The sequence below is a fragment of the Mus musculus genome, chromosome 19 (genome assembly GCF_000001635.26).
Source record: "Mus musculus strain C57BL/6J chromosome 19, GRCm38.p6 C57BL/6J".
Classification (NCBI taxonomy): domain Eukaryota; kingdom Metazoa; phylum Chordata; class Mammalia; order Rodentia; family Muridae; genus Mus; species Mus musculus.
This window is the reverse complement of record NC_000085.6, coordinates 11,507,336-11,624,698: the sequence shown is the minus strand read 5'-3', so window position 1 is coordinate 11,624,698 and position 117,363 is coordinate 11,507,336. Positions and strand designations below refer to the sequence as shown.

The 117,363-nt window shown below is 39.9% G+C and overlaps 5 protein-coding genes and 2 pseudogenes across 14 annotated transcripts in view; 3 read left to right on the top strand and 4 right to left on the bottom strand.

The window, feature by feature from the left end:
- The first annotated feature begins 908 nt into the window (after positions 1-908).
- Positions 909-9,182, top strand: Ms4a2 (membrane-spanning 4-domains, subfamily A, member 2). Of its 5 annotated transcripts, none has more exons than NM_001276330.1 (7): positions 980-1,139; positions 1,917-2,016; positions 2,522-2,656; positions 5,026-5,082; positions 5,916-5,972; positions 6,185-6,283; positions 7,128-9,179. In NM_001276330.1, exons 1-7 carry the CDS (start codon positions 1,078-1,080, stop codon positions 7,224-7,226), a joined length of 609 nt encoding a protein of 202 aa, NP_001263259.1. In that variant the 5' UTR covers positions 980-1,077; the 3' UTR covers positions 7,227-9,179. The 5 variants fall into 5 exon arrangements, with proteins under 5 accessions (XP_017173549.1, NP_001263259.1, NP_001263257.1 ...); NM_001276328.1 differs by lacking the exon at positions 5,916-5,972 and adding an exon at positions 5,801-5,845; NM_013516.2 differs by lacking the exon at positions 5,916-5,972 and adding an exon at positions 5,690-5,845.
- Positions 9,183-17,140: 7,958 nt separating this feature from the next.
- Positions 17,141-17,319, top strand: Gm24599 (annotated as a pseudogene).
- A 2,575-nt stretch (positions 17,320-19,894) lies between these two features.
- Positions 19,895-38,093, top strand: Ms4a6d (membrane-spanning 4-domains, subfamily A, member 6D). The gene is made up of 7 exons (NM_026835.2): positions 19,895-20,025; positions 21,391-21,553; positions 22,735-22,869; positions 31,778-31,834; positions 34,503-34,709; positions 36,634-36,735; positions 37,518-38,093. The coding sequence occupies exons 2-7, from the start codon at positions 21,407-21,409 to the stop codon at positions 37,611-37,613; spliced, it is 744 nt and encodes a 247-aa protein (NP_081111.1). The 5' UTR covers positions 19,895-20,025; positions 21,391-21,406; the 3' UTR covers positions 37,614-38,093.
- Positions 38,094-53,719: 15,626 nt separating this feature from the next.
- Gm10212 lies at positions 53,720-55,260 on the bottom strand (annotated as a pseudogene).
- Positions 55,261-66,232: 10,972 nt separating this feature from the next.
- Positions 66,233-87,905, bottom strand: Ms4a4d (membrane-spanning 4-domains, subfamily A, member 4D). The gene is made up of 7 exons (NM_025658.5): positions 87,539-87,905; positions 76,061-76,220; positions 74,314-74,433; positions 71,811-71,867; positions 69,773-69,895; positions 68,406-68,507; positions 66,233-66,822 (listed from the first exon to the last, which is right to left on the bottom strand). The coding sequence occupies exons 2-7, from the start codon at positions 76,193-76,195 to the stop codon at positions 66,682-66,684; spliced, it is 678 nt and encodes a 225-aa protein (NP_079934.2). The 5' UTR covers positions 76,196-76,220; positions 87,539-87,905; the 3' UTR covers positions 66,233-66,681.
- Positions 87,906-94,295: 6,390 nt separating this feature from the next.
- Ms4a6b (membrane-spanning 4-domains, subfamily A, member 6B) lies at positions 94,296-106,140 on the bottom strand. Its single transcript, NM_027209.3, has 7 exons — positions 106,025-106,140; positions 104,214-104,376; positions 102,894-103,028; positions 100,733-100,789; positions 97,802-97,999; positions 96,024-96,125; positions 94,296-95,211 (listed from the first exon to the last, which is right to left on the bottom strand). The coding sequence occupies exons 2-7, from the start codon at positions 104,358-104,360 to the stop codon at positions 95,116-95,118; spliced, it is 735 nt and encodes a 244-aa protein (NP_081485.2). The 5' UTR covers positions 104,361-104,376; positions 106,025-106,140; the 3' UTR covers positions 94,296-95,115.
- Positions 106,141-112,121: 5,981 nt separating this feature from the next.
- The window catches only part of Gm8369 (predicted gene 8369), a 23,623-nt gene continuing 18,381 nt past the window's right edge, over positions 112,122-117,363 (bottom strand). For all 6 annotated transcript variants that reach the window (XM_030251029.1, XM_006527259.3, NM_001164202.1 and 3 more), the window contains 2 exons: positions 116,307-116,408; positions 112,122-113,117 (listed from right to left, as the gene is read on the bottom strand). In XM_030251029.1, coding sequence (XP_030106889.1) covers positions 112,848-113,117; positions 116,307-116,408 — 372 coding nt within the window. In that variant the 3' untranslated portion in view covers positions 112,122-112,847. The remainder of the gene's footprint in view (positions 113,118-116,306; positions 116,409-117,363) is intronic.

The following is a 117,363-nucleotide window of genomic DNA, read 5'->3' as shown; positions in this document are numbered from 1 at the left end:
GAACACTAGTATTTTGTTATGAAAAGTTTGCCAGTATGTACATTAGAATCCTCTATTCATATATATATACACACATATATATATACCTTAATTTCTTTTGAGACATTTTATTATATCCCAGGAAAATAACTGAGGTGATTTAGGGTACTATGGATAGTATCTTGCAGTTGTGAAAAACCAATCATAGAACTGAACTGAAATATAAGCAAGGCAGACCTGTTCTCTCTTGTGCATTGTGTTCTGGGGTAGTTACTTGTGATAAAGTCGAGTGAACACTGTGTCTGGGCAGACATGTTGCTCAGTTTCCACTATTCAGACTTGCTCACACCATTTCTATGACATTCACATCCCTCCATATTTTCCTTGTCTTGTTCTTACCATTACAAAAAGTGCAGCAGTTGCCACACACATGTTCAGATAAAGTATATTTCATAATTCAAATAGTATATTGAATAATTCCAGTGGCATGGTTTACAGCACTAAGAACTCTGATGGTGCTTTTGTCAAGATCATCTGCTGAGGATAGTAAATACTATGCAGAAGACAGGAAGAGAAAATGAGAAAGGGGTGAGGAGAGATGGGTGAGAGGGAGAGGGATAGCAAGAAGGAGGGGAGGGGGAAGAGAGATGACATAAAGTTAGAGATACACATAGTATAGTTTTGGTCCCATACATGAAGCCAAATGAAGAGCTCATGACATAGGTATAGTAGATGAAGCTGCCAAAGAGCACCCTTGCTTTTTCTTCTGCTCTCTTTTATCTTCTCATTTCCTAGATGCTTCAGTATTAGGGTCCATAAATCCCACATCTCTGGCAGAATTATGCTCTAAACTGTTCACATTTCTGTCTTCATCTTGCTCTCTATTCAGTAGATGTCTCAGTTTTGCACTACTTTTCATTACAGCAAGAGAAAGGAGTCACTGATATCAATCAGCCTGGAGACTTATCTGACAAGTAGGTTCCGCATGAAGATAATCATTGGTATTCAGAGCCAACCCATCTTAACTGCCCATCCAGAGCACACCGCATTTCTGTGTAACAGTATCTTTCATTCCTGGATAGCCCAATTAATGAAAAAATGGACACAGAAAATAGGAGCAGAGCAGATCTTGCTCTCCCAAATCCACAAGAATCCTCCAGGTAAGCAAAGACTATTTTTTTTTCATTGAAGTTATTTATCAAGACAGAAATTCACAGTGCTGGGCATGCAGATGCCAATTCATAGATTTATTCACAGATTCCAGTAAGTTACTTAAGTTTCTTAGTGTCTTACTCTCTTAGCAGTTGGGAACAAGGCTTTTACTTCACTTGAAAACTGGAGATATCAGATTTTCTAACATTAGAGACTTGTGCTTTTGGGTATGAGACAGGGAGTTTGAACATACAGATCTCATGCCTCTGTATATAGAGCTCACAGGATTTACAAAATGATCTTGATCCTGGTTGGCCCTTGTGCTTAGGGCATGGGATCCTGCACCCAAGATTGAAATAGGAATAGAGACTGAGCTAGCTCCTCAAAGCAGTCCTCTGCATATGAAGTTGTACACGGCCTTTATTGACAGAGCACATGCAGAAACATTTCTATGCTAAAACCTGTTTGAGGCTGACAGGCGGGCATATCATAAGACAGAGATTTAAGAAAGAACTTATGGAAACCCAGGATGAACGAGAGCATGCAGCATTTTTTTTTTGTTTGTTTGTTCTATTATGGTCTATGTAAACACTTGGATAATGTTCAAGTGTTGATGGTTGGTTGCTTTGACTCTCTGAGACTTTTCTCAGGCACCACACCAGAGAGTTCAACTGCGTGATTCTCTTGAGGAACAACTAACACACAATGCTCCAGATTCAGACAGTTAAGAACATCACACAGGGAGTTAGAAGATTTTTGTATGATTAAGTTTTTGTAAATTTCAGTGCACCTGACATTGAACTCTTGGAAGCATCTCCTGCCAAAGCAGCCCCACCAAAGCAGACATGGCGGACATTTTTGAAGAAAGAGTTGGAGTTCCTGGGAGTGAGTGCCTGGCCTTTATTCTCAACTCAAAATGCAGGCTGGCTCTAGGACAGAGTATTTAGTTATATTAACATTTTCTCTCATGGGCTGATGGTGTCCTATAGCATTCTTGATAGGCGAGGAATTGACGGTATTATTTGCACACTCTGGGAAGAGAAAAGCATTTTCTTATAAAGACATTAAGTTGCTAGGTCATGAATGGAAAACAGGAATGAAGGATACAAAATGTCTCCTGTTAGTTAGATAGAAAGAACAATTATGCATGCCTGACATAAGTATGCAAATAAAGCTGTGTGTGACATGTATTGATAATGTATGCGTTAGAGTCTGCTAGTCATGGCTCAGGATATATAGTGAATAGAAGACAGTGGACAAATCTCACAAATGGGTCAATCCAAGGAAAGCCTATGATACCAAACAGATTTTGCATATTCAGTCTTACAGAGAAATTGGTACAATTTTGAGAAAATAGATCCTAACTTTATAAAATTCATGTTTTCCACAGGCAACACAAATTCTGGTTGGTTTGATATGCCTTTGTTTTGGAACAATTGTCTGCTCCGTACTCTATGTTTCAGACTTTGATGAAGAAGTGCTTTTACTTTATAAACTAGGCTATCCATTCTGGGGTGCAGTGCTGGTGAGAACATATCTGTAATTGTTTCTGAAATAATGCTAAGCAGAGATTTTCTTTTAATCAAAGCTAATTAATTTTCTTTTAATCAAGTGCTTATCTCTAGCATTTCAATAATATCTACAGTTCTTCATTTATATATACATAGCATCTCTAAATGTAGTTTCCAAAGCACTTTCCACATATACTCATTAACAAGAGCAAAAGATTCTTATCACAGTTAACTGTGGTTTATAAACCATTAACATACTTTCATTGACTGAAAAACTTGACACTCTATGAAACTGTAAAAGAATAAATACATAAATATTTAAAAGTTAAATGACTGAAGACTTATATTCAAGAAAATACCCTTAACACTACCTAGTAATAAAACTACCTGGTATATGTACTTACATATATTTTATCCATTAATAAAAAATAAGATTGAAGAGTGGCCTTAGTAGTTAAGGATGCTTGCTGCTCTTCCACAGGACCTGAGTTCAGTTCTTAGTACCATGTCATGTGCATATGGCTGCCAGTGACTCTTGCTCAAGGAGATAAGAACCTTCTTCTGGCCTTCTTGGGCCTTCATACAGATTAGCATATATACACACAGACATATACACACACTAGCACATATATGTTTTTAAAAATCTAAAACAATACAATAGTGTAAAAAGTTATCTTTAAGAATGGAGGGGAAAGACATATTTCAGATGAGAACAAAGTTAACAACATTGGATGAACACAATTCCTTTTAAAAATTCTACTGTCTAGAAAGCAAATGACTGAATGAGATTACAAGGTCATATAGCCTTGTATCTGTGTAGTACACATACAATAAATAGCATATTCTGCATATAGAAGGTGTAAGATTTGAGAAAATTTGACTCATATATATGTACATATATATATACATATATATGTATATATAAAATATTAGCTTATATCTCAACCTCATTATTACAAGCCTATCCATGATTTTGTAAGTTACATTCATTTCCCTACAACTCTTCCTGTCCCACTCTGCTACCAGACTTCTCATCTTGAAGCAATCACTATAATTGAAAATTAGTTTTCAATTTTTACAGCTTTGTAGGAAAAGAACTGTATGCTACAATGTTTTATATGCCTACCTTTCTTCATTCATATCATCATTGTGTATTATCTTTTTATCAATAGTTAAGTTATAAAAATGTATTCAAATCTAAGGAAACCATTGCATTGGTTTGATATGCTGCTATGTAGTTCTTCGATCTCCTGGTCATATGGCCAAGAATCATCTTGACCATTTACCACATTTTCCTTGAAATTTCTTTCCATTTTTCAAAGATTTCATTTTAAAAATTTATTCATTTATTCTCTCTCTCTCTGTATGTGTATGTATGTCTCTGTCTCTGTCTCTGTCTCTGTCTCTGTCTCTGTCTCTCTCTCTCTCTCTCCCTCTCTCTCTCTCTCTCTCGTGTGTGTGTGTGTGTGTGTGTGTGTGTGTGTGTGTGTGTGTATGTACCAGTGCCATAGCTCACGTAGAGGTCAGATGTCAGAGAACAACTGTAAGATGTCAGGTCTTTTTTTGCTACTTTGTGAGATCAAAAAATTGAACTTGGGTTCTGTTACAAGCACTTCTACCCACTGGGGCATCTCATAGACTCAAGCTCCTGACTCTTTAAGTGTCTAGGAACACAAATCTCAATTTCTTAGAAGGTAGTCTGATTTTGAAGCTTCAAGTTTTACTTTTTACTAGATATTTGCAAATGTATATTTTCATAGTTAACTATATGACCATGTGCTGCATATCAGACTCCATAGCTACACAAGGCTGGCCTGAAGAAGCTGACAGTGTAAGTCAGGACATATGAACTAAGCATTACAATAAATGAGACCACTGTTACAGTTATACAGCAGATATCACTAGCCCTTGCTATCTGCCCAGTAGGTATCAAAGTCAACCTTATAGAGGAGCCATGTAAACAAAAAAAAAAAAAAAAAACAAACAAACAAAAAAAAAAAACGAAGAGCCTCGGGTCATCTAAGACCTAATGAGTAGGAGCCTATGTGCTTCTTTTGCTTCTTTTTCTCTTTCTTACAGTGTAGCTCAGGCTTTCCTCATCCGTACAACCTTCCTGCCTCAGACTCCTGAGAGCTGGGATTGCAGGCATGTGCCACCACACAGCTTGGAACTTGTATTTTATCAGGAGTTTCACATGGTCTGTATAAGGAATTGGCTTTGAGAAATATTTTACAGGAGATAATAAATAATGGTCTCATGGGAGATTTTAGTGGATAGCCTTCTAGAACATCTAAAACTCATTTTTATATTTTGAGGATAGGCGAAAAAGTACACCAGAGAGCAGAAACTCACTTTGGTCTCTCCCCTGTTTCCTTTTGGACAGTTTGTTTTGTCTGGATTTTTGTCAATTATCTCCGAAAGAAAAAACACATTGTATCTGGTGAGTTGCACTCATGTTATTCATTCTTCCAAGGTAAGAAAAGTAAAATTGTAGGGGTGTTAAGAGAGGCACACGAGAATCAACTACATTATAGAGAGTGTAGATGTGTGCTTTTTTCCCCCATCTCTTTGTGCTGGAAAGCATTTTTGCAAGATAAACTGGATAAAATCGTTAGAAACATAAATTGTGTCACCTAATAAACAGTGAAATTTGATTACTTTGATACCATTTAAAGGGACCCACACAGGTATTGTCTTTGTATGTATTTATAGTCTCTTTTAGTTAAGTCAATTGAGATGACTTGAGGATAAACTACGCATGCATATATGTCTTTTTTTTTTCTTATCCTGGAGATTGAACCTCTGACCTTTTGCAATGCCTCACTCTGTGTTCACTGCTGAGTACATCCCCAGCCCTTATTCTTTTCTTGAATGCATCTCAGAGGGAAACATGCTTACCAGGTGTTGAGTATATTTGCAAGAGTCCCCTATTTAACTGGGGTTTGGAACCAGTTTTGAGTTACTATACAGGACCAGCTCTGTAAGACAGATCAGTTGGTCAGCTGCTGCCACACCCAGTCCCAGGGCTGAATGTTCTATGCCATCAGGTGAGAGGCAGCCTGGGAGCAAACATTGTCAGTAGCATCGCTGCAGGGACGGGGATCGCCATGCTGATCCTCAATCTGACCAATAACTTCGCTTATATGAACAACTGCAAGAATGTAACCGAAGACGACGGCTGCTTTGTGGCTTCTTTCACCACAGTATGTATTTCTTATGAAAACACTAACTCTCTGGGTCCTGTCTTAAGTGTGAAAACCCTTCCTCTTCCAGAGACACCGTCCTCCCTTTGGAATCTCCATCTCTAAAATAGAGTTCTGTACTAAGGAGGTAATGGTCTTACTCCTACTCCTGGCCACATTCCTTAAGGTTGGAGTCATCACCTCCAATCAGTCACTTCCTGGTTTCCTATTTATGTATCAGTGTGTTATGTCTGCTCTTAAGCTTCAGAGTTCCTGAGAAAGGGGGTGCTTCTCTAAGGGAAGCGATTGGGGGTACATCCACCTGTGACTTTCACTTTTTCGTTGGTTGCTGTTTGACAGGAACTGGTGTTGATGATGCTGTTTCTCACCATCCTGGCCTTTTGCAGTGCTGTGTTGTTCACTATCTATAGGATTGGACAAGAGTTAGAAAGTAAAAAGGTCAGTAGGAAATCTTGACTAGCGTATGCTGGAGAATTTGTGCTTTATTCTTTTAGAACATGTCCTGAATTTTCTGAAATTATTGGCTGGAAAACTATTTCTCAAAAAACTGGCTCTTGTATCTCATATTGGAGATCTTATTTTATACACTGAAATGGCATGAGATCACAGCACAGTCCTGTGAGGTTAGGCAAATGGAACTGTTATCATTGTAGACATTGTGGGTGCTCTGGAGAGGTTGGGTGTGAGAAGTGAGTTATCAGCAGTGTGTGATGGAAACATTCAGCTGTTGGGCTTTTCTTTTTTTTGGGGGGGGGGAGCTTGTTATATTTGTTTCTGTTCTCTCCCTTTCTTTTATATATATCTTTCCCCTCTTTATTGCTCTCAAAAAAGCCTTAGGTTTGGCTTATCTCTTAGTTCATGGTGACAACTGTGTTTTCACCTGCTGCACAAACTCATTATATTCTTGGTGAGAATTTCCAATTCTCAGCCACTGTTGCTAACTCAAATCTGACAAATGGAACCTACAACCCACTCTCTATGTCCACTTTTAGACACAGCCCAGTTGTTACACTTCTTAGTGACCACTGTCTTCAGTCAGAAGAGAAACCAACATTTTAGATATAGAGTAACCTCAATAACTTGTCACTTACATAGTTTCTTTTAGCCCCCATTGGCCAACCCATCTGATCTAGTTTCTGGACATTAAAGGTCCAGACACTCCAGGATCATGAGAGGCAAGGTGAAATTCAAAAAGATAGATAGAAGAGATGCATCCATGATGAGACTTCTAGAAATGTAAAGATCTGGGTAATTGATATGGGACGTTTTTTCTCTTTATCAGGTCCCAGATGATCGTCTTTATGAAGAATTAAATGTGTATTCACCAATTTACAGTGAGTTGGAAGACAAAGGGGAAACATCTTCTCCAGTTGATTCATAAGAATCAGGGGACCAGGACAATCTGATTCAAGTATAATCTTGAAAGTTGATCTTTTTACAAAATTCTCGCAAAATTTCTGTTTGTTCCACATTCTGTCAGTTTTTCAATTGGATTGTTCTGCAGATGCCACTCTTTTAGTTATGCTGTATCTGATCTTCTAAATATCTCCCTTTTTGCGGATATCATTCACTCCAATTTTCTTGTTTTGTGTCACAATTTCACATACATCTTTTCTGGAAAGTCATCAAGGAATAAGTTGGCTTTATTGTATGTCTACTTTCATGAACAAAAGGAAGATATGGAAGAATTACCCTGAGAATTTAACTAACCTTAGATAATCAGGTAATATTTGGCTCTTAGTTCATTTTAGAATTCTCAACAGCTATAGTTATATGTGATATATATCCACCATATCAAGCCTTCTGTATGTATTTTAACATGATATACACTTTTCTGTGTAGATATATTTCCACCCTCAATAATAATGGGGTTATTTTAGAGACATAAAGCTTTGTGAAAAGACGACATCATCTGGTTGATGAGTACATTCACCTGCACAGGTATCGCTCAGTGGTTTGCCAATTGGTGAGTAGTAGGCAATAGAGAACATTATCAAACCATTCAGTCTAGTGAGATGGATAGGTACATTCAGGGATACTGTGAGTATCCTTTAGTAAGACACATGGGAAGAATGAAGAATAAACTGATGAAGACTTGAGCTAGAAGGTAGTCAATGGGAATGACAAGAAATGATTGTGTATAACACATGTACGTAAATATCTACCAAAAGTTGGTAGAGATTGGCATGTTTGCCTAGAATCTCAGCACAAGGCCAGCCTCTGTTACATAGTGAGTTAGAGGCCAGCCTGGCTATATGATATCCTACATCAAAGGACCAAAGGAGAAATTGGTTCAAGTTGTTAATACCTTAAAGGATAGTTAAACAAACAGCAGTTTGATATATTCAGTGTTTGATTCTTTAATAAAACTAAATGAATAACATTGAGGGGGAGGGAAGCAGTAATGTAGAAGTCTGGATGGTGGAAGAGTAGTAGAGACAACTTAAAACTCAGTTTTAGACTTTTGTTCTGAGATGGGTATAAGAGTGATCATTAAATAAGGAGGGAAGACACCAGGAGAATTATTTTGAGATAGAACTAAGGCAGTCAAACTCCACATGCCTACACTTAGAAGGGGAAAGTAAGGATCAAAAGTAGAAACCCTAACAAGTCAGGTAAGCATATTACAGAACATTAACCAGCAGATGCCTATAGTGGGGAAAAGTTAGACAAAGCGAAAATAATTACCCACCAGAGACCGTGCATGTAGGCTTGGGAAAGACAAGAGAAAATAGCAACTCCAAATGAATGCTAACTCTGAAGAGGGTGTGGGCAGAGGACCAGAACATTTGCAAAGGTGCCCAGAGAGCAGACCATGAATAGAAGGTAGTGAGGAAAAACAAACAAACAAACAAACAAACACCCCCAAAACAGCTGAGAAAATGATTTTGTTGCTCCTATTAAGATTTTTAAAAGAAACAAAAAGAGATGTTGAAAAATCTGTTTGCTGGGATCAGTTGGTGTGTTCTCCATGTGTCCAAGGGACAGGTAACTTTTCTAAATCTTCATGTAAGGCTCGCCTCATTTACATCCGTCTCTCCACACAGCCATATCCTCAATTCACAGTTACTCTATCACGGTAGTAAACTGTGCGTGTGATCTCCTTATGTATCTTCAGGCAGTGTTTATCCAGTAAATCAGAGTTATTTAACTTGATATTTGTATTAGCAAATGAAGTTGAAAGAATATGAGGGAAGTCTTGAGGAAGAAAATCGATGGTGGATATGATCATATTTCACTGTACACATTTGTAAAGTTCTCAGAAATAAAGAAAACTCATTTTAAAAAGAACCATGTACATTAAAACAATTGATTAAATGGTGCCAAGGACAAAGAACAGTTTCTGGAGTCTTCTTCCTCAGTCTTTTCCCAGTGGAATTGTATGTAAATAACTCTGAAGGCAGAAAACAGGACATTGTACTACCTATCACACGTTGTTTGTTAACAAATTGGGTAAGCAGGGTGTGAATATGTTATTAACATGGATCATGTATTAGCATGGAACTGATGCTAATTCAAGTGCTATATGAACTGGAGAAAGTGGCTTCTTTTGGTGAACCTGTATCATGCAGGGTTCATTCAAGAGGTACAACCAACAAGAGTCTATGATAGACAGATGGATAGGTGTAAGAAATGAAATATAAATGGACAATTCTCCAAACCAGAGGTACACGAGATAGATGTAAATTTATCAGCCCTTAAATAGGTAGGTGACATTGGGCTCTGTCTTTTCCAGCAGCTGGTGCCTGCTTGCTTGGGTACTTTTAGTTTGTCTTACAGCTAAAACATTACAGTCTGCTACATGACTGAGCCCGTGTATAAGGAAGGAAGAGGGATTTTTGAGATCCAGCATGTATATTAGATAAGATTCTGAGTTCTCAGAGTGCAGAACTTAAACCAGAAAAGGAAAAAAAAAAACCAAACTAAACAAATAAGCTGGTGGGTTTGAGTAAGAACAATACTGGGAACATTGCTCTCCACAGACACATCCAGCCAATGGTGAAGACAGGCAGCAGAGGATTCTGTTTAGGAATATAAAAGCCATGTGTCAGCTACATTGACCTTTCTCTGTTGGTGATTCATTCGGTAGGAGCGAAAAACAAAACTGCCAGACTTTTGTTACTTGAAGTGAACTTTTATTGGAAAGTTGGGGCCTTGTTTCTCAATAGAGAGAGAGATACAGAAGAGGGTTAATTAGGGGTGCCAACTCAAATGGTTTCAGAGGCTATGTAGTCACATTACAGGGTGTCTGCAGCCTGGAGACCCTGGAACACCAGTAGCGTGGTTTAGTCTAAATTCCAAGCCTCCAGAATCAAGGAAGCTTGTGGTGTATTCTGTTTGAGGTCAAAGACCTTAACTTTTGGAGACACCAGCCAAGCCTAGGAGTGCACAGCCTTCAAATCCCTTCCCTTACTATAACCCAGGACATATCAGGCACTCCACAATTTGCTTACAGTAGGTCACTATCTTTTCAGCTACATTCCAGTCAGTCAACTAAATGAGCTGTTAGTGCCCTCCCTAACCCCCAACCTAAAACATTATATTCAGCCGATCTGGGTAGAGAGCTCATTTTGATAAATATACGCAGCGCCAAATCCAACCATTCTTTAGCTATCTTCCTGTGCACACTTAAACATCTGTTCCCACACAATATTTTTGAGACTTCCGCTCTGTAATAACAATGTAGAAAACCCAAGCAGTTGTTTTTCTTTTCCCAGACGCCAGCGGATTGTGCTGCTTTAAATGCCTAGATTTTTATTAACACAGTATTTATTTACTTATTTTTATTTTATGTGTGTGTTGTCTCTGTGTTAAGGTCAGACTGAGACATCTGTTATCTCCCTCTATTGCTGTCCACCTCATTGCCGTGAGACAGGCTCTCCTGCTGAGCTGGCAATTATGTTCACCTAGGCTGTTTGGCTAGCCATCTTGGCAGCAACAGCAATTCATGCAAGCCTGGCCACGGCAAAGCTCATCCCCTCCCACCCCTCAAGAACAAATATGTTTTCATTATGTGTACATTTTTTTCTTTTCTCTCTCTTTTTCCCCTGACAAATCTCTCCTGATATGATACATGATATTTGATTACACGCTATAAATTACATCCAGAACATTAGCCAAACTATTATGAGAAATACCAACCTGCTCATGTAGCCCATTTACTATATGGTAGAATATGGAATGAGAAAGGTTCATCTGGCCTCACAGGGAAAAAAAAGTGAGCATGAGGATTAGATAATGTTTTCTAAGTTCTTACTGGTGATCTGTGTATCCCCTTCTTTCCTACCTATCAGTCACTGCATTAAAAACTTTACCATAGAGAGGGAAATTCAGGATGCCATGGGGCCTCAGGAAGGAAACAGATGCTTGTCCCTAGAGGGAAGGGTTTCTGGCTGGCACTGAGGAGGTTAGTGTGAAGAGAAGAAGAAAAATGGTGAGCACCAAGCTTCCAGGTAGTCTTTCTTCTGTGTCTTTGTGAAAATGTCCTGCGGCATTTGTGAAGTTGCATAATGCCTGTCCAACTTTTACATCTTGGGCTGGTTTTATGTGTTCATTATAATGATGGTGAAGATAATTCTACTTCCTGTTTAGAAAAGGTGTTCCTGTAGATTATTCCAAAAGAGGAACCACATTGAAAAGCAATGTTATCTCTCCTGGTTCTTTTCCTTTCTTAGTCATAACTTGATTAGATATATAATCTCATGTTTTTATATGATCTTTTGCCTTTTTTCTCTTTTATTTCTCATTTGTTCATAGTATAGGACATAAGTATGTCCCCTCATGTTCTAAAATATTTAATATTTAAGCACTATCATGTTATGATTAAGCATCTTTTCTGGTGGTGTTCTTCCAATCAAAGGGTGGTCTGGGGGCGCCTCAGGCAGTTAAGTGCCTATGTCACAAGCAGGCAGACTTGATTTCAGCTTATCCAGAACCCATATAAAATATCCATGCCCATGGCACATACATACAACATGGAGGAGCTGGGAATGCTGAGATAAGAGGGACTTTGGAGCTTATTGTCCAGCCAGTGTAGTCAAATTGATGAGCTCCAGGTCTGGTGAGACAGCCTGACTCAAAATATAGGGTGTGTCAGTGTTGGTAGGTTTACATGGGAAGGATGATCTATCAAAGAAAGAGAGCCACTATAGGATGAATTCAGGCTTCTCAGCGGCTGTGGGGGGTGGGGGAGAGGGGAGGAAAGCTTCTGAGGTGCTGAACCCTGAGAACAGCACCCTTGAAGCTCTGTTTATTGTTACACAAAATGTACTTTTAGCAAGTCAATTTCCACATACCAAAACTTCTTATCTGATCTAGGGGTTATCATCACCTAAGCAAGTCTCAGCTGTGGTTCACCAGGTCGTCTCTGACCTAAGATAAGCAAAGGCTCTGAGAAACCTTCCAAGGGATAGCCTCATAAAATCTCAGATAACCATCACTGACAAAGGCTATATTAAAGGTTAGGTGCCTTCACTCCAGAGTCCTGCCAGATTCAAAGGTTCCACCCCTGAAATTCTGTAACAGGTGGACAGTGATTGATGAAGATCTCAACATTGGCCTCTGGCCTCTGCATTCATGCATAGTTGTGTACTGCTGCACATGTGCACTCCCACAGAGAAGGAGGAGGAGGGGAAGGAGGAAAAGAAAGAGGAGGAGTAGAAGGCACCTTTGATAGTCTGGGGCCAATTAGAAAACTCAGAGTAGATTTATTAGGGTATGTTTAACATCTTGAAGTATAAATGATAAATAGTAACAGAAATTTGAGATGGCATCTGAGGCTTGAGTTCATCCTGGGGAAGGACAAATTTGGAATGGGTTTGTTTCCTGGAGAAAGTGTGGTTTAACTACTTGAAAGAAGTGTGTAGATTTATCCAGGCTGGAATGCGTCTGCAGTTAAGTAACAAATTATTTGCAGTGGGTGATCAGTAGTAGTGTCACTGCTGTGTAGTGAATGTTTGGGGCAAGTCGGGGCTATGCTCTTCAGAGTGCATGAGGTTTACAGGAAGGAAAAGCACACAGCCACAGGAGGCTGGCTGTCTCCAGATAGCCCACGGATTGTCAATAGAACCCGCATGAAGCTGGTCGCATCAGTGAGCGTCTGCTCTTCTTGACCAGAAGGTATCTGCATTACAAATTTGAGGATGCAGGCTTGGAATGGACATGCTGTGGGCCTGTGCCTGGTGCCAGAGAGCACAGGAATCCTCTTGCTGTTACAACAACTCTTTTGCTCCCTCTACTGGGAAGCTTAACACATTGTTCCCTTTACAGGAGAACTGCTTAAATTGCCTTAAAAGGCAATTTCAGAATCGGCTAACACAAACAACATATATTTTGTTTACTGTTCGACATCCAGCACCAAAATCTATTCTTGTGTCTGAAAAGCATTATACAATGATTATTGTATTTTAGTTTATTAAACAGTTTTCTTAATAACGAGCATACAAAAAGTCATGTCATAAGTACTACTTTCTACAATGATTTATTAGATTTCTTTATATGGGGATTTTGTATTGGAGATTGATTCTAGGACCTGACACAGGGAAGGCAAACACTATACCCTGAGTTGTATTTTCAGTCTTCATTTTAATTTTTATTTTGAACCAGGATCTCATTGAATTGTCCAGTCTGGCCTTATATTTATTCTCTAGCCCAGACAGGCTTTGAACTTGTAAGGCTTAAGCCTTCCGAATATCTAGTATTATAGGCAAATATCATCAGGTCCATCTGATGTAAGGACCTGTTAGTCATTTCTATTAGAAGATATGAATGTGGATGTTATGTCTGCAATCACAATTTCAACATTTAGCAATAGGACTAAATTACTATTTTATGCTAAACTGTATTCCTTAGTGCATCTATCTGTACCATCAGCCAGGCACAGAGAGAATAACACTGTGTGAACATCATGTCCTTATCTAAGAAAGCAAACTTGGAGGACAGAAAGAAGCCAAGTTATGGTGGCCAGAAGTCCTAAGGGTATGAAATGAAGAACTACTTGTCTAAGGAATGTAAAGTTTCAGCAACATAAGATGAATAATGTTTAGAATCGTATTGTATACTCTGGTCATCATTTCCCAAATAAAATATGTTTAGAAACTTAAAATAGAAGATTTTAAATATCTCATTAAAATCAGTTGACTAGATGGGTACTTTATTTATCCTCATAAGTCATCCCAGAGACATCAAAGCTCAACATACTCCAATATGTACATAATTATCATTTGCCAATTAAGATAACAGAAACACGATACATTATTTTGTTTAGAATGCACCAGACTTTCTTCACAATTTAACAAGTGTAAACTTGATTAAATCATTTTATTATGTAACAAAAATGCATTACGGAAACATGATGAAAAGCTTCGGAGATGAGGCTGAGTTGAAAGCTGTTCTAATCATGAAATCCTAATGAACAATACATTTCTCATTTTCGTTTTTCCTATTTTTATTGGATATTTTCTTTATTTACATTTCAGATGTTATCCCCTTTCTCGGTTCCCCCCTCCCCCCGAGACTCCCTATCCCATCCTCCTTTCCCCTGCTTCTATGAGGGTGCCCCCCTTCCCATCCTTGCATTCCCCTACACTGGGGCATCACATTTCTCATTTCCTTATTTGTCTTCCTTAAGAGGTCTAGAATTATTTTTTTGCATGCCACTCTGATTCTAGCATCTAGGAAAAAACTCTGAAATTGGTGAGTAAATCTCAGCCCAGTGACTGAATAAATAAAATGTTTCCAGAAGTCAGGACTTCAACTGTGTGGCAGAAAATATTTCCCTCCTACATTTAAAGCTGAACATACGGAAGCACCCCGTGAGGCTTTGCTGGTAACATCAGATTCATTTAACCTCTCGTTCAAATCACCCAGAACTGTCAGTCACACAGAAGAGGCAGGGAAAACATTTCACTCATTCTTGTACACCATTTCTCTAAAGGCATCCTGACTGACCAAAGATGAATATGAGGACATGCTTGTCTGTTTCAGGCAGGCCTCTCTGCACAGGTATATGACTGGTCATCTTGCAGAATCATGTATGTGAGGCTGTAGGCAGGCTTCTAGATGCAAGTCCGAAGATGGTGGGATGAGAGCAAGTCAGCCACCAGGTGGTAAATACAGTAACTGAGACCACGGAACTAGATTCATCTCAGTTCCTTGACTTTAGTTTCCTACTTTGTGTCTGCTTCTATATTTCTGAAGTAAGAGGAATAAATAAAATTTCCTCAGCATTTGACAGGCCTTCTTCTGCAGCCCCTGGAAGAGGAGAGTTGAGCTAAAACCAAGTTGAAAATTGTTGGCAATCAGACACGTCTATGGACAGCTAGAAGTGACTTCAGAACAATTAGGCATCTTTACAGCCAGCCCTCGAAGGACCCAGGTACAAGAGTTGTAGGAGGAATGGCACCTGCGACCTCTGTGTTGTTGATTCCGTGTCACCTCACCTCCAACCCCCAAGGGCAGGCAGGGTTGGGCATCGAGTAGTCCGGGGCACAGGCAGCAAAGAATCACACTTCCAGACTTTGGCCAGGGCCTTTTCTCTTTGGGTCTTGTGATCTAGAGGATATGTTTGGAACTTGGACTTCCATTTCTTACATTCCTCAGTATGAATTTATTTTTAGGGTAGGAATTATTTGTGATCATTTAAAGTACAGTAGACTTCTGTGTTGATGTGTGCCCCTCTTTCCTTGGATGCAAAGTAACCTGTTGGAACCCTGGTAGGCTTGGTTCAAGCATTTTCTATTGCATTGTAATCAGTTACACAAACCTAGAAACTTAAATAAACCCCCACATCTTTATTGACACTCAGCATCCATGTGTCAAGATAGGGATATAGTTTTGTCAAGTGCTTGCTTATAAGTTGTAGGCTATGCTTGTGCTGTTGGATGGATTGCCGTGTCCTATAGTGATTCTGGTTCTCTTTCATGATCACAGGGCAGAATTCATTTCTTTACTGGTTTAGAATGAATGGTAGTGTACTTTGAGAAAACAGGGAAGCAAAGATGTCAAGTTCTTTTGAGTTTTTTTTTCTTTGAATTGGCACACCTAATTATTCTAGGTTCATGTATAATAATATCCTCTATGATAGAATCAAAGTCAACTGATCATTATGGCGATTAATCATTTTTGTGTGAGGGCTGGAGAGACAGCTCAGCAGTTAAGAGGACTGACTGCTCTTCCAAAGGTCCTGAGTTCAAATCCCAGCAGCCACATGGTGGCTCACAACCATCCATAATGAGATCTGATGCCCTTTTCTGGTGCATCTGAAGACAGCTACAGTGTACTTAGATATAATAATAAATAAATCTTTAAAAACATATTTTTTTGTGTGAACTTAATCAGATCTGCAACCAATGAAGAGAGATTCTGGAGGGCAGTCTTTAAGGGGATTTCAAAGGAGGATTAACTGGATGGAGAATACTCTCCCTGATTGTAAGTGGGCAATATCTTCCCACAGCAATACAGAAATAGAGGGTTGGAAAGAAGAGGTGCTGCCACCTGCTGGTGTAGTTTTGCACATCGGCTCTGTTATTATTGCTGCTGCTCCCATTATTGGCTGCCAAACTGAACCCAACTTCTTTGGCCTTCCAACATAGACTAAAGATTAGCAGATCTCCAGGAATCCCCCAGGCTTTCAGTGCCAGATTGAGACTGTGAAGACATCAAGCTTCATGGGCTGAGTGACTCGTCTCCTCTGCACTGTTTAACTGCTTAGCTGGGATCATGTAAACTCATCTAATAACTTCCCTTTGCAATATATAAATATATGTATATATAATACATACACATTCATTCTCTCAGTTCTGCTCCTCTAGAGAATTCTGGCTAAGACATTGACCATCTCACAGAAGTGGTATCACATTTTATACACAGGTGTGCCCCACACAAATGAAGAGAAAATATTAGTGAAGAGTGTTGAATGACATCCTGACATTAATGGTGGCACAATGACTAAAGAAAAGCTGCTCTTTCCACAATCCCTGTTTCAAAATATGCCACCTCATAGAACATTCCATGATGTTGAGAATTCTAGAGGTTTCTAGATTTTACTCCAACATCTTGTTACAATAAATTTCTCTGGGATACTGAAAACACATCAGGAATCCATCTTCTCTTTCAGTCTGGGCACATCTGGCCATTGTTTTACTATGAGACCTGCAGAAGATTCTTCTGGCTTGAAATCAGGAAATGGGATGAAGTAGATGGTGCAAAAAGTATGCCAATTGTATCCTACAGAGTTTGATGACTTCTGAGTGAAGTGGCTAGTAAGCCCCAGAGCTGCTCACTAACCTTATGACCCCTGGATCCAGAGGGACAGGCACAAGTCATAGCCAATAATAAAATAATAGTTTCTGGTGTGTCACTTGTGTGTCAGCAGGTGGCAGAGAGGAAAGAGGCTAGGTCTATACTAGGTCTACACTAGGTCTGCACTCAGTGTTCTGAGCTTTGAACATCTGAATGATTAGTAGCCTAACATTCCTTGAAAAAAGTGAGCCTGAAATGATCACCAGTCTGATGCCAGGCAGGACTGGATGGGTTCCCAGGGTGGAGAGCACGACAGAGACTAGAAGGACCCCACATGGGACTGTACACCCTGGGAAAGAGTAAGCCTGTGATAGAAGAAGGAATAACTGGGAGGTAGGGGTCAAGGAGTGTGCCTAAGATGACCACAAGACTGGTGTCATGGGGCTTGGACATGCATCCAGCCTGAAATGATCATCAGTTGGATGCCCCACACGTGTGATCCTGTAGACCGTGACCGAGATGATTCCTGTCTGGTTCCATAGTGCATAACTGAGGCTTGGCATTCCTGAGACCACTCCTGAGATGCTCAGGTGCTCAGAGACCCCTGGCACCACCAAAAGGAGCAAGCAAGTGGAGGAGAAATTGAAGAGAAAGAGAAACAGAAGGGTGTGGGCACAATGGAGAGAAGCAGAGCTGGAGACTCCAGGGTAGTGAGGAACAGCCAGATGTGAGTGCCAGTGATGCCACTTGGGACCATGGTGGGGTCCTGGCCTGTGCAGCTGCCATGGACCACATCTGGGTCTGAGGCCCTACAGCAGCAGAAGTCTGTCACGAGTGAAGGCTAAGCAGATGTCTCTGGTCTGGGCTGCTGATTGGGGACATCTTGATATCTGAGGTCTCATCTGAGCATCTTGAGAGAGTTGGCTCTGGTGGGCTAAGAGCAGGAAAGCTGACTTCGCCCCTAGCCAGCTCAAGTTCTCAAAAGAGTAGGGCCCACACTTGAGGAGTTGCAGGTGAGCAGCCTTCAAGGATAGGAGCATAGGAGTCTCCCTTGTGTGGCAGGAACAAGGAAGAGACAGCCTCCTCCTACCTCTCCCCTCACCACCTTTGGCAGGTAGAAGACCTGGCCCTGGGATCATGAGAGCTGGAGAGCTAGACTTACCCCCACCCCCAGATGCAGCACTTAGGGTGAGACCTGCACCTCACCTGGTCAGCACAGTAGAGCTGACCCGGATGTGGGGTCTGCCAGTGAGTGGGCCCCAAGGGTGTAAACATGTCTGCAACTAGCTTGCCATGAGACAGAGTGGGTGATGGAGAGATACCTTCTCCCTCCCTCTTCCTTTGCCATCTATGGCAGGTGGGAGAGCTGGCCCCAGGGTTCTGAGAGTGTGAGAAGTGGTCCTGTCCCTCACTGGCATTTGCCAGTGAGCTGCACCAAGGGCCTGAGAGCTTGTGATCTGACAAGCTCATAAACTTCTCAGGCCCAGGTTCAGGGCTTTGAATTGACCCACCCCAATATCTACCTCATCGATGAACAGCTGGAGTGTATGAAGGGAGTGGTCCTATAGATCCAAAGCTATAAGATCTCCATGACACAGGGCAACAGGATATCTGAGAGGAGTCCCAGTGAGGTTTCAGTATTGATAGAATAGCAGAAGTCAGAGGTCTCATACCAGACCAAGAATCATTGCAACAGATATTTTCAAGCAAATAAATTTAGACAAAAGGGAATACTGTGGGATACACTGTGACACACTACAGCTTCCACAATGAGATTTTTTTTTCTTTGCTGGGGGGAGATGGCAAGGGTGGAGGACAGGTACCAGAGGAGGGGGAGGTAAGTGGGGCTGTGGTACATGATGTGAAATTTGCAAAGAATCAATAAAAGAAAAAAAAACAGTGCCCATGAGACCATTGGGTATTCATGTCTATTTTTGCCCCCCCTTTTTTGATTGGAAGTGTTTCCTGGTAACTGTCTAACTACCAAAGAAAAACTTAGTTGTATTCTAATAGTGATCTAGATTTTTGAGCTTTGCAGAAATCATTAAATATTTTGTTAAGTTCATTGATTAAAGCCTTTATAAATGTAGCATATTATTTATTTACCTGTAGATTTTAGTTTTTAACCCCATGCATGATCCCTCTAGCATGGAGTAGTTACAGAGCTGAGAAAAGCTACTCTGACTGACATTCTACTTAACACCACAAGATCACTGGCCTTGGGGAATATGACGTCTAACTCTGTTCATCTTCCTTGTTCCATCTCTGCCACAACTTTCATGACTCATAAGTTTGGGAAGAACGGAAGTTTTTGCTTGGTTTTGTGATACTCATATCATTGTGGGCCAAGATGGAATGTGCAGAACTCCACTGACACTAAGTCAGGATCTGAAGGCAATGCTATCCTTCGCAGACGCAAACCAGCTCGGAAGAAGAACACCTTTGTCAGTTTTCATAACAACTTGGTTCACTCTGTCCATTGGCACCCAATAGACACGTAAGCATAATGCACACTGAGGATCAGATCAGAAATTAGGGTCTCTGAGATGCTCAGCAGGTTCAGCTCTGCCACTGAATGTGTATTCTAGATCTAGGATAATTAGAGAGACACAAAATTCAAACCAGTGATAAAAATGTCAGTGCTGTCATGATGATATTTTATGGGAAGGAAAAGTAACCTACAAGTCTCCCAGAACTGGTCCAATTAGTCATTTTCCTGGTTACTGGAAGTCTATGAAAAAGGAAGTAAAGGCACATTCACATGTCCAGACTGTAAGCGCCACTTCCTGTGCAGTGAGCACAGAAGAAGGAAGGGCTGGGACAGTTAGAACTTCACAAGAAGGAACCAAGGATCAGACTGAGAAAACCCATAGTTAAAGCTCTTGGGGTTTCTGAGAGCTCAGCTGGAAGTGACTGGGTGACAAGGCGCACAGGCTCAGGTAGGCAACCCTGAAGAGAAATTCCTTTGTACAGCACTCTATTTCTGGGACTGCACTGTAAGAGATTGCTGGTGCTTATGGAAGCAATAGAGACACTGGGACACTTCAGAACTAAATGGGCAAACGGAATGGGTATTGGGTTTATATCGGTCCTGGCTGGTTTTAGTTCCATGATCTTGGTGGTCACTGTCCTAAGGTCATGTAATTAACAAAAGCAGAGCTCTTGTACCTGCAAAGGCTTTTAAGCCATTCACTAATTAGGCAGTCTAAGGTCTGAGAGTGGAACAGAAAAGAGAGGCAAACTGAGCTCAGAAACCAATTCCACAGGCAACTTGGTTCTTCCTAACAAGGGCACAGTTCTAATCTTGAACCTCAGGTTACAACTCCAGGGCTTCTCACTCTGCATTCAGGTGCTTCTCCACACTGAGGAGACTTAGACACAGGCTGCCGCAGGCAGGTGGGAAAATAGGGTGAGGAACCAGAGACAGAGACAGCTGGGATCCAGCACCCAACTGTGTGTAGGCAACTGGTTAATAACAAAAACTTTAAATATCTATTTAGCATCAAGCCTATGTCATTATAAAATCATGTGTTATTTTCACACATGAATCAAAATTTACCTCTGAAATTCTTTTTTGATTATGACATTACTAACAAATAGAATTACTGTGAGGGTTCTAAACTATGATGAAATATGCTGGAAATAACACTATGAGACAAACAATGAACAAATAGCTCTCAGTAGTTTGAGTAGTAGCATAAATTGGAAAAGATTGAAGATCAAATTTTAATTATATCTCAAGACTGGTAGAACAACCTGAGGATAAAACTCATCAGAATAAGGGACAGTGCACTCAAACATGATAGCAACTAGGAAATTAATGCTACATTTTGAAAGTCTTTTTATTATAGCTCTTTGTGTGTATATGTGTGTATGCATGCAGGTGAATGTGTGTTAAGGCAAATCTGCAGGTCACAGACAGCTTGCAATGAATCTCTCCTGCTACATGGGTCCAGCAGATCGAACTCAGACCTTCAGGCTTGAAGTCAAATGCCTTTATTTGCTGAGTCATTTCAACAGTTCCAATCTACAAGTTTTATGTAAACATTTGGCTCTGTTCACTGGGATCAGTGGGAGTTGTCATGTTATGTATATATTCATTGTCTAAAAACAACCCTCTATCTCAAGCAGAAAAAAAAAATCCTTCTGAATCTAAGGTTTGGGATTTTACATTTTCTTTAGTCTTCTAGTTTCTTCCCTTGGAGGATAAGTCAAGAATGCAGTAAGGTACTCACCTACAGATTTGAGAGTGGGAAGATGGGTGTGCAGTTCTTTGTAAGAGCTAAGTCCATTTTCTCTTCCAGCCGTGGAAGCTCCATCATGATTCCACAAGTAGTGACCAGTGAGACTGTCACAGTGATTTCACCAAATGGAATCAGCTTTCCCCAAACAGACAAACCCCAGCCTTCCCACCAGAGCCAAGACAGCCTGAAGAAACATCTAAAGGCTGAGATCAAAGTGATGGCGGTAAATTCCACACAGAACACCCTGGGGTGGTTGGAGGGCAGAGGGAGAGGCTCTATGTATTAGGACCAGAGATAAATTTAGGGGTGGGAAGCCTTAAGTTTTGACAGAGTGATCACAGAGTGGTCTGTAGACTGGTGGAAGCCCCTTGGAATGCTGCTTACATCTCTAAGACTTTCCACAAACTGGCAAGTATTTACCCTGTTTTAACATGCTTGCGCTGTAATTCAATGACCTTATTCCAGCAGCCATTGAGATTTTGTTCTTTTTTATCATTATTATTTTTGGATAGTACTTGCTAAGTATTTTATTTATGAAAACATTTGTAGCTACATTCTATGTGCTCATTGAGTACAGAACATCCTTCTCCTCTTTAGTGAGAAGAGATGATAAAAAAAAAAAAAAGACCATTGGTTCATTTCTCTGTGCTCCTCCAGGACATACTAACAAGACTTTTAGGTACAGGGAGATGAGAAAGAACATATATTTTGTGCTATGAGGAAAGATGAAGGTGTTTTGTCAGTGTTGTTTCTACGAAACACACTGCATGGGCCTCTGTGTTACTCAGTCCCAAAACTTAATGGAACTGATGGTCTTAGCTTAGACATACATTTAATTCTCTGGATTTCTTTGAAGCTCATGTAACAAAACATTTATAAATTTGCTTAATCAAAATTACAACTGTTGTGAGTCTTGAGGTAAAGAAGGGCATCAGGAAGATAAAATTTCCCTTTTAATATAGAGGCAAGGGATTACCAGACCGGACACCGGGACTGAAGGTGCTGTGGAGCAGGGCAGAGAGGCTAGTCCTATGTGGTGTTCTGTGGGATCTGCATGATGTGTGGAGAGGTTTCCACATTCCAGTTCTCAGTGAGTGGGCTTTCAGATACCTCTTCATCCCACAAGAGGGAGCAGGAGACTTCCTAACTATGCACTGAAGTTCAGCCCCAGCCAGAAGATGCCAGAAGGGGTCATGAGCATGACAGAAATAATTGAAGGTGACTCAACATTCTAGCAGAACTACATCTCCACCAGAATGAGCTTTCCTCTCTCACTGCAGAACTTGTACAGTGTCTGTGTGCTCACTGGGATGTTGTAGATGACAATGCCTAGGCACCATGGGAAAAGTGGAGAGGTCCTTCTTGTCATTGCTGCTTTAATCACCATCTCCCTTCTCTCAACAGGCAATCCAGATCATGTGTGCTGTGATGGTGTTGGCTCTGGGAATCATTTTGGCATCTGTTCCCTCCAATCTACACTTTACCTCAGTGTTTTCCATCCTGTTAGAATCTGGCTACCCATTTGTAGGAGCTTTGTTTGTAAGTAGGACTTCTGTGGGGAATAAGATGGCAAGGCTACAGAAGGGGGTTTTTAACCCAGCTGCATTTCTGTATACTGTGAAAAAGAGGTCAATGGTAGACTTTGTTCTTCTGTCTGTTATCAGAGAAGGTCTTAGTGTGGAAGGGCAGTTATGTCATCTTGAAGGTATTTTCATGTAGCTCAAATAAATATTTCTTGTCAATATTACACTTTCATGACATCTCTTGAGCTCATGAGTTTAGTGGCTTCCTGGCTTTAGGGAAAAGTCTAGGAAGTGGCACCCAAATGATCTAGAACTTCCTGTATCGTGCAAGGTCATACAGTGGACTGCACTGCGGAAAGGAACACTTTCGTTTTTAGGATCTGACATTGTTGGAGGCATTCAGGGTGATAGACTGGATATTCCTCTGAGCCTGCTTCATGTTTGGGGTAAGGAGGTAATGAAGGTCCTTTTCTCAGAGGATGGCTCTCCTGTAGACTGATGTGGATGAATTTCACTCAGAATTGAGTTTTTGGGTCACCGTGGCTTCCTATCTGATCATTACAGCTCAGTAACAGGTTTTTTTCCCTCCTACGTTTCTCCCTTTGATTCATCCACAGATCAACCTTTTCTTCTGTTGTGTCAATGATTTCTGCTTTAGTCAGGCCAATACATTGACTTCATCCATTGTCCATGAATATTCTTCTTTTGTCCCAGGGTCTATTCTAGAACCCTTAGTCGTTGTCCCTTCTTGGTTTTCTCCTGACTTCCTCATCTAAACCTCTTATGTTTTCCTTATGGTGACTTTACTTGATGACTTTGATAGTCGTTGGCCAACATTTTGTGGACTGTTTGCAGATCTAATTGAGGCCAGGATAATGAATGAATAGGTGATGAGAGAGGGGAGGTGCCATTCTGTCAGATCTTGTGAAAGATTCATGCTGTCAACACCATTTTACTGCTGAAGTAACCCTTTGCATGGAGTTGTGGTGTTGTCTTTATTCTTCAAGTTTTCTTCCTCTTCATTCCGTGGTCTTCTCATGTCAATCAGCATTGTTCCCATGGGGAAAGTCATGGAGTTACTTTTAGTTTAACTTTAAGAACACACACTTAGAGCTGATGCAGTAGCTCAACAGTAGACCACTGGAGTAGTGTGTATGAGGGGCTGGGTTTAACCCTCAACATCACCAAGGAAAGGAATTATGTGTATGGGCACACTGATAAATTCTGGAGACTGAAACATCAGATGGTCTTGCATTTTAAAATTCATCTTCAGAAACGTTCTATTAACTTAACTTTCTTAAGTCTACTGAGTCTGAGGACATATTTTGCTTGACTTTCTGAACAGTGTTTAAGAAAGAGTTCACACCATCCAGCCCTCCTGCCTTTTGTTCTCATTCACCTGGTGTCAGATTCACCTGGTTTTCAGCTCTTGCGCTGCAGTTAACAAATTGGATCCTGTTTTTCTTTAAGGAACAAGTAGATATTATTTTCAAACTCTTAAAAAAATTTGAAGGATACGCTTCAGAAGCCATTTTCGAGCTAGTCTTATTCTTGCACAAAAGGCAAACAAAGGTATTACAAGAAAAGGAAACTAAAGGTGAAATTCTCAAGAATGTAATTTCAAAATTCTTCATCAAAATACTAGCACACTGAGTGTGACAGCACATGAAAAACATTACTCAGCATGGGATTTTCTCAGATATTTAAATGTGGTTTAATGTATGCCACCAAGTAAATGATATTCCTTTATTAATGGAGGTACAAATCCAAAACAGCAATTTCTTGGTACTTTTCATTCTAAACTACTTATCTTGTATTTTTATTCAAAGATCAGACTTCCAAAATTTTTTTCCCGTAAGAAAACACTAATTGCTAACTTTTAAGGTGCTCATTAATTTTAAGGGTATAGATTCAAGCTCAAATCTATCTTTTCTGAAAACTTTCTACGTATCACATGGGAAAGGAGAACATCTATGCATCTACATGTGTCTAAAATCACCGGTCAGTTTTTTTTTTTTCCATTTTTTATTAGGTATTTAACTCATTTACATTTCCAATGCTATACCAAACGTCCCCCATATCCACCCACCCCCACTCCCCTGCCCACCCACTTCCCCTTTTTGGCCCTGGTGTTCCCCTGTACTGGGGCATATAAAGTTTGCAAGTCCAATGGGCCTCTCTTTCCAGTGATGGCCGACTAGGCCATCTTTTGATATATATGCAGCTAGAGTCAAGAGCTCCGGGGTACTGGTTAGTTCATAATGTTGTTCCACCTATAGGGTTGCAGATCCCTTTAGCTCCTTGGCTACTTTCTCTAGCTCCTCCATTGGGAGCCCTATGATCCATCCATTAGCTGACTGTGAGCATCCACTTCTGTGTTTGCTAGGCCCCAGCATAGTCTCACAAGAGACAGCTACATCTGGGTCCTTTCAATAAAATCTTGCTAGTGTATGCAATGGTGTCAGCGTTTGGATGCTGATTATGGGGTGGATCCCTGGATATGGCAGTCTCTACATGGTCCATCCTTTCATCTCAGCTCCAAACTTTGGCTCTGTAACTCCTTCCATGGGTGTTTTGTTCCCAAATCTAAGGAGGGGCATAGTGTCCACACTTCAGTCTTCATTCTTCTTGAGTTTCATGTGTTTAACAAATTATATCTTATATCTTGGGTATCCTAGGTTTGGGGCTAATATCCACTTATCAGTGAATACATATTGTGTGAGTTTCTTTGTGAATGTGTTACCTCACTCAGGATGATGCCCTCCAGGTCCATCCATTTGGCTAGGAACTTCATAAATTCATTCTTTTTAATAGCTGAGTAGTACTCCATTGTGTAGATGTACCACATTTTCTGTATCCATTCCTCTGTTGAGGGGCATCTAGGTTCTTTCCAGCTTCTGACTATTATAAATAAGGCTGCTATGAACATAGTGGAGCATGTGTCCTTCTTACCTGTTGGGGCATCTTCTGGATATATGCCCAGGAGAGGTATTGCTGGATCCTCCGGTAGTACTATGTCCAGTTTTCTGAGGAACCGCCAGACTGATTTCCAGAGTGGTTGTACAAGCCTGCACTCCCACCAACAATGGAGGAGTGTTCCTCTTTCTCCACATCCACGCCAGCATCTGCTGTCACCTGAATTTTTGATCTTAGCCATTCTGACTGGTGTGAGGTGGAATCTCAGGGTTGTTTTGATTTGCATTTCCCTGATGATTAAGGATGTTGAACATTTTTTCAAGTGCTTCTCTGCCATTCGGTATTCCTCAGGTGAGAATTCTTTGTTCAGTTCTGAGCCCCATTTTTTAATGGGGTTATTTGATTTTCTGAAGTCCACCTTCTTGAGTTCTTTATATATGTTGGATATTAGTCCCCTATCTGATTTAGGATAGGTAAAGATCCTTTCCCAATCTGTTGGTGGTCTTTTTGTCTTATTGACGGTGTCTTTTGCCTTGCAGAAACTTTGGAGTTTCATTAGGTCCCATTTGTCAATTCTCGATCTTACAGCACAAGCCATTGCTGTTCTGTTCAGGAATTTTTCCCCTGTGCCCATATCTTCAAGGCTTTTCCCCACTTTCTCCTCTATAAGTTTCAGTGTCTCTGGTTTTATGTGAAGTTCCTTGATCCACTTAGATTTGACCTTAGTACAAGGAGATAAGTATGGATCGATTCGCATTCTTCTACATGATAACAACCAGTTGTGCCAGCACCAATTGTTGAAAATGCTGTCTTTCTTCCACTGGATGGTTTTAGCTCCCTTGTCGAAGATCAAGTAACCATAGGTGTGTGGGTTCATTTCTGGGTCTTCAATTCTATTCCATTGGTCTACTTGTCTGTCTCTATACCAGTACCATGCAGTTTTTATCACAATTGCTCTGTAGTAAAGCTTTAGGTCTGGCATGGTGATTCCGCCAGAAGTTCTTTTATCCTTGAGAAGACTTTTTGCTATCCTAGGTTTTTTGTTATTCCAGACAAATTTGCAAATTGCTCCTTCCAATTCGTTGAAGAATTGAGTTGGAATTTTGATGGGGATTGCATTGAATCTGTAGATTGCTTTTGGCAAGATAGCCATTTTTACAATGTTGATCCTGCCAATCCATGAGCATGGGAGATCTTTCCATCTTCTGAGATCTTCCTTAATTTCTTTCTTCAGAGATTTGAAGTTTTTATCATACAGATCTTTCACTTCCTTAGTTAGAGTCACGCCAAGATATTTTATATTATTTGTGACTATTGAGAAGGGTGTTGTTTCCCTAATTTCTTTCTCAGCCTGTTTATTCTTTGTATAGAGAAAGGCCATTGACTTGTTTGAGTTTATTTTATATCCAGCTACTTCACCGAAGCTGTTTATCAGGTTTAGGAGTTCTCTGGTAGAATTTTTAGGGTCACTTATATATACTATCATATCATCTGCAAAAAGTGATATTTTGACTTCCTCTTTTCCAATTTGTATCCCCTTGATCTCCTTTTGTTGTCAAATTGCTCTGGCTAATACTTCAAGTACTATGTTGAAAAGGTAGGGAGAAAGTGGGCAGCCTTGTCTAGTCCCTGATTTTAGTGGGATTGCTTCCAGCTTCTCTCCATTTACTTTGATGTTGGCTACTGGTTTGCTGTAGATTGCTTTTATCATGTTTAGGTATGGGCCTTGAATTCCTGATCTTTCCAAAACTTTTATCATGAATGGGTGTTGGATCTTGTCAAATGCTTTTTCTGCATCTAACGAGATGATCATGTGGTTTTTGTCTTTGAGTTTGTTTATATAATGGATTACATTGATGGATTTTCGTATATTAAACCATCCCTGCATCCCTGGAATAAAACCTACTTGGTCAGGATGGATGATTGCTTTAATGTGTTCTTGGATTCGGTTAGCGAGAATTTTATTGAGGATTTTTGCATCGATATTCATAAGAGAAATTGGTCTGAAGTTCTCTATCTTTGTTGGATCTTTCTGTGGTTTAGGTATCAGAGTAATAGTGGCTTCATAAAATGAGTTGGGTAGAGTACCTTCTACTTCTATTTTGTGAAATAGTTTGTGCAGAATTGGAATTAGATCTTCTTTGAAGGTCTGATAGAACTCTGCACTAAAGCCATCTGGTCCTGGGCTTTTTTTGGTTGGGAGACTATTAATAACTGCTTCTATTTCTTTAGGTGATATGGGACTGTTTAGATGGTCAACTTGATCCTGATTCAACTTTGGTACCTGGTATCTGTCCAGAAATTTGTCCATTTCATCCAGGTTTTCCAGTTTTGTTGAGTATAGCCTTTTGTAGAAGGATCTGATGGTGTTTTGGATTTCTTCAGGATCTGTTGTTATGTCTCCCTTTTCATTTCTGATTTTGTTAATTAGGATTTTGTCCCTGTGCCCTTTAGTGAGTCTAGCTAAGGGTTTATCTATCTTGTTGATTTTCTCAAAGAACCAACTCCTCGTTTGGTTAATTCTTTGAATAGTTCTTCTTGTTTCCACTTGGTTGATTTCACCCCTGAGTTTGATTATTTCCTGCCGTCTACTCCTCTTGGGTGAATTTGCTTCCTTTTTTTCTAGGGCTTTTAGATGTGTTGTCAAGCTGCTAGTATGTGCTGTCTCCCGTTTCTTCTTGGAGGCACTCAGCGCTATGAGTTTCCCTCTTAGAAATGCTTTCATTGTGTCCCATAGGTTTGGGTACGTTGTGGCTTCATTTTCATTAAACTCTAAAAAGTCTTTAATTTCTTTCTTTATTCCTTCCTTGACCAAGGTATCATTGAGAAGAGTGTTATTCAGTTTCCACGTGAATGTTGGCTTTCCATTATTTATGTTGTTATTGAAGATCAGTCTTAGGCCATGGTGGTCTGATAGGATACATGGGACAATTTCAATATTTTTGTATCTATTGAGGCCTGTTTTGTGACCAATTATATGGTCAATTTTGGAGAAGGTCCCGTGAGGTGCTGAGAAGAAGGTATATCCTTTTGTTTTAGGATAAAATGTTCTGTAGATATCTGTCAGGTCCATTTGTTTCATAACTTCTGTTAGTTTCACTGTGTCCCTGTTTAGTTTCTGTTTCCACGATCTGTCCTTTGAAGAAAGTGGTGTGTTGAAGTCTCCCACTATTATTGTGTGAGGTGCAATGTGTGCTTTGAGCTTTACTAAAGTGTCTCTAATGAATGTGGCTGCCCTTGCATTTGGTGCGTAGATATTCAGAATTGAGAGTTCCTCTTGGAGGATTTTACCTTTGATGAGTATGAAGTGTCCCTCCTTGTCTTTTTTGATAACTTTGGGTTGGAAGTCGATTTTATCCGATATTAAAATGGCTACTCCAGCTTGTTTCTTCAGTCCATTTGCTTGGAAAATTGTTTTCCAGCCTTTCACTCTGAGGTAGTGTCTGCCTTTTTCCCTGAGATGGGTTTCCTGTAAGCAGCAGAATGTTGGGTCCTGTTTGTGTAGCCAGTCTGTTAGTCTATGTCTTTTTATTGGGGAATTGAGTCCATTGATATTAAGAGATATTAAGGAAAAGTAATTGTTGCTTCCTTTTATTTTTGTTGTTAGAGTTGGCATTCTGTTCTTGTGGCTGTCTTCTTTTTCATTTGTTGAATGATTACTTTCTTAGTTGTTCTAGGGCGTGATTTCCGTCCTTGTATTGCTTCTTTTCTGTTATTATCCTTTGAAGGGCTGGATTCGTGGAAAGATATTGTGTGAATTTGGTTTTGTCGTGGAATACTTTGGTTTCTCCATCTATGGTAATTGAGAGTTTGGCCGGGTATAGTAGCCTGGGCTGGCATTTGTGTTCTCTTAGTGTCTGTATAACATCTGTCCAGGCTCTTCTGGCTTTCATAGTCTCTGGTGAAAAGTCTGGTGTAATTCTGATAGGCCTTCCTTTATATGTTACTTGACCTTTCTCCCTTACTGCTTTTAATATTCTATCTTTATTTAGTGCATTTGTTGTTCTGATTATTATGTGTCGGGAGGAATTTCTTTTCTGGTCCAGTCTATTTGGAGTTCTGTAGGCTTCTTGTATGATCATGGGCATCTCTTTTTTTATGTTTGGGAAGTTTTCTTCTATTATTTTGTTGAAGATATTAGCTGGCCCTTTAAGTTGAAAATCTTCATTCTCATCAATTCCTATTATCCGTAGGTTTGGTCTTCTCATTGTGTCCTGGATTACCTGGATGTTTTGAGTTAGGATCCTTTTGCATTTTGTATTTTCTTTGACTGTTGTGTCGATGTTCTCTATGGAGTCTTCTGCACCTGAGATTCTCTCTTCCATTTCTTGTATTCTGTTGCTGATGCTTGCATCTATGGTTCCAGATCTCTTTCCTAGGGTTTCTATCTCCAGCGTTGCCTCGCTTTGGGTTTTCTTTATTGTGTCTACTTCCCCTTTTAGGTCTAGTATGGTTTTGTTCATTTCCATCACCTGTTTGGATGTGTTTTCCTGTTTTTCTTTAATGATTTCTACCTGTTTGGCTGTGTTTTCCTGCTTTTCTTTAAGGGCCTGTAACTCTTTAGCAGTGCTCTCCTGTAATTCTTTAAGTGACTTATGAAAGTCCTTCTTGATGTCCTCCATCATCATCATGAGAAATGTTTTTAAATCTGGGTCTAGATTTTCGGTTGTGTTGGGGTGCCCAGGACTAGGTGGGGTGGGAGTGCTGCGTTCTGATGATGGTGAGTGGTCTTGATTTCTGTTAGTAGGATTCTTACGTTTGCCTTTCGCCATCTGGTAATCTCTGAAGCTAGCTGTTTTAGTTGTCACTGTTAAGAGCTTGTTCTTCAGGTGACTCTGTTAGCCTCTATGAGCAGACCTGGAGGGTAGCACTCTCCTTAGTTTCAGTGGGCAGAGTATTCTCTGCAGGCAAGCTCTCTTCTTGCAAGGCACGTACCCAGATATCTGGTGTTCGAACCAGACTCCTGGCAGAAGTTGTGTTCCACTCACTAGAGGTCTTAGGATCACGTGTGGAATCCTGTGTGGGCCCTTGCGGGTGTCAGGTGACTCAGCTGGCAAGGTAGCCCAGGGCTCGAGTGGAGTGGAAGGGGTTTGTGCCCCAGATCAAGCCCGGGTAGCCTGCTTCCCTATGTACTGCAGTCTCAAGTTCCGCGCGATTGGATTGGGGCAGGCGCTGTGTTCCACTCACCAGAGGTCTCAGGGTCCCGTGGGGAGTCCCGTGTGGGTCCTTGCGGGTGTTGGGCAAGACTCTGCTGGCAAGGAAGCCCGGGGCTCGAGTCAAGTGGAAGGGACTTGTGCCCCAGATCAGGCCCGGGTAGCCTGCTTCCCTATGTACCGCAGTCTTAGGTTCCGCGCGATTGGATTGGGGCAGGCGCTGTGTTCCACTCACCAGAGGTCTTAGGATCCCGTGGGGAGTCCCGTGTGGGCCCTTGCGGGTGTTGGGCAAGACTCTGCTGGCATGGAAGCCCGGGGCTCGAGTCGAGCGGAAGGGACTTGTGCCCCAGATCAGGCCCGGGTAGCCTGCTTCCCTATGTACCGCAGTCTCAAGTTCCGCGCGATTGGATTGGGGCAGGCGCTGTGTTCCACTCACCGGAGGTCTTAGGGTCCCGTGGGGAGTCCTGTGTGGGCCCTTGCGGGTGTTGGGCAAGACTCTGCTGGCAAGGTAGCCCGGGGCTCGAGTCTCGAGTCGAGCGGAAGGGACTTGTGCCCCAGATCAGGCCCGGGTAGCCTGCTTCCCTATGTACCGCAGTCTTAGGTTCCGCGCGATTGGATTGGGGCAGGCGCTGTGTTCCAATCACCAGAGGTCTTAGGGTCCCGTGGGGAGTCCCGTGTGGGTCCTTGCGGGTGTTGGGCAAGACTCTGCTGGCAAGGAAGCCCGGGGCTCGAGTCACCGGTCAGTTTTTACCAGAGCTTTTCCCGTTGGAGTGCTTCATAGGCTCCAGATACTAACACTGCAGCTATTCTATACTTGCAAGCTGACTTGACAATGTTTTTGTCTTCCCCGAGCAGTTTGCCATCTCTGGAATTCTGTCTATTGTCACAGAGAAAAAGATGACTAAGCCTTTGGTAAGTACAAGAGCTATAACTTACAACTAATGGAGATGGAACTTAGTAAGAACACTTCCAAGCCCCCACCCCCCCACCCCAAAAAAAAATCCTAAGCCAGTTTCTCCATATTCAAAGTTAGAAGCTATTTCTTACACTTAAGAACTTACTCTGAATTCCCTGTAACCCTGTACAGAGTGTGTTTTTCCTGTCTTGGTGCCCAAAAGCCTATATGATATTAACAATCAGAGACCAAAAATCTCATGCAAAAAATCTGCTGTCTATAAATAACAGGCTCTGGTATCATCAATTTCATTGCATTAGGGCATACCTAGGAGAATAGTAGTCATACCTCTGGAGCCATTTATAAGCTGAAGATTCAGATGATCTAAAAGGAAGCAAAAGGGAAAAAAAAACCCCTTTTTTCTCTTTGTCTTTCATCGCATGTGATCTTTTCTGCTTTGCCAACTGCTCTCTGTAAATGTAACTTTTATTCGCCTGATACAATTGTCATCTTGGAAGCTTATTGCTGAATAAGCTCACCTTTTCTAGTTCTTTCTGAACTCTGGCTGGCCAGTTTAACTCAGCTGTTTTGGCTCAAATTCCTCTGCCAATTGACTGATTTAATCTGTCTGCTAGCTGAATTGCTTTGCTTGGCCTTAAACTAACTTTGGCAATTTGCTCTAATCTGGCTCCTTCTTATTCTCTGTCTTCAGCTGCCTCTGCTGACCTGCACTGAACTACATGACCTCATGAATGAACTCAACACCATTCACTGCTCTCAGTGCACTGTCTCAAATGACTGATGCTCCCTTCCTGCACTGCTCTTAAATAGATTCTTTCTTTGTGCTGCTCTCATGAGAGCCGGGTTTCCCCAACTCTTTCTGTCAAATCTTTCTCTGATTCATCACTTTGTCTACCTCTCAGTTAGTCATCACTTTCAAACATGCTGCTTCACTCTACAAAGTAATTTTATCTTTAAATGTGTGTACTGAGGACATGTCTGCATTCCAGCCAGTTTACACAGAGCTGGGTCTTTGGATGTGATCCCTTGCCAAAGCAGCCATGTTGTTGGATAAAAATTCCTCTACACCTCTCCATGATTATGGTCTGATCCATGGAACGAGACAAAATATTTCATTACTCCCTCAAGCTGATCACATGAGGCACTTTGTCAAAACAACAAAAATTCTTCCACAAAATATTAAAATTTTTATCAGTGGTGGAATGAAAAGGCTTATAGAAAAGGTACATCTGCTGTGAGTTTACTGTATAATTTTACCCACTAAATGAAGAACTTAAGAAAACAGATTAGATGTTGTTCACATGAGGAGTTTTCTTCCACATTTAATCTATAACACATGAATTATGACACTTTTGTCAGGACTCACTTTCAGCATGCCAATTGTGACTATTGATCAAGAAGTTAAAGAGTATGACTTGTTAGTGTTTCAAAGCATCAGAACCAAGTGATCTATTTAATCCTAAAAAGAAACTTGGCCTATCAGGCCAAATCACACTCTAATATATGACAGTTGGGTATACTCTGTTACCTTCATACATATATCTATAACCTGTAGAAAGTCTTAGCTCAATTCTCACGTTTGATAAGCCAAGGAAGAAAGGAAGCTGCTTCTGAGATCAGTTTATTTATCGCCCTATATTGTAAATGGTATAGCATGAGATCCAGGGTGGCAGCAGACAGTCACTGAGGAACTGACAACTTGAGAACACTAATCTGGGGATATCTGGTCTTGTGTCTTGACATTCGCCCAGTCTTGACTGCTTTCTTTCTTCCTCTCACTGTTTGTGTTCATATTGTATTATTCTTTGTCCTCTTTTGACAAAGGATAGAGTCTTCTGTACCTTACCCTTAGCATAGCCAGTCATATGCTTATACACACCCCAGGGCCTGGTTGATGTTACAAACCAGGTCCTCACATTTATCTTCAGGTGTATGTGCTTTTGAGAGAGAGGTTGTATGCCAGGTGGTGGGAGTATTAACTACTCTACCCACCACTCTTGTGTGTTTCTGAGGGTTCCATGGAGGTCTCTAAGTATATGAGTCAGATTTACTTTCTGCAACAAACACATGGGATGAATCAACTTATGAAGAAGAAAGGTTTATTTGGGCTTACATTTTAAGAAGTCTTCATACATGACTGTGTGAATCTGTTCCTTTGGAACTACTAGAGAGGCAGAGCATGTTTGGAAACAAGGTATGACAAATCTTCAATCAGGCTACACTGGCAAATGTTTCTACCACTTTACACTAGCATCCACCTGGAAATTAGGTCTTCATCACACAATTTTTTGGGGTCAGGGGAGGCATGCAAGATCCAAATTGTATCACTAAAGGTATTGGTAGATAGGGAAAATTTGGGTTCTGTATTCCCACCTTTGGCTACACGCTATCGGAGAATTTTCAGGTTTATCTAACAGGATGCTACTTGTAGTCATAGATGAAGCTGATAGAAAGACACTATTTTCTTCCCTGCCTCTGAAGTACTGTCTGGCATGGGATCATACTTTCCCAATCATAATTTACCTTCTGGGTTTATATGTTTGCAGACACTAGAGGGCATTGAGAAATAAACTATTGTAGGTTTAGATCCTGAAAGAGACAAGCAGCTGGGCCTATTATAGTGTAGTGAATAAGAGGCATATGTGATGTGTGTTGTCATTCCAGGTTCACAGCAGCCTAGCCCTGAGCATCCTGAGTGTCCTCTCTGCTCTTACAGGCATCGCTATTCTCTCTGTCAGTTTGGCTGCTTTAGAGCCTGCCTTGCAGCAATGTAAGCTGGCTTTCACACAACTAGACACAACCCAAGATGCTTATCATTTCTTTAGCCCTGAGCCATTAAACAGCTGCTTCGTGGCCAAAGCTGCTCTGACTGTAAGTATTTCAAAAGGAAATGTTCCAGGTTTTAAAGATGTTTTTTGACAGCATATTTCTTCTGTTCCCTGATTCAAAACTCTGTTCATTCTTTTTGTTGTTGTTGTTTTTGTTTTTAATTTATTAGTTTTTAAAACTAATATATAAAGTAATTGGTTTCATTGTGGTATTTTCATAGACATTTTTATTTTTATTTTAACTCTTGCTTGTACATTTAGGATAAAGCCAGAGTCATGGAAGACAGAGGCAAGAATGAACATATTGTTAAAATTCTACACCGAGTGGTCGTGTAGTAATAGCAAAATATTGAGGGAAATTACCAAATTAAGTAGATGATAAAACTATAAAGACCACCCCTATTTTCTAAGGATTAAGAAGGCATTAGAGGAATAAAGGATGCAGTTTTAGAGGCATAAAGGATGAGGTTGTCAAACCAAGAGTCTTACTTTATGGGGTAGTGAGTGAAGAGAGGCAAGCATACCAGAAAAACGAAACAAAAGAAAACAGATAATCAGGAAATGCATGAACCATGGTGCATGTGTGTGGTACAGGCATGAAGTGAACTGAGCAAACCTCAGCCACAAGTTGAGAAACAGCGTGGGAAATGCGGGGGTAGGGGGGAAGTCAGGGCATCTACTCCCTCCAGTAATCACAGTAGCAAGGAGCACCAAGCCCGTGTGGAAGTGAGCTCAAGGCTGCTTTCATTACAACACAAAGAGATGGGATTGTTAAATGAGGAGAAAAAGAAATCCAGAGAAATGGAGAAGAGTAACTGGCAGGATGTGAGGGCCTCCATCTCATCAGAAACACATCCATAGTCCTGTAACTATAAAAGTCAGATGAGCAAGAGACAGCTAGACAAATCACAGTCAATCAGTTCTCAACCCCAGGCTTTCTCAGATCCTTATGGAGCTGGGCCCAGGGAGTCTTCCTTAGTTATGAAAACCACAACAATAAAAAATGTTTGCATTAGACACATAACAATGCGAGAAAATTAACATCTGGAATAACTATGCCTGATTTTAGAAGCCTGAAGAATTGGGGAGGAATCTGGGTGGACCACAAAGAATGATGGCATCATGGGATAGTTTCACACTGTAAGTCAGAGACTGGCTTGAGTGTATTTCCTGGGACAGTGTCTAGGTACTGGAGGCATGCGCCGTCTCTTTTCTACCCGTGCCGTGTGCGCAGATAAATGAAGAGTTTACAGTGTGACACTCATCTTCCTTCCTATCAAGCGATCTTCATGAAGACCTTGGGACAGAGTCACGGGATATGTGTTCTTTACATAGATCCTTCTTTGAGTTGATTTTTGATGTCACAGACTTAGAAACTGGATTGCTTTTCTGCCTTTCACCATCACACACACACACACACACACACACACACACATACACACACACACACACACACAAATCAATCCTAAGGAAGAAGGTTCTATCAATGCCAACTTAAAAAGAGTTTGCTTGCATGATCAGAACCTCACTAACCCTCACAAGTCTCTGCAGAGGAAATACTACACAGGTGTGATAAGAGAGCATACAGAAACTAGAAAATTAAAGACTTACCCAGCCCCACACTAATCAAGAGAGCCAAGAGCAGGAACTGTTGACTCTGACCTGGGGTCACTACTCCTCTCTACTTCCTCATTGAGTGAACAGTATAGTCAGGATCCATGTCCAAGAAGGGTGAGAAATGGCAGAAAATGGCTTTGTTGATTTAGCTTGTTCTCTTCCCCTACTTGCTCCAAGGAATAAAGGGACCAGGCATCAATTTTAGCCCATCTGTAGGTCTGGGAGGATCCTTTCCCTTCTTGATGGTGTCTCTGATGGTGAAGATGGTTTCATCTTTACAATCACCTTCCACCCAGGAATGAGGGCATCAGCTGACTCAGTCACACCATCCTCTCTTCTCCTGAATTTAGGGAGTCTTTTCACTGATGCTAATCAGCAGTGTGTTGGAGCTTGGCCTGGCTGTCCTCACTGCCACACTGTGGTGGAAACAGAGCTCCTCTGCTTTCTCTGGGGTAAGTATGCTAGAGGCCACTTGAATCTTCCCTGGTGTTCCTCTGGGATATATTAGTCAATGCCACTAAGAATATCAGACAGAATAATCAGCCATCGTGAAATGTATACCACGTGGCTTTTTTTTTAAATGGGGAGGGTCCTTAGTAGATATTGGAGAGAGGAGACAGAAGTATAGATGATAAGGAATACCTGGACAAGAAATAGTTGTATATCACATATATCTTGGTTCTTCCCCCCCCCCAAACAAACAATCATAAGTTTGAGGAAGTTAAATGTATCTCTTGGCATTACATTGAGTTTGCCTATAGTCAGGGATTCCTGACTATACTGCTCACTCAAACTAGAACACAGCTGCCTCCCTTCTACTCAGGAAAATTTCTCTAATAGTAACTATCCTCTAACAGTCTTAACTTGGCAATGGCTTGTTGCACACTGAATGTGTTTAGCCCACTTTGAGATCTTAAAAATCTTCCTTACCTCAAAGATACTAAGAATATGTTAAATCAAGTCACACAGAGCTTAACTCAACTGAAAACTTTTCATCAGCCTAAGTCTTATTATACATTGTGAATGAATACTATGTGATGGACATGAAATAGTTTTGGGAAGTTAATGGAGAATTGTTCTCATCTTTCAATGAAGATGAAGCCTATGTAAAACTTGGAAGGAAATTATATTTATAACTGTATCTATTTATCTGTAGCTGGAGGTAAATAGCTTCACATTATTCAGTTAAATCTGAGGAAAGTCTGACACTTGATATATTTTCTTTTTTTTCTAGAATGTGATTTTCCTGTCTCAGAACTCAAAGAATAAATCCAGTGTATCTTCAGAGTCACTTTGTAACCCTACATATGAAAACATATTGACTTCATAAGAATTAAGTAGAGGTTATATAGCAGAAAAATCTGTCTTTAACATGATTTAGAAAAGCCATTTACTGTGTGACAACAATGCTTAATATCTTAATATCTTAATGTGTGTATTGGTTAATCAGCAACCATGAAAAACATACTAACTGGCTGGGTTCAGTAGCACGCTCTTGATTTGGCGTCAGTCAAAACACAGACCTGTAAATTCCAATTTATGTAGTGGTCAAAGAGCCCCAATTATTTTCTCAAAAAACTGGAAGAATGTTTCATAGGATCATGGTGGAGCCAATGGGCAACAGTTCTTCTTATCCTTGTCACTTGGCTGCAGGAGGTACTGACTAGGGCCTGAGATCATATTCTGTGTGCGTGGCATGGACTTCATGGCATCTATTTTATTCATAAGCACATGAAAACAAGTCATCTCTTATGAAGTCTCAAAGAGCATAAAAAAGTTAGCCTCCAAATAAAGTCTTTATATAATCCCACATTTCATTTGTATAATTTTGTTTTTGCATTTAAGCACATGGCAGATCACTTGACATAGACATGTCAAGATGAACTACCTTTCTTCCCTCCTAAGCGCTACCAAAAGTTTCACAGAAAATCTAACCAAAAATACTCGGTATTTACTAAGAAAAAAATAAGGACAACTTTCTTCTTTCTCTTCTCTTCTCTTCTCTTCTCTTCTCTTCTCTTCTCTTCTCTTCTCTTCTCTTCTCTTCTCTTCTCTTCTCTTCTCTTCTCTCCTCCTCTCTTCTCCCCTCCTCTCTTCTCCCCTCCCCTTCTCTTCTCTTTTCTCTCTCTCCCTTTCTTTCTTTCTTTCTTTCTTTCTTTCTTTCTTTCTTTCTTTCTTTCTTTCTTTCTTTCTTTCTTTCTCTCTTTCTTATTATATATTTTCTTTATTTACACTGCAAATGTTATCCCCTTTTCTAGATTCCCCTCCAAAACCTCCTAACCCCTCCCCACTCCCCTTGCTCACCAGCTCAACCTACTCCCACTTCCTGGCCCTGGCATTCCCTTATACTGGGGGCATCGAACCTTCACAGGACCAAGGGCCTCTCCTCCCATTGATGACTAACTAGGCCATCCTCTGCTAGAGGATGCAGCTAGAGCCATGAGTCCCACCATGTGTTTTCTTTGGTTGGTGGTTTAGTCCCAGAGAGCTCTGGGGGTACTGGTTAGTTCATATTGTTGTTCCTCCTATGGGGCTGCAAACCCCTTCAGCTCCTTGGGTACTTTCTCTAGCTCTTTCCTTGGGGACCCTGTGCTCTGTCTAATGGTTAGCTGTGAGCATCCACTTCTGTATTTGTCAGGCACTGGCAGAGCCTCTCAGGACACAGCTGTATCAGGCTCCTGTCAGAAAGTTCTTGTTGGCATCCACCATAGTGTCTGGGTTTGGTAACTGTATATGGGATGGATCCCCAGGTAGGGCAGTCTCTGGATGGTCATTCCTTCAGTCTCTGCTTCACACTTTGTCTCTGTAACTCCTTCCATGGGTATTTTGTTCCCCCTTCTAAGAAGGATCAAAGTATCCACACTTCGGTCTTCCTTCTTCTTGAGTTTCATGTGCTTTGTGAATTGTACCTTGGGTATTCCGAGTTTCTGGGCTAATATCCACTTATCAGTGAGTGCATATCATGTGTGTTCTTTTGTGACTGGGTTACCTCACTCATGATGATATTTTCTAGTTCCATCCATTTGTCTAAGAATTTCATAAATTCATTGTTTTTAATATCTGAGTAGTACTCCATTGTGTAAATGTACCACATTTTCTGTATCCATTCCTCTGTTGAGGGACATCTGGGTTCTTTCTAGCTTCTGGCTATTATAAATAAGGCTGCTATAAACATAGTGGAGCATGTGTCCATATTACAAGTTGGAACATCTTCTGGGTATATGCACAGTAGAGGTATTGCTGGGTCCTCAGGTAGTACTATGTCCAACTTTCTGAGGAACCGCCAAATTGATTTCTAGAGTGGTTCTACCAGCTTGTAATCCCATCAGCAATGGAGGAGTGTTCCTCTTTCTCCACATCCTTGCCAGCATCTGCTATCACCTGAGTTTTTGATGATAGCCATTCTGACTGGTATGAGGTAGAATATAGGGGTTGTTTTGATTTGCATTTCCCTGATGACTAAGGATGCTGAGCATTTTTTTTAGGTGCTTCTTAGCCATTTAGTATTCCTCAGTTGGGAATACATTTATACAATGGAGTACTATTCAGATTTTAAAAACAATAAATTTATGAAATTTTTAGGCAAATGCATGGAACTAGAAAATATCATCCTGAGTGAGGAAACCCAATCACAAAAGAACATGCATAGTATGAACTCACTGATAAGTGGATATTAGCCCAGTAGCTTAGAATACTCAGATACAATTCATAGACTACATGAACCTCAAGAATAAGGAAGACCAAGTGTGGATACTTCATTCTTTCTTAGAAGGGGGATCAAAATACCCATGGGAGGAGATATAGAGACAAAGTGTGGAGCAGAGACTGAAGGAAAGTCCATCCAGAGACTGCCTCACCTGGTGATCCATCCCATATACAATCACCAAACTCAGACACTATTGTGGATGCCAACAAGTGTTTGCTGGCAGAAGCCTGATATAGCTGTTTCCAGAGAGACTCTGCCAGTGCCTGACAAATACAGAAGTAGATGCTTATAGCGAACCAATGGACTGAACACAGGGTCCTCAATGGAGGAGCTGGAGAAAGTACCCAAGGAGCTGAAGGGGTTTGTAGCCCCAAAGGAGGAACAACAATATGAACTAACCAGTTCCCCCAGTGCTCCCAGGGAATAAACCACCAACCAAAGAGTATGCATGGAGGGACCCATGGCTCCAGCCACATGTGTAGCAGAAGATGGCCTTGTCAGACATCAATGAGAAGAGAGGCCTTTGGTCCTGTGAAGGCTTGATGCCCCAGTGTAGGGGAATGCCAGGATAAGGAAGGGGGTTTAGAGGTTGGTGAGCATGGGGAAGGGACAAGGATGGGGTTTTCGGAGGGGAAACCAGGAAATGGGGTAACATTTGAAATGTAAATAAAGAAAATATGTAATGAAAAAGAGCTTCCTGATTAAGTTTTTTCTTTCTTTTTTTATTAGATATTTTCATCATTTACATTTCAAATGCTATCCCCAAAGCTCCCTATATCCTCCCCATGCCCTGCTCCCCAACCCACCCACTCTCACTTCCTGACCCTGGCATTCCCCTATATTGGGACATATGATTTTCACAAGACCAAGGGCCTCTCCTCCCAATGATGGCCAACTAGGCCATCCTTTGCTACATATGCAACTAGAGACACAGCTCTGGGGTGGAGGGTACGGTTAGTTTATATTGTTGTTCCTTCTATAGGGTTGTAGATCCCTTTAGCTCCGTGGGTAGGTACTTTCTCTAGCTCCTTCAGTAGAGTCCCTGTGTTCCATCCAATAAATGACTGTGAGCATCCAGTTCTGTATTTTCCAGTCACTGGCAAAGCCTCACAAGAGAGAGCTATATCAGGGTCCTTTCAGCAAAATCTTTCTGGCATATGCAATAGTGTCTGGGTTTGATGGTTGATTAAGTTTTTTTTCAAGCTGACATAAATCACATGATTGTAAATTTTCTACACAATCACAGAGGAACATAAAATATGGACTGTGTAACTTAAATGGCATGGGATACAGTGAACTGGGCTCACCCTGTGAATTAGTAGAGCTAAGATGTAGGCATCATATTCAGGGAAACTTAGAAACAAGGAAGAATCCTATCTTGAGCACTCTTCTGCTTTGATCCAGTCTTTCTTTAAATTTTAGTTGTCATTCTAAACATTATCAAATGTTATACGGGGTAATAAGATTCACTGTGATACTCCCATACATGTTGTCTATGTCTTTCCTGTTTGTTTCTATCTTTGTCTATTTGGTTGCTTTTTGTTTCTATGGTGGTTGTTGTTGTTAACTCACCACTAACTAGAGTTACCTGAGAAGAGAAATCTCAACTGAGAAATGCCTCTATTAGATTGGTTTGGGCCAGTCTGTGAAGCACTTTCTTCATTGGCAACTGACGTAGGAGGGCCTAGCTCATGGTGGACAGTGCCACTCCTGGCAAGTATTCCTAGATGGTGTATAAGAAAGAAGATTGAGCAAGCCATAGGGAACAAGCCTCTAAGCAGCATTCCTCCATAGCCTGTGCTTCAGTTTATGCTTCCATTGCCTTCCTTGTCTTAACTTCATGATGGACTCCGGGTGTAAGCTAAAATAAATCCTTTCCTCCCCAAGTTGATTTTGGTCATGATATTTATCACAGCAGCAGAAACCTGGATAAGATGATATCAATTCACTTTTCTACCCTCACTCCTCTACCTCCCAGCCCTTTCCCAGTCTCTAATTCTTTCTTTCTGGAGACCAGCTCCAGCTGGAAGATTCTGGTATGGAGAATGGGAAGGGGCATTGGCCAAAGGGAAAACACTGACCTCCTGTTGACTGTCAAGTAAGTGGCCAAATAGGAATCTTTATTCATACAGTCACAATCCTGCTCCCCTGAGTAGTAATATCCCTGGATATTTTACTAAAAGAAATGATAACATCAGAATTTAAAAACATCCATTATTACCAAAGCCCCCAATAGTTGTCCTTTCTTCTTCTCCACTCCTGATGGATCTTTTACCCCCAATCTTATTTTTCACTACACAGCACTACTTTAGAAAGCCAAAAATAAATGTGTAGCCAGGCATGTCCTGTAGACATGAGCCTATACCCAGTTGGTAGCAGTTGAGTTATATTTTTTAAAACCTTACTTTAATAAGTATATTTAAATACATTAACTTCCATTCTAGCCCACCACCTATCAGTTATAGCAGAACAGAAAGGTGAATAGGGCAAAGGAGGATGTGGATCTGTTTAGAAATAGTTCTTTCACACAAATCCTATCTGTGTGGTCAGGATATCAACAGTTCAGTTTAAATAAATCAGCAGGGGTAGCTCCATCCACTCACAAATACCATTCAGTAATCAGCAACAGCAGTGCAATCAGGAAGATACTGTGAAGTTCAGCCAGTTGGTCCAAGAAGCAGCAAGAAACTGCCAGAACACCACCAGAAGTTCTTTGGCGTTGTTTCTCTCTATGAAGTCAACAAATGAGGACCAGTACAGAGTGGCAGGGGTACCAAGAGTACAAACTGCTGTTCACTGTCTGTCAGATTCTATTTATATGCTTTCCAAACATCATCTCTTCTCTCACGTGTATGCTCTAGCAAAACATCACCTACCCCTTTTCCAGGAGCTTTCAGAAAAACACCATGTGTCTGTTCTCAGCAAAGCACCCTCCCATTTTTTTTTCTGTTTGAGCAAAAACATTCTTTCATAACACAGCTTCCAGAAAAGCATCATATGACAACTGAATCTTTGAGGAAACGAGAAATTTCCACTTTAGGTAGAAAATGCGATAAAAGACAGAATTAATCAATTGTGGGTATAAATCCAGTCAACACATAGCACCCCTCTGTCATAATACATTTTAAATTGCAGACAGAGACATGTTTATTGTACCAAGTAACCTTTCCTGATATGCACTTATCAATTCCTGATACCAACTTTTCAAGAACCATTTTTAAGTCTCTATTGATCAGACAGAGCTCCCCTATTTTCTAAGTCTCTGTTGATCAGATATAGCTTCCCCATTTTAAGTGTCTGCTGATTGCACATAGCTTGGTCATTTAAAGTCTCAGCTGATCAACATATCTTCCTCATAACAGGTTTGCAAACAAGACCAACCACTCTCTACAACTAGCACAAGCTTATTCAGTATGCCTTTAGCTGTTTCTGTAGGGACACGATCACATGTCCCCAAATACTCAAGATGATTTGTCATGTCTGGAGGATATATATATGCAAAAACAGGAGAAAAAGGTTTTACCCCTTGAAAGAGTATTAACAAATACAGAATAGTCCACAGGGCTTTCAGTCTGCATGATCCTGGCCTTGCCTGTGAATGACAAAATTAAACTAAAGTTTACTATGAGTATGGCAGCATAGGAAAAGCACGGAGAGTTTGTAATACACATGACCTAGGGAATAAGTAGAAAGACCACCAAATTTACTACCAGCGGTTACCAAGTGAGAAGGGGTTTCCATGGGCTTTGCCACAGTAGAATTCCAGGGCTCTCCAAGGACCTTGCCACAGCAGAGTACATCAGTGAAGCACTCATACGCTGTTCCCTGGAGATGCTGCATGGCCTCTACTTATGTATCATTAAGTTTGTTTGTTTGTTTGTTTCTACATATGAGAGAAAAACCACAATACTGTGTTCTTGTGTTTTTTTTTTTTTATTGACTCAATGGCTTTATATTCCATGCGTTTTTTCTACAAATGAGAGGATTCATTTTTTCCTTATGGCTCCCTTCTGTATGTATGCCATTAATCCCTTATCTGTTCACTTGTTGATGGGCTTTGAGGCAGAGTCATTAGCATGTAAGAAGTGGGGAGAGACCAGAGCACTATGCTTGCAGTTTCACAGACACTCTTCTGTGAAGTTGAACGAAGTAGCAGAAAACAGATGGCCAAGGAGGACTCATGATAATGTTTCTGTCACATACCCACACCATAGCATGTCAGTCTTTTTGAGGACTGTACAGAATCTTTATAACAGACAGAACAATAAATGCTGTGACTGTCCTATGAAAATATGCAAAGGTAAGAAGAGACCATTCCTATTCCTAGGTCTCTGCATTGCTCTGAGAAGGATCCCAGTGTGGAGAGTATGAGCATGCCTGGGCTATGAGAAGGTCAGTGTAAATACAACTAAATTAAAGTAAGGAGTGGAAAATTCCATACCTAAAGGCTTGCCATGAGTTTGCAATTTGTTTTTTGTTTGTTTCCTTTTTAAAAAAATTAATCTGAGAAAAAAGTTACCCATTCTCTTAATCGTAGGATCATTGCTTTAGCATCATTAACACAGTTCACGTTGTGGAGGTCACGTATATAATCATTCATGATTTATTTGAGCTGATTTCTTAGAAACACATAGGAATTAGGCTATCAGTAGATCTACAGCACACCATTAGTTAAGACAGACAGAAATCGCATGTGATTCTACTTGTTCTCAGAAATCACCAATCTTGTAGCTTGCTATTGACACTGATGGTAAAAGAGATTTGAAAACAGTCTGCACTGACCAATGTTTTCTTTCCTGGTACAAAATGTAGCAACTGGACATGCAAGGAACACACAGACAACACACTACTGAGTATGAACTTCCCAAGGAGTGAGGAGGACTTCCAGCCAGGCCCACTGGGTGACTGACTCTTGTCCTCCCAGCAGCAAAAGAAGCTGTTGATCTTTGTGAAGGTGTAACACCAGGTGTTGGGGAAAATGGGCATGGGACTGGAGCATGAGATTGCTCCAGTGAATCCAGAAGGGTGATTCTTGGTCCATCTATGGGGGAAGTAAAATTTTGTTCTCTACTTCCCATCCTGACCGTAAAAACCCTTATAATGTGATCGAGTGTTTCTCAACCTGAAGGATGTCTGCAATCAAAATGAAGGCACTCGTTAGAATAGAATGGCATCTGTAAATTGTTGCATCAATATGTTGGAGTGTCCTCATGAAACTTAGAACACTGAACTCTCAGATTATGATAGGCCTATTCTGGCTGAGGAATTGCCTCTCTAGTCTTTGTGACAGCTACATTCCCAGCCTAACGGGACTCCCACTGTGCCCTCTACCCCTATGTTAAAGTTTTAAACAATCAGTGTCTGCAGAAATAGCAGTAAGCTTTCCTGAAGGAGATCCAAGCAAGGCAGTGCCTATTGTCCACAGGTTGGCACTCACAATCCAGCTTTGTTTCTAGATATACAACCAGACTGTGTTTCCTCAGGGCTGTGTAATAGGAAGACATATACTGAGGAGGTGGCAAAAATCTCCATATTGATTCCCCAATCTGTGGTGTGAGGCATGTCATGATTAGAAAGACCAGTAGAAACTATTATATGTGCCTTTACTTGGGAGAATAATGAATCAAAATCAGTAATCATTCTCTTAGAAAACTTATGAAGAGAGTGCCACCATTAAGAACATGAAAGATTCAGGGTAATGGTTTCAACTGACTCTCTGTTTAACTTTGCTGTTTGACTTGTGCAGAGGACAGACAGATGTTAGGACATGAGAGTTATAAATCTAATTAGGTGGTGGATACAATTGTTGGTTCAGTACCATGATTCCCCCTCCCCACCTTTTTTTGTAAGGCAAACTAAGTTATCTCCTGACACTGCATGCAGAAACTGATCTGGCAAATGCTTTTTCCCCCTCCATAGATGTTTTTAAGGTCCACCTGAACCAATTTACTTTCAGATGGCAAAAACATCAGTACACCTTCACTGTCCAATTTCAAAAGTATATTGATTCTCCCAAAGCCCGTTTCTCTTTGTGTATTGTCTTTTCTGAGACATAAATACTTCTGCTGCAACGATTCCAGATGTCAGTCTTTGCTCAGCATTGTACTCATTTTGCTGCAATGTTTATCACCCGAAATAAAAGCTTAATATCTGAGGTGTTGTAAACTTCTAGTGAGTCTACCCTTCACACATACATACGTTGTATATATTCATAGATATCACACTTGATCTGTTGAATCATTCTTAGAGACCTTGATACAGTCTTAACTGGAGGCCATGAATGTGCACATGTACACAGACACGCACACACACACACACACACAAAATGTGGTCACACACTCTAGTTAATGAACCTCCTTGATCCAACAATAAAAATAAAATTCTGTAAATTTCTCAGAGAAGTTTAAAAAAAGAGAAGCTATTTTCTATTGTTTTTCCTTCTATGGAGGGATTTTTAGAGGCTTTTTTTTTTGAGATTTCTATTATTACGTTAATTTGAGTACTGAAGTTGAAGGCATATATTGCTGAAAGAAACCCCCAGATATTGAGTATATAGTTCTTGCCACATAAATATCCAAGCATTTAATAATGTGTAAACTGTCCAAATACATAAGTTACAACAGAAGCATGAACAAGATCATATAGAATTGTATTTTATTTTACAGAAATATTATAGAACAGAACTTGAAGAAAAATGCTTAAATTTTTATTTATGTAAAAAATTAATAGCTTGGCTTAAATATGAGAATATTTATAAATGAGGATAGTTAGTTGGACACAACACTAACTTAAGATATTTCTGAAAGTGTCATAAAAATTACTAACTAAAAAAATATAGACTGTGAGGCTCCAAACATACTAATGCCACAGGAGTGCTATCAATACCAGAGCGAAGTTGCTTTGAGGAGGCAGAAAAAGAGGTCCCATGTGGTACGTCTTTGTCCACGTTGTGATTGACACTCTGAAAAAAGACACAGCGATAGAATAGATATGTGTAAAATGCACTAAAAGTGAATTCTTCTATAGCTCTAATTTCTTTTTTTTTCTTTCCATTTTTTATTAGGTATTTAGCTCATTTACATTTCCAATGCTATACCAAAAGTCCCCCATACCCACCCACTCCCACTCCCCTACCTGCCCACTCCCCCTTTTTGGCCCTGGCGTTCCCCTGTTCTGGGGCATATAAAGTTTGTGTGTCCAATGGGCCTCTCTTTCCAGTGATGGCCGACTAGGCCATCCTTCGATACATATGCAGCTAGAGTCAAGAGCTCCGGGGTACTGGTTAGTTCATAATGTTGATCCACCTATAGGGTTGCAGATCCCTTTAGCTCCTTGGGTACTTTCTCTAGCTCCTCCATTGGGAGCCCTGTGATCCATCCATTAGCTGACTGTGGGCATCCACTTCTGTGTTTGCTAGGCCCCGGCATAGTCTCACAAGAGACAGCTACATCTGGGTCCTTTCGATAAAATCTTGCTAGTGTATGCAATGGTGTCAGCGTTTGGATGCTGATTATGGGGTGGATCCCTGGATAAGGTAGTCTCTACATGGTCCATCCTTTCATCTCAGCTCCAAACTTTGTCTCTGTAACTCCTTCCAAGGGTGTTTTGTTCCCACTTCTAAGGAGGGGTATAGTGTCCACACTTCAGTCTTCATTTTTCTTGAGTTTCATGTGTTTAGGAAATTATATCTTATATCTTGGGTATCCTAGGTTTTGGGCTAATATCCACTTATCAGTGAGTACATATTGTGTGAGTTCCTTTGTGAATGTGTTACCTCACTCAGGATGATGCCCTCCAGGTCCATCCATTTGGCTAGGAATTTCATAAATTCATTCTTTTTAATAGCTGAGTAGTACTCCATTGTGTAGATGTACCACATTTTCTGTATCCATTCCTCTGTTGAGGGGCACTATAGCTCTAATTTCATCCGATGTTTCTGTATCAGAACACTAAGCTCATAGGATAAGACTGGAGTAGCCTATCCCCCTCTCTTTTTAACATTCTTTTTGTTTGTTTGTTTTTGAAAAATGTAATCAAAATTTTGTAAAAGAAAAGCTAAAGCCAAATGTTAAGTTGCTAAAGAGATGGTAACATTTTATAACTTTGAAATCCTTTTTCTATTCTTTAGCAACTTAACATGGGCTGGATAGATGGTCCTGCAATTAAGAATGCAAATGACTCATACAGAGGACCTGAGTCCCAACACTACTCATCAGAATGCTCACAATTGCCTGTAACTCCAGCTCAAGTGTAGAGGCAGGAAGTGTCTGAGACCCTCTTCTGGACTCCAATAGCACATACCTGCACAAAGTCACACACTTATATGCATAATTAAAACTAAATATTTCCAAAGAAATATGTATTGTGGGGGTGTTGTTATTGTTACATGTTTTTGCTCATGATGCATTTATCAGCCACTATAATAATGGTTAGTTTTCTTTCCTGTTTTCTCTAGCTGCTATATTTTCTGCTCATGTGTGTGTTCTAGTAAGACAAGCACTGAGCAAATAACGTAACTAACTCTGACATTCATTGTACAACTTTGATCTCTAATTTACTTCCAAGTGTAGAATTCTATGATTCTGAAAGTCAGATGACATCTTTGGTCAGCCTCCACTGCCTCAGAATCATAACCACCGAGAACCAGAATTCCACACTGTTAGGATTTGTATCAAATGGCATCACTGAGCAGTTATGCTTTGGCAGTGTGTTACACCAATGTCCACATCTGTTAAGTTTGTTTACTAACTATATATATTAGCTCTCTCATGTTGGGATTTCTGTAGGTGTGGACATATGGGTTGAAAGTCTTCCTTCAGGCATGACACACATAGGATTGAGCAGATGGGTTCCAATAAGCAGCCTCGAGGCCTGGAACACATGGGTGAGAGAAAAAAGACACACTAGTGATGGGTAAAATCAAGTTAGGAATAGACATAATTTAAAATCCAAAACATTGAAGGCAAGACTGGAGGCTGGCACATTGCTGTTTTCCTTCAAAGGTGCAAATTTCAGTCCGATAGTTATGAGTTATAAGTGACCCCAGAAGTCTGGAAAGAAGAACTCTGGTCATAAGATGATGTTTTCAAACATTTTTTTTTTTTTTTACTGACACAGAGTTCATTTTATTAAATATTTCCATCAGTGATTAGATGAGTGGTTTAGAGACTGCTGAACAAATGGTAGAATAATCTTAATCAGAAATGAAAATATCAGAATACAGATGTTTCCCAGGGCAGAGAGATGAGCGAAAATAATGTATTGAATGAACAGGTCAAAAGGCAGGAGAATTAAATGTCTCAATACCCAAGGTAAAACAAAAGAAGTCTTGTACAGGTATATGGCAGGAAAATTGGTATTTGAGGCGGCGCATGGAGAACGAGCAGGAATTACAGCTGACAAGATCGTTGCCAAGACTGACAGCATGAGGCGGCTGGAAAAGTCAGCTGACTTATTGGCTCTAGCAGTAGGGACACCGTGTCTGTTCTAATAGCTGGAAGCCAACTATGCGGAACATCTTCAGCTGATGCCCATGTTCTTAAGCTGCTGTCCCTATTCTGTGCCATGCCCCAGATGGTGCTGGCCTAACAACACAGAGCTGGTGAGCGCTCTCTGACTGCCAACCCTGGAGAGGAGACAGATTAGAGTACTTATTCCTGCAAGACACTCTCAGAGGCCAGTTGAGTCCCTGCCATGCAAATACTCATGAATCTTTCTGATAACCATTTCTACACTTACAAGTCTGGATTCCAGGAACAGCCCCTTCTTTCCACCTTTTACAGCTAAGCATAGAAAAAAATATCTGGCTTTACTAGCCCTAAGGTATGCATCATTACAAACATGTAATTGTGTAAATAGTTCACTTGATTAAATATTTTTTAAAATGTTCAATTCATGTGTATGAACAACCTGATGTGATTTGTGTATGAACACCCTGACTGATAAAGTAACATAAGGTGTCTTATATCAAACACCTAACATAAGACCATGCCTCTGATTATTTTTTAATTGAACTTTTTAAAATTATATTCAGCACAATATATATTTTTATACCAATCATAAAAATGATGGACATGTTATTAAATGAACCACTTATGGTGTTAGCGAAATAACTAAACTTTTCTTGATAGTAGCTGTCTTTCTTTTTCAATGTATAGAAAATGAAAATTGAGCTAAGATCAGTCTGAAAGTTACAGTTAGTAGGTACTTCTAGGGCACACCGAACTGTATGGTACTTGAGTTTGATTTAATTTTAGGTCACTTATATTTTAGAGAGATTGTATAAGTCACTGGGAAATTGGTGCTTTTAGGTGCCTCCTATCACCCATAGTGACTAAAATCAAACTCTTGGACACTTTGACCAATAGTTGCAATCTGGATACTGATAGTATGTATGCTCCTGGAATATACTAACTGGGAGTCTTCCTTAGTCTCCATACACTGTATGAAAAGACCATTCTTCAGCATTGGTTAAGCATCTTTCATGAGCCTTAATCTACTTACAGACTACCTATTTTTACCACAGCAACATAAAAGTCGTTACCATTCTATGTATTTGGGAGGCTGGCTTATTCAACTCTTCCTAACTAAACCCCTAAGCGATTGCATTACATGGTGTTCTCTCCAATGGCTTCCTAAATCGACTCCCGGGGAACATGAGATGACTGCTGACTAGGTGAGTCTTTGCATTGAGTTTCTTCTTACAGTCCAGCTTTCTTCTGCATAGGGCTAACTTTTCACTGAAAGATGCTAAAGTAGAAAAAGGTGAATTCTTAGCTAAAACAAATGGCTACTGAGACTTTCAGAATTCCAACGTTCTGCTTATCAGTTCAAACTGTATAATCAATTCAGGCAAAAACATTTCCCTTTTTGGAGATATAGAGAAAAGGCTTTTGTTATGTGAATATTTTCTCTAAGGATTCTTATGGGTGTTAAGTGGTGAGATTGCATCGTATATACCCACAACAAATATAACTTCTTAAAAATAAGGACATTAGCTTCAGTACTGAAGAGTAAAATTTGAAAGCTTTTGTGTTACTAAGCTTTCATTGCCATGACAAAATGCCACACATAAAGAACTCAAGCAAAAATATGTGTGGCTCAGTTTCAGAGGCTCACATGACTGTTGTAGGACTTGGGTGGCAGAGCTCACAATGTGCTGGTCAGGAAGCCTAGTGAGAGGATACCTGTGCTAACCACAGTTCAATTTCTCCCTTTTACTTTATCTGGATCTTTATCTTAGGGAATGAAGAGATCACATTTTGGAACTAGAACACCCCAATAGGTATGCCTTATTAATCTTTTAGGTGCTTCTCTATCCAGTCAAGTTGATAAGCAAGATTCACCATCATTGCCTGCTGCCTAAACAATGGCATCATAAAGAGAGCGGGATGTTACATAAGATTTGTCTCAGACACCAGGCACACTATGATTTTAGTCACCATGACAGAAAGAGTGTGCTCTCTATAGGGACATGGAGAACCCCAGAGTCAGCTCACAAACTGAAAAAGTAATCACTGTAGAGGGTAGCTTGTAACTTTCAACAGCCCGGTCCTGCGTTTCATTCTTTTGGTTCTGTGTTATGGCTCTTGTACTCACCAAAGATTTTGTTGACTTTCTCTCTGTTATGATGGACAGAATTCCAAAGACAATAAGCTGCTCACACAAGAAGTGTCAGATCAGGTTTTATGTACAAAGTGACTATGGCGTTACTCTATGGTAGTTTATGACAAACTCTCATTGACCCAATGACTAATGATGCACAAACTTAGGCTCTTTTTCCATGCACTATTCAGAGAACACAAGAAAAGATAGATAAGTGCAGAAACTATCCCATTAAAATTTATTAAACTATAAGAGATAGTAAAAGGATCTTTAGCTAATTGCAAAGAAAAATGTGGATTTAGATGATTTTAAAGTCTGAGGCATTGATCTACAAGGAGAGAGAATGGAAAATAACTTCAGGGGTGTTGTCCCTTCTTTCATCCATAAAGTTATGGCACTCTGATTTGTACATAAAAAACGTGCAAACTTCTTTCAGTAAATCTGACTTGAACATGTTGAAGTAATTTCTAATGTGCGACTCTTCAGCGTATTGGTATTTTAGTGAGGAATTTTTGATCTTCATCCCCTGAGATATTGGCCTGTTCTGTGCAATTCCTGTCATGTTCCTGGCTAACATTACACCATTATCTTGGCATCAAGATAATACTGTCATCTAAAGATGAGTTTAGAAAAGAACCTCTTTCAGATTTTGGTAATAGTTTGAAAGTGCTCTGCACTAGGTTTTATTTTTTGTTTTCTTTTGTTTTTTAATGAAATAAGAGACTATATTAACAAACAGAACAAAAGAAACAGAAATTTCAGGAACAGGCTCTAGAGATCAAGATAAATGAGAACAAAAGGATCTATAAGGTTGCATTTCCAGAAGTGTTTGGTTCTGATTATTTTCAATCATGATTTTATCATGAGAGATTTTTTTCTATTATCCAATAAATTAAATGAAACCAAGTAACAAACAGTTTAGAAACTTTTTTTTAAGGTAGAAAATTTGTGATTTCTATTCTCCAAAGTTAAACAGCCTGTCCATATAAATGAATGCTGGGTCTTCATCTCTGTAATGCTAGGGATTGAACTCAGGAACTGTGAAGTCTATGCATGTGTTTTGCTGATGAGCTACATCCACAGTGTCAGAGTTAGAGACTTAATAAAGCTAAAAGAACTAAGTTCCTGTCTCTTTTAATGCAAGATATGCTAGCGTAAAGAGCACAATGTGGTGGGCAGAGAAAAAGAAAGTAACAGCATCGGCATAGACATCACCACATCAGGCTCATGGTCAGGGTTATGTGAGCCGTGAAATGTTGAAAATAATATGCACCCTTCATAGAATCTCCTGTCTAGCAAGTCACTGATGTCATTGTTACCTACCCAATCACCACTTTCTGCTCAATTAAGGATTAACAAAATATCAGACAAACTCAAACTTAGAAATATTTACAAAAATCTAGGTCAGCATAAGTCAGAAACTGTCAAAGTCACCAAGGACAAGGGAAGTCTGAGAAGGTTCAAAAAGGACGTCTAGTGGAAACTCTGGAGACACAAGTGGTCAAATGCAGTGTCTTTGAAAGGAAACAGGAACAAGGAACATTAATGGAAAACTGGTGAAATCAGATAATGTATTGGTCTGAGAAGAGAAAATCAGAAATCATTGACACAGCAGAAAGAAATGTTGAGTTGCAATGTATCAAAAGAAGACATGTAAGAAGAGAAAAAACTTAGTTCTAAAAACTAAGCAGACTAGAAGCCCCAGTGAGAGGAATCTTCACTTGTGAATGAGACTTGTTCATATCACTCTAAATGAGGCCTGTCCTCTGAGAAAAGGACCTTCATGAACTTTTGACTCCAGACATGGAACAGTCTCAGAGAAATATCCAGTGTATCACCCTTAATGCATCCAAAAAAAGCCAAATCCTAAAAATGAAAGTGTTCTTTCCTGTTGTGTAGTCCATTTGATAACCTTGTACAATACAGAAATTTCTAGATCATTTGGATACTACGTCCTAGACTTTTCCCTATATTCAAGAGGCCACCAAAGTCATCATTGCTCAATAGATGTAATGAAAGTGTGATATTGACAAGAAATGTTTATTTGAACTGCATGGAAATATCTTCAGGATGACATAACGGCTGCCCTTCTACACTAAGACTGTCTCTGATGACAGACCTCTTTTTCACAGTATAGAGAAATGCAGCTAGGTGAAAACTCCCTTCTCTCTCCTCCCCATCTTATTCCCCACAGAAGTCTACTTACAAACAAAGCTCCTAGAAATGGGTAGCCAGATTTTAATAGGACTGAAAACACTGAGGTAAAGTGTAGATTGGAGGGAACAGATGCCAAAATGATTCCTAGAGCCAACACCATCACAGCACACATGATCTGGATTGCCTGTTGAGAGAAGGGAGATGGTGACTAAATCAGCAATGACAAGAAGGACCTCTCCACTTTTCCCATGGTGCCCGTGCATTGTCATCTTCTACAACATCCCAGTGAGCACACAGACACTGTACAAGCTCTGCAGTGAGAGAGGAAAGCTCATTCTGGCAGGGATGTAGTTCTGCCAGAGCCTCGGGTCACCTTTAGGCGTTTCTGTCCTTGAACCCCTTGCATCTGCATGACCCTTCCTGCCATCTCCTGGCTGGGCTGAACATGAGTGCATGGGTAACAAGTCTCACGTTCCCTCAGAAAAACAGGCATCTGAAAGCCCCCACCCCCAGCACTAGAATGTGGAAACCTCTCCACACATCATCCAGAGCCCACAGAATACCACATAGGGCCAGCATCTCTGTCAAGCTCCACAGCACCTTCAGTCCAGTTGTTCATTCTGGGGATCCCTTGCCTCCATATTAAAAGGGAAATTTTGTCTTCCTGATGTCTTCCTTCACCTCAGACTCACAGGTCTTGTAATTTTGGTTAAGCAATTTTATAAACCTCTTGCTACATGTACTCTAAAGGAATCCAGTGGATTGTATGTATGCCCAATATGAGGTCATCAGTTCCATTAAGTTCTGAGACTGGGTAACAGAGACCCATGCATATAGCTTTGGTACAGACAAGACTGAAAAACAACTCACAGCAAATGTTTTCCTTCACCCTTTACCCAAAAAAGTTTCATTAGTGAGTCTAGAATGAACACAGAGTAGAGAATCAATGCTCTTTCTGTACCATCTCTTCACTAAGGAAGAGAAGGCCTTTCTACACTCAGAGAGCACCTAGAATGTAGCTACAAATATTTTCACCAATAAAATACTTAGTAAGTACACTTCAAAACTGAAAAAAAAAACCCAAAAGAGAATTAAATAACAAAATTTCAATAACCCAAGGAATAAGGTTATTGGAGTGCAGTCCAAGTTCATTGGGATAAGGGGAATTATTTGCCAATTTTAGAAGGTTTTAGTGATGTAAGTAGCTTGCCAATGGACTTCCACCAGTGTACCGGCCACTCTGTGATCACTTTGTCAATACTGAAGTCAATAACCCCCAAATTTATCTTTAGTTCTAATACATAGAGCCTCACCCTCTGCCCTCCACCCACCCCAGGATGTTCTGAGTGGGATTTACCGCAATCACTTTGATCTCAGACTTTAGATGTTTCTTCAGGCTGTCTTGCCTCTGGTGGGTAGGCTGGGGTTTATGTTTGGGGACGGCTCATTCTATTTGGTGATATCACTGTGATGGTCTCACTGGTCACTACTTGTGTAATCATGATGGAGCTCCCTCGGCTGGAAGAGAAAATGGACTCAGGTGTTATGAAGTACTGCGCTCATTGTAGTAATTTGTTTCTGTTTGGTTTTGGTTGTATTTGCTTGGTTGATTTACTTTTTCTTCTTCATGTTACTGCTTATTTGTTAGGCATACACACACATGCACACACACACACACACACACAAAGAGAGAGAGAGAGAGAGAGAGAGAGAGAGAGAGAGAGAGAGAGAGAGAGAGAGAGACAGATAGACAGACAGACAGAGACAGATAAAGACAGAGACAGAAACAGAGAGAAAACGGAGAAAATGTGAAGTTGGATTGTTGGAAGGATCTAGGAGTCTGCGATCAGAAACCATGATCAGAATATATCATATGAATTTATGTTTTGTTTTGTTTTGTTTTGTTTTGTTTTTTTGAGACAGGGTTTCTCTGTATAGCCCTGGCTGTCCTGGAACTCACTTCGTAGACCAGGCTGGCCTTGAACTCAGAAATCCGCCTGCCTCTGCTTTCCAAGTGCTGGGATTAAAGGTGTGCGCCACCAAGCCCTGGCAGAAAATTTTCAGTAAGTAATTAATTGCTGTGAATATAAAATAACAAACATAAACAAACTATGGTTCACAGTTCTGCCCCCATCTCTCAGACTGTGCACGTTTGGGCATTCTTGACCTGTCCTTTGGCAGAAGAAACTGCTGGTACAGGGAAATGTAAAATCACCACATCTAGGATTTGAGTTCTTTCTTTCTTGAGAGATTTGAAGTTACTGTCATACAGATCTTTCACTTATTTGATTAGAGTTACTCCAAGATATTTTATATTATTTGTGGCTACTGTAAAAGGAGTTGTTTCCTTAATTTCCTTTGTATATCATTTGTATAAAGCAAGGCTACTGATTTATTTGAATTAATTTTATATCTGGCCACTTTGCTGAAGTTGTTTGTCAGCTGGAGAAGTTCTCTGGTAGAGTTTTTGAGGTTGCTTATGTATACTGTCATATCATCTGCAAATAGTGATACCTTTATTTCTTCTTTTCCAATTTTTATCCCCTTTATTTCTTTTTCTTGTCTTATTGTTCTAGCTAGAAGTTTGAGTACTATATTGAATAGATATGGTGAGAGTGGGCATTGCTATTATTATGTTTAGGTATGTGTTTTGAATTTCTGATCTCTCCAATACTTTTAACATTAGAAGTGTTGCATTTTGTCAAATGCTTTTTCTGTATCTAAAGAGATATAAGTTTTGTTTTTGAGTTTGTTTATATAATAGATTATGTTAATGGATTTTCATATAATAAACCAACCTTGCATCCCTGAGATAAAGCCTACTTGATCATGGTGAATGTTGGTTTTGATGGTTCTTGGATTTGGTTTGCAAGAATTTTATTGAATATTTTTGCATTGATATTCATAAGTGAAATTGGTCTGAAGTTCTCATTTCTTACATCCTTGTGTGGTTTAGCTATCATTGTAGTTGTGGCTTCATAGAATGAATTAGGTATTGTTCTTTCTGTTTCTATTTTATGGACTAGTTTGAGGAATATTGGTAATAGGTCTTCTTTGAAAGTCTGGTAAAATTCTGCACTAAAGCTGTCTGGCCCGAGGCTATTTTTGCTTGTGAGGTTTTTAATGACTTCTATTTCCTTAGGGGATATGGGCCTGTTTAGATAGTTTACCTGATCCTGATTTGACTTTGGTATGTGGTATCTGTCTAGAAAACCATTCATTTCACTTAGATTTTTCTAATTTTGTTGAGTATAGGCTTTTGTAGTAGGATCTGATCATTTTTTAAATTTCCTCCATTTCTGTTGTCTCCCTTTTCATTTCTACTTTTGTTAATTTGGATACTGCCTCTGGGACCTTTAGTTAGTTTGGCTAGGGTTTTATCTATTTTATTGATTCTCTCAAAGAACTAGATTTTGTTATTCTATGTATCCTTCTTTTTGTCTCTATTTGGTTGATTTTTGCCCTGAGTTTGACTATTTCTTGACTCTTCCTGGATGTGTTTGCTTCTTTTAGTTCTAGAAATCTCAAGTGTGCTGTTAACTTGCTGGTGTAAGATCTCTCCAGTTTCTTTACCAGGGCACTTAGTGCTATGAATTTCCCTCCTACTTCTGTTTTCATTGTGTCCCATAAGTTTGGGTATGATGTGTCAACATTTTCATTAAGTTCCAGAAAGTCTTTAATTTCTTTCTTTCTTTTTTTTCCTGACAAAGTTATAATTGAGTAGAAAGTTGTTCAGTGTCTATGTGTATGTAGGCTTTCTGTTGCTTTAGTTGTTATTGAAGACCAGCCTTTGGCCACGGTGATCTGATAGGGTGCATGGAATTATTTCAATCTTTTTTTATTGGATGAGGGTTTTTTGTGACCAATTATATAGTCAATTTTGGAGAAGTACCATGGGGTGCTGAGAAGAAGGTGTATTCTTTTGTTTTAGGGTGAAATGTTCTGTAGATATCTGTTAAGTCCATTTGGTTCATAACCTCTATTAGTTTTACGGTGTCTCTGTTTAGTTTCTGTTTCAATGTCCTGTACATTAGTGAGAGTGGGGTGTTGAAGTCTCCTACTCTTATTGTGTGGGGTTCAATGTGTGTTCTGAGCTTTAGTGAAAAAAATTTTTTTTAATGAATGTGGATGCTCTTGTATTTGGGGCATAGATGTTCAGAATTGAGACTTTATCTTGGTGGATTTTCCCTTTGATGAATATGAAGTGTCCTTCCTCATCTTGATTGATAACTTTCAGTTGGAAGCCCATTTTATTGGATATTAGGATGGCAACTCCAGCTTGTTTCTTGGAGCCATTTATTTGGAAGATTTTTTTTTCCAGCCTTTTACTTTTAGGCTGTGTCTGTCTTTGTTACTGAGGTGTCTTTCTTGTATGCAGCAAAATGCTAGATTCTGTTTGCACATTCAATCTGTTAGCTTATGTCTTTTTATAGGTGGGCTGAGTCCATAAATATTGAGAGATATTAATGACAGATGATTGTTAGTTCCTGTTATGATTGCTTTTGGAGGTGGCATTATGTGCTTGTGGTTCCCTCTTTTTGGCTTTGTTGTGAGATGGTTAATATCTAGTCTTTTCTTTGGTGTAGGTACCCTCCTTGTGTTGGAGTTTTTCTTCTAGAGTCCTCTGGAGGGCTGGATTAGTAGATATATACTGTTTGAATTTGGGTTTGTCCTGGAATATTTTGTTTTCTCTATCTATGTTGATTGAGAGTTTTCCTGAGTATAGTTGCCTGGGCTGGCATTTGTGCTCTCTTAGAGTCTGCATGACCTCTGACAAGCTCTTCTGGCTTTCATAGTCTCTGTTGAGACATCTGATGTGATTCTGATAGGTCTGCCTTTGTATGTTACTTGGCCCCTTTCCCTTGCAGCTTTTAATATTCTTTCTTTGTTCTGTGCATTTAGTGTTTTGATTATTATGTGATGAGAATATTTTCTTTTCTGGTCCGTTTGGTGTTCTATTGGTGTCTTGTACCTTTATGTCCATCGCTTTCTTTAGGTTAGGGAAGTTTCTTCTATGATTTTGTTGAAGACATTTTCAGGTCCTTTGAGCTGGAATCTTCGTTCTCCTCTATTCCAACTATCCTTAGATTTGGTCCTTTCATTGTGTCCTGAATTTCCTGGATGTTTTGGGTTAGGAGGTTTTTATGTTTTTAATTTTCTTTGACAGTTGTGTCAATCTCTTCTATGGTATCTTCTACACCTGAGATTCTCTCTTCTATCTCTTGTATTCTGTTGGTGATGCTTACATCTGTAATTCCTGACCTCTTTTCTAGATTTTCTATTTCCAGGTTTGCCTCCATTTGTGTTTTCTCTATTATTTCTACTCCCATTTTTAGGTCTTAGACTGCTTTATCCAATTCCTTCACTTGTTTGATTGAGTTTTTCTGTACTTATTTAAGGGATTTATTTGTTTCCTCTTTGAGGGCACCTGTTTGCCTGTGTTTTACTGTATTTCTTTCAGTGAGTTATTTATATCCTCCTTAAAGGACTCTATTATCTTCAAGAGATAGGGTTTTAGGTAAGCTTCCTGATTTTCAGGTGTGTTGGTCTATTCAGGGCTTGCTGTGGCGGGAGAACTGGGTTCTAATGATGTCCATGTGTATTGGCTTCTGTTGCTTATGGTCTTGTGCTTGGCTTGCATCTCACCATATGGCTATCCCAGATGTTTGCTGGTCTGGATGACTCTGTCTGGAGCTTGCTACTTTTGTCCCTGGGTTGCTTTAGGTATTCTGGTAGGCCTGTGGCCCTGGCTGTAGCAGACTCCTGTGGGGCCTTCTGACTGTGGGGTCTTCAGAGGGGCCAGAGAAGCTGCTTATCTGTTGCCTTGGCAGCAGCAGATCTCCTGGGAAGCCTTCAGACTGCTGGGTCTTCAGAGGAGCAGTCAAGCTGTTGTCCTGGTGAAAATGTTTTCCACAGGGGCTACGGACTGTGGTTTCTGTTTCTTTGCATGTAGCAGAGCTCCAGAAGTCTTTCAGTCTGTTGAGTCAGTTGCCCTACACACTGTGGAGCCCCCCACTCCCACCCCTGGAGGTCTTCAGACTGTGGTGTTCATTGCCTAGTTGCCTTGTGTGCAGAGAAACTTCTGGGATGCCTTCAAGCTGTGATGTCCTCAGGGGAGCAGAAAAGTAGGCAACCAGTGGGCTCAGTTGCCCAGTGTGCAGCAGATCTCCTGGGATGCCTTCAGGCTGTGGTGTCAGTTGCCCTGTATGCAGTGGATCTCCTGGGATACCAGTTGCCCTGTGTACAGCAGATCTTCTAGGATGCCTCAGGATGTGTCTTCAGGGGAGCAGACTAGCTAGCAGTCTTCCCCAGCAAAAAGTGCTGGCTGGAAGGGCATTCTGTTTTATTAAAGACTGAAGAACTCAATATATCATTCAAACTGCTGTTTGTTTAATTATCCTTTAAGGTGTTAACAGTTTGAACCAATTCCATCTTTGTTCCTTTGATGTAGGATCTCATGTAGTCAGGCTGGCCTCTAACTCACTGTGTAACAGAGGCTGGCCGTGTGCTGAGATTCTAGACATTCATGGCAATTTCTACCAATTTTTGGTAGATATTTACCTACATGTGTTATACACGATCATTTCTTGTCATTCCCATCGATTACCTTCCAGAACAAGTCTTGATCTGTTTATTCTTCATTCATCACACGTGTCTTACTAAAGGATGTACGCACTGATAGTGTCCCTGATTTTACCTATCCATCTCATTAGATAGAATGATTTAATAATATTCTCTATTACCTACTACTCACCAATTGGCAAACACCACTGAGCAACAGCTGTGCAAGTGAATGTACTCATGAATCAGATGATATCAGCCTTTTCATAAAGCTTTATGTCTTTGAAAAATCCATTATTTTTGAGGCTACAAATATTTCTGTATAGAAAATTATGTGTCTTTATATGTTACTTGACCTTTTTCCCTTACTGCATTTAATATTCTATCTTTATTTAGTGCATTTGATGTTCTGATTATTATGTGTCGGGAGGAATTTCTTTTCTGGTCTAGTCTATTTGAAGTTCTGTAGGCGTCTTGTATGTTCATGGGCATCTCTTTAGGTTTGGGAAGTTTTCTTCTATAATTTTGTTGAAGACCTTCAAAGAAGATCTAATCCCAGTTCTTCACAAACTATTCCACAAAATAGAAGCAGAAGGTACTCTACCCAACTCATTCTGTGAAGCCACAATTACTCTGATACCTAAACCACAGAAAGACCCAACAAAGATAGAGAACTTTAGACCAATTTCCCTTATGAATATCAATGCAAAAATCCTCAATAAAGTTCTCGCTAACCAAATCCAAGAACACATCAAAACAATCATCTATCCTGACCAAGTAGTTCATTCCAGGGATGCAGGGATGGTTCAATATACAGAAATCCTTCAACATAATCCACTATATAAACAAACTCAAAGACAAAAACCACATGATCATCTCATTAGATGCGGAGAAAGCATTTGACAAAATCCAACACCCATTCATGATAAAAGTCTTGGAAAGATCAGGAATTCAAGGCCCATACCTAACCATGATAAAAGCAATCTACAGCAAACCAGTAACCAACATCAAAGTAAATGGTGAGAAGCTGGAAGCAATCCCACTAAAATCAGGGACTAGACAAGGCTGCCCACTTTCTCCCTACTTATTCAACATTATATTTGAAGTCCTAGCCAGAGAAATTCGACAAAAAAGGACATCAAGGAGATACAAATTGGAAAGGAAGACGTCAAAATATCACTTTTTGCAGATGATATGATAGTATATATAAGTGACCCTAAAAATTCCACCAGAGAACTCCTAAACCTGATAAACAGCTTCAATGAAGTAGCTGGATATAAAATTAACTCAAACAAGTCAATGGCCTTTCTGTACACAAAGGATAAACAGGCTGAAAAAGAAATTAGGGAAACAACACCCTTCTCAATAGTCACAAATAATATAAAATACCTTGCCAAGACTCTAACTAAGGAAGTGAAAGATCTGTATGATAAGAACATTGAGTCTCTGAAGAAAGAAATTAAAGAAGATCTCAGAAGATGGAAAGATCTCCCATACTCATGGATTGGCAGAATCAATATAGAAAAATGGCTATCTTGCTAAAAGCAATCTACAGATTCAATGCAATCCCCATCAAAATTCCAACTCAATTCTTCAACGAATTAGAAAGGGCAATCAGCAGATTCATCTGGAATAACAAAAAACCTAGGATAGCAAAAACTCTTCTCAAGGATAAAAGAACCTCTGGTGGAATCACCATGCCTGACCTAAAGCTGTACTACAGAGCGATTGTGATAAAAACTGCATGGTACTGGTATAGCGACAGACAAATAGACCAATGGAATAGAATTGAAGACCCAGAAATGAACCCACACACCTATGGTCACTTGATCTTTGACAAGGGAGCAAAAACCATCCAGTGGAAAAAAGACAGCATTTTCAACAAATGGTGCTGGCACAACTGGTGGTTATCATGTAAAAGAATGTGAATTGATCCATTCCTATCTCCTTGTACTAAGGTCAAATCTAAGTGGATTAAGGAACTCCACATAAAACCAGAGACACTGAAACTTATAGAGGAGAAAGTAGGGAAAAGCCTCGAAGATATGGGTACAGGGGAAAAATTCCTGAATAGAACAGCAATGGCTTGTGCTCTAAGATCAAGAATTGACAAATGGGACCTCATAAAATTGCAAAGCTTCTGCAAGGCAAAAGACACCATCAATAAAACAAAAAGGCCACCAACAGATTGGGAAAGGATCTTTACCTATCCTTAATCAGATAGGGCACTAATATCCAATATATATAAAGAACTCAAGAAGGTAGACTCCAGAAAATCAAATAACCCCATTAAAATTGGGGCTCAGAGCTGAACAAAGAATTCTTACCTGAGGAATACTGAATGGCAGAGAAGCACCTGAAAAAATGTTCAATATCCTTAATCATCAGGGAAATGAAAATCAAAACAACCCTGAGATTCCATCTCACACCAGTCAGAATGGCTAAGATCAAAAATTCAGGTGACTGCAGATGCTGGCAAGGATGTGGAGAAAGAGGAACACTCCTCCATTGTTGGTGGGATTACAAGCTTGTACAACCACTCTGGAAATCAGTCTGGAAGGTCCTTAGAAAATTGGACATAGTACTACCGGAGGATCCAGCAATACCTCTCCTGGGCATATATCCAGAAGATGTCCCAACAGGTAAGAAGGACACATGCTCCACTATGTTCATAGCAGCCTTATTTATAATAGCCAGAAGCTGGAAAGAACCCAGATGCCCCTCAACAGAGGAATGGATACAGAAAATGTGGTACATTTACACAATGGAGTACTACTCAGCTATTAAAAAGAATGAATTTATGAAATTCCTAGGCAAATGGATGGACCTGGAGGGCATCATCCTGAGTGAGGTAACCCAATCAGAAAAGAACTCACACAATACGTACTCACCGAAAAGTGGATATTAGCCCAGAAACTTAGAATACCTAAGATATAAGATACAATTTGCTAAACGCACGAAACTCAAGAAGAACGAAGATCAAACTGTGGACACTTTGCCCCTTCTTAGAATTGGGAACAAAACACCCATGGAAGGAGTTACAGAGACAAAGTTTGGAGCTGAGACGAAAGGATGGACCATCTAGAGACTGCCATATCCGGGGATCCATCCCATAATCAGCTTCCAAACGCTGACACCATTGCATACACTAGTAAGATTTTGCTGAAAGAACCCAGATATAGCTGTGTCTTGTGAGGCTATGCAGGGGCCTAGCAAACACAGAAGTGGATGCTCACAGTCAGCTATTGGATGGACCACAGGGCCCCCAATGGAGGAGCTAAAGAAAGTACCCAAGAAGCTAAAGTGATCTGCAACCCTATAGGTGGAACAACAATATGAACTAACCAGTACCCTCTGGAGCTTGTGTCTCTAGCTGCATATGTATCAGAAGATGGCCTAGTCAGCCATCAGTGGAAAGAGAGCCCCATTGGTCGTGCAAACTTTATATGCCTCAGTACAGGGGAATGCCAGGGCCAAGAAGTGGGAGTGGGTGGGGGAGTGTGTGGGGGACTTTTTGGATAGCATTGAAAATTTAAATGAAATAAATACCTAATAAAAAAATTTCAAATTAAAAAAAAGAAAATTATGTGTCATATATATATATATATATATATATATATATATATATGCGTGTGTGTGTGTGTATGCGAGAGAGACAGATGGATAGACACACACATAGATAGATAGTTAGATAGATAGATAGATAGATAGATAGATAGATAGATAGATAGATAGATAGGATAGATAGATAGCTGAATATGTGAATATGATGGCTGTATATAATGTACAACTACAACTATAGCTCTTGAGGAGTCTAAAAAGAAATGAGACAAATACTACTGAATTATCTAAGTTTGGTTTAATTCTTAACATACTTCCTCCTTTTTCTTTTGTTTCAGTTTTTTTTTTGTGTGTGGTTGTAAACATTCAATAAAAGCCCACTTCTATTTACATGACTTTCCAAAAAGGATGACTATAAGATTGTGACACAAAACAAGAAAATAGGAGTAGATTCTGGAACTGCTCAGAAACATTATTTTGAGATATATTCTCTCTGGCTTGTGTGTAAAATTTCCCAGTTAAGCCAGCCCACTCTTTATCCTCTAGAACTCAGCATCCACAGTGATTCCTGTCCACTGTAGAACCACAGGCACCTCTGTAGGGACACAGCTGACTCCATCAGGACATTAAAGCTGTAATATCTCCTGTCATCTTTCTGTGTTACATGAGACAGAAAACAGTCTTTTAGACTGCCTCACTATGGGCTAAGCATCTTGTCCTCTAGAGAGAAGGTCAGAATTTTATTTTCCTTAAGTGCTTTCAGAGGAAGAGTGCAGACAGGATAAGAAAATTGAATAAATTATTTACAGTTTTAGGAAATGCAACCTTGCTGCTGTGGGAAAAATAATGCTTCCCTTCCTCTTCTCACCTTTTCTACTATTCTATTCTCTTGATAAGGGGAGAAGTTAAAAAAACCCCAAATGCTTCAAATGGAGAGGGAAAAATGCAGTATTTCATAATACCATCAGCCTTGCTCATAATGTCTGTGGCTTATTGGGCAATAGGAAAGATGCAGCTGAGAATACAGCCTGGCCACTGCTGTGTGCTGTGACCAGATTCAGAGAACAAAGGGTTGAGAGCTTAGCATAAGCACTTTCATAACTGACTGGGACATCCCATCCCTAGCTGAGAACTCACTTCCTGTGATGAGAACAAGGAAGCAACAGCACACAAAGAACAGAGAAAGAGCTGCATGGAAGGAAACTGAGAACTGAGAGAATCAATGAAATCTTTGTGAGTGTGACCCATTGCCAACAAGAAGCACTGCTGTGGGCTGGTCTGACTTTATGGGTGGGTATCTGAGGAACATTAATGAGGAAAATGTTTGTTTGGTTTGGTTTGGTGTGGATTTTGTTTTATTTGAAACAGCTTCAGATCAATCATTATCTTTTTGGTCTTGAATTAATTACTTTGTAGTTCTTGTCTTATGTAATATTTTTAATGTCCCCCCACCCCGTACTTTTTGCATTTTATGTGTTTTTTTTGTACAATGTGTGTATGTGCATAATTTGTGGGCATGTGTCTGTGAAAGTCAGCAGAGGGCATTGGATCCCCTGGAACCTGGGTTAAGATTGTTGTGAGTCACAATGTGGGTTCTGGGAACTTAAACCAGGTCCTTTCCAAGAGCAACAAGTACTCTGAACTACTAAGCCGTCTCTCCAATCCCATTTGGTATTTTTTTTTAATGTTTTCTTTCTGAGAACTGTCTTGATATAGCTATATTAAAAGTTAATTTAAGATAATTAGTAAATAGCATCGGGCCTAAGTTTGGCTCCTGGAACACATCAATACCTGCAGATGTACCCTGGATGCTTGGAAATATGCAAATAATTTAAATCATGCTATGCCAAATTAATGCAGGATCTAGACTTATTCTATAATGAATAATAAACATTGACACATACTTAGAATCAATTTATCTAAGAATGTACTGACAATCTTATTTCTTTTTGGGAAATTTAGCTTAAAAGCAGTCTTTGGACTTTGCCTTTAACCAGAAAGATAAAGTGAACATTCAACTGGAAGACAGTGAAACCTTCAACGGCAACCTTTAGTGACTTAGTTTCACAAGTTAGGCCTCATATCTGAAAGATTCAGCAATCTCTAAAAAGAATGGCTCTACTTGGAACCAAGTGTTTAAATATGTGAGCTTCAATCCTCAATAATAAGTAACTTTTTAGGTCATATGTAATATATACACATATGTGTATGTATACTCTCTATATCCACACAAAATATATACTATATATGTACAGTGAGATGCACTATACTTATATAAATATACAATGTATATAGATGCATATATGTGTGTGTTTGTGTGTTCATGCATGTGTGTGTATTTAAGGTTCAAGTGCTCTGATTTCAATCACTTTTGTTTATTGTAACTTTTCACCATAACAATTAAGGCATATACTATTAAGATGAACATTCATGTAGGATTAAAATTGGTTGCTATTATTAGTAAGGTAATACACCTGCTGTCTTACATAGTTTATGTGTCTGTATATGATCGTGAGCAGCCAAATTTATTTATTTAGCAACCCCCCCCCAAAAAAAACCCATGAACTCCATTCTTCACTCTTTGGAGACTTCACCTCACTAAACCAAGGTTTTTATCAGTTTACATTAAAATTTTTTTTGCCAATTAAATTCTTCTTGTACATACAATGAATAGAAGATTTTAAAGTGTTATTGACTTAATAAATGCTTGACTTACTTATTTAGAGCATGTCTTATATTCGTACAAAAAGCCAAATGCATACACATGTGCACACACACACTCTCACACATGAAAACACGTACATCAAAATTAGACTATTTCTCCTGGTTGGTTCCTGTATAGATTTTCTGGAACATTTTTCCCTTGGCATTCTGATGGTGGCAATGGTTGAAGTATCATGGGGGGTGCTGTCACTGTCACAGCAGAATTTGATGGTAGCACTACAAGAACCTGTGGAATGAATCAAAATGTCATTGAGTCATCCAGGATAGTCAGCACTTCCATTTCCTTACCTCATAATGTTACCTTTACTAGTGCCTACACTGTGGCTACTCAGTTGAATCAAACACCACACTGGGTGGTGTCTGGGCCACCTCTTGGATCATCAGGTGGCAGAGATTGAGCAGAGATGTGTGCAGCTGCATCTTAGAGCATCTGCCTTCTGTACAAATGGCTTACTTGAACCAACGTGTCACAGGGAACCAAATTAGTTTGTTCCTGTTGTCATTAGCACATCCAAACATTGACATGTTGGCCATGAATAAAGTTCAGCACCCATGACAGTAGCCCAGAATGACAGAAGCATAATGACACATGGAAATATATTCTGTCCCTTACAATCAAGGGGCATGTGCCAGCAGTAGAATGCAGAGGATACATCCTTAAGCAAATCAGGCTCCTAGGCCACTGCATTTATGGATTAACACACATGAGGTCAGTAGAAACAGCAATTGCTGGATTTCACAAGCTTCTTATACAAACTTAGAAATAGCTTATCTGGCATACTGTATTCATGATCTAATTCCTGGCTATTTTCTCCTCCTATGTACTTTTCTCCTCCTATGCATGTGACTTTCTTCTCCCTATGTGACATACTTCTTCCTCCATGTTCAAGAGCATCTGCAGCAGGTCTTGGGTTAAGACAAAGGCCAGGTGTGCAGAAGCTGAAAGTTTTCGAGAAACAACAGCCCAATCAACTCTGTGAACACCCTTTAGACAGGAGAATAGGGACTAGAAAGGAAGAATTATAGTGGAGGGAATGGGGCTGGATTTGATAAAAGCAAATTAAACGCAAGTAGGGCATACTCAGTGTGAAAGAAACCAGTACACAAAAGAAGACTCTAAGCTCTTCTTCACCTTGGCTTCATCTAAGGAGGACAGCATACTGTGTGAGGTTATGGGGCAGTGAGAGAAACAGATACAAACAAAAAGACTGGGTCTATAATGATCCTACAAAAGGTGCTTTATTCTGTGGCTGGACACTCTTCAGGTTCTTTGTATAGCTCACTAGTGCACTTCCATTCTTAGGAATGTTTTTCTTTTTTTGATAAACTATCTCAATTTCTAACATGAGTCCCTGGTACAGTCTTTTGCTCTACAAATCATGAATCTGGAATTGGGTGACCTCTGAACTCAGAGCAGTAGATTGGCACTCCTAAATATTTTTTCCCAAACTTTCTGGCCTTCTGTAGTCTTTCTCTCCATCTTCATCTGCCTGGAGGATGAGGGGATTTTCAGCTTGTCTGTCCTTTTTTGTTTGGTTTGGTTTGGTTTCCCTCCCTCAAAAGTGTCCTTCCTACTCTGGCTTTAAACTTTGTTATTAATGAAACTAGGAAACCTAGAGGGAACCTCAGTTTCCCTTCTCACACAGCCTCTTAAGACTGAGCAGGGGACAAGGCTAAGCTGTTGGTGGTCTTGATTCAAGAAGGTTAAGAGAATAAGAAGATGTGTCCTTGTAAGCTGGTAGATTTGTGTGACTGATTACAGAGCAATAGAGACCTACTAAGCATCACCGAAGAAGAACTGCTACTCACCTCACTGGAGTTACAACAGGAAGCTTTACACCCAAATGCAGAGACGGACACAGCAATGCAGAATTCTAGCATATTCAAAATTGTCATCAAAACATCCAAACTCTAAAAACAGATTCATACCAAGGAATGTAAAGAATGGAGATTACATGTTTGAAATATGCCCTTCTCCCCCTGACTACCATGCTAAAATAGGGAAGGCCCTAGCCAGTGGTTTGGAAATTCAGCTTTAGATACAGTCTAAAGCTAAGATTATTTCTTGGTCTCCTGAATTTTACTAATATTCTCACTTATTTTTAACTAATAAAAATTATCAGAGACCCCTAACTCCATGATGTGCTCCATGCTAGACATTTCACATGGGGAAACAAAAATATCATTTCATATTTGAAGAGGATAGTCTTTCTGGATAGTTCCAGCCCAAGGTTGGGGTTAGCCTGGTTTACAGTGAGAATATAGGTTGTTGAGTAGATAATATAGGCAGAATATCCTGGCCTGTGCAGGCTGTCCAAGTTATTATGACATCTTTACTCATAGAAGTAAGATCCTGAAGAATCCTAGTCTAGGAGACTGAGGATGCTTCAGTGTTTGCCTAGAAAATAGAGGGCAGAATGATCAGCCAAGGAATGTAGACAGACGGTAGAAACACAAAAACCAAGAGAGTTACTTTTCCCTAAAGCTCACAAGGAAGACAACTACCCTGCCAACAGCTGATTTTACGAGTTAGAGACTTATTTTGAACTTCTGTCACCCTGTAATAAAATATTTCTAGATTATGCACTATTTTGGTAGTGATTGTCACAACTATGGTAAATCATTGAGGGTTGGGCACCACACTCCTCACCACTCAATGCATTTGGCTTTGTCTGTATCTTCACCAAGACACAGGATCAAGATGGAAGAAAAAGGTGGCACATTTACTCCGAATTTTCCTCAATTGAGCTAGTGCCTATAATCGGCAGGTTTGAATGTTCTCAGTGATCAGAGATGGTCCCTTTCCTGTGAATTAATCCATTAATCAGGAGAGAAATAAGGAGATGTCACCTGATACCTAAATAAATATTGTTTCCCTTCCCTATCATTTCAACATCCCAAATTGATTTATTTTCATATTTTCTTTTTATTTTTTCCAATAATTTATTTTTATTTACTTTACATCCCAGTCATAGCTCCCTCCCTCCTCTGATCCCAGTCTTAACCCTACAAATCTTTCCCTGATTGCCGCTCCTCTTCTCCTTAGAGACAGGGAGCCCCTCCTTGGGTATCACCCCAACATTGATTTTGTGATCAGAATGTTGACTGTTGCTTTTGCAAGAGTCAGTGAGCCCTTGCCTCCTCCATGGCATCCCGCCATCAGAGTAAATACTCACAGCGATGGCTGGTTGACTTCTAAATTGGCGAAAAACACCAGAAATCACACTGATGACGCCAATAATGCTTGCTGCCACAGCCAACACAGAACTGATAGTGTTCACACTTAGACTGCTGATGATCTGAAAAGGAATGGGGATCAGTTATCAATAGTGTCCTTTGTATAGCTCCATCAATATTTGAAGTACACCATGATGTTATTAATGCATTTCATCTTCTTTTTGCCAAAAGTAGACTCTGTGTCTCTCCTTATAGTATCATTACTTTTAATCTCTTGCCAAAATAAGAACATAATAACTGTTATTCGTAAGACTATTCCTCCAGGTGATTCTCAAGGACACAAGATGCTCTTCAAATTTGCTAGCATAATTCTTAAAGTCTTTGACACATTAACTGGAGAGCCTGTCTGTCATTTTCCACCATGCTCTGCCTAACTGTTCCTGTGTAAATGCTGACGGCCAGGTCCCTCCTGCATATTTCCTCCTATGCTGTAGATACAGCTCCACAGTCTCTTCTCATGGTTCAGTTAAATAAACTTTATTGTGAGAAGTAAAACTATTCAGCAAACTGAAAATTTGCTGCATCTAGAACATGAGCTACATTTTAGTGGTCAGAGTAGGTGAAAGATGCTAAGGAGGCAGACAGGATTTATCCCCAGTTTAGAAACGGCACCATTTTTAAAAAATAACTAATTTATTTATTTTTTTAATTCCATACTTTATTCCCCCCATCTACCCTCTGACTGTTCCAAATTCCATACCTCCTCCTGTTCCTCCCTGTCTCTACCTGGATGACCCCACCCTGACCCCACCTGACCTCTAAACTCCCTGGGGATTCCAGTCTCTTGAAGGTTAGGTGCATCATCTCTGAATGAACACAGTCCTGGCAGTCCTCTACTGTATGTGTGTTGGGGGCCTCATATCAGTTGGTGTATGCTGCCTGTTTGGTGGTCCAGTGTTTGAGAGATCTTGGGGGTCCAGATTAATTGAGCCTGCTGCTCCTCCTACAGGATCGCCCATCTCCTCAGCTTCTTTTAGCCTTCCCTAATTCAACAACAGGGGTCAGCTGCTTCTGTCCATTGGTTGGGTGCAAATATCTGCATTGGATTATTTCAGCTGCTTGTTGGGTCCTCTGGAGTGCAGGTCTCTTTCTGTGAGCTCTCCATAGCCTTAGTAATAGTGTCAGGCCTTGGGACTTCCCTTGATCTGGATCCCACTTTGGGCCTGTTGCTGGACCTGCTTTTCCTCAGGCTCCTCTCCATTTCCATCCCATAATTCTTACAGACAGCAACAGTTATTAGTCTATAACAGACTTCTCTGTTATAGAGCCCCAGTATCCGAGAGGAAAGGTCAGCTCCTTGTAGTAAGGTGACTAACTGATCCAGTGTCCTCAGCTTAAATGCCAACAAGTCTACTTCAAGCAAGCTAGAATACTTGGTTACCTAATATATGAGTGTAGACTCTTAGTTTGAAAGTTTAGAATTACAATAAAAAGTTCTGTATTTTTGTCAAATTACTTTCAACGAGATAATGCAGTCTTGATGCAAGGTAAGTTGCAGGCCTCTTATTGGATTGATTAATGAGCTTGATTTCTTTTATTAGAGCATGTGATTTTTTTCCTTTGAGTTTGTTTATATAGTGAAATTGTTAACGGATCTTCCTATATTGAATCAACCTTGCATCCCTGAGATGAAGCCTACTTGATCGTGGTGGATGATATTTTTGATGTGTTCTTGGATTCGGTTTGCAAGAATTTTATTGGGAATGAAATCTGGGATCAGAGAAGAATGAAATCTGGAGCTTAAAAGAAAGAAAAGAAAGAAAGAAAGAAAGGAAGGAAGGAAGAAAGGAAGGAAGGAAGGAAGGAAGGAAGGAAGGAAGGAAGGAAGGAAGGAAGGAAGAAGGAAAGAAAGAAAGGTCTTTCCAAAACTTGTAGCTGTGGCTGTTGCAAGATAGAATTAACTCCTTTATACCTTAGCAGAATGTATAGTTGATGAAATTACTCCTTTTTGATAGCAAAATAAACCAAGATACATACCATGGCTTTTGTAGGTTTCACTCCTGCTGCAATTGACAGGGATCCTGAGAAAATGAACTGGAAATGAGGTGAAATATTCAGGTTAAACATCTTTAAATAGTTGGTATAACTCATAGCATACTAACTCTTATACTTGTAAATCAACTGGGTTTTGTAAAGTGACCGACTGCCTGAGAAGCAGCAGCTTTCTATGTCACCCACCTTCCCCATCCCCAGGAGAGCAGAGGAAAAGTAAAATGAGTTATGGAAGAATCAGCAAGGTTTTGTTAATAGATTATTCCATTTGTTTATTTTGGATGTTTGACATAAGGTCTTGTTATGTTGTTCTGGTTGGCGTGGACCTTGCTACATAAACCAGGCCAGGCTTGTGCTTGGAGTGACTCTCCTGTTTAAGCTTCCTGAAGGGATACAGGCAGGAGCCATCGACGATGTCTCAAAATTCTGATAGTATTTTCTCTATGCTTCTATTATAGAGGAAAAAGTCACGGTCCCTCTTTGCTGTACTTTTCCCCCTTAGAGGTCTATGGCTGGAGTGATCATCTTTCTAATTACAGTGACAAAGCTGTCTGCAGTTTCTTACTCTGGAGACATTTATTTAATATGAAGGACATTTTGAGATTATATTTCATAAACTTGAAAACAAACTGAGGACTTTTTAAATTATCAGGTCTTTTCACACATTTCTTATTAAGGTTTTTAAAACTGTATTCAACTTTTATCTTATCAAAAATGCTAAGAGCAACAAAGGCTAAAGCTCTCTAATCCTTACTTTGCCAACGTGACACCAAACTAAAGAAGTTAGCCCAACAAAAACAGAAAAGAAATTATCTTTGTTGAAAATGAATGAATATTGGAAGCTATAAATAAAATAATGATAAGAAATTAAATTATATTTTAGATGATGACTCCAATATGTACCTCATTTGAGTCTGCCAATTTGGCCATTATTTTCAATTTAATCAAAATCACTGCTGTCAGTTTGATTGAATTGACCTCTTTAGACTAGTCAGCTAATATACAAATGTCTGGATGTGATTTCCAAATTTTAGTTTAGTAGCTTTAAAAGGTAATGGAGTGTCAGAAGGACCACATCACTGAAACTAAAATCAAGATATACATGAGAGGCTGGGGAGTTGCATATCTGTCCATTGCTCCCCTTGCTGGCCTGAAACCTTGAAGTGGATCTTCCATCACGAATTATGGGAGTTGTTATCCAAGATGGTAATGAGTAGGAAATAAAGATTGAAGCAGTCATCGACAGTGAGGAGATAAATGAGATTCTGAGATCTTGTTCATGGACTGAATGCATCTTGAGAAAATTAGTCTCACTTTATTTCTCAGTTATACAGTGAAGATAAAGGCAAATTTCTCAGACGTTGTAGTGATTGGTTGAAGTGGAACATTACATACAAAACCATTTAGTAATGTGCCCAGATTATATGTAAGCTATTAGTGGTATTATTGATGGGATCATCATCATCATCATTATTAATATTACCATTGGTATTATTACTGATATATGAAGTGTCGTGTAACTTTGAAAAATATGGCAGTCTGTGGCATTCTTCAAATCTTAAACACCTGTTGTAAAAAGAAGGGAAAACTAAAGTAACAGGTCTACCACATAACTAAATTTTCTCATTTTCCACTTCATCAATAAATGGAAACCTTGCAACACTTGAATAAGATTCTAAGCTGTAAAATAACAAATAACCAAGGTTATGCATTTTGTTTTCTACTTGTAAGTTCATAACATATAGGTGAGAAATGTTTGATTTTTATACTTAATTGACACTCAACTCTAAAACACTAATTATCTCAAGTTTTATTATAGTGCAGAGTTTTTTAACTTTCAAAATTCTAATTCAAATTTTTGATTAGTTATTTTATTTAAAATTGAAACAAAATTCACCTACAGTTTTCTTATTCTCTTAAGCGTTTATTGAGATTTGTTTAGCCCAATGCTGTTAATCACCTGCTCAGCTTTCTCCCCTCTCCTTTGCCAACAACGCCCGTGTTTCATTCATTCTTTCATGGCCTTCAGAGTTTTGTGATTCCCTTCCTAGCTAGAGAAGCAGATCTCAATTCCCCAAGTTAACAATAGCAAGACAGTTATCGTTGGTTTGAGAATATATTTGTAAAAATGTTATGATCAGTGAAACAGATAGGTCAGCAAGCAATATCCCTCTTTCTAACGAACCTCGAAATGACTAGCCATTAACTTCTGAGGAAATCAGTGGTGCCAATGTTTAAGTAACTCTTTTGGGAGTACATGACTACATGCTGTCACAATATATCTTAAGTGACATATTAAATAAACAGTTCACCTATTTTATATGAATGACGTTTGTATTCTGCAACATGAACAACACTGAATCAGATTTAAACATGCAGTTTTCAAACTTGTAGACTACTTGAAATAATTGAGAGACAATTTCACCCAAAGTTAGTACAGTCACAAGGTGTTATTATTCCCAGTTATACAAGACTGTGTATTACTCACCATTATTGATCCCCAAAATGGGGCCAGTAAGAGCACTGACATGAATCGTTCAGAAACTCTATTTAATATAATTATTATTCCTAAGCTGAAGTTTATGAAAGCAATCATAACTTGTATAGCCTAGAAACAAAAAAATAAAAACGTTATCCACCACAAAATGATGCCAATGCTAAGCACTATCAAACACCAAGTTAGCAACACTTCCTCCTTTCATAATTCAAAAATAAATGTGAAATATTATTTTTTGTCAATTGTCTTCATACACAGATGAGATGTACTAGCTTATAAATCATCTCTTGGAATCTCTCTCTCTTTCTTTCTCTCTCTCTCTCTCTCTCTCACACACACACACACACACACACACACACACACACACACACACACACACACACACGAGAGAGAGAGAGAGAGAGAGAGAGAGAGAGAGAGAGAGAGAGAGAGAGAGAGAAACACACATTTCAGTAATTTCAAAACTTAGAGGGAAGTTCTTTCCATAGATACTTCTATGGAGAGAAAGCTTACAAAACCTAAGGTTTATTTTTTTAAAAGACAAATAAAATAATTACTTGCTAGCCAAGCTAACAGAAAACAAGTGATTAACTCTTCCAGGAATCATTCAGGGGATATGATATGTGCAAATCCAAGAGAAGAGGCCAAGTGATTCAATACACAGGGGAAACAGAGACCTCCTTAAGAATACCATGTACCAAACCTCAGAAAAAGAAATAGCTACTCATGTAATAAGACAGAATAGATTGAGCTGGGCAGTAGTTGTGCAGGCTTTTAATTCCAGCACTCAGAAGGCGGGGAGGCAGATTCTTTGAATTCAAGGCCAGCCGGGTCTACAGCCTGTGTTCCAGGACAAGAGTTACACAAAGACAGAATGTCTCAAGAGACTAAAAACAAAACCAAACCACCACCACCAACAACAAAAAACCCAAAACAGAAACAAACAAATGAACTAAAAAATATAATAATTTCAAAAGATTTACTACTACTTGATATTATTATGATTTATTTTAAATTAATATTTATAGAAATCAATAAACTAATAGAAGACAAAGTACTAAGGTCAGAGTGCTCATCATTGGGAGTGTACATATCTTTGTCTCCCCTTCAATTTTACTGGAGACAGAAATATGTGCAGAATGGAGGATTTCCCATCATCTGAGTAGCAGGTGAAAGAAAGGCACTGTAATTGTACAGAACAGATTGGGTTTGTTAGGCAGAGGGCCAGGCCACAGCTGTAGCTTTATAGCCTTTTCTCTACACTCAGTTAGATATGATCATCTTAGATGATCTACAGACTAGATAATTCCTGCAGTCTCAACATTTTAAAGATAATTAAACTGAAAGTCTGATGTGTTAGACTAACATGTCAATTGTCAAATGATAAATATGAAAATCAAATGCTATTAACACTGGGATGTGATGGTAGAGGCCCTTGGTCTTGCGAAGATCATATGCCCCAGTATAGGGGAATGCCAGGGCCAAGAAGTGGGAGTGGGTGGGTTGGGGAACAGGGCGGGGGGGGGGAGGGTATAAGGGACTTTGGGGATAACATTTGAAATGTAAATGAAGAAAATATCTAATAAAATGTATTAAAAAATCAAATGCTATTAACACTGGGATGTGATGATGTACTATGAAGCTACTGAGACAGAGCATTGGGTATCTGTTTGTTTTTTTTTAAAGTCATTTATATATTTACAAAATCATTCTCCCCTGAGATTCAAAGATGTCTTACCCCGAGGACTTTGGGTTCCCCCTTCAAGAATTTCTCTTTGTTCTTGTTCCACATTTGTGATTTTATAACAGAATTCTCTGAAGGTGGAGCACCTCCAGGAACCACTGCCATGGTGGTCTGTGCCAGTCCTTGCATGGTTTCCAGGGCAGCAGAAACAGTACTGAAATACGAATGAAATTGTGGATGAAGTTCTGGAAATAATTCAATGCTACATTCCCATTTAAGGGTAAACTCCAAATGAAATCTTCCCATGTGATAAATAATAATAATAATAATAATAATAATAATAATAAACCAATAGCTTAGATAAGATAGAAAAAATTTTATTCTCTTGTAAGAGAAACTCTTCCAATTCTATTTCCAATTTTATTTTGAATGCTCATGTTTTTTCTTTATCTACCCACAAATACTTTAGACATCACATTTCAAATTAGTAGTTGGAGCATTTGTGCATGTTGACTTCATCTTCAGGAGGTGCACCCCATTTCACCATCTGGTCCCACAACAAAGAAACCCATCACATCTGTGCAGTCCCCTCACAGAGTCTCTGGCTTCCAGCAGAAACAGCTCCCCTCTGCCTGTGAACTACTCAACCAACCTGCAGTGCAAGGAGAACTTAAGCAGTCCCTGTACTTCTCTCTAGTGAGAATTATGGTTTCTTTAAAAACCCAGGTAGTTATGATATGTAAATTTGTTTTTGTTTTAATCCCAGGTGTGGGATATGGGGCTGCTTCAGATTGGCCACAGCTGATAACTAGGATGGTCTAGAACTGTAGGAGGGGCGTGATTTTTGCAATTTTGTAAATGTTTTGAATTCTGAGGACACATGAGAGGGTAGAAATGTGAGAGGCCATAGCCTTGAGAAAGCTGGTGTTGGCTGCTGTTTCCCCCACCCCACACTACCCCAACTCATCCCTCTGTGGGTGCCTGCTACTGCTAGTCCTGCTGTTGTTTTTGCTGCTTTTGCTATGGCTGGATTTCTGGTTGCTGGTTAGAGATTTTCTGGTGACTAAGATTGGATTTGCCCTCAGGAACTTGATGCCCCTAATCAGCGGGAAGTAGTCTAAAGAGATGTAAGCACCCTTTCCCAGTCTAACCTTCTTTCTCTCCTATCTAGTCTTGAAGTGTTACAAGGGATTAGGGTGAAATTGTAGCAGAGAAGGTGGTAGATATAAGAATCCAATAAAGTAGCAAAAAATGTGCCTGCACTTCCCTTTCATATTCCAGAAGGCAAAGGTGTTCTTAAGAGAGCCCAAGGTGAAGGGTTTAGTTCATTGAAGTGCACATCTTATTCATTAGTTATAAAGAACCTCTGCCCAGTTGGATCTCTCAAACATTGGACTACCAACCAGGCAGCATACACCAGCTGATATGAGGCCCCCAACACATATATAGCAGAAGATTGCTAGGTCTGGGTTCAGTCAGAGAAGATACACCTAACCCTCAAGAGACTGGAGGCCCTAGGGAGTTTAGAGGTCTGGTAGGGAGGGCGTTGTGCGGTTCAGACATCCTTGTGGAGACTGCGGGGCAGAGAGGAGGTATGGGATGTGGAAAGGTTGAAGGATGGACAGGGAGGGGAATTGGGTCTGGAGTGTAAATAAATAAATAAATTAATAAATTAATTAATTAATTAATTAATAAATAATAAAAAAGAAAGAAAGCTGCCATCCTCTCAGAAATACCTTCAGACCTCTATGATGTGCTGACATCCTTGGTTGTCTATTCATTACTAAAAAGCCAGCATAAAGATGTGAATCTAAAGGGGGACATGACTCTCTTTGATCAAACTGAAAATAGAAACAAACAACAAACAAGCCTACATCTCAACAGTTTTTGGTAATTGACGCTGATACAAAAATGAAGTCTGAGTAGAGAAAAGCCTTTGCCTAAGATCCAATAATCTGAGGGATTGAGAGATGGCTCAGTGATTTTAATCCCAGCACTCAGGAGGCAGAGGCAGGCGGATTTCTGAGTTCGAGGCCAGCCTGGTCTACAAAGTGAGTTTCAGGACAGCCAGGGCTATACAGAGAAACACTGTCTCGAAAAACAAAACAAAACAAAACAAAACAAAACAAAACAAAACAAAACAACAACAACAACAACAACAAAAGTACATGATGCTCTTCCAGAGGACCCAGGTTCAATTCCTAGCTCTTATATGGCAGCTCATATCCATCTATACCTAAAATTCTAGGACATAAACAACTCTTGTCTTTGAGCACCAAGCATACATGTGGTATACAGACATACATGCAGATAAAACACCTATACACATAAAAGATTGAATAATCTGAAGTTTTTTTTTTTTCATAGCTTTCATTAAGATGGGAATTCCTGGTTACTGACATTCCTTGTATCACTTTGACTTCATCTGTGCAAGAGTGCATTGGGCATAATTGCTATCAAGCATCTTTCTGATCTTCACTGCTGAGAGTCTTCTCGGTGTCTTCCATTGATGAACATCTATACCAGAGGCTTCAGCTATCTATACCAGATGTTCTTGTGTGTCTTCTAAATGAAGCCAGTGATGCATTAAGTCCTACTTCAGGTCACAGTCCATCCCAAGAGCAGACTAATCATATTAGGATATTCAGCATCCATCATTTGAATTTCCACCAAATTCTGCATGGAGCAGATACTGTCTTAACTCATGGATTTTTAGAATAATATGTAGGTGACAGATTAATATATTATAGAAGGTCATTTTTAAAATTTATTTTACTTTGTTGATTTCATGCCTTTATTTTGAATGTTTCATTAATGTTCCATTATTTAGGAGTTGAAAGAAAAAGGACTTTAACTTTTTTACCACATTAAAATATTTTAATATGGGAGTGTACTTTTTTTCTATTCCATGCTTTATGTAACTCTGAAAAGATTATTGATCAAGGTGTATTTTTGAAGGCAAAATCTAAGCAAAATTAAGTAACAAAAATTTTCTTGAAATTATGAAAAAATATATTTTTATTATTATTGCAAGTGTTGTAATTAGAAGTTTTGCTACCTTTATATTCATATTGACATATACACTGTTGTTGTACCCATGTGCTAATTGATAAATATTAGTGCTTGAGAACTTCACATGAACATTTGTAACTGAAAACTCTATATTTACAATATGTGAAATGATCAGTCAATAACTTAAATATCACTTTCATGTTTTTCATATCCTGTGGGTAGAGAAAGAGTAGAAAGTAAAAAACTTCATACAGTGCTCAGTTGCTGTCCTGGAACTCACTCTGTAGACCAGGCTGGCCTCAAACTCAGAAATCTGCCTGCCTCTGCTTCCTAAGTGCTGGGATTAAAAGCACGTACCACCACTGCCTAGTAGTTGAGGCTTTCTTAAAGCTTTTATCATTTCCTTTTACTTACTTTAAAATATATGATTATTTATTTTATTTTTGAGAACATTATACTTGAATACTGTATTCATAGCATTTCTATCCCTTTCGATCTTCTCTTCAACTTTTCCTGTGATCTCCTACATCCTTTATAATCACGACCTCATTCCTTTTAGGTATTAGTGTTAAATATGCATATGATTTAATACACACACACACACACACACACTGTTGGGTCCATTTAATGTTGCTTGTGTGTACATGTGTTTAGGGATGACCACTTAGGACTGGATAACCCTTAGGGAGCTCCTGTGACTGGTGAGGTCATAGACACTGGAGGAGAAACTATTGCTGTCACTTTAAACAAGCCTTTATTTTATTATTTCCTTGTCCTTATTCTTTGCACCAAAAACTGCCTCCCAAGGTACAGTTAAGTGTGCACTCAACCTCACTCAGGTCCAAAGCCTAGTGTATGTAGTGGAAGGTGACCTCATTTTTCTCATTTTTACCTAGATGTCCCATGTTCATCCAGTAAATTAAAAGCCATCATGTTGAAGCCTAGGAAGGCAAATTCCTGCACCTACCTACTTCCATAATGCCTGTCCTTTGTGAGAGGAGGGCCAAGCTCTGAAAAGGCACCCCAGAGTCATTGTACAGAGCCAGTGGCCACCCCACACTCAGCATCTCGCTCAGCTTAAATTTGCATAATTCTTCTAGCACCTTTCTAAAACATAAAGGCTATGATAGGAATCTCTGAAAGAACACAACCACTTCCTACTCTTCTATAAAAACTGTTAACTGACTTTTGACTCTTCCTCCAAGGCATGTATATTTATTGTGAAATATACTCAAAAGGAGTGGCTCCCATTAACAGAGTTTTTATTCCACAAGAAAATAATATCGCTTATTGTGATGATAAGTTTGGAGATTTACTTTTTGTAAAACTCTGGCAAAGGAATATAAACAAAATACTATGAGATATGAAAATGTTGTATGACCCATTACTTTGTTTATTAAGTATTAATAGCAAGTAAAATTAAAACTAAACAAAGCAGACATATCAAAAATAACAAACATACAATTTTAAAGATATAACATACTCAGACTAATACCATTTAGATGGCATTTGCAAATCTGTTTTTAAAAAATCATACATTTTAGTTACATGTGTTTTTCTAGAGGAACGTGTTTTCCTAGAGAACGGTGTATATATATTTTAAATGTATTGTGTGTGCAGGAAACTCTACTGTCAGAGACTTGTAATGAATTCATCATTGTTCCACAGCAGCAGTGAATACAGTGCTTTTCTGGGTCTAAGAAGATTCCAGTTTCATAGAAAAAGCTTATTCCCTAAGACAAACTTAACCACAGCCATTTCTTGCATAATCTCGTTATTCTCATAAACTTTAGATGCCTCACATGAAATCAAAACTACCTTCATATTATTTTGATAAAATGTTTGATGTTAGATGATTATAAAGAAAGGGGATTTACTTAACCCATTTTTGGCATAACAAAAAGCATGATCACAGAAATTGACAGCTCTACTTAAGGTTATCTGGCTAAGTCACAATGAAAGACAGTTAATACTGGAAATGAGAGAGGTTACTGTTGCATGGTGAAATAGAAAGAGTGAGCAAGGCCCCAGGTTTCCTTGATGCCACAATTTATCCTCATATGAACTAACCAGGGTCACATAACACTACTTGAATCTTTTCTAAGGACAAGGCTTCCAGTGACCTAACCACCTGCCTAGAATCATGGTTTTCAACTTTCCTTTTTTTTAAAAATTTTTTAATTTTTTAAAGTTTTAAAATTTATTTTAATTTACATTTCAAGTGTGGTCCTCTTACCTGGTTTCCCTGCCTCCTGGAACCCCCCTTACCCATCCCCCCTCACCCTGCTTCTATAAGGATGTTTATCCATCCATCCACCCACTCCCGCCCCACCCTCCACCCTTGATTCCCCTATACTGGGGCATGTATCTAACCTTCATAGGACCAAGGATATCTTCTCCCATTGACACCTGACAAGGCAATCCTCTGCTACATATGCAGCTGGAGCCATGTGTACTCCTTGGTTGATGGCCTAGTCTCTGGAATCTCTGGGGGTACTGGTTGGTTGATATTGTTGTTCTTCCTGTGGGGTTGCAAACCCATTTAGCTCTTTCTGTCCTTTCTCTAAGTCCTCCATTGGGGACACCACGCTCAGTCTGATGGTTGGCTATGAGCATCCACCTCTGTATTTGTAAGGCTCTGGCAGGGCCTGTCAGGAGACAGCTATATCAGGCTTCTGTCAGCAAACATTTCTTGGCATCCACAATAGTGTTTGGGTTTGATGACTGTATATAGGATGGATCCTCAGGTGGGACAATCTCTGGATGGCCTTTCCTTCAGTCTCTGCTCTATATTTTGTCTCCATATTTACTCCTGTGAGTATTTTGTACCCCTTTAGACAAAGGACTGAAGCACCCATACTTTGGTCTTCCTTCTTCTTGTGCTTCATGTGGTCTGTGAATTGTATCTTGGGTATTTTGAGCTTTTGGGCTAATATCTGCTTATCAGTAAATGCATACCATGTGTGTTCTTTTGTGATTGGGTTACCTCACTCAGGATATTTTCTAGTTCCATCCATTAGCCTAATAATTTCATGAGTTCATTGGGTTTTTTGTTTTTGTTTTATTTTATTTATTTATTAGATGTTTTCTTTATTTACATTTCAAATGTTATCCCCTTTCCTGGTTTCCCCTCCTAAAACCCCCTATACCACCTATCCACTCACTCCCAACCCATCCTCCACCCTTGATTCCCTTATACTGGGGCATCTATCTAACCTTCATAGGACCAAGGGTATCTCCTCCCATTGACACCTGACATGGCAATCCTCTGTACAAATGCAGCTGGAGCCATGTATACTCCTTGGTTGGTGGCCTAGTCCCTGGGAGCTCTGGGGGTACTGTTCACCAACCCAACCCACTCCTGCTTCCTGGCTCTGGCATTCTCCTATACTGGGGGAATAGAACCTTCACAGAACCAAGGGCCTCTCCTCCCATTGATGACCAACTAGGCCAACCTCTGCTACAAATGCAGCTAGATCCATGAGTCCCACCATGTGTTTTCTTTGGTTGGTGGTTTAGTCCCAAAGAGCTCTGGGGGTACTGGTTAGTTCCTCATATGGGGCTGCAAACCCCTTCAGCTCCTTGGGTACTTTCTTTAGCTCCTTCATTGGGAACCCTGTGCTCCATCCAATGGATGACTGTGAGCACCCACTTCTGTATTTGTTAGCCACTGGCAGAGCCTCTCAGAAGACAGCTATATCAGACTCTTGTCAGCAAGTTCTTGTTTGCATCCACAATAGTGTCTGGGTTTGGTGGTTGTATATGGGATGGATCCCCAGGTGAGGCAGTCTTGGATGGTCATTCCTTCAGTCTCTGCTCCACACTTTGTCTCCGTAACTTCTTCCATGAGTATTTTGTTCCCCCTTCTAAGAAGGATCAAAGTATCCACACTTTGGTCTTCCTTCTTCTTGCATTTCATGTGACCTGTAAATTGTATCTTGGGTATTCCGAGCTTCTGGGCTAATATCCACTTATCAGTGAGTGAGTGCATATCATGTGTGTTCTTTTGTGATTGGGTTACCTCACTCAGGGTGATATCCTTCAGATCCATCCATTTGCCTAAGAATTTCATGAATTCATTGTTTTTAATAGCTGAGTAGTACTCCATTGTGTAAATGTCCCACATTTTCTGTATCCATTCTTTAACTTTCCTAATGCAGCAAAACTGTAATAGAGTTCCTAGTGTTCTGGTGACCCTCCCACCATAAAATTACTTTCTTTGCTACTTCATAACTATAATTTTGCCATTGCTATAAATCATAATGAAAATACATGTGTTTTCAGATAGTCTTAGGTGACTCCTGTGACAAGGTCATTCAACCCCTAAAGGTGTCTTGCCCCACAGGTTGAGAGCTGCTGTCTTAGAGGTACCGTTACTTCAGCATTTTTATATTGGAAGCAAAGCCTCTATCATATGTTCCCTTAGGGATCAAATTTCATTTGTCTTACTCAATACACATTTCTTAGGTTAAGTTTACATTAGTGAATCATAGTACAGGCCTCAGATAAAATGATAAAAAATGTTTCATAAATCCCCCTCTCCAAAGAATTTGATGAATTCAGAAATTAGGAACAAATTCAGGGAAATCCTAGGAAATTCAGTGAACTGATAAAGAAGCCTGCCATTAGAATCTTGGATAATCTGTTCTCTGCCTGGTAAAGCAGAGCCTCCAGAGAGCTCAGAGGTCACCAGTGACCCCTAACATTGGAATAAAGAGGAGCTTCATGGAGATGGGAGCATCTGAAAGGAGAGCTGATGAGTGAGCAAAGCCATCACAATGGAGGAGAGTGAGATGATGGAAGGACACCTGTGCATCTAATCAAGTAGTAACCTCATCCCAACTGGATTTGTGAAAGGCCTTCAGGGGCAGGAATGTGGGTTGGGTACAATGCAGTGACTTTGGTTCTAGATAATGCAGAACTGCAGGATCTGTGTAGCTTCTTCAGCCATGATAGTGTTAGCAGTAAGTGAAGCTGCCTTAGAAGTCCACTGTAGGAAGCACCCATAGGAGCAGTGGCAACATTGATAACTGGGTACTCAATAGTGCTTTGTGATTCTAATCTTCTTGGTTCTCTCTACACTGCTGACACTAGATAAGGGATCCTTCTTGGTTTGAGATCAGCAACACACACAAGCAACCACTGCAGTGCTGGCTTCCAGAGTACAGGTTCCCAGAGTAGCTGAAGATCCAGAGAACCAGGTTCACCATCTAGACTCAATCAAAAATATATGTATGTATGCATGTATGTAATGTGTGAAGTTGTTGGAGCTAGTTGAAACTTGCTTCATCTACCAAGTGCCCTAAACTTTCAGTTTCACCTTCCCTCCAAGGGTCTGTTTCAGTTTCAGCTTCCCCTCAGCACTGCTTATGAGATCCTGTGGAAATGCTCAGTGTGTCACACAGTCTTACATGTTCACCCCATGGGAGTTAATCCCCGGAGCCTGTGCCTCTGTGATTTATAATTATTCTCATATTATTTGTGCTTCTGTTAGATCTAGAGAAGCTTTCAAAGATAAGGTACTATATTTGTTTTACAATTTTTAGGAGTTACAATGGCTTAAAAAAAAAAAACCTCACCATGCTTCTGTTTATAACTGTAAGGTTTTGAGAAGATGGTGTTTGGCTTTCAATATCTCACACTCCATGGCATTCTCTATAATCATTAAGGATAGGCTATTCCTCTTGCCCCCGCAGAAAGAAAGAGATTTGCTTTTAGTCTTCTCTTTGTGAATTTAAAACAGCTTTATAGATGCTTTCATCAGAAAGTTCTTCATCAGTAAACAATAAATAGTCCTACACTGTGCCAAAAATTTGTTGATCTGACTCTTACAAAAGTGAGACTCAGTTATCTCGATATGCATTTGGTTCATTATATAGATGATTTTTTTTTGGCTCACTCAGATCGAGCCTTTCTGCAAGATGTTTTATAAGTTACTGTTGATCAACTTGCCAACTTTGGTCTAAAGGTTGCTCTGGAAAAGACACAGGTGGAGCCACCTCTCTCTCTTATTTGGGGACAGTCATTTACTCAGATACTGTGGCCCATCAGCTTTTACAGCTAGATTTAAGCAAATTAACTACAGTAAATGATTTTCAAAGACTCTTAGGAGAAGTTATTGTATTCATCCTTTTATTAAATTAACTACTGAGGAGCTTAACCCTTTGTTTGACATCCTTACAGGTGACTCCAACTCTCAGTCTCCATGCTCCTTAATTGAGGAAGCAAGAAACGCTTTTATAATTGTGGAGCAGGCTATTAGCAAACAATTACAGAGGGTAAAGCTTAATGAATCATGGGACCTTATAGTACTACCTACTGTTCATACACCTTCATGTGTGCTACGGCAAGATGGTTCCTTGGAGTGGATCCATCTGGCTGTCACTCCTAGGAAATGTATTACTTCCTATGTTACTTTGGTGGCACTTGTGATTTTTAAAGGATGCAAGCACAGAAGCACAGTATGGAAATAATGAGAAGAGATTTTTTTAACATTATAGTGCCTTATAATAATAAACAACTGACTGAGCCAACTGACTGATATATATATATATATATATATATATATATATATATATATATATATATATATATCTCCAACATTTAATTGGGGCTGGCTTACATTCAGAAGTTCAGTCCATTATCATTAAGGTGGGAATGTGGCAGTGTCCAGGCAGGCATAGTGTAGGAGGAGCTGAGAGTTCTACATCTTCATCTGAAGGCTGCTAGCAGAATACTGGCTTCCTGGCAGTTAAGATGAGGGTCTTAAAGCCCACATCCACAGAGACACACCAATTAGAGTAGGACTGAGCTCCTTTTACCCCATTTGCCCAGTCTTCCTTTGTTAACCATTTTCTGAAGACTCAACAGATTATCTTTCCCTTCCAGTATTCCATTGAGCCCTTTCCCAGTGCAGCTTTAGTTTTTACTGATGGATCAGCAAAAGGCAAGGCTGTGACTATGAATGGTGAAACTTTTTATCAAGAAACTTCTGAAACTTCTGCTCACAGGACAGAATTAATTGCTGTGATTTTTGCCTTTACTAAGTTACAAGACTGTCTTTTTAATCTCTACGCTGATTCACAATATGGTTAAACTGTTCCCAGCCATTAAAACCTCTATTCTGGCCTTAAATAAATCTACCATACCGTCACTTTTATTTAAGTTACAACTTTTATTACAAAGCAGAACTTTCCCGTGATTTATAAGTCATCTATGGGCACATACTAATTTGTCTGGGCCCTTAACAGAGGGTAATCTGCTAGCTGACCTTGCTACATGACCTCATGGACTGGTAGAATTAACGTTGTGAAAATGATCATTTAACCAAAATCTATTTACAGATTCGAAGGAATCCCAATCGAAATCCCCATATCACTCTTCACAGAAATAGAAAACCCTCCTAAAATCTATATGGAACTACAAAAGACCCCAGATAGACAAAACAATCCTGAACAAAAAGAACAATGCAGGAAAGATTACTACTCCAGATGTTAAGATATATTACAGAGCCACGGCAAGAAAGACTGAATGATACTGGAACAAAAACAGATGTGTAGACCAGTGGGATAAAAACAAAGGCTCAAATATGAACACACACAACCTCAGCCAATTAATACCTGACAAAGATGACAAAACATAAACTGGAGAAAAGAAGGTATCATCAATAAATGGTGCTGGAAAACTGAAAGTCTACATGCAGAAGAATGAAAATAGAGCCCTATCACTTTGCACAGAAACTAATTGCAAATGGATCAGAGACCTAACCTTGGAACCTAAAACACTGAAACTGCTAGAAAAAAAAAAATAGTAACCTAGATGATATAGGTGTAGGAAAGGACCTTCTGAATAGGCGTCCATATGGATATCCAAGATTAAAGACCAACAATTGACAAACAGAGCTTCACAAAACTAGAAAGCATAGCTAAGGAAACAGTCAACTGGGCCAGGTGACTAGGAAGCCCTTAGAATGGGCGAGAACATTGCCAGTTATACATTTGAGTGAGAATCTAGCTTTTTGACATGCAGGGGGTGTGAGGTTGGGCTTGGGCTGGCAAGCAGGAGAAGCAGAGATCTCAGGGCTGGCCCTGCTCTTTGAAGCAGCTCTGTTACTGTGTAGTAGCCCTTGCTGTGGTGTTGGGGGAGGGGCAGAGAGTGGATAGTAGCCCTTGCTGTGGTGTTGGGGGAGGGGCAGAGAGTGGAGGCTGGCAGCCAGCTAGTTAGGTCAAAATGAGATTTGGAGAGTGTAGCTAAGAGTCAAAGGGGCCGGGGTGGGGGAAGCTGGCCAGGAAAAGTCAGAGAGAGAGAGAGAGAGAGAGAGAGAGAGAGAGGGGGAGAGGGAGAGGGAGAGGGAGAGGGGGAGGGAGAGGGGGGAGGAGAGGGAGAGAGAAAGAGAGAGAGAGAGAGGGGGAGGGAGAGGGAGAGGGGGAGGGAGAGAGAGAGAGAGAGAGAGAGAGAGAGAGAGAGAGAGAGAGAGAGAGAGAGAGAGATATCTTTTGAACTAGGTCAGAGTTTACTTACTCCTTGAGTAATGTGGTGGAGTTTCGATGTGGGACTCTATTTGTGGGTATGCTTGAGCTGGGTTTTCACCACGATGGTAGTGCCAGTTGTAGAGTCCTTGGGTCCCGCTGTCACAGGGCAGGGCCACTCAGGGAGGCAGGATGTAGGATGTTGGATGTGTGATGCTGGATGGCAGATGCTGGAGTTGTCTGAGCTTACCCCACACTGTCCAGGCTCCTGTTGGGCCTTAGGGAAGCCCTGAGAAGATGCTCAGAAAGTGGGAAAGCACAGTCAGAGGTGCGGGGGACAGCCAGAACAGGCTCGGAGGTCCCCAGGCCTGAGATGAAGCCCGGGCTGTGGGGTTCCCTTGGAAGTCCAGGCGCAGCTGGAAGTTGCGAAAGAGCTGAGAAAGGAATCTGGGCGGGGTCTCGGGAAGAGAGGGGAGCTCAGGCTGATCCCACAGGGAATGTCCTTGGCTTGATTGCAGACTTGTCCCTGATTTTAGTGGAATTGCTTTAAGTTTCTCTTCATTTAGTTTGATATTGTCTATTGGCTTGCTGTGTATTGCTTTGATTATATTTAGGTATGTGGCTTGTATCACTGACTTCCCCAATAATTAAACATGTAGGGGTGTTAGATTTTGTCAAAGGACTCCTGAACTACAAAACTTCAGGAGAAATAACCATCCCTGACCTCAAGCTGTACTACAGAGCTATAGTGAATAAAAACTGTATTGGTATAAAGACAGACACATAGATCAATGGAATCAACCAAAGACCCAGATATAAATTCACACATCTGTGGGGACTTGATTTTTGATAAGGAAGCCAAAACCATACAATGGAGAAAAGAAAACATGTTCAACAACTTGTTGATTTCATCTTCTTTATCTGCTCTCTAGCTAATTTTATTAGGATAATTTAAATATTTCATTTTCTGAGTTAAGGGGTAATCATATTTGAGGATACAGAAAGGGAATGCAGAAAGTTGACACCAACAAATTCATTGCATTTATTATTGTGAAAAAAACATAAGACACTACACCCAGACACAGACCCTCTAGATGGTAAAGTGGGCAAAGAGCAGGTTTGGCACACTACAATGTTAGGTCAAGTTAAAGAGGTGAGGTGCCACCTCCTCGTAGTCAGGATATAGAGCATGTGTAGAGAGGTTCTGTTCAGTGGAGATATGTCCACCAGTACCTGTGCAGAGACACAGCACATACATGAGCACATGATGACAGCTGCCCATAGACCTGCACCTCCTCTAGCCCCATATATCTTCATGACACCTAGAATTTTCTATGTTTGAGTCAAAATTTATAGCTGACAAATGTGAATACTTAGGAATCAAAGGGTATTATGTTTGGGAAGAAAAGACAGTGAAATATCTGTTAAAAGCTTCCTGATTAAGTTTTTTTTTTTTTTAACTGACATAAATGACAAGATTGTAAGTTTTCTGTATAATCACGTAGTAACATAAACACGGGCTGTGCAGCTTAAATGGCATGGGATACTGTGAACTGGGCTGACCCTGTGAATTAGTAGAGCTGAGATGTAGGCATCAAACTTAGAGAAACTTAGAAACAAGGAAGAATCCTGTCTAGAGCACTTTTCTGCTTTGATCCAGTCTTTCTTTATATTTTTAGTTGTCATTCTAAAAATTATCAAATGTTATACAGGTTAATGGGATTCAGTTTGATACACCCATACACTGTACATTGTCTATATCTGTCCTGTTTGTTTCTATCTTTGTCTATTTGGTCCCTTTTTGTTTCTATGGTTGTTGTTGTTGTTGTTATGTTAACTCACCACTAACTAGAGTTATCTGGGAAGAGAAATCTCAACTGAGAAATGCCTCTATTAGATTGGTTTGGGCCAGTCTGTGAAGCACTTTCTTCATTGACAACTGATGTAGGAGGGCCTAGCTCATGGTGGACGTGCCACTCCTGGCAAGTATTCCTAGATGGTGGATAAGAAAGCAGATTGAGCAAGCCATAGGGAACAAGCCTCTAAGCAGCATTCCTCCATAGTCTGTGCTTCAGTTTATGCTTCGATTGCCTTCCTTGTCTTAACTTCATGATGGACTCCGGGTGTAAGCTAAAATAAATCCTTTCCTCTCCAAGTTGATTTCGGTCATGATATTTATCACAGCAGCAGAAACCTGGATAAGATGATATCAGTTCACTTTTCTACCCTCACTCCTCTACCTCCCAGCCTCTTCCCAGTCTCTAATTCTTTCTTGCTGGAGATCAGCTCCAGCTGGAAGATTCTGGTATGGAGACTGGGAAGGGGCATTGGCCAAAGGGAAAACACTGACCTCCTGTTGACTTTCAAGCAAGTGGCCCCAAATAGCTCAGGAATCTTTATTCATACAATCATGATCCTGCTCCCCTAAGTTGTAATATCACTGGATATTTTACTAAAAGAAATCATAACATCAGAATTTAAAAACTTCCATCATTACAAAATCCCCTAATAGTTGCCGTTTCTTCTTCCCCACTCCCGATGGGTCTGTTACCCCCTAATCTTATTTTTCCCTACACAGCACTACTTCAGCAAGCCAAAAATAAATGTATAGCCAGGCACGTCCTGTAGACATGAGCCTATACCCAGTTGGTAGCAGTTGAGTTATATTTTTTCAAAACCTTACTTTAATAATAAGTGTACTTAAATGCTTTAACTTCCATTCTAGTCCACCACCCACCAGACATAGCAGAAAGGAAAGGTGAATAGGGCAAAGGAGGATGTGGATCTGTTTAGAAATAGTTCTTTTGAGCAAATCCTATCTGTGTTGTCAGGATATAACAGTTCAGTTTACATAAATCAGCAGGGGTAGCTCCATCCACTCAAAAAGACCATTCAGTGATCAACAACAGCAGTGCAATCAGGAAGAAGCTGTGAGTCTCAGCCAATTGGCCCAAGAAGCAGCAAGAAGCTGCCAGAACACCACCAGAAGTTCTTTAGTGGCCTTACTCTCTATGAAGTCAACAAATGACGACCAGAACAGAGTGGCAGGGGTACCAAGAGTACAAACTGCTGTTCACTATCTGTCAGATTCTATTTATATGTTTTCCAAACATCATCTGTTCTCTCACGTGTATGCTCTAACAAAACATCACCTACCCCTTTTCCAGGAGCTTTCAGAAAAACACCATGTGTATGTTCTCAGCAAAGCAACCTCCCATTTTTTCTGTTTGAGCAAAAACATCCTTTCATAACACAGTTTCCAGAAAAGTATCACATGACAACTGACTCTTCAAGGAAATTTCCACTTTAGGTAGAAAATGTGATAAAAGACAGAATTAATCATTTGTGGGTATAAATCGAGTCAACACGTAGCACCCCTCTGTCATTAAACTTTTTAAATTGTAGACAGAGACATGTTTATTGTACCAAGTAACCTTTCCTGATATGCACCTATCAATTCCTGATACCAACTTTTCAAGAACCATTTTTAAGTCTCTATTGATCAGGCAGAGCTTCCTTATTTTCTAAGTCTCTGTTGATCAGATATAGCTTCCCCATTTTAAGAGTCTGTTGCTTGCACATAGCTTAGTCATGTAAAGTCTCAGCTGATCAAACATAACTTCCTCAGAACAGGTTTTGCAAAAAAGACCCACCACTCTCTACAACTGACACAAGCTTATTCAGCATGACTTTAGCTGTTTCTGTAGGGACATGATCACATGTCCCCAAATACCCAGTATATATGCCCCAGTACAGGGGAACGCCAGGGCCAAAAAGTGGGAGTGGGTGGGTAGGAGAGTGTGTGTGGGGGGGAGGGTATGGGGGACTTTTGGGATAGCATTAGAAATGTAAATGAGGAAAATACCTAATTAAAAAAAAAAACCCTTATTATGTGATCGAGTGTTTCTCAATCTGAAGGATGTCTGCAATCAAAATGAAGGCACTCGTTAGAATAGAATGGCATCTGTAAATTGGTGCAGAAATATGTGGGAGTGTCCTCATGAAACTTAGAACACTGAACTCTCAGATTATGATAGGCCTATTCTGGCTGAGGAATTGCCTCTCTAGTCTTTGTGACAGCTACATTCCCAGCCTGACTGGACTCCCACTGTGCCCTCTACCCCTATGATAAAGTTTTAAACAATCAGTGTCTGCAGAAATAGCAGTAAGCAGAGCCCATTCCTCTGTGTTTCTTGTTTTCTCTAAAACATGGTCACTTCTGCTGTATTGATACCAGATGTCAGTCTCTGTTGAGCTTGCATTAATTCTGCTGCAATCATTGTCATCTGAAATACAAGCTTAATATTTGAGATGTTGGAGCCTTCTAGTGCCTGAAACCCATCATACATACAGACATTTGCTTGTTATCCTGGACCTGGGATATCATTGTTAGAGACCCTGGTAGGATCCCAAATAGAGTCTATGAACACACACACACACACACACACACACACACACACACACACACACACACACACCACATAAACACAGAGACACAGAGAAGCTATTGTTCTATTGTTTTTCATTGTTTAGAGGTATTTTAGAGTCTTTTAAAAAAGATTATTAGTATTACAATAATTTTATTACTAACTTGAAGTCATATAGTTCTGAAAGGAACTCCCAGATAGTGAGTATATAGTTCGCAGCTACATAGATATACAGGCATTTAATAATGTATAAACTTTTAAGTTATTATACATGAACAATATCATATCAGAATGATATTAAATTACAGAAAGAGCATAGAACAAAACTTGAAGAAATATGTTTAAGTTTTTGTTTACACAAAAAATTAATAGCTGGGCTTAAACATGACAATATTTATAAATGACAATAGTTAAACCCAACACTAACATGAAATTACTGAAAGTGCTAAAAAATTACTAACTAAAAAATATAGACTGTGATGGTCAAAGCCTACTTATACCACAGGAATGCTCCAATGCCAGAATGAAGTTGGCTAAGAGGAGGCAGAAAAGAGATTGTATATTGCAAGTCTTTTGCCCAGGTTGTGATTGACACTGAAAAAAGACATGCTGACACAATAGATAGGTATAAAATACACTAGAAGTGAATTTTCCATAGCTCTAATCATGTAATGTTTCTGTATCAGGACACTAAATTCATGGAATAAGATTGGAGTGTCCTATCCTTCTTTCTTTTTAACATTCATTTGCAAATGATTGGTATAGTTTTCTTTAAATACTGAAATGAGTTAACTGTTGAAGCACTCTGGGCCTGAGTTTCACTTGCTGGTGAGGTTTGTGACTATTGCTTCCATTCCTTCACTTGTTATATAACCATTCATATTTTAGATTCTTTTATGGTAATTATTCTTGGGTGGCTTTTCACAATTTATATCTTTCTACTATTTTTCTCATTTCTTTTAATTGTATAAACCGTTTGGTTCTCTATGTGACTTTAAGTACTTGTAGTTACTGTAGAGTTGGTAATGATCTTCTTGTTTCATAAGAGGTTTGGAAATTTTGATGCCAACAGTGATGGCCGAGTGAGATTGTGAATGTAGTGATGAAAACATCAACGGAGAGTTCTGATGGTAGGCCTTCCTTTCCCCAAGGAGGAGGAGTTACATGATCAATAGTAGGTAAGGGTTGATGACATGTCTCAAAGAAAGACTCTCCTCTTCTACAAATGAGTTTTGCAGAAGTAGAAGAAGAAGAAGGAAAAAGGAGGAGAACAAGAAGAACAAGAATCAGCAGAAGAAAAAGAAAGTAGAACAAGAAGAAGAAGAGGAGGAGGAGGAGGACTAGGAGGAGGAGGAGAAGAACTAGGAGGAGGAGGAGGAAGAGGAAGAAGAGGATAAGGAAGAAGAAGAGGAAGAACAAGAAGAAGAACAAGGAGAAGAAGAACAAGAAGAAGAACAAGAAAAATAAGGACAAGAAGTATAATTTATTGTGGACTCAAATAGACCGTAATGTCTTTTTTTTTTTTTTTTGAAACAGATGAACCTTTGAGATTTATTACATGTTCAAACCACAACAAGTCACAAGGTTTACAGAGAAGAAGAAGCCCAAAATATTTATAAACTAAGAAGAACACAAGAATTGACTTCTCAAGTGATAGAAAAGAGATACATTTTAGAGTACTTTCTTATTAACACATAATAATTTCTGGCAGACATTTTCATACCAGGTGCTTTATTCTTCATTCAGAAAATATCATTAATTTACTTCTAGGAGAAACATCATTCTCATGGAATGTGGAGAATTTTATTGGAGATAAGGAAATAAAGTAGATTCAAAATTGGATAGGATTCAGCCTGAAGTCTCTTCAATCTTTTTTATTTACCAACTACTGATATTTACAGTGTAAAAGGAAAATAGAAAAACAGAATTCTACAGATATTGCTTTCATAAATTACAATTTTCATGGCTTTCAGAATTTTGAAAATGTACAATTCTGGCAGGTGTGAATGATTATAAATATTTATGTATCAATTTGGAAATGTATATTTCAGATATGTGTGCATGATGATAAAATTTATGCATCAATTATCTAGACCTTAATGTCTTATAGAATATGATCCTAATTGTACTATCACTCCCCACAGTCCATATTTTACTATTAATTTTATTTTAAATAAATTTTATGTTTATGGGTATTTTACATGAATTTATGTCTGTATGTGTTTTACATGTGTGTCTACTGCCCACCAAGGCCAGAAAAGGACATCAGATCACCTGGGATTGAAGTTATACAAGTTTGTGAGCTACCAAGTGTATGCTAATAATAAAACTCATGTCCTCACAGAACCAATCAATGCTCTTAACCTCTGAGACATCTCTGTAGCCTCTTATAAGAAGCGACAAAATGTCTCTCATTTGCTCTGGCGATTCTAGAAATAAGTATGTTATCTGGTACCTCCAAAATACATTGCTAAACTTTGAATGTTCATTCAGTTTTAGTTTAAAACACACACACACACACACCACATAAACACAGAGACACAGATATATTCCTTTTTCTCTTTCCCATGCCTTTTTTTTTTTTTTTTTTGGTTGATAGAGAACAAAAAAAAAATAGCAAACACATGTGTTTATGTACCACTGAGGACTTGATCTGTGCATAAAAGCAAAACAACAACAACAACAAAACCCACACAAAACCCCATACAAAAAGAATATACAATCACAAAAAGACTTTATTTTGAACCAACAACATGGAAACTTCTTCAGACTTCATTGCAGGTCCCTTGTTTATTCACACCAGTGAATAAAACTGATATGATAGAAGACCCACGTCATAGCAGAGATTCTGAATACAAAGACTGCTAATGGTTAACTGTTGCTGTTAATTGCAGGGGGCAAGAAAATGTTGTCCCTTTTCCCCACTACAATGGCCTGAAACATTCTGTTTGGTTTTCTAAGAAAGGCCACCATTTGTAGGTCTGGGCTTTGGCTGAAGCCAAGGTCATGAAAATCAATAGGGTGCCAGTAATACACACATTCAACTCATACTGGTACCCACTGTATGAACAGTCTACATTTTAAGTAGCAAGCATTGCTACCCTGTGATGGTTGGAATTTCTGCATTATCATGAAGACATATCTTCTGCGGTATAGTTCCATTTGTTTTTGTGGTATTTAGTTTTGTTTTGTTTTGTTTTTCTTAACAAACCAATTGTTCCTCATATGAGGGGTTACAAAGTACCTTTGATTCCATGTTGGAGTCATTATTTGAGCTATGTGGCAGGAACATAACATTCTAGAAAAAAGAAAATATGTGGTTTCAGATTGTGAATGAATACATATATATATATATACATATATGCATACATATGTTTATGCATATAGGACGGAAGATAGATACATAGGCACATGTATATACATGATAGAATTTCATTCAATGTTGTAGATATTCCAAGGTGAGACTAGCACACCTTATGTGATATATATATTTGATATATATATATCATCTCCTCTCCTTTCCACACTCTAAATAAAGGTCTGGTCAGAGCAAAGCTTTTCGGTTCAATTACTGAAGCAAACCCCTCGAGCTGGCTGAGAACGGTTGCATGCAATTAACAAACATTATTTCCTTAGTGTCTTTATGCAAGAAATAAAGTAATATCAGAAGGAAGAAAAACATATCCTAAGATGCTGACTGAATACACTCCAGTGTGCAATTTGTCTTTATCAGGTCAAGATTGTTAAAGAGACTAGTTGCTGTAGGAGAAAGTATTCCTAGTTAGAGGGGAGGCAGCTACACTTGAACATTCCAAACACAGGCAAATTCATCACAATGTCGGGATATATATTTAACTTCTCAGAACCTCAGTTTCTTTGTTTGCAATAGGGAAGGGAAGAACATGGTTTGTCTGTTTCCATGTCTAGATAGCTCTCATCAGCTACACAATTACCTTCTACCCCATCACCTACTGTCCCACCTCCCTGTCCAAATCACCTGATATTCATGTCATTGTGACTGATTTCATTCTATCTGCCATTCATGACAGCATAGACCAACATGTCCCAGAGAAATATCAGGAAGATTCAGGAGGCCTTTAGAATACTCACCCCAGGGATGTTAGAGTGACTCTGTTTCCACCACAGCATGGCAGTGAGGACAGCCAGGCCAAGTTCCAACATAGTACTGATCAGCATCAGTGAAAAGACTCCCTAAATTCAGGAGAAGAGAGGTCGGTGTGACTGAGTCAGCTGAAGCCCTCACTCCTGGGTGGGAGGTGACTGTAGAGATGAAACCATCTCCACCATCAGAGAAGGGAAAGGATCTTCCCAAAACTACAAATGGGCTAAAATTGATGTCCTGATCCCTTCACTGCTTGGCAGAAGTGGGTGAAGATGACAAACTAAATCAACAAAGCCATTTCTGACCACTTCTCATCCCTCTTGGGCACAGATTCTGACAATGAATGAGGGAGCAGAGAGGAGTCCCAGGACAGAGTCAACAGTTCCTTAGTGTGAGGCTGAGCAAATCTTTGCTTCTCCAGCTTCTTTGTGCTCTCTTATCACACCTGTGTAGTATTTTCTCTGCAGAGACTAGTGAGGGTTGGTGAGGTTCTGACCCTGCAAGCTCTTTTTAGAAATTAGCATTGATAGAACCTTCTTCCTTGGGATGCATTTCTTTTTGTGATGCTAAAAAGGCAGAAAAGCAATCCAGTTTTTACAGTCCGAGACATCACAAATCAGCTCCAAGAAGGGTCTAAGTAAAGAACACATATCCCATAGCCTTTGTCCGGAGGTGTCCTTCATGAAAACCACTTGATGGGAAGGATGATGAATGTGACATTGTAAGCTCTTCATTTATCCCCCCCCACACAAGCAGTGAAACTACATACAATGTGAAACTATCCCATGATGTCATCTTACTTTGTGATTCATGCGAATTTCTCCCCAATGCTTCAAGCTTCTAAAGTCAGGCTTAGTTATTCCAAATGTTACTTTACTCACATTATTATGCATCTAATTTACACACACTTTTTCTTCTTGTGGTTTTCTTAACTAAGGAAGAAACACTGGACCCAGATCCATAAGGAAACAGAAAGCCTGAGGTTGACCAGACCCAACTATCTCACCATTTTGGAGCTGTGGTTTTTCTTATTTTACTTTTATTGTCATAAGAGAATTAATATAATGCAGGATCTTCATTGTTATCTTACCCAATGTTCGCTCCATGTGATGCGGACCACGTGTATGTTCTTAGATGTTGTAATTGAAGGCATGTTATTCCTGTTAGTCAAATTGCATTGCTTTCTTCCAACAAGATGGCAGTCCCTCACATCACTGCCAGTTCTACTCTTCTCCACCTCGCTGTATTTCTTTTCTCTTTTAACAATCCCATCTCTTTGCGGATGATGGAAGCAACAGTGAGGTTGTATCCACACAGCCCAGTGCTGGCTACTGTGAGCACTTGAGGGAGCAGACATCTGACACCCCCGCCCCACTCCTGTCCTTGTCACAATCCATTTCTCAGTGCTTAGCTGAGTCTTGCTCAGCTCACTTTACTCCCTCTACTACATATGTGCATGGTTTCCTTGTTGGCAAGTCAAAATCACCAGAGTCTTTTGGTTATGAATCTTATTGTGCTAACGGCATCTCTGACATCTCTTTCCAATCTATATATCCGGCCCTCTGGAAAAGGTGTTAAAGCTTTTAATCCAGAATAATTTCAAAGTTAAAATGATTTGGGGTTAAAAAGCTCTATCATTATTTACCTTTGCTTTATTCAGCTAAGATCTCAAACCAAACAGAGTGACAGAGTTTCAAAAGATAGGAAAAAGAGTACTATTTCCCCATAACTAAAAACGTTCACTACAGCCTTTAGAAATACTTACAGCCAGAACAGACTTGGCGGCAAAGCACTCGTTCCTGTCCAAGAATTGGTAGTAATGATATTCAGTTGGTCTAAGCTCCTTGCTCTGCAAGCACTGCTCTGAGGCAGGATGCAAACCAGCCAGGCTGACAGAGATGATAATGATGCCCATGAAAGCAAATGAAACACTCAGGATATTCAGAGTCAGGCTGCTGTCTACCTGGAAGAAGCAGCACGTTTCATTTATACCTTTCTTCCAAAATGGTGCAGCAATTCTTGTTATTTGGCTTCATTAGCAGCTGAAAGATTAATAATTTATTTCTTTATTCTTCCTAATGAATAATTGCTACCAGAAGAAAAAGGAGAGCCCTGGTTTTCCAGGTCTATTTTCCCTATACTCCATTTCCCAGATGATATTTGCTAGGTGACTCTACCCAACCACCATCACCACATTTATTAGGTCTTATGAATGTCTAGGAACACACTCATTCCAAACCTAAATGACAATAAGATAGATAAACAGGATTTCAATGGTGAAAATTAAAATACTACCCTGGCAAAATCTTCACCGATGACTTTTGATGGAATCCTCTAATGTAAAATTGGAAAACTCTCTAGAGAGTGTGAAAAGAGGAACAGGTACAGGCATTAGCCATGTTTCTGTCCTTCAACATTCTCATTGCTGTAGTGTGAACTTGACATCACCTGAACCTCAATTATTAAAGACCTGATCCTCAGGTAGATAATTTGTGTCAGAAATGCCTCTTGATTAAAAAGGAAATACCTTTTAATCAAAGGTTTGTCTTCAGAGAAAAGCCCAGGAAGGGGATATATCAGAACATAAAACCTTCATCTTACTCTCTTTTTTCTCCCTTGCTGCCACATGGCACACATCTTTGCTTTTTTAGCATAAGCCACTTATTGCCTGTCTACAAGCTCAAAACAAATAGATTCACCAAAATGATACACTGCTAAGCCTCTGAAATATGAGCCAAAATGAACCATTCCTTCTTTTGAGTTGAGTTATTTCAACAGTTGAGTATGGACACATCTAATACTGGCCAATTTATTTAGAATAACACATCCTTTCCAAACCTCAATCACACAGAAAAGGCTGGTGAGGCAGTCCTTACATTCTACCTCTCTCAAACGCTCATATACACAAAGGTGAGTGTGAGGAATTTGTTCTCAGTGTCAGGTAGACCTTGTATTCTGGAAATCCTAATGATTGACTATAACTAGGGCTGTAGACAGAAATCTAGATACGTGACTAAGGATGTTATGTGTGGAAACAGTGTGAGGCAGAAAGAAACAGAATGGGACTAGATGTTGGTAAATTGAGGCTACAGGGCCAGAGGTCCTTGGAGTCTCACTGATCGGCATCACTCAGTTCTAATGCTCACTTTGGATCTCTTCTCCATAACACTTATGGTGTCAGTGAAGCAAAGAAAATTTCTTGATAGTGGCTTTCTTTCTTTTTCAATGTATAGAAAATGAAAATTGAGCTAAGATCAGTCTGAAAGCTACAGTTACAGGTAGGTATATTTAGGGCACACAGAGCTGTATGGCACTTGAGTTTGATTTAATTTTAGGTCACTTATATTTTAGAGAGATTGTGTAAATCACTCAGAACTTGGTGCTTTTCGATGCTTCTTTTCACAAATAGTGACTAAAATCAAACTCTTGGACACCTTGAACAATATTTGCAATCTGGATACTGATAGTATGTGTGCTCTTGGAATACACTAGGTTCATCCTAACTGGGAGTCTTCTTTAGTCTCTCTACACTTGTATGAAAAGAACATTCTTCAGCATTTGTGAAGCATCAGTCATGAGCCTTAATCTACTTGCAGACTACTTATATGTTTAATTGCTTTTAGTCATGGTATTTTTTTTATTACAGCATCAGGAAAGTAATTAACATTCTATATATTTGGGAGACTAGGTTAGTCAGCTCTTCATAACTAAATCCCTAAGCTATTGCATTACATGGCATTCTCTCCAATGACTTTCTGAATCAACTCTTGAGGAATGTGTGACTGAAGACTAGGTGAATCTTTACATTGTTCAAAACTTCTTTCTATAGTCCAGCTTTTTTCTGTCCAAGACTAGTTTTTCACTGGAAGGAAATAAAGTACGAAAGCTGAATTCTTAGCTAAAACAAATAGTTACTGAGAGTTTCAGAATTCCAGCATTCTGCTTCCCAGTTCAAATTGTATAGCCAACACAGCAAAAGCCTTTCCTTTATGGAGATATAGAGGAAAAACATGAATGTTTTCTCTAGGGATTCATATGACTTTTAAATGGTGAGATTGCATAGTATATCCACAATAAATAAAACTCTTTAAAAATAAGGACAATAGCTTTAGTACTGAAGAGTAAAATTTGTGTTGTTAGACTTTTCCTTGCCATGACAAAGTGCCTCACATAAACAACTCAAGATAAAAATATGTTGGCTCAGTTTCAGAGGCTCAGCTGACCATTGTGGGACTTGGGTGGCAGAGCAGAACAGCTCACAACATGATGGTCGGGAAGCCCAGTGAGAGGATACCTATGCTAACCACAGTTCAATTTCTCCCTTTTATTCCATCGTAGTCTTTATATTAGTGAATGGAGCAATCACAGTTTAGAACTAGAACACCCCCAGAGGTATTTTTTATTAGTCTTTTAGGTGCTTCTCAATCCAGTCACTTAGATGATCAAAATAACCATCGTTGCCTGCTGCCTACACAATGGCATCATAAGAGAGCAGGACATGAGATTTCTTGGCACTGGTCTCAGACATCAGGCACACTATGATTTTCATCACCATGACAGAAAGAGTGTGTTCCATGTAGGGAAATGGAGAACCCAGAATCAGCTCACAAATTGAAGAAGTAATCACTGTAGAGATTAAAAGCCCAGCCCTGAGGTTTTGTGCTCATTAGTTCTGGGATATGACTCTTGTACTCACCAAAATTTTTGTTGACTTTGTCTCCGTGACGATGGACAGAATTCCAGAGACTATAAACTGCTCAGACAAGAAGAAAACATTGGCAGTTCAATTTCTATGTACAAAGTGACTACAGTTTACTCTACGGTGTTTATGACAAACTCTCACGGACCAAATGACCAATGATCCACAAACTTAGGCTCACAAGTGTGTCTTTTTGTCCATGCACTATTCAGAAAAGTAAAAGAAAAGAGCAGAAATTTATCCCATCAAAATTCATAAGCACTTTAAGGGATAGCAAAAGGATGTTTTGTTAATTGCAAGGGAAAATATGGATTTAGATTATTTTAGAGTCTATGCTTTGACCTACAAGGAGAGAGAATAAAAAATAGTTTTCAGGGTTGTCTCTCCTTTCATCAATAAAGTAATGGGACTCTGATTTGAATATAAAAACCATGCAAACTTCTTTCAGTAAATCTCACTTGAACATATTGAGGTAATTTTAAATATGCAATTTCCAGCATGCTGGTATTTTAGTGAGGAATTTGGGAGCTACATCCTCTAAGACATTGGCCTGCACTTTTCATTTCCTGTCATGTTCCTGGCCAGCATTACATCACTATTTTGGCATCAACATAATGCTGGCATCCAAAAATGAGTTTAGGAAAGTACCCCTTTCAGATTTTGGTAAAAGTTTGAGAGTGCTCTACAATAGGTTTTTGTTTTTTGTTTCCTTAAGGAAATAAGGGAAGATATTAACAAACACATATAAAAAGAAAGAGGACTTTCAGTAACTGGTTCTAAAGATCAAGAGAAAGGAACTATAAGGTTTCATTTCCAGAAGCCTTTAGTTCTGATTATTTTAAATCATGATTTATCATGATCTATTATCCAAGAAATGAAATGAAACCAAGTAACAAATCATTTAGGATTTTCTTTTCAAGTAGAAAACTTGTGATTTCTATTCTCTAAAGTCAAGCAGCCTGTCCATATAAACAAATGCTGGATCTTTACCTTTGCAATAATAGGGATTAACCTCAGGGTCTGTGAAGTCTATGGATGTGTTTGCTGCTGAGCTATGCCCACAGTTTCAGAGATAGAGTCTAATAAAGTTAAAAGAACTGAGTGTCTCTTCTAATGCAAGAGATGCTCAATGGAAAGAGCACACAATGGTGAGGAGAGAAATATAAAGAAACAGCACTGACCTAGACATCACCACATCAGGGTTATGTCAACAGTGACATGTTGTAGATAATATGCACCCTTCATGCTACCTACAGTATGGCATGTCACTGATGTCATTGTCACCCACACAGTCACCACTCTCTACTCCATTAAAGATTAACAGAATATCAGACAAACTCGAACATAAATATTTACAAAAATCTAGGCCAGCATAAATCTGAAAAAGTCAAAGTCATCAAGGACAAGGGAAGTCTGAGAAGGTTCGGATAAGGACATCTTAGTGGAGACTCTGGAGACAGAAGTGGTGGAATGCAGTGTCTTTGAATGGAAACTGGGACAAAGAACAATCATGGAAATCTGGTGAAATCAGACAATACATTGGTCAGAGAAATGAAAATCAGAAATCACTGACACAAGAGAAGGAAAGATTGAGCTGTGGATGAATCAAAGGAAGAAATGTAGGAAGGGGGAAAACTGTACTAAGCAGATTGGAAGCCCCAGTGAGAGGAATCCTCACTTGTGTGGGGGACTCATCCACATCTGTCTAGAGAAGAGCGGTCCTCTGAGAAAAGGACCTTCATGACCTCCTCACCCCAGACATGGAGCAGGCTCAGAGGAATATCTAGTCTATCACCCGGAATGCCTCCAAAAAGCCAGATCAAAAGAATGAAAGTGTTCTTTCCTGCAGTGGGGTCCACCGAGTGAACTTGCACGATACAGAAAGCTCTAGATCATTTGAGTGCCACTTCCTAGACTTTTCCCTAAACTCAAGTGGCCACCAAAGTCATCATCGCTCAATAGATGACATGATAGGGTGAAATTTATAAGAAATGGATTAGATGTAAAAATCTTCAGGATGATATAACTAAGACCTCTGATGACAGACATGAGAACAAGGTTTACCATTGACCTTTTTTTCACAGTATACAGGAATGCAGCTAGGTGAAAACTCCCTTCTCTCTCCTCCCCATCTTATTCCCCACAGAAGTCTACTTACAAACAAAGCTCCTATAAATGGGTAGCCAGATTTTAACAGGACTGAAAACACTGAGGTAAAGTGTAGATTGGAGGGAACAGATGCCAAAATGATTCCCAGACTCAACACCATCACAGCACACATGATCTGGATTGCCTGTTGAAAGAAGGGAAATGGTGATTAAACCAGCAATGACAAGAAGGACCTCTCCACTTTTCCCATGGTGCCCGTGCATTGTCATCTTCTACAAACATCCCAGTGAGCACACAGACACTGTACAAGCTCTGCAGTGAGAGAGGAAAGCTCATTCTGGTGGGGATGTAGTTCTGCTAGAGCCTCGGGTCACCTTTAGGCGTTTCTGTCCTTGAACCCATTGCATGCTCATGACCCTTTCTGGCATCTCCAGGCTGGGCTGAACGTGAGTGCATGGGTAACAAGTCTCTGCTCCCTATTGTGGGAAAAACAGGCATCTGAAACCCTTCCCACTCTGAGCACTAGAATGTGGAAACCTCTCCACACATCATTCAGAACCCACAGACTACTACATAGGTCCACTGTCTCTGTCAAGCTCCACAGGACCTTCAGTCCCGTTGTTCATTCTTGGGATCCCTTGCTTCCATATTAAAAGGGCAATTTTGTCTTCCTGATGCCTTCCTTCACCTCTCAGACTCACAGGTCTTGGAATTTTGTATTAAGAAATCTTATAAACTTTTTGCTACATGTACTTCAAAGGAATCCAGTGGCTTGTATGTATGCCCAATACGAGGCCATCAGTTCCATTAAGTTCTGAGACTGGGTAACAGAGACCCATGCATATAGCGCTAGTACAGACAAGACTGAAAAACAACTCACAGCAAATGTTTTTCTTCTCCCTTTACCCAAAATAGTTGCATTTGTGATTCTAGAATGAACACAGAGTAGAGAACCAATGGTCTTTCTGTACCGTCTCTTTTCACTAAGGAGGAGAAGAGCTTTTTACACTCAGAGAGCACCTAGAATGTAGCTACAAATATTTTCACCAATAAAATAACTTAGTAAGGTACGCTTCAAAAATGAAAAGAAAAAAAAAGAGAACTAAACAACAAAATCTCAATGACACATGGAATAAGGTCATTGAAGTGTAGTCCAAGTTCATCATAATAAACGGAATTATTTGCCAATTTTAGAAGGTTTTAGTGATGTAAGCAGCTTGCCATGGGGCTTCCACCAATGTACTGGCCACTCTGTGATCATTCTGTCAAAACTGAAGGCTCCCCCCACCCAAATTTATCTCTGGTCCTAATACATAGAGCCTCACCCTCTGCCCTCTACCCACCCCAGGATGTTCTGAGTGGGATTTACCGCCATCACTTTGATCTCAGCCTTTAGATGTTTCTTCAGGCTGTCTTGCCACTGGTGGAAAGGCTGGGGTTTGTCTGTTTGGGGAAGACTCATTCCATTTGGCGAAATCATTGCCACAGTCTCACTGGTCACTACTTGTGGAATCATGATTGAGCTCCCACGGCTGGAAGAGAAAATGGACTCAGGTGTGATAAAATACTGTGCCCATTGTAGTGGTTTGGTTTAGTTTTGGTTCTGTTTGCTTGGTTGATTTACATTTCATTCTCCTTTTTTGTTGTTTTTGCTAATGTGTGTGTGTGAGAGAGAGAGACAGAGACAGAGAGAGACAGAGAGAGACAGAGAGACAGAGAGACAGAGACAGAGACAGAGAGACAGAGAGACAGAGACAGAGACAGAGACAGAGACAGAGAGACAGTGACAGAGAGAGTCAGACAGAGACAGAGAGAGAGAGACAGAGAGACAGAGACAGAGACAGAGACAGAGAGAGAGAGAGAAGATGCAAAGTTGGATAGTGTTGGATAGTTTGAGAGGATCTAGGAAAAGAAATGGGAAGGAAAAGCATGATCAGAGTACACAGCACATGAATTTTCAGTAAGTCATTAAGTGCCTTGGCTTTGAACATAAAATAACAACAAACAAAACAAACCATGCTTCCCAGTTCTGCCCCCACCTCCCAGACTGTGCACCTTTGGGCATCCTTGACCTGTCCTTTGGCAGAAGAAACTGCTGGTACAGAGAAATGTAAAACCATCACATCTCAGATTTAGGAGTTATTTTTTTCAAAATGTTAAACACACCACAATGATTTTAGATAATAAACACCTCATAGGAAGGGAAATCCTGGATCCCCACAGGTTTCTGTTTCTATGCCCAAATGTTTACACAAAATTTGTCAGATGTAGCTCTGGCTCTTTCCCAATTTCACCTAGAACAAGTGCATTGTCTTTATTCAATGACTTGCACTGTCCGGCTGCTTTGCTATCCATGAGGTACTAAAGTCAGCCTTCAGTGCTTTCCAATCCATGCTATGTACCACTCAAAACGTGCAACCCTATGCATCTGTTTCGTGTGTCTAATAGTGCCAATTTTAGGATTAGCACCTCACATTTTATCATATTTTAGTAGACATAATCTAGTGTTTTTATTCTTGAAAACAATCCTTTACATTAATTAATAAAATCACAATCAGTAACAAATTCAGAATCAAAACTTTGATGTATATGAGGAAGTAATGATGCTTTGCACAGCAACATCAAATAAATGCTAAATAAACAGGCAAAGTTCTCATTACTGACCAGTTGCCTACACACAGTTGTGTGTGGCGGCACAGCTGTCTCTGACTCTGGTTCTCTCCTTATTTTCCCACCTGCCAGGGGCAGCCTGTGTTTAAGTCTCTTCAGTGTGAAGAAGCAGCTGAATGCACCCATATGAGAAGTCCTGGAGTCCTAAGCTTTTTTCAAGTTTTGTCATGATACTGACAATCATGCCCTTGTTAGGTGGAAGGACCATGTTCCCTGGGGAATCGGTTTCTGAGCTCATCTTGGCTCCCTTCTGTTCTCTGTGCTATTCTCAGCCCTTAGGCTGCCTAATCAGTGAATGACCTGAGAGTTCTGCTCCTTATGTCAGTGATCACCAAGATTATGCAGCTAAAATGGCCAGGACAGAGGTAAGCCAGATGCCCTGTGCCTTTGCCCATTTAATTCTAAAGAGCCCCCGTGTCTCCATTGCTTTCATGAGCATCAGCAAGTTCTTGTAACTCAGTCCCAGAAACAGAGTGCTACACAGAGGGAAGTCCCTTCAGGGTTGCCTACCTGAGCCTGTGTGCCTTGTCACCCAGTCACTTCCAGCCGAGCTCTCAGGAACCCGAAGAGCCTTAACTCTGGGTTCTCTCAGGCTGATCCTTGGTTCCTTCTTGTGAACTTGTAACTGTCTCCAGCCCTTCCTTCTTCTGTGTTCACTGCACAGGAAGTGGTGCTTAACAGGTTGAGGACTGTTATTGTGCCTGTACTTCCTATATCAGAAAGTCCCAGTAACTTCAGAAAAATTACTAATTGAACCAGTTTTGATAGAGTGAGGGGTGAGGTAGTGAGTTGCAACACCCACTAGCTGCATGCAATGCCCAAGTTCACTTTCTTGAACTTTAGTTGTTTATGAGTTAAACAAAGAACAGCAACATGCTGGGAAAACCTATTAAGATGAGAGAAAGTTTTTGGAGGGGAAACTAGGAAAGGGGATAACATTTGAAAAACAAATAAAGAAAATATCTAATCAAAAAAGGGAAAAAAGATGAAAGTTTTTCTTAAAGACCTGTCTTCCTTCTAACTACTATTTAATGAACTTTCTTGATTACTAATGATATTGCAAGTCATAGTAGTATTGATGAATAAAACATTTCACAATGCAGAGTAAAGTATGATAATAGTAATCATGACCTTGGATTTTGATATATTACTTTATTATAGGCTAATACATTACTGAGCACACTGTAATGTATAATCAATTGTAACAATTGATCATTTTACAGTATTTTTGGTACTTTGTTATTCATACTTTTTCCCCCAGTAACTCTTCAGCCTCTGGGGAAAAAAACCCCTGCACACAGGATTTCAGCACTCGCTGGTTAATTGATACTCCCTTTAGAGCCTTCCTCATCTCTTCTAACCTTCTTCTAGACCACTGGACTTCTCTAACAGGAGATGTGTCCAGGGAGTTACTGGACACTTCTAGAAAAGTAATAGATCAGGAGAGGAGCAAGCAGAGAAGTTTCAACACACCAGGAATGACTTCAACAATCCTGCACTCCAGACACAGTCATGAAGACATGTGTCCCTGTGGCTTTCAGGCCCTTGGGTAGGCACAATTCAGAAGCTGACTTTGACATAATTAACTTCACAGGGGAACTAGAGCCAGCTGCAGCAACTGGACAGCTACACGCTGACAACTTCCTTCCTTCTTTCCTTGGAGTCAGCCAAAAAGAACCTAGGGAGACAGTGTGAGCCACTGTCACATCAGAGGGTTGTGGTGTGGTAATTCCCTGCAGGTTTCACAGCAGGCAGGAAAAACAAAACAACAACAGCAACAACAAAACAATTTAGGAAGAGATGAATAAAACTCAGCTCAGCCCCATTTTGTTGTAACTGGTGCTGGTCTAGCCTAGATTGTTTTACTTTAGCCATAGTGAAGCACAGCACAATTTTGGAACAAAAGGTTTTCAGATAGCAATGAACTCAGGCCCAAGCTCACAACAATGTAATGTTACATTGAGGTCCTTTACAAAGCACACCTGGCTTTTTTTTTTTTTTCCACAAGAACGGGTACTGTTGACTAAGAGATAGTGCCCAAGACTTAGGCTCTAGGGAGCTTGACTGAGGGATAAGTGATGCCTGTGGGTTTCAGCATTGCCTCGCCCTAAGATAACATCAGCCTCCTGTGGTAAAGGCTGTGGTAAGGTACAGGTAACGTCCCTCATGAGGGCGGGGTTTATGGTCTAAAAGCAGTGCTCACAGTTTAAGGTAAGAGTCTGCAATGATAAGTAAAAACAAATTCTGGGAGATATGGGCAGAGCCTGTTTCATCAAAGAGCAAAGGTTGTAAACCCACATCATTCCTGGCATTCCCTGAAGAACTGCTATTCATCCCATTCCAAAGAAGACATAAGCCACCTGTTTAATAATCCTGGCTCTCCAGTGCTTCTCAGAGTGTACAAGGCCCCTTTGTTCTTTACTGTTGTGAGTTCTACAGTTCCCGTGTGAACTGTTGGCTGAAGACATAAGCTAAGACATATTATTCTATCATCTGGAAGTCACCTTTTTCAGCAAGGCCAGAACATCACAGAAAGAAAGCCCTACTTCAATTCTGGAGAAGACCAAGAGACTGTCTTCTCTAAGAAATCTGTCCCAAACAACTGGAGAAGGGGTTATGCCAAAAGCTGTTGCCTGTACCTGGAATAAGTTCTTCTAGGTGGGTTGTCTTGTGTGGCCTCAGTAGGTAAGGAAGCTTCATAGGGACTTAAAGTGCCAGGGTGGGAGGATACACTCAGAGGAGAAGGGGAGGGGAAATGGAGAAAGGGATGTAGGAGGGGAGGGTGCCAAGGAGGAGGGCTTTGAGCAGGATGTAAAATGGATAACTTAAAAAACAAATCTAGTGTTTCTTCTCCTTTTCCAGGATGCCTACTGTCACTGTTCCCTTCACATTGTGCCCTGTGCCCTCATCACTGTCCCAGAACCTAGTGAATTAGTGAGGTACAGCTGCTCTTCTGAGCTTTGGCCATGGTGAAGGGTAGCCTCTTGAGGGCAAGCATACCCACTTTTGTCTGCAGGAGAATTTGCTAATAAATTAGTTGAATCTGTCAACCTGACATCCCCTCACCAGTCTGATCTTCATTTCATGCTCGTACAATTTGAAGTGTGTGTAAAGACATTTAATAGGGTCCATGAGACAGTGCTTGTAAGACTATCACAAAGTCCTACACAGTGGACATAAGAGTGTTGGTTTCGCCAAGTTCCCCCTTACCTTCCCCAGCCATCCACCCTCAGGATCAATCAGTCTCTCCTCTTCTCCCAAACCTAGGGCTTTTGCGCTTTATTTGAAATCGGGACATCTGCAGCCTGAGCAAAATGTTGCTCTTCCCCGTCTGACCTTATTTCCATTCTGCTGTTACATTCTTGGTGGTCTCCAGAGTCTGAGCCCTGCTCCTTAACCTGAAGATGAAAACTAACTAACAATAATACACTATGATTAGTCATCTAGGACCTTATATTTTAATCTCTCAACACTTTTGCAAATGTTCTGGTCCTCAGCCCACACCCTCTGGGAAATGCCTGCTCAGTTTGCATTCATTTAGACTTGCCATTTTCTCTTCTCTTTCCCAAGCCAACGTGGTTAATTATTTTCTCCTTGTTTAACTTTTCTCTACTATCGGCTCCTGCTGCCTGATGTAATATGCTTTTCTGACTAATTGTTAGGCTTTCTACTTTGATCCTTACTTTCCCCTTTTAAGTGTAGGCATGTGGAGTTTGACTGCCTTAGTTCTATCGCAAAATAATTCTTCTGGTATCTTTACCTTCCTAATTTAATCACTCTTATAATCATCTCTGAACAAAAGTCTAAAACTAACATTCAACATTACATCTGTTTCTTCTAACTCTTCTACCACCAGACTTCTACATTACTGCTTCCCTCCCTCACAATGTTATTCATTCACTTTTATTAAAGACTCAAGCACTCAATATATCAAACTGCTGTTTGTTTAACTATCCTTTAAGGTGTTAACAGTTTGAACCAATTTCTCCTTTGGTCCTTTGATGTAGGATCTCCTGAAGCCCAGGCTAGCCTCTAACTCACTATGTAACAGAGGCTGGCCTTGTGCTGAGATTCTAGGCATACATGGCAATCTCTACCAATTTTTGGTAGATATTTACCTACATGTGTTATACACGATCATTTCTTGTCATTCCCATCGATTACCTTCCAGCCCAAGTCTTCAGTTTATTCTTCATTCATCACATGTGTCTTACTAAAGGATGCTCACAGTGTCCCTGATTTTACCTATCCATCTCACTAGACTGAATGATTTAATAATGTTCTCTATTACCTACTACTCACCAGTAGGTAAACACCACTGAGCAATACCTGTGCTAGTGAATGCACTCATAAATCAGATGATATCCATTTTTTCATAAAGCTTTATGTCTTTGAGAAACCTATTATGATTGAGGGTACACATATTCTGCCTAGAAAATTATAGGCCATATAGTATATATAAATTATTATATATAAAATTATACATATAATTAAATCTCTCTCTCTCTATATATATATCAGAAAGACAGATAAGCAGAGAGACAGACACACTCAGAGACACACAGGTAGAGTGAGAGCGAGCGAGCAAGCAAGCGAGGGGGAGAGAGAGAGAGAGGGAGAGAGAGAGAGTTGTACATGGTGACTATATTATCTAAGTTTGGTTCAATTCTTGGTATACTTCCTCCTTTTTATTTTCTTTTAGTTGTGTGTGTGTGTGTGTGTGTGTGTGTGTGTGTGTGTGTAAACATTCAATAAAAGCCCACTTCTATTTCCATGACTTTCCAGAAAGGATGAGTATAAGATTGTGACACAAAACAAGAAAATAGGAGTAGATTCTGGAACTACTTAGAAACATTTTTTGAGACATATCTTCTCTGGCTTGTGTGTGAAACTTCTAAATTAAATCAGTTCACTGTTTATCCTCTAGACTTAGCATCCTCAGTGATTCCCGTCTACTGCAGAACCACAGTCACTCCTGTAGGGAGATATCAGGACTCCAAAAGGACATAAAAGCTGTGATATCTCCTGTCAGCTCTCTGTGTTACATGATCAGAAAACAGTCTCCTAGACTGCCTTGCTATTGGCTAAGCATCTTGTCCTCTAGAGAGAAGGTCAGAATTTTGTTTTCCTCAAGTGTGCTTCCAGAGGAAGAGTGCAGAGGATAAGAAAACTGAATAAACTCTTTACAGATTTAGGAAATGCATACTTAGAGCTACTGTAAAAATAATGCTCTCCTTTCTCCTACGACCTTTTCTATTATTCTATTCTCTTGATAAGGGGAGAAGTAAAAACAAACAAACAAACAAACAAAAATTAAAATGCTTCAAATGGAGAGGGAAAAATGCAGTATTTCACAATACCATCAGCCTTGCTCATAATATCTGTGGCTTATTGGGCAATAGGAAAGATGCAGCTGTGGATGCAGCCTGGCCACTGCTGTGTGTGACCAGATTCAGGGAACAAAGGGTTGAGAGCATAAGCACTTTCATAACTGACGGGACATCCCATCCCTAGCTGAGAACTCACTTCCTGTGATGAGAACAAGGAAGCAACAGCACACAAAGACCAGAGAAAGAGCTGCATGGAAGGAAACTGAGGACTGAGAGAATCATTGCAATCTTTGTGAGTGTGACCCATTGTCAACAGGAAGCCCTGCTGTGGGCTGGTCTGACTCTATGGTTTTGTCTTATGTAGTATTTTTTTATGGTTTTTTTTTACATGTACTCTTTTTTCTTTTTTTCTTTTTATGCTTTCATGGGAAAATTATTTATTATTTTTAATTTTTTTATTAGATATTTTCTTTATTTACATGTCAAATGTTATCTCCTTTTCTAGTTTCCCCTCCAAAAATCCTCTATCTTCTCTCCCCTCCCTCTGCTCTCCAACTCACCTACTCCGGCTTCCTGGCCCAGGCAGTCCCCTACACTGGGGCATAGAACTTTCACAGGACCAAGGGCCTCTCACCCCATTGATGACTGACTAGGCCATCCTCAGCTACATATGAAGCTAGAGCCATAAGTCTCTCCGTATGTTTTCTTGATTGGTGGTTTAGTCCCAGAAAGCTCTGGTTAGTTCATATTGATGTTCCTCCTAGGGGGCTGTGAACCCCTTCAGCTTCTTGGGTCCTTTCTCTAGCTCCTTCATTGGGGACAGTATTCTTTTCATTTTATGCGTTTTTTGCACAGTGTGCGTATGTGCACAACTTGTTGGATGTGCTGCGAAAGTCAGAAGAGGCCATTGGATCACCTAGAACCTGGGGCAAGATTGTTGTGAGCCACAAAACGGGCACTGGGAACTGAAACCAGGTTTTGTCCAAGAGCAACAAGTGCTCTGAACTGCTGAGCCGTCTCTCCAACCCTATTTGTTATGTTTTTCATGTTTTCTTTCTGAGAACTGTCTTGATATAACTATGTTAAAAGTTAATTTAAGATAATAAGTAAAGAAATAGCATCAGGCTTATGGTTTTGTTACGTTTAGCTCCTGGAACACAGCAATACCTGCAGATGTACCCTGGCTGCTTGGAAATATGCAAATAATTTAACCCATGATATGCCAAATTAATGCAGGATCTAAACTTATTCTATAATGAATAATAAACAATGACACATACTTAGAATCAGTTTATCTAAGAATTTACTGACAATTATTTCTCTTTGGGGAATTTAGCCTGATGGCAGAGTCTTTGGACATTGCTTTTAACCAGAAAGGTAATGTGTACATTCAACTTCAAGGTGGTGTAACCTTCAAAGTCAACCTTTAACTTCAATCCAGAGTAATAAGTGATTTTTTTTAGTTCATGTGTAATATAAACTCATATTGTATGTGTACTGTCTATAATCTCCATATCCACACTCTACATATACTATGTATATACAGTGAGATGCACTAAATTTATATAAATAAACACATGTATATAGATGTATGAATATGTTTGTGTATTTAAGGATCAGGCATTCTGATTTCAACCACTCTCTTTATTGTAATTTTTCAATATATCAACTAAAGTATGCACTATGTTATTATATGATGAGAATGCACACAGAAATTAAAATTGGTTGCTACCATTAGTACTTTAATACACCCATTGCTTATATACTTTATGTGTCTGCTCCTGATCATGAGCAACTAAATCTACTTATTTAGCAAAAGCCCAAAATAAGAGTGAACTACACTCTCCACTCTTTGGAGACCTCACTTCACTAACATAGGTGTTTGTTTGTTTGTTTGGTCAATTTGCATTCAAACTTCTTTGCCAATTCAATGCCCTTTGTACATTAAATGAATGTAAGATGTTAAATTTTTTTGATCTAGTAACTGCTTGACTTACACATTTTCAGCATGCCTGATAATTCCTACCAAACACACTGCAATGAAGTATTAATTTCCCAGGGAAATGCTTGCACACACACACACACACACACACACACACACACACACACACACACACACGTAGAGCCTTTCTCCCAGGTGGTTCTTGTATACATTTCCTGGAACATTTTTCCCTTGGTGTTCTGATGGTAGCAATGGTTGAAGTGTCGGGGGAGGGGGGGCGGGGAGATGCCATCACTGTCACAGCAGGATTTGGTGTTAGCACCAAAAGAACCTGTGAAATGAATCAAAATGTCATTGAGTCACCCAGTATAGTCAGTGCTTCCATTTTCTTACCCCATAGTGTCACTTTTACTAGTTTCTATAGTGTTGCTACAGAGTTGAATCACACACCAAACTGTGTTGTTTCTGAGCCACTTCATGGATCATCAGGTGTTGCAGACCTAGGACACTCATTCTGTGACAGAGATTGAGTAGAGTAGCTGGTGTCTGCAGCTGCATCTTAGAGCATTAGTTTTCTGTGTGAATGGCTTCCTTGAACCAAAGTGTCACAGAGAACGACAGTGGAATTCTTCCAAATTAGTTTGCTCCTCTTGACAGCTGCACATCCAGACCTTGACATGGTGGCCTTGAATGAAGTGCTGCACAAACGGCAGCCGCTCAGAATGGAAGATGACTCATGACACGGGGCAATATATTTTGACCTTCACTATTAAGGGGCATGGGCCAGCATTACAATGAATAAGGTGTACATACTTGAGCAAAACATGTGCCTAGGTCACTAGAGGACAGAAGGAACGGCATTTCTCAGCTCCAGGGAGCCATTGCTGGATTTCACTAGCTTCTTATACAAGCTTTGAAATAGCTTATCTGGCATACTGTATTCATGATTTACTTCCTGGCTATTTTTCTCCTCCTGTGTATTTTTCTCCTCCTACGTATTTTTCTCCTCTTAGGAATGGGATTTTCATTTCCCAATGTGACCTTCTTCTTCCTTGTTCAAGAGCATCTGCAGCAGTCCTTAGGTTAAGACAATGTCCAGGTGTACACAAACTGAAAGTTTCTGAGGAACAACAGCCCAATCAACACTATGAACACAGTTTAGACAGGGACTAGAAAGGAAGAATTAGAGTGGACAGAATGGAGCTGGATTTGATAAAAACACATTAAATGTAAGTAGGTCATTTATAATGTGAAAGAAACCAGTACACAGAAGACTCTAAACTCTAAACTCTTCTTCACTTGGGCTTCATCTAAGGGAGACAGCATACTGAGTGAGGTTGTGGGGCAGTGAGTCCACCAGATGCAAACAAAAAGTCCGAGTCTATAATGGTCGTATAAACGGTGCTTCACTCTGTGGCTGGGTGCCCTTCAGGCTCTTTCTACAGCTCACTAGTCCACTTCCATTCTTAGGAATGCTTTCTTTTCTTGATAAACTCTCTCTATTTCTAACATGAGTGAATGGTACAGTCCTTTGCTCTGCAACACAAGGATCTAGAATTGGGTGACCTCTGAACTCAGAGCTGTGAATTGGCACTCCTAAATATGTGTTCTTAGACTTTATGGGCTTTTTCAGTCTTTCTCTTGTTTCGGGTTTCCTTCTGAGTCTAGCTTTAAACTTTATTATTAATGAAATTAGGAAACTCAGAGGGGCAAAGTATCCACACTTTGGTCTTCGTTCTTCTTCAGTTTCATGTGTTTTGCAAATTGTACCTTATATCTCACTATACTAAGTTTCTGGGCTAATATCCACTTATCAGTGAGTACATATTATTTGAGTTCTTTTGTGATTGTGTTACCTCACTCAGGATGATGCCCTCCAGGTCCAACCATTTGGCTAGGAATTTCATAAATTCATTCTTTTTAATAGCTGAGTAGTACTCCATTGTGTAAATGTACCACATTTTCTGTATCCATTCCTCTGTTGAGAGGCATCTGGGTTCTTTCCAGCTTCTGGCTATTATAAATAAGGCTGCTATGAACATAGTGGAGCATGTGTCCTTCTTACCGGTTGGGACATCTTCTGGATATATGCCCAGGAGAGGTATTGCAGGATCTTCCGGTAGTACTATGTCCAATTTTCTGAGGAACCACCAGACTGATTTCCAGAGTGGTTGTACAAGCTTGCAATCCCACCAACAATGGAGAAGTGTTCCTCTTTCTCCACATCCTCGCCAGCATCTGCTGTCACCTGAATTTTTGAACTTAGCCATTCTGACTGGTGTGAGGTGGAATCTCAGGGTTGTTTTGATTTGCATTTCCCTGATGATTAAGGATGTTGAACATTTTTTCCGGTGCTTCTCTGCCATTCGGTATTCCTCAGGTGAGAATTCTTTGTTTAGTTCTGAGCCCCATTTTTTAATGGGGTTATTTGATTTTCTGGAGTCCACCTTCTTGAGTTCTTTATATATATTGGATATTAGTCCCCTATCTGATTTCCCAATCTGCTGGTGGTCTTTTTGTCTTATTGACGGTGTCTTTTGTCTTGCAGAAGCTTTGCAGTTTCATGAGGTCCCATTCGTCAATCCTCGATCTTACAGCACAAGCCATTGCTGTTCTATTCAGGAATTTTCCCCCTGTGCCCATATCTTCGAGGCTTTTCCCCACTTTCTCCTCTATAAGTTTCAGTGTCTCTGGTTTTATGTGAAGTTCCTTGATCCACTTAGATTTGCACCCATGGAAGGAATTACAGAGACAAAGTTTGGAGCTGAGACAAAAGAATGGACCATCAAGAGACTGCCATATCCAGGGATCCATCCCATAATTAGCCTCCAAACGATGACACCATTGCATACACTAGCAAGCGTTTGGTGCAAGGACCGTGATATAGCCGTCTCTTGTGAGACTAGGCCAGGGCCTAACAAACACAGAAGTGGATGCTCACAGTCAACTATTGGATGGATCACAGAGCCCCCAATGGAGGAGCTAGAGAAAGTATCCAAGGAGCTAAAGAGATCTGCAACCCTGTAGGTGCAACATTATGAACTAACCAGTACCCCGGAGCTCGTGTCTCTAGCTGCATATGTATCAAAAGATGGCCTAGTCGGCCATCACTGGAAAGAGAGGCCCACTGGACAGGCAAGCTTTATATGCCCCAGTACAGGGGAACACCAGGGCCAAAAAATGGGAATGGGTGGGTAGGGGAATGGGGGGGGGGAGGGTGTGGGAGGCTTTTGGGATAGCATTGGAAATGTAATTGAGGAAAATACGTAATAAAAAAATAAGAGAAAAAAAAAGAATCCAACTTTAAAAAAAAAAAAAAAGGGAACTCAGAGGGAACCTCAGTTTCCCCTCTCACACAGCCTGTTAAGACTGAGCAGGGGACAAGGCTAAGCTGTTGGTGGTCTTGATTCAAGAAGGTAAGAGAATAAGAAGATATGTCCTTGTAAGGTGGTAGATTTGTGTGACTGATTACAGAGCAATAGAGACCTACTCAGCATCACCAACAGGAACTGCTACTCACCTCTCTGGAGTTACAGCAGGAAGCTTTACATCCAAATGCAGAGATGGACACAGCAAGGCAGAATTCTAGCATATTTAAAACTAACTTCAAAGCATCCAAACCCTAAAAACAGATTCATACAAAGGAACGTTAAGAATGAAGATTACAAGTTTGAAATAAGTCCTCCTCCCCCTTACTACCATGCCAATCACTACCATACCTGGCCAGGGATTTGGAAATCCAGTTTTTGATAGAGCTCAAAACTAAGACAATTTCTTGGTCCCACAAGTGTCACTTATTTTCTTGCCTTTTTTTTTGTACTAAGAACAATTATCAAGACCCCCCCCGTCTCCAAGCCTGCTGTGCTCCATGCTAGACAATTCACATGGAAAAAAACAATAATACCATTTCAAATTTGAAGAAAATAGTCTTTCAGGTTGGTTTTTATATCCAAGCCCCAGGATGGGGTTAGTCGTGTTTATAGTGAGAACAGAAGTTGTTTATTCCATAATAAAGCCAGAATATCTTGGCCTATCAAGGCTGTCATAGTTATAACATATTTACAAGAGGATCAAGATCCTGAAGAATTCAAGTATAAGAGGTTGAGGATGCTTCAGGGTTTGCCTCAAAAAACAGAGGGCAGAAGGATGAGCAAGGAATGTAGACAGAAGGTGGAAACACAAAAGTCAAGAAAGTTACTTTTCCCTAAAGCTCACAGGGAAGACAACAGCCCTTCCAACAGTTGATTTTATGCAATTGAGCTTTCTTTTGAACTTCTGTCACCCTGTAATAATATATATGTGGATTATGTACTATAATGGTATTGATTGTCACAGCTATGGTAAATCATTGGAAGGTTGGGCTCCATACTCCTTAGGATTCAATGCATTTGGCTTTGTCTGCCTCTTCACCAAGCCACAGAATCAAAATGGAATAACAAAGGTAGCACCTTTGTTTTGAATTCTCCTGCCTTGAACTGGTGCCTAGAATTGGCAGGTTTGAATGATCTCAATGATCAGAAATGATCCCCCTCCTGTGAAATAGTCCATTGATCAGGAGCTTGGCACATGAGAAATAC

Excerpts from the sequence above, each read along its gene's own strand:
- Ms4a6d (NM_026835.2), top strand. The coding sequence starts at position 21,407 with ATGATTCCACAAGTAGTGACCAGTGAGACTGTCACAGTGATTTCACCA. Across the intron at positions 21,554-22,734 it reads CTGAGATCAAAGTGATGGCG|GCAATCCAGATCATGTGTGC; the intron begins GTAAATTCCACA and ends TTCTCTCAACAG. Across the intron at positions 36,736-37,517 it reads GCTCCTCTGCTTTCTCTGGG|AATGTGATTTTCCTGTCTCA; the intron begins GTAAGTATGCTA and ends TTTTTTTTCTAG.
- Ms4a6b (NM_027209.3), bottom strand. The coding sequence starts at position 104,360 with ATGATTCCACAAGTAGTGACCAGTGAGACTGTGGCAATGATTTCGCCA. Across the intron at positions 98,000-100,732 it reads CAAAGTCAACAAAAATTTTG|GTAGACAGCAGCCTGACTCT; the intron begins GTGAGTACAAGA and ends TGCTTCTTCCAG. Across the intron at positions 96,126-97,801 it reads CCGCCAAGTCTGTTCTGGCT|GGAGTCTTTTCACTGATGCT; the intron begins GTAAGTATTTCT and ends TCCTGAATTTAG.
- Ms4a4d (NM_025658.5), bottom strand. The coding sequence starts at position 76,195 with ATGCAAGGACTGGCACAGACCACCATGGCAGTGGTTCCTGGAGGTGCT. Across the intron at positions 71,868-74,313 it reads CATTTTGGGGATCAATAATG|TTCATTTTCTCAGGATCCCT; the intron begins GTGAGTAATACA and ends CCTCATTTCCAG. Across the intron at positions 66,823-68,405 it reads CCTGTTGTAACTCCAGTGAG|GTTCTTGTAGTGCTACCATC; the intron begins GTGAGTAGCAGT and ends TTCATTCCACAG.
- Ms4a2 (NM_013516.2), top strand. The coding sequence starts at position 1,078 with ATGGACACAGAAAATAGGAGCAGAGCAGATCTTGCTCTCCCAAATCCA. Across the intron at positions 5,083-5,689 it reads GAAAAAACACATTGTATCTG|GTGAGAGGCAGCCTGGGAGC; the intron begins GTGAGTTGCACT and ends CTATGCCATCAG. Across the intron at positions 6,284-7,127 it reads AAGAGTTAGAAAGTAAAAAG|GTCCCAGATGATCGTCTTTA; the intron begins GTCAGTAGGAAA and ends TCTCTTTATCAG.